This window comes from Eriocheir sinensis, chromosome 13, assembly GCF_024679095.1.
Source record: "Eriocheir sinensis breed Jianghai 21 chromosome 13, ASM2467909v1, whole genome shotgun sequence".
NCBI lineage: Eukaryota > Metazoa > Arthropoda > Malacostraca > Decapoda > Varunidae > Eriocheir > Eriocheir sinensis.
The window spans coordinates 13,108,570-13,234,262 of NC_066521.1; the positions used below are offsets into that span (position 1 = coordinate 13,108,570).

General features: G+C 41.5%; 5 protein-coding genes across 8 annotated transcripts; 3 read left to right on the forward strand and 2 right to left on the reverse strand.

The window, feature by feature from the left end:
• Window positions 1-19,151: 19,151 nt before the first annotated feature.
• LOC126998015 (uncharacterized) lies at window positions 19,152-31,591 on the reverse strand. The gene is made up of 3 exons (XM_050859296.1): window positions 31,120-31,591; window positions 28,551-28,687; window positions 19,152-27,125 (listed from the first exon to the last, which is right to left on the reverse strand). The coding sequence occupies exons 1-3, from the start codon at window positions 31,466-31,468 to the stop codon at window positions 26,991-26,993; spliced, it is 621 nt and encodes a 206-aa protein (XP_050715253.1). The 5' UTR covers window positions 31,469-31,591; the 3' UTR covers window positions 19,152-26,990.
• Window positions 31,592-57,645: 26,054 nt separating this feature from the next.
• LOC126998273 (3-oxo-5-alpha-steroid 4-dehydrogenase 2-like) lies at window positions 57,646-61,807 on the forward strand. Its single transcript, XM_050859743.1, has 5 exons — window positions 57,646-58,538; window positions 59,210-59,379; window positions 59,672-59,758; window positions 60,220-60,370; window positions 61,502-61,807. Exons 1-5 carry the CDS (start codon window positions 58,219-58,221, stop codon window positions 61,566-61,568), a joined length of 795 nt encoding a protein of 264 aa, XP_050715700.1. The 5' UTR covers window positions 57,646-58,218; the 3' UTR covers window positions 61,569-61,807.
• Window positions 61,808-63,183: 1,376 nt separating this feature from the next.
• LOC126998016 (tetratricopeptide repeat protein 33-like) lies at window positions 63,184-71,793 on the forward strand. 4 transcript variants are annotated; one of them, XM_050859298.1, is made up of 5 exons: window positions 63,184-63,302; window positions 64,007-64,144; window positions 67,631-67,801; window positions 68,158-68,349; window positions 68,991-71,793. In XM_050859298.1, exons 2-5 carry the CDS (start codon window positions 64,007-64,009, stop codon window positions 69,243-69,245), a joined length of 756 nt encoding a protein of 251 aa, XP_050715255.1. In that variant the 5' UTR covers window positions 63,184-63,302; the 3' UTR covers window positions 69,246-71,793. The 4 variants fall into 4 exon arrangements, with proteins under 4 accessions (XP_050715255.1, XP_050715254.1, XP_050715256.1 ...); XM_050859297.1 differs by having other exon boundaries at window positions 63,211-63,524; XM_050859299.1 differs by lacking the exon at window positions 63,184-63,302 and adding an exon at window positions 63,549-63,726.
• A 763-nt stretch (window positions 71,794-72,556) lies between these two features.
• Window positions 72,557-91,365, forward strand: LOC126998018 (acid sphingomyelinase-like phosphodiesterase 3b). The gene is made up of 7 exons (XM_050859302.1): window positions 72,557-72,896; window positions 74,470-74,680; window positions 77,462-77,609; window positions 77,729-77,869; window positions 80,155-80,280; window positions 80,750-80,930; window positions 81,042-91,365. The coding sequence occupies exons 1-7, from the start codon at window positions 72,776-72,778 to the stop codon at window positions 81,767-81,769; spliced, it is 1,656 nt and encodes a 551-aa protein (XP_050715259.1). The 5' UTR covers window positions 72,557-72,775; the 3' UTR covers window positions 81,770-91,365.
• On the reverse strand, window positions 87,391-106,212 carry LOC126998017 (folylpolyglutamate synthase, mitochondrial-like). The gene is made up of 11 exons (XM_050859301.1): window positions 105,843-106,212; window positions 102,494-102,665; window positions 102,027-102,220; window positions 100,715-100,851; window positions 97,345-97,528; window positions 96,893-97,037; window positions 96,498-96,631; window positions 96,098-96,210; window positions 95,587-95,729; window positions 94,561-94,910; window positions 87,391-94,299 (listed from the first exon to the last, which is right to left on the reverse strand). Exons 1-11 carry the CDS (start codon window positions 105,972-105,974, stop codon window positions 94,135-94,137), a joined length of 1,869 nt encoding a protein of 622 aa, XP_050715258.1. The 5' UTR covers window positions 105,975-106,212; the 3' UTR covers window positions 87,391-94,134.
• Window positions 106,213-125,693: the final 19,481 nt, after the last annotated feature.

Consider the following 125,693-nt stretch of genomic DNA (forward strand, 5'->3'; position numbering starts at 1 on the left):
CTCCTTAATTCCTTCTGGCTTTGAGTAGGAATAAGACAAAATGAAGAGAGGAAGTAAAGAAAAAGATGGAGATGAGGATTTGTCTTTCTTTCTCCCTCTCTATCCCTCTCTCTCTCTTTCTTGTTTTGAGTGGGAATGAATCAAAAGGAGAAAAGGAATTAGGAAAAAGATTGGGAGGAGGATTGGATTTACCTTTCTCTCCCTCTTTCACTCATTCTCTTTCTGGATTTGGGAAGGAATAAAACAAAGCAAAGGGAAGAAATAAAGACAACGAGGCAAAACAAAATCAAATTCACATTCATTCAAGGTTACAAATCGCATGAAAAAAAATACACCTAAAAAACATCGTACAAAAAACGTGAAAAAAAACAAAGAAAAACCTGAATCATATCAACACGAAAGCCTTAATAAAACATCCCAGTAAAGACTCCCCATCCTTCCCCTCTCCATCCTACCCCCATTCTCCCATCCTTTCCTCCCCGTGTGTGTTGCAGGGGCGCTAATCCCCACGCTGAAGACCTGCTGGGGAGGCGCTCTGAGGCAGGCGTCCCCGGCGGCGCCCCCCGGAGAGGAGCCGCAACAAGGCCGCCCCGTCACGCCGCCTGGCCGGGGGGGAAGTGGAGACGCAGATTGCAGATGTCAGACAGTAATTGTGGAGGGTAATTTACGTATCAGTGTAGTGTACCGGCCATTGTTGGGGGAGGGGGGGAGGAGGGGATGGGTAAGGGGAGGAGGAGGAGGAGGAGGAAAAGGAGGAGGTGGTAGGGGATGGGTTGAGTTAGAGGGATGGGAGTGGTAAAGAGAAGGGGAAGGAGGAGTGAGTCAGGACTGGGGAAGGAGGGAGGGATCAGGGTGGAGGGATGAATATAGGGGAAGGAGGAGGAGGAGGAAACATGGAAATACAAACGCCCAGGCAGCAGAAAACCTGTTGGCTCATTGCGAGGCTGCCTGCTTTTAGTGATTTAGTCAATTTGTCAGCCACTAGAGTGACCTGAGGAAATGATTAATGCGGATTTGAAACAAGTCTTTTAATACCTGAACAAGTTAAGGAAGGGAAGAGTGCATGAAGGTGGAGGCAAGGCGGGAGAGGAGGAGGAAGAAGAGGAGGTGGATCTGGGTTGAAGGAAAAAGCGGAGGGGGTAGGGAGAAGAGAAGGATCTGAAATGACATAGGGAAGAGAGGAAGGATGGGAAGGGGGAGAAGAGAGGGATCTGAATTGACGAAGGGAAGAGAGGAATGATGGGAATGGGGAGAAGAGAGGGATCTGAATTGACGAAGGGAAGAGAGGAATGATGGGAAGGGAGAGCAGGGGGGATGGTTGGGGGGACTCGAACCTTTGTACATAAACGACAACAACGCCAACACGACACAGGCGGCTGCTCGTTGAGGCCGCTAGATCGAGTCCGTTGTTGTGTCGCCGCCGGATGTATGTGTGTGTGTGTGTGTGTGTGTGTGTTGCGTCACCTTTGTATTGCGTCACTAGTGTTGCGTGAGCCCCGTCGTCGTCTCGAGCTGCTTCACATTGGGCTTCGAAGCGTGTCTCGGATTCATCTTGTGTCCGCTCGGTTTAGAAAATTTGTGTATTGGCCGTTTCTCTCCACGCACGCAACTCCTAATGGCCTCCCCCCCTCCCCCCTCCCCTCCTCTATCCCTCTCCTATCCGTCTCTCCCCTTCCCCCTTCCTCATTACCCCTTCGTCTCCTCCTCCCCCTACTTCTCTCGCCCCTTCTTTTCTTTCCCTTCCCCCCTCGTCTACCCCTCTCCTCTACCTTCCCCTCCCCCCTCTCCTTCCCTCTGCCCCCTCCTCCTGCTGGCATTACCTGGAACACCTGGTCATTTGCCTGATGTTTACTCCTTTTCTCTCCAGGTGAATTCTCTCCGGCAGGTGATTCATGGCGTGGGGGTTAATCTCTCTTCTCGTTTTGTCCGGGCCGTCTTCGTCTTGTTCTTCAGTTAGAAAAGAAGAAGAAAAAAAGATACTACGTTATTCTGTTTGGTCTTGAATTCGAGTGTAATTTTGGGGAAGGTGAATATTAGTGGCGGGTTTGTTTATTTTTCTTTGCTTTTTGGGGTTAATCTGTCTCCTCGTTTTGTCCGGGCCGTCTTCGTCTTGTTCTTCAGTTAAAAAAGAAGGGAAAAAAAAGATACTACGTTATTCTGTTTGATCTTGAATTCGAGTGTAATTTTGGGGAAGGTGAATGTTAGTGGCGGGTTTGTTTATTTTTCTTTGCTTTTTTTCTTATTCTTCAGTTTAAATAAAAAAGGGGAAAAATAAAGGATATTGCATTTGTTTGTCCTCCAGTTCGTGTTCAGTGTTGAGAAAGTTAATTGTTGGCAACTTTGTTTTTTTTTCCATCCTAAAAAATAAATAATTATATCTACTGAGCACACAGAAAAGTAAATATGCATGATTTTTTGTTTCCTTTTTATATTTGCTTCTGATACTTTATTTCTCCTCCAATTAGACCAAGGCCAGTATTTTTTTTACTATTTTTCTATTACTACATAATGTTCTTTTGGGCTATGTCTGTTCGTTCCCTCCTCCCGTTCAGTTCCAGAGGCCGTTCTGCTTTCCATTCATCGTAACCTAAAAGAGAGACGAAATATATGGTTGACTCTTTATCCCGTCCAGTGGCGAAGACCATTTAGTCCCATCATTTGTAAACTAATAGAAGGAAGTTATGGCTCATTATATTATAGAAGGAAGTTATGGTTGATTATATTATAGAAGGAAGTTATGGTTGATTATATTATAGAAGGAAGTTATGGTTGATTATATTATAGAAGGAAGTTATGGTTGATTATATTATAGAAGGAAGTTATGGCTGATATTATTATAGAAGGAAGTTATGGCTGATATTATTATAGAAGGAAGTTATGGCTGATATTATTATAGAAGGAAGTTATGGCTGATTATATTATAGAAGGAACTTAAGGCTGATATTATTATAGAAGGAAGTTATGGCTGATATTATTATAGAAGGAAGTTATGGCTGATATTATTATAGAAGGAAGTTATGGCTGATATTATTATAGAAGGAAGTTATGGCTGATATTATTATAGAAGGAAGTTATGGCTGATATTATTATAGCTGATCGTAATTTCATAGTGACAAAAAATTATAAAGTTCTATTCCTTGAAAGCTCAGACAAACGAGAAAATGATAGAACTGATCCTTTATTCCACTTTCTTCCTGTCTTTGTTTAATATGAAAAGGAGAGAAAATATAAATTGATCCATTCTTACTTTTTTACATTTCGGGCTTTTTTTCATTATTGTGTTCTTTTCTTTTTGCCCTTGAGCTGCTTCCTTTACTGTAGAAAAAAAATCAGTTTCCTTGTATACAAATAGAAAAAGAATGAGAAAATATATAGTCTATTCTCCATTCGATTTAGGTATGTACGTACATAGACCATTCCCTTCTTTATAGCCTCGTCAGTCAAGGTTTCTCTTCACAGAACTCGCCCCAAAAAGAAAGAGCAATGGAGGAAAAGCGTGGCTGAGTAATACAGTTCGTCTACTTTCGGAAACCATGCCGGCCCGTTCCTTGTACTGTCCGGCCTGTCTAATGTATGGTTGCTGCTCTCATTGACTGGACAAGGGAAGGTTCGTGTGGTAATCAGTACACACACACACACACACACACACACACACACACACTCTCTCTCTCTCTCTCTCTCTCTCTCTCTCTCTCTCTCTCTCTCTCTCTCTCTCTCTCTCTCTCTCTCTCATCCCTGGGTTCGTTGCATTCGATACACTTCGGAAATTCAGTTCTTCCTCCGATCTCAAATTCCCTCCCTCCTCCTAGTGTTCTTGTCATTTTTCTTCCTCGCCTGATTTTATTCGTTCAATGTGACACGCTTTGGGGAGTCTGTCTGTCTGTTGCCTGTCTGCCTGTGTCTCGCTTCGTCGCACCTCGTCCTCGGCCCCGCTTGGTTTAGGTTCAGTTCTGGCTACATTGTGGAATTAATAAACCTGTGCGGAGTCTTTTTTATATATATACTTATTCATATTATTTGAAGTCTATGTTATCTTTTTTTATATATATACTTATTCATATTATTTGAAGTCTGTTATCTTTTTTTTTTTATATATACTTATTCATATTGTTCGAAGTCGGTTTTTCTGTCTGATCGTTTTCAAACATTGATATTATTAATTTTGAAGTCGGTTTCTCTGTCGTCTTTTCTTTATGCTTCTTCATATTGTTTGGTTATTTTTTATGTTTTGACTGTTTTTACTCGTATTATCTGAAGTATTTTTTTTTTAAATACTCTGAAGCGGTTTTATCTTTTACATTTTTTTTTTTTTACACATTCAAGTATTTTCTCTTTCTTTCACCTGCCGAGATTATTTATACTTATAATATCTTCTTGACATTTTAAATCTCACTGATATATAAATAGGATCAAGTTTATATATATTTTGTTCAACCTGTAACGACTGGAAAGCTCTTTTTCTTTACTTTTTCTTTAGCTAGTCAGTTCAGTTTGAGCTTCTCTTACTTGAAGTTTTGTACCTGAAATGTTTTTTTTCTGCTAACATTTTGGATTCGTTTCATGTCCTGCCTTTAATAATTGTGACTGTTCGTCTGTAGCTACATTTTTAGTTATTATTATTTAGGATCGTTTAATTAACTTTACTTGACTTAATATACCTGTACGTGTCCAGTTCTGGCTTCAATGCATCCACTTTTTTTTTTTTTTTTTTTTTTTTTTTTTTTTTTTTCATTACGATAACGCTTATTCATATGATTTGTAAGTCAAGGATTTCTTTCACGTGCCGTTTTGTGTCCTGTTTGCGCGGCATCAGACACCTTAATCTCCGAAGTGATATTCATGCGACTTGCTCTCCTTTCATTACCAATTTGGAGCATGACATTCAGGCCGTGGTTAAGTTTTTGCTACGGCCAGTACATAACAAACTTTATATTCACTTCATTCAGATTCATTTTAATTACCAAATTCTCTTCCAGTCATCCTTGAAAACTCGTTGGCTAATTGTTACCTGCATACAATATACCTGGAGCTTTATGTTCATTTCAACCATTTCCCATTTCCTCCTGCCTACGACTTGCATTCTTTCAAGAGGGGAGTATCCAGACACCTCTCCATCCGAAACTGACCTCTCCTTTGGCCACTTTTTTTTCTATAGGAGCAGTGCTTAGCGGGCTCTCTTGTTCAGTTTGTTTTTGCCCTTTAGCTGTTTCGTTTGCTGTAAAAAAAAAAAGGCTTCAGGACAATTCACTCGCTATTTTTGAGTTTATATATATTTTTTTACAGCAAAGGAGACAGCTCAAGGGCAACAAAAAGTGCAAAGAAAAAAAAAGCCCGCTACTCGCCGCTCCCATAATAGAGAAAAGTAAAGAATGGCCAAAAGAGAGGTGGAGAGGTGTCTTGATACACTCACACTTGATACACTTGATACACTTTAGAGTTCACTTTTGAGAAACGACTCTCTATGCTCGCTTTAAAAATGGGTAGAACAGGTGATGGTGGTGGTGGTGGTGATGATGGTGGTACAAACTTGATTGGATTATGTAGTACAGATGTTAGTTAGATAATGATACTCTGATCAAATAAGATTATCAAATAAGCTCCACACACATCATGCATCCCAGCGCCCACTAATAAAAATTCGTTCCCTGCATCCACCAATTACATGCGGTCTAATTTGGAGAGGGGCGTAACCTGCTCTTGAACGTGCCAATGATATACCTTTAATAGAAAAAAAGGGGGAGGGGCCTATTTGCCAAGTTGATTTGAATAATATAATGATGGAATTGATTTTTTTGTATGCCCATAATGCACAAATGTGTAATACAAGATAATAAACCAAGTAGTTATGCCAGGTAAGGGTCATCCACACCAGGTATAAGTCACCCACACCAGGTATAAGTCATCCACATCAAGTATAAGTAATTCACACCTGGTATAAGTAGTTCACACCTATTATAAGTCATCCACGCTAGGTATAAGTCATCCACGCCAGGTATAAGTCACCCACACCAGGTATTAGTCATCCACACCAAGTATAAGTATAAGTCATCCACACCTGGTATAAGCAATCCACACCTAGTATAAGTCATCCATGTTAGGTATAAGTCACCCACGCCAGGTATTAGTCATCCACACCAGGTATTAGTCATCCACACCAGGTATTAGTCATCTACACCAGGTATAAGTCACCCACACCAGGTATGTCATCCACGTCAGGTATAAGTCATCCACGCCAGGTATAAGTCATCCACGCCAGGTATAAGTCACCCACACCAGGTATAAATCATCCACGCTAGGTATTAGTTGTCCACGCCAGGTATAAGTCGCCCACGCCAGGTATAAGTCACCCACACCTGGTATAAGTCACCCACGCTAGGTATTAGTCATCCACACCAGGTATAAGTCATCCACGCCAGGTATAAGTCATCCACGCCAGGTATGTCATCCACGCCAGGTATAAGTCACCCACACCAGGTATTAGTCATCCACACCAGGTATTCACCCACACCAGGTATTAGTCACCCACACCAGGTATTAGTCATCCACACCTGGTATAGATCATCCACACCAGGTATTAGTCACCCACACCAGGTATTAGTCATCCACACCAGGTATTGATCATCCACACCAGGTATTGATCATCCACACCAGGTATAAGTCATCCACACCTGGTATAAGTCATCCACACCTAGTATAGATCATCCACACCAGGTATTAGTCATCCACACCTGGTATAGATCATCCACACCAGGAATTAGTCACCCACACCAGGTATTAGTCACCCACACCAGGTATAAGTCATCCACACCAGGTATTAGTCATCCACACTAGGTATAAGTCATCCACACCTGGTATAAGTCACTCACACCTAGTATAAGTCATCCACACCAGGTATAAGTCACTCACACCTTGTATAAGTCATCCACACCAGGAATTAATCATCCACACCTGGTATAGATCATCCACACCAGGTATTAGTCACCCACACCAGGTAATAGTCATCCACACCAGGTATTGGTCATCCACACCAGGTATTAGTCATCCACACCAGGTATAAGTCATCCACACCTGGTATAAGTCATCCACACCTGGTATAGATCATCCACACCAGGTATTAGTCATCCACACCTGGTATAGATCATCCACACCAGGAATTAGTCACCCACACCAGGTATTAGTCACCCACATCAGGTATAAGTCATCCACACCAGGTATTAGTCATCCACACCAGGTATAAGTCATCCACACCTGGTATAAGTCACTCACACCTAGTATAAGTCATCCACACCAGGTATAAGTCACTCACACCTAGTATAAGTCATCCACACCAGGTATAAGTCACTCACACCTAGTATAAGTCATCCACACCAGGTATAAGTCACTCACACCTAGTATAAGTCATCCACACCGGGTATAAGTCACTCACACCTAGTATAAGTCACCCACACCTGGTATAGGTCATCCACACCAGGTATAAGTCACTCGCCCTGTATAAGTCATCCACACTTGGTATAAATCACCCACACCTGGTATTAGTCTTCCATATTAGGTAGTCATCCACGTTCTCATGTTCACAAGCCACGTATCCGCTTCTTCCGTCTCTATTGTGTCCGACTTAACAGTTCCCATGTACCCTCCTCCTCCTCCTCCTCCTCCTCCTCTTCTTCTTCTTCTTCTTCTTCTTCTTCTTCTTCTTCTCCTCGCGACACAGCCCATACCGAGGTGTAATGAGATGGTTAAGGAAGGTTTGGGTCACTCTTGCAGGGGTTTGGATGTCGTAAAGAGGAGGAGGAGGAGGAGGAGAAATTGCTGTTGTCGTTAAGGATCCTGTTATGTAGTACCGAAAAGGAAGAAAAGAAACAGGAAGAGGAAGAAGAGAAGAAAGAAGAAAAGAAAGACGATTAATGAAAGTAGGTAATGAATCAAAAAGAGAAAAGGAAGGAGGGAGAAAAGAGGAAGCAACAAAGAAAGGCGGATAACTAAGAAAAAAAAATAAAGAAGAGATAGAGGAGGAAAGGAGGAGACAAAAAGAGGGAGATAAGAGGAAGTAACAAAAGAAGACGAATAACGAAGAACAGAAAAGTAAAAACAGTGAAAGAGAAAACAAGAGGAGGAGGAGACAAAAAAGGGAGAAAAGAGGAAATATAAAAAAGAAAAATAACTAAGAACAGAATTAAAGAAGAGAAAGCGAAGACAGGAGGAGAAGGAAGAAGGGAAAAAAAGGAGGAAGAAAAGAGGAAGTAGCAAAGAAAGACGAATAAATGAAAAGATCAGTAGTAAAGAGGAGAAAGAGGAGGAGGAGGAAGAGGAGAAGGAAGAAAGGGAAAAAAGGAGGAAAAAAAAGAGGAAGTAACAACGGAAGAGGAATAAACAAAAAAAGATCAGTAGTAAAGAAGATAAAGAGGAGGAGGAGGAGGAGGAGGAGGAGGAGGAGACAAGAGGAAGGAGTTACACAAGGCCATTATTCGCTGGTTCGAAGCGGGGTTTGAGACTCGAGTGAACCGTGAAATCATTGTCATCATCATGCGTCTGTTTCCGCTGAGGGGAGGCGACGGATTGATCCCATATCCTGCCCATCACTTCCCATCACCCCTTCACCCATCACTCCGCATCACCCCTCTCACCCATCACTCCCCATCACCCCTTCACCCATCACTCTCCATCACCTCTCCACTTATACCTATTACGCTTCCCCATTACTCCTCCCATCACCCCTTCACCCATTACTCTCCCCATCACCCCTTTACCTATATCTATTACGCTTCCCCATTACTATTCCCATCACCCCTTCACCCATCACTCTCCCCATCACCCCTTTATCTATACCTATTACTTCTCCCCATCACCCCTTCACCCACCACTCCTCCCCACCACCCCTTTACTTATATCTCCTCCCCATCTCCCTTTACTCCCATTATTCTTCCCATCTCACCTTTACCAATCACTCTTCCTCCTCCTCCTCCTTCTCCTCCTCCTCCTCCCCGCCTTACCCATGACGCTCCCTTACTTCTCTTAACAATGGGGAAATCTCTATATTGTCCCTATTTGTGTTGCTTCATTCCTTGTGTTTCTTGTTTTGACTCGTATAAAAAAACTCTTTGGTATCTGTCTGTATCGCTTCATACCATATTTCTCTTGTTTGGTCTTTCTTGTATAAAAAAAAATAAGAATCAGATCAACTTAGGGATAAGAGAAGAAACATTGCCTCATCTCTCCTTCATGTTTATATAATCTTGCATTTTTTTTTTTTTTTTACATTTGTTCAGTAATGTAATAGTATTTTTTAAGGAGTGGTGCAAGTATGTCAGAAGAGTGGAGTTCATTCATCCTGCGCATTCCTACACGATAATGAACATTGCTCCCACGTCATCCTACACGACCGGTAACATTGCTCCTTCCTGGTCACGGAATCTCCTGTTGAGTAAAGTGATTCACGTCCAAGAGAAGAACATGGCCTCCTGGTGACGTGGTGATGGTCTAGGGATCGTAGCTTGGCGATTTCTTATGATAGTATTTGTTGTTGTGTTATTTGCTTTTATGTGATTGTAGAACACGCCGGGAAGGTTTCTCTTACTCATGCTCTCCACTTATTTTCAACTATTTTTTGTAACTTCTTTATTTTTTTTTTACCTCAAAGGATGCGGCTCAAGGGCAACAAAAACAGTACCAAAAAAAAAGCCCGCTACTCGCCGCTCCCACTACCTCCATGTTTTGGTATTGGGTTATTGCTATGTAGGTAGGTATTCGTTGTCTTAAATAGGAGTATATATAGATAGAAAAAAAAAATAAGGTAGTCATGTTTACAAATCACTTTGAGATTGGTATTGAAACCTGTTTGTCCATAAAGTAACACAGTAGTCTCTAAGGAAAATCAGAACATAGTAAAAAACTTACTTCTGCATAAAAAAAAAATATAAAACAAGCAAAAAGAGACTCAGAAAATGTAATGTGCATGAACCAGATTGCCTGAAGTCGGAAAAACTACTCCACGCCGATCAGTCAGGCGCCGTCTGCACCGATGATAAGAAAAAATAAATCAGGAAAACCGGAAGAAGTCGAGCGAGCGAATTGAAAATTAAGGAAATAAGGAAATACGAAAACACTTACGCCAGATTTCGTTCCGCCATCACCGTATAGTGGTAGTTTAGGGGGAGGAGGAGGAGGAGGAGGAGAAGGAGAAGGAAACGCAGCTCGAGGTAGGGAGAGGAAGGGATGGAGAGAGAGAGGAGGAGGAGGAGGAGGAGGGGAGAGTGGAGTCTTGGGTAGGAAAGGAGTGAGGGAGGGGCGAAGAGCCGAACTGACTAACGTTTTCGGCGAAGCATCTCTGGGCCGATTCCGCGCGTCGCCGAAGTCTCCCGAGTCCGGATATGTGATTACACCGAGGAGTGCTCAGGAGGCGGCCGGATGCGGATAGGGCGGCGCCATTACCGAATTGCCGGAGGTTTATGTCGCGGCCGGCATGCAAATTTACGGCTGCCAGCGCCTATAAAATCCTAAGATCCTGTGAGGCGCCCGAGGGAGTCCTGCGAAGGGGAAGAAGTGGACCTGAGGGGACGGGAGGGGAGGGGAGGGGAGGGGGGAGAGGGGGAATAAGAAGAAGGGGTGATGTAAGGAAGAGGATGGGAGGAGAAGGGAGAGGACGCGGAAGGGGAAGAAGGAGAGATATGAGGAAGAAGGGAAGGGGAGAGAGGGGAAGCAGGAATGAGGGAATGGGAAGGAGGGGTGATGGGGGGCACTCTTCCTATTCCCTTTTACTTCCTTTACTTCTCTTTCTCTTCTCATATCTCCCGTTTTTCCTGTTATTCATCTCTCTTTTCCTTCATTATCTTCTTTTTCTACTTTATCGTCTCCTCCAGATTTCTTACTTCTCTCATATGTCCCGTTATTTAACTTTTTTTCTTCCTTCAATTCCTTACCCTCCCTATCTCTTTCTCTTCCACCTTTGTTTTCTTTTAGTGTATTTCTATTTATTTATCTCTGTTTTTGTATTATTTTCTCTCGATTTTTCAGATTTCTACTTTCTTTGGTGAATTAATTGTTTGTTTGTTTGTTTTTTACTTTCCTCTTACTGTTGTCTACTCTGTGTTACCCATTACCAGCATCTTCTTTTTCTCTTATCTAGCTTGTTCACTGTCCATTTGTTCATTCCTGCGCCAGTCCCGTCACCATCATCAGCATCATTATAATCATCATCACAACCATCCTCTTCTCTTCCTTTCATCTTTAGTATTCCTTTCCTTCTTTCTCTCTCTTTCACACTCATGGAAATACTAATAAATAATCGCTACGTTCTGTCTAGTTCATATATTTGCTTGACTTTAATTTTACGTCATTTTTCTGTTGCTATCGGCCGAGGAAGGTGATGATGATTTCGCTTTTGTCCTTGTGTTTGTCTGTTTGTCTGTCTGTGCGTTACCTTCCCCATAAAATAAAATAAAACCGGCATTGAGCGGAGGCGGCCATTTTCACCATAAAATTCTGGCCAATATGGTGGACGATTCATATTCCTTAAAATTCGCTTTTCAACATATTTTTCTAAGACAATTATTTTGTATTTGTGTTAACTCATTCACTTAAATTTCAATCTTTCGTTTGTGTGTGTGTGTGTGTGTGTGTGTGTGTGTGTGAGAGAGAGAGAGAGAGAGAGAGAGAGAGAGAGAGAGAGAGAGAGAGAGAGAGAGAGAGAGAGAGAGAGAGAGAGAGAGAGAAACAATAAAAAAAAAGTAAGAGACTAGGGGAGGAGAGGAAAAAATAGACGCACGTGGGATGAAAGAAGGAGGGAAAGGTTCAGAGGAGGAAAGAAAAGAGAGAGAAGAAAGTATAATAAGAGAGGAGGGAAAATATTCACCTTTGCAAGACTTTGGGAACAGACCGAGATTAAAAGACGTGCGGGGAACAAGCAACAGACAGACACGAGGGTGGTAAAGATTGAACACACACACACACACACACACACACACACACACACACACACACACACACACACACACACACACACACACACACACACACACACACACACACACACACACACACACACACACACACACACACACACACACACACACACACACACACACACACACACACACACACACATACACACAGTAATATTTGTTGTTATAATTGTTTTTTTTATCATGTTATGCGGTGTTTAATGTTAATAGATACTATTCCTCCTCCTCTTCCTCTTCCTCCTCCTCTCCTCCTCCTCCCCTCTCCTCCTCCTCCTCCTTCTCCTACTACTACTACTACTACTACTACTACTACTACTACTACTGCTGCTACTCTCTATCTATCTATCCATCTATCTATTTTTCTCTCACTCTCTCCCTTTCTCCTCCCCTTCTCACCCTCATGATAACTTTTCCGGGAGTTCTCGTGTAATTTCAAGGTGAATCAGTGCATCGGTTGGCTAATCACACACACACACACACACACACACACACACACACACACACACACACACACCTGGTCTTAATTACATCCATCTCAGGTGTTTGGAATCGCCTTTTCTACCTCTCCCTCTCTTTCTCTTCCTCCCCTCATTCCCTCTTCCTTCCCTCCTCCCCCCTCCCCCTCCCCCTTCTCCCCTCCCCCCCCCCCTCTCTCAATCTCCCCAATCTCCGGGTGACTTTTGGCAACCCGTATCTAATTATCCTAAACCTTTGAGGGGATTGAAAACCAGCGGTGAGGAGTTGTTTTGTTGTGCGCCATTGTTGAAGCCCTTCCTCCTCCCCCTCCTCCTCCTCCTCCTTCCGTCCATCCTTCCTTCCTCTCTGTTTCTCTCTGTCTGTCTGTCTGTCTCTCTCTCGTCCTCTCTCTATATATTTATCTCTTATCTTTATTTCTATCTACCTATCTATCTATATCCGTCTACCTATCTATCAGTTACAATTATATGTAAGAAAAAGTAACCACAAAAACTCATAGAACTGACAGACAGACAGGCAGATGGACCAACACAGAACAGGAACAAAAGTACTTATGATTCAGAGTACATACAAGATTTATAATTATTAAAAAAGGCTCTAGAAACACCTGGATTCACTTTCACTCACACCGTAATTAATGGACAAAGGTAAACTAAAAGAGAAAAAAACATGGTATAAAGTAACTCATTAAACTCATACACACAAACACATTAACAAACAGTATACACATCAAACTAATTTTCATTCAAGTTAAAATCAAAACCCGTGTACACCGAATTAAATCTCATGTACGCATTCATGTAGGATTATGTGCACGCGGAACTTTCTCTCGTGTGCGTAAAATCCCTCGTGTACGTCAAATCAGTGATCTTGTACACACAGCCAAAATAATGAATAAGTTACTCGCACGAACACGCGTCTTATTTTTTCATTGATATTCGTCATTATTGATAAGACGTCGGAATATATGTAAGATAATGCTGGTGAAAGTATAATGAGAGAGAGAGAGAGAGAGAGAGAGAGAGAGAGAGAGAGAGAGAGAGAGAGAGAGAGAGAGAGAGCACAGGTATTTAGGGTTTAAGGCAAGAGTTAAAGATAAAGGTATTAGTCAGGTGTGATAATTAGACAAACAAACAGCTTTACACACACACACACACACACACACACACACACACACACACACACACACACACACACACACACACACACTCACAGATATAGAGGCAGTGAGTGAGTGTGTGAGAGAAAGTAAAAAGTAAAACAGATGGTAAGAGAAAATAGAAAAAAGTGGAACGTCAACTAAAGAAAACAAGGAAATAAACCACACCAGACGAGAGAGAGAGAGAGAGAGAGAGAGAGAGAGAGAGAGAGAGAGAGAGAGAGAGAGAGAGACTAGACTATCACCATCTTAACTCCCTCTCTCTCTCTCCCTCTCTCCTCCTCCTTCCAGCCCAGAGAGCAAAAAGACCGCTAATACCCAAAGAGGATTAAATGGAGATGTTTGCAAACCGAGTCAGCCGAGTGATGATAATGGAGTCTGTTGCCTGTTACCTTTACCTGAGGGAGGGAGGGAGGGGGAGAGAGAGAGAAAATCCTCCATCTCGTAGGAACATAAAAGGGATAAATACATTAAACCTCCCGACATCTTAGAAACTCCTCCTCCTTCTCCTCCTCCTCCTCCTCCTCCTCCTCCTTCTCCTCCTTCTCTTCTTCTTCCTCCTCCTCCTCCTGAGATAAGATTTAAGCTCATTCTTAGTCGTAAATAGTCTATTGTGCTTCTTTTTTTGTTTGTTTTATTTAATGTTATAGAGTGCGACTTATTTGGTGTGTGTGTGTGTGTGTGTGTGTGTGTGTGTGTGTGTGTGTGTGTGAGAGAGAGAGAGAGAGAGAGAGAGAGAGAGAGAGAGAGAGAGAGAGATCACTTAACCCTCCACTCACACGCCCGAATAGGATCAGAACCTGTTGTTTACCTTTCCACAATACCTTAAGACCCGATCCCTTGGTGCCACGTCTCCTGTAAACACTCTTAACCATCGAGATAAAGAGGGAATTGGCAACGCTGTCACCTCGACCTCCTTATCGTCTTATTAAGTTTTCTTCTCTTCCTTTTACTTCTCTTTTTAATCCTCTTATTTCTCTATTTCTTCCTTATTTCTCCTCATTACACTTCTTTTTTGATAATTCTCCTTTTCGTATTTTTCCTTTCTCATGATTTCGCTTTCTCCTCCTCTCTATATTATTTTGTAGTCCTTTATTTTTTTCCTCCTTTTACCTTCTCTTTCTAATACTCTTCCTCCTCTATTCTCTTGTTTTCCTTGTTCTTCTTCTTTTCCCATTTGCCCTCTTTCTCATCTTTCACTTTCTCATTTTCTTCCTCCTCTTTCTCTTTCCATCCCCCACTTTTTATCTCCTCTCTCCTCTTCCTCTTTTTCTCCTCCCTAATTATCTTCCTTTCTCTTTTTCTCTCCGTCTTTTTTCCTCGTTCTTCTTCTTTTCCGAATTGTCCTCTTTCTCATTCTTCACTTCCTCTTTTTCTGCCTCCTCCTCTTTCTCTTTCTCTCCCTCTCTTTTTATCTCCTCTCTCCTTTTCCTCTTTTTTTCTCCTCTCTCTTTCCCTAATTTTCCTCCTTTCTCTTTCTCTCTCCGTCTTATTTATCTTCTTTATTCTAATTTTCACATTATTTTCCTCTTTACTGTATTTTTTTCTGCCACCTCCTATTTCTCTTTCCATCCCCCTCTTTTTATCTCCTCTCTCATTTTCCTCTTTTTTTTTCTCCTCTCTCTTTCCCTAATTTTCCGCCATTCTCTTTCTCTCTTCGTCTTATTTAGCTTCTTTATTCTAATTTTCACATTCTTTATATCTTTACTTTATTTTTTCTGCCTCCTCCTCTTTCTCTTTCCATCCTCCTCTTTTTTATCTCCTCTCTCCTTTTCTTTTTTTTCTCCTTTCTCTTTCCCTAATTTTCCTCCTTTCTCTCTTCGTCTTATTTATCTTCTTTATTCTAATTTTCACATTCTTTTCCTCTTTAATGTATTTTTTTTGCCTCCTCCTCCTCCTCCTCCTCCTCCTCTTTCACTTTATAGTCCTCCTTTTCGTGCCCTTGGAGTCTCTTGCTTGAAGGAGGGTTGGATCCTGCACTAACTGGCGGTGATCCCAAGCGAGGAAGACACACCCAGGCCACGAGAAGGGGATGTAATAGGTTCCAACACCCTCTTAAGTCCCACTAAGAGGATTGTCTGTATCTTGACCCTCCTCCTCCTCCTCCTCCTTTCTCTTCTCTAAATGTGGAAAAAAAATACGAGGCTTTTGATTCCATGCTTTTATCTTATCTTTTTTTCGTGTTTACTTACTGTGAGTTTAAAGGAATTGTTTGTTTTACTTTCTCGTCTCAGTTTATTTCGTTCGTGTGGTTTTGGGGTTTTCATTAAGGTAAGCCTGGAGGAGTATTTTGGCTTTTTTTTTCGTTAATTATTTTGGTGTTTTGATTTCACTGTTTAGTTTATGTTTAGTGATCTTAATGAAGGTGCTTTGGTGATGTAATTGTTTGTGTATCAGTTCGTCTGTTTGTTTTGTGTGTGTATGCATGTGTTAGTGTAAGGGAAAAAAAGGACAAAAAGAAGGAAAAATAGAGATTAAATATGAATACAAATAATTGTGAACCTTAAAATTAATTATCTATATACAAACAAGAGGAATGGAGATGGATAAAGACAGGAGGAAGTTAAATCTACCAAAGAAAAGGAGGAGGAGGAGGAGAAAGAGGAGGAGGAGGAGGAGGAGGACGAGGAGGAGGAGGAGTCACAAATCGGGGCAGCATATCAGTCGCAGGTCACTCACAAGGAAAACAAAGGCAATGGGTCAGCCGAGAGAAGGGAACGTGGGTAAGAACTAGGAGGTCAGTCACAAGGGAGGAGGGGGAGGCGTCTTAAGGACCGTCCCGCTGATGGGCCCCGATAGCCAGGCGGAGAGAACCGTCCCGCGTGAGAGACTGGCAGATGGGGGGCGCGATAGGGCGGCTGAGTGTCCCTTGTGTTTGTACTGAAGGCGCTGAGAGGATTATGTCGTCACTAGGAGGAGGAGGAAGACGAGGAGGTGGTGAAGGAGGAGGAGGAGGAGGAAGAGGAGATATGGAAGATCAGGCAGCAGGAGGTTTGTTGCTTTAATGATTTGATTATTTCGTCATGTTCTTCAGTCCCATGCGATATATACTAAAGCACTTGCTGGACGTTCGTGCGAGACTGTTGAGTTCAGTCCTAACACAACAAAGTAACGCTCAATTTAATGTTTAATTTAAGGTGTTGTTAGTTTTCGCATCAACTACTGAAAGACGATTGTTCCACCCGCCGATCTCAGCACAGCACTATTATTTCTAGTTGAAGGAGAGTAAAAATGACCCCTTTGATGGAGATTCCGGCTTTGTGTTATGAAGATGAAATGTGATAAAATCATGGCTTCGATAATGAGAAAACAGTGCTCAAGCCAGGGCTGAGTGAGTAAAAAACATTCCAAAGAAACCCAAACCAATGGATATGAACAACTAATTGAAAAACCTATCGAATAGCAACTTATTGAAAAACAAAGTGGTGGACACGAAGACGAAAACTGCCTAAGGAGGGAAGAAGCAAGTCTTGGGTAAGCGTCCCTGAGGCTGTGGCACCTGGCTGGCCTTGACGCGGCGCCCTGAGCAGTGACTTACCTGGCCGTGCCCTAAGCTGACCCTGCAGACCACACGGCACGCGGCCCACTCGCCTGGCTTCCTGTCCTTCCTGCGGGGCTGCTCGATAACAGGACATTACCGGATGGGGTGGGAGGCTTTGGCGTATCCTGTAGGACACCCTCGACCTTGTGTCCGGAGGCGAGGGATCCTTACCCATCCCAGGCTTAGGGGTCAGGGAGATGGAGGCTGATGCCGCGGAGAGCCTGAAGAAGAGTGTGTTTTCCTATAGTGACCCTTGTAACCATCTTCGCTGCTGTTGGACCATTTTCTTTGCTCTACATGGTAGCCTACGTCAATTCGAAGGTATTGTGTTGCCTTTCATTTGTTGCATGATAGGAGTGGATACAGGTGTCCATCAGGAGAGTTATGGGGGAGCAAAGAAAGCTGTAAAAATGACATATATATTTTTCAAAGGTTAAAAATCTGATCGAGTAACAACGGTGAGCAAAGGTAAGCAGTCAGCGGATATCTAGGGAGCATGTAAGGTCCCCGTAACATCTATTGTATATAATATTATGACCAATTCAGGATCATTTTGAGGACATAATTTTGTCTATATTCTTATTTTAACACTTCATCTCATGCATGATTGTGGAGGAGGAAGTTCTAGGGAGGGCCCGATAATAAGCTACGAGGCCCTGGGGTGCGTGCGTGTTGTAACTGTGTGCCGAATATGGATGTGGTGAGGGCCTGACCTACAGAAAGCATGGCACCACTGAGGAGGCGCTGTTAAGAAAGATGGGAGACATGGCCTTCTGGTGCTCTGATTCACATGTGTGATAATAGTATATCCTGACTATACTGGCGCTACCAAGATTATCTGGTCTTCCCGCGCCATCACGAAAATAAAATATATTCTTCCCATTTCCCGTCTCTTCTATCCACATTAGCGTTCACTTTTCATTTACTTAAGGGGCTATTACACTGGGCAAATTTTCCGTGGATCTTCAGTCAAACCACGATTTCCGCTGGCGTGGTTCTCATATTTGCGTGGTTTTCTGACGTGTCCACGACCTTCCAAAGCTACGGTAGATTTCACTGAAGGACGACGGTATTACTCATCATCTTCATCAGCAGCAATAACAACAAACAACTGAGAACCACGCCAACGGAAATCGTGGTCTGACTGAAGATCCACGGAAAATACGCCCAGTGTAATATCCCCTTTACTCACCATCAATATTACTTTCTACTAACAAACAAACCTACATTTATCACTTTCATCACTCTCCGAATAGAATCGCCTACGTATTCTCCCACGTTTTTACTTCAACGTTTTCTTCTACAGGACGACCTTCACGCTCCTGCGGCTTGGTGTCCTCAGCACTTCGTCACACACCTCCTCTGTGCTGTGCCTTCTTCTCAGGACGTCTTTGAAGGTCAGTAAAGGCGTAAGATAAATTGTCATTCTTCTTATGCTACTGCTTCAAATTCTTGTTCTCATTCTTATTCATATCCTTACTCTTCTTATTCTGATTCATATTCTTATTCTTTTTATTCTTATTCAGTGGAGAGGAAAACAAACCAGCGACCAAAAATACGTTGTCATCAAAGAAATTGACTCACTCTTAGCATTCTCTCAAAAAGTCCTATGGAGAGTTGGAAAAGTGAAAAGCGAGATTGAAATAACTTGCGTAGTGCTGGCGTGGGGAGGTCGTTGTGGGGGAGTCGTCGGTAAGGTGAAGCGTGTGGTCAGATTCTTACAACAATGATTTTGATCTTTTCTATTTACTTACATTACTTATTCATTCATCATTTTTTACCCATAGCATTTCCTTGTATCTCTTATTCCTTGTACCGTTAACCCGAGATTATTTTGGAGAGATAGATAGATAGACAGAGAGAGAGAGAGAGAGAGAGAGAGAGAGAGAGAGAGAGAGAGAGAGAGAGAGAGAGAGAGAGAGAGAGAGAGAGAGAGAGAGAGAGAGAGAGAGAGAGAGAGAGAGAGAGAGAGAGAGAGGATACCGTCGCTTGTCATGGTGAAACAAACACATAATCGTTTCTCTTTATGTCTTTATTTAACCAATATTAAAATATCATTGCGTGTGTGTATGTGTGTGTGTGTGTGTGTGTGTGTGTGTGTGTGTGTGTATGTGTGTGTGTGTGTGTATATGTTGGTCAGCGTGGGGGAGGGCCGCGGGTCCCTCACTATCAGTACTATTTGATTGGTATTTGATTCTCACTGTAGGGAAAATGCATCACTATATGTACACACGCACGCACACACTACCCTCGCGTGCGTCGCCTCGGCACAGGTCAGCCTAGAGCAAGAGAGTTCAGCTGTACACACTTCGAATCCGTTTTCCCTTAACTGAAGTCCTACGAAGCGGAAGTGTCGTAGCGGGAGGTAGAGCGTGTGAGTGGCGGGCGAACACAACGACTCGCCGACACTCGATAAAACGTAAACCCCCGCTACTAACTCGCCTAGCCCCGACACCACTAGCTACAAGATATAATAATTGATATTCTCAACAACAAAATGTTTTATTATACGAAGCAAGTGTATTAAGGAAGCCTAAAGCTAAATTATTATATTTACTGGACGAATTGTTTCTCTCAGAGTCAAGCAGTCCGTGTCGCATAGCCCTCAGGTAACGCGCTCACCTTGCCCACCTGAAGGAGATGCTGCGTCTACGTGCCTCTCTAACACCCGCTGCGAAATATTTCTCTCTCTCCATCACAAAAAATCCTCAGTATCTCACGTCTGCTAAATAGTAAATATGTTCCCTCTTTCTACACTACAAAAAAATAACTCCTTATTTTCTTAGTCTGCCAAAAAAGCCCGCACTGCACAATTGGTTCTCTTCATCACACCATTCAGAACACATCCAAAATATGTTCTCTCTCTCCACCACAAAAAATAGCTCCTCACTGCCTGGCGTCCGCTAAAAAGTAAATATGTTTCCTCTTTTTATCCCAAATCTTCTCATTGCCTCACGTCCGCTAAAACATTCAAAGCGGACTTCACAATTGGTTCTCTTCACTGCAGCAAAGAGAACACTTGCAAAAATGAGACAATGAATTAGAAGAAATATCAGTCTCCTTGACCACAAAAAGATTCTCACTGTTTCGTGCCCGCTAAAAATACCAATGCGGACTGTACAATTGGTTCTCTTCATCACACCATCGAGAACACTTGCACAAAGTCAAAAGAAATCTCTGTCTCTATTTGACCCCAACAAATTTATCACTGCCTCGTGCCCGCGAATATAAACACCAATTCAGACTTTACAATCGGTTCTCTTCAACACACCGTCGAGAACACTTGCAAAATTTTAAATACAACTCAAAAGAAATCTGTCTCTATTTGACCCCAACAAATTGCTCACTGCCTCGTGCCCGCGAATATAAACACCAATTCAGACTTTACAATCGGTTCTCTTCAACACACCGTCGAGAACACTTGCAAAATTCTGAATACAAATCAAAAGAACTCTCTGTCTCCTTGACCACAACAAAGTCCTCACTCCCTTATCTCCACTAACAAAAACACATCAATCCAAACTGTACAATTGCTTCTCTTCAACACACCACTGAGAACACTTTCAAGATTGTCAGTACAAACCAAAGGAAATTTCAGTCTTCACCTCTACACCAAAATCGTTACAATACAACAGCGTCCCAAACATCGACTTGCTAGACCGTTCAATTTTCCGTGTAGCAGCGTCAATAAGTGCTGCTGAGTGCTGTGCTGTGTGTCCTGCCGTGACTCTGAGCTTCAGCGTGAGCCTCAGGGTGTCCTAAACGTGACTGATGTGTCTTTAGCGTGTGTATATGTCTTTGCATGCATGTGTGTATTCGTGTCTGTGTATGCGTGTATGGATAGACTTTGTGTGCCTTGTGTGTAATCTCTTGTGTTGTTATATCCTTAACTTGTGCATGCGTCCTGTCTTCATGCTTGTGTGGGTATGTGTCTGAGTTGGTGTATATGCGTCTATGTATGTCCTTGTGTACCTTATGTATGCGTGTCTATGTTGTGCTAGCCTTGACTGATGTGTGTTTATGGCTATCTATGTATGTTTTTATGCGTGTATGTCTATGTAAGCCCTCAGTGTGGCAAGCAAAAAGTGTGTAGCAGCAAAGTCTGGCTAGCAGGGAAGCATAGAGTTATGACATACTTGATAACTTTAAGCATTGATTCATTACCAGCCTCTGTTTGTGAGCTGCGAATGACAATTTAAGATACAAATGACTGTTGTCCCAAAAACATAAAAGAAACAATTATGCGTCACTGTCCAGAGCGACGCGTGACGAAAACTCTCTAATTACGACAACACAAACAATGAATTTCCTACCCAGAGGAAACGACGAAGAGACCTTAATTAACATACGTTATAAAACAACAAATAAGTCTTAATTAATATATCTTACCAATGTGTGTGTGTGTGTGTGTGTGTGTGTGTGTGTGTGTGTGTGTGTGTTCACTCAGGTAGACGCGATCAACGCGTCTCCACTAATTAACGCGACTAGACAGGTGACCGCGAAACATGACACCTGGCAATGTTTTCACTACCTACTCACACCTGACTGCTTTACGTGCATACCTGGCACATAATAATAATCGTCTTCTAACATTTTAATTTCTACGTTTGTTTGATTTTTTTCAGTGTCTTTTAGCAACGTTTGTCTTAAAAGGCTGCCGACGCCTTTTTTTTATAAATATCTGATCACGTTTCCTTTATATGCTCCTTCAAGTATATTTTCTCTTGATCTATATAGCAACGTATTTCAGTGAGGTAAGATGCAACATAACGTTTCCTGTTACTGACACCTGCCAATATTTTCTTCAAGTGATGTGACAACTCTCTTTCCTGCAAGGCCTCGGAGGCGACAAGCATGCACAGATTTTACAAAATTCAATGTTTACATATTTAGAGGGTTTTCAGGCTATGATTATAAGGCAAAACATGGAAAAACGTTCGAGTTGTTTCTTTCTTAATCTTACGTATCCGCATCACACATATGTATCTTTTGTGGGTGAAGGGCTGTGTTGGGTTGATTCTAAAACACATGTGTGTAAGCAAATGTATCAAAACGCCTGTGTAAAACTCGCCTCTGGAATTAGTTGATAAATTAGCTAGTCGCGTTTAAGACTTGACTTGGCATTCGGCTCATCAAATGACCTCATCGTTACCAAATTCCAAAACTGATTAAGTATGTACAATTCAGTCATACTCAAAAATGTTACAAATGCCAAAAAAGTCACTCGTTCAGGAAATATTTTAGTTCATATCAGTCAATCAATCAAACCAGAATTGCGACTCACGTATCCAATAAATGTCATGGAAGAGAAGGAGGATCGAACACCTTTCTCGTCTCCTTCGTGTGTTTCGCGCCCTCAGCGGGAGACAAAGTGGCGTCGTGGGGCATCGAGGCGTCTGGGTGGCGATTGGCACTTGTTTTCGGCGGTGTGTGTGTGTCGCCAGAGTTAGAGACCGACCACAAGGCAGCCAATCATGACTCTTCGTGGGTTACCGATGACCTGAACTGCTTAAGGGGGCTATTACAGGGGGCAAATTTTCCGTGGATCTTCAGTCGAACCACGATTTCCGCTAGTGTAATTCTCATTTTGTTTCTTGTTATTGCTGCTGATGATGATGGTGAGTAATACCGTCGTTCTTCGGGGAAATCTACCGTAGATTTGGAAGATCGTGGACACGTCAGAAAACCACGGAAATATGAAAACCACGCCAGCGGAAATGGTTGTTTGAAGATCCACGGAAAATTTGCCCAGTGTAATAGCCCCTTAAGGCTTACAGAATGACCTTACGAAAACTTGTTCAATATGTTCTTCCTATTTCCCGCGAAGAACGAAGTTTTGTTTATTTCTGAGGATGTGGCCACGTGACCCATTTCATCCTCCTCCAGAAGCACACAGATGTACAGAACCTTGATCCGTGACGTCGTGTTTTTATTTTCTATTGCCCAAGTAGAATGTATCGAATATTTGCTTCCTGTTACTCGAAAAGAACGAAGTCTTTATCTATTTTTTTTAGGATGTGGCAACGTGGTCCATTCAGCGTTGCCAAATTATCGTACTCATCGCATTACATTTTCATAGTTTCTGACCAATAACTGTAGCAAAAACAAACAAACAAACATCAATAAATAGGAGCTTTAACGCTAACTTCAATTTTCTATCGTTATTTGTGTAGGTACGAGAGTTTGAGGATTAAAAGTGATAAATACGATGTGGTGAATACGATAATCTGGCAACGCTGGGTCCATTTCATCCTCAGCCAAAAACACGAACAGAGCCGCAGAACCTTCATCCATGGCCTCGTGTTTTTACTTCATGTTTCCCAAGCAACACGGATTCTTGTTTGCTCTTGAGACGAGCGGCGTTGTGCATCTCATCCTTTAGCGAAATGCAAAGACGAATCAAAGTCAGAATCAAGAATTTATCCTGATGAATATCGGTGGTACGCTGTTTAGCTGCAAGAAAATCATGAACGAGATATACTTTACATCCCAAACTGTCCTTCCAAAACCTAGTCGTCATTTTTTTTCAGTAATACTCTACAGTCAAAACGTCAACGTAGAAGAATACTTAGGGTGCAGAGGAAGCATAATCTACACTAAAGGTCTGTCGGAAATTATTAACGAGGAATGAGTACACGACGAGTCAAAACAACTCACATCCTGAACACTCGACGCGCGGCAGTTCACCGGTTCGAGGTTCACTCTTTGGAGGCTGATTTGCTCGCCTCCACCTCGCGAGTCGCCTCGGAACTATGACGTCATCAGATCTGCGTTCCTCGCCTTCGGCGCAGAGGCTGGAACGCAGAACTCTAGTGAAAAATAGACCACAGCACATATTTGATCGTGTTCGAGAAAATTTCCTTTTTAAATAATTCTCATATGAAATATACGAAAGTGAGTTTGTTGATTATTGTTTTTCCATCTCATGACGGACAAACTGAGAATGTGATATTGACTTCTCGCCCACTCTGTTTTCTTTTTTTTTATACAGCAAAACTTCATTTTTTTTCGCATAAACTTTGTCATTACTTATAAAACGAGAAACTTTCCTTGTGATTTTTTTTACTTATTCAAGTGAACTATTTTTTCGTCTTAATATTCCGCACCAAAAGCTTCATGTGACGTACAATACAATGAATGAACCTTACTAGAGACTGATCTACCTACTAATACAAGTGAGCTTCAGCGTTACTTCCCTAAAAATGTTCAGTTATCCAAGCTTTCCCTAACATTGTGTGCGGGGTTGATGCCTGACTTCCCGTTTTCTGCTACAAGCTTGCGGCGTGGTGGTGAGATGGCGTGGAAAAGGTGTGAGGAATACATCAAGCTTTCATTATAAGCCGTCTTGTACTGGTCTGTTCAAATAATAATAATAATAATAATAATAGTAGTAATTCTAATGATAATAGCAATGATAATAATAATTTAAATGGCAATGATAATAATAATAATGAACAATAACAAAAACATCATGCAAATGTTGAATCGAAGGCTAAATTTGTCATTACTGATGTAGTTAATGTGAAAAATAATTGGCTAACAGTGAAAAGAATGAAAAGTCGCTTAAACTGATTAGAAAAAAACGTATACAAATATATGAAAGAAATAACTCATTGATATTAGAATGCAATTAACACATACTTTACTTATTCACTTAATTAGCGTTCCTCAGCACCGTCCACGAGGTCAACAGGTAACCAGACACACCTGTGCATATCATAGTATTAATTAATGTCGCCTCTAGAGAAAGATATTAATGGAAAAAATTAAGTGTCTTTATGCGTGTGAGTTATATACAGCTATTATTATTATTATTACTGTTGGTATTATTATTATTATTATTATTATTATTATTATTATTATTATTATTATTATTATTATTATTATTATTATTATTATTATTATTATTATTATCATTATTATCATTATCATTAGTATTATGCATCATGATTCGTGTTAGGTAAGGCAGACTATTCTCTCGTAACTACTAACCTATATGTATGTGTGTGTGTACGGGTATGAGGGAGCGCCACCTACCTACCTAAATACAAACTAAACCTCCCTATGTACACGTCCTTATCGCGACACATCAAGAAACAACTAAAACAAGACGTACCTAAGTGTAAAAAAAATGCATCCTTATCACTATCATCATATATGTTTTGGTATGTTATGTGTGTATGTATATATGCACTTGATTGCAGTGATGTTTGCCCTAAAAATATATATAAATATGTATGATTGCTCTCTAGGAATACTAAGGAGGAGCAGGAACGCGGAGGAAGCATGCTAGAGGGACATTATGCTGAGTGAGTGAGTGGCTGGTCCCAGGCGGCCAGCGAGGGGGGAAGGTGGGAAAGGAAGGAGAAGGAAAAAAGTAAAAGAAAGTAAGATAAGAAGGGAGGCGAAGGAAGACGGAGGAAAGAAACGGGAAAGGAGAGGATGAAAGGAGAGACTAAGGAGAGGAAGGAGAAGGAAGAGAGTAAAAGAAAGCAAGATAAGAAGGGAGGCGAAGGATGACGGAGGAAAGGAAGGGGAAGGAGGGGATGAAAGGAGAAACTAAGGAGAGGAAGGAGAAGGGAGAAAGTAAAAGAGAATAATATGAGAGTGAAGGAGAAGGAAGAAAGTAAGGAGAAAACGAAAGGGTGAAAGGAGAACGATGTGAAAAGAGACTGAGTAAATAGGAATGAGGAGGAAGAGAATAGGAGAGAGTAAGACAGGTAGGAAGATTACGGAAAACAAAATAGAGGAAGGAGAAAGACAGAGTGAAAGGAGAGACTAAGTAAGAAGGAAAAAAATGAGAGAGGCGAAGAGAATAACGATATATGATGGAAAATTAAGGAAGAGAATAAAAGATAAAGGAAGAGAGAAATAGGGAAAGGGAGATATTTAAAGAAGACAGAACAAGAGAGGTGGATAGAAAAAAAGAAAGGCGAGTATTATTTTTTTATGGAAGCAATAAGGAGGCGAAGAGGAGTTACTATTACCGTATTGAAAACTCTTTAAAATGGAATGGGAAGGGAGACGAGGCAAAATTAAATCACTGTGTTAAAAAAAGACAAATAATACTGATAAAGCGTAAAATATTCATAAGTACGACGAGTTCGAGTGTGGAAAAAAAAATACTCGAGGCACGAAAAATAAACTACAGAAAAGGAAAAATAAAATGCTTGTCGATGTAGGAAGGAATATGATCAAAAGGAAAGTGACGTACATAAAAGGAAAATAAATAATGCGATAGACGTAATAGATACAAACAAAGGGATGACTTATAAATACGACCTGAAGGAACACGAAAGGAGTAAACAAATAAGGTGATGACCCAGACAAGTACAAACAAGGGGGTGACTTATAGATACAGAACCCAACTCAAGCGCGCCAGGTCGGATACAAAGGTTCGAAAGTACAATCCAAAACTTTCTCGTCTCGTCTCGTCTAAAAAATTGCACCAAAAAATCCCTCGGCGGTGAGTGACGAGACTCGCCCCGCACGCCACCAGACAGACAGACACAGACGGCGGTGCTCGGCGCGGCGTGGCGGTGTTCAGACAGAGCGACAAACACGACAAAACCAACCAACGTGGACCTTAAGAGTAAACAGGTAGTCTGATTCTCCTCGTTCGAAAAGCGCTGCAAAAAAAGTCTTGTGTTGCTGGCGGGCCGACAGGTGTGTGGGTGTGGCTCCGTGCAGGTGTGAACAGGTGTGCCACTAGGCGGGTATGGCCCTAGTGCACCCTTGATCCTGGGGGGCGCGTGAGCCTGCCCGCCGCGGCCCCTGAGGCACGCCCTGGGTGGAGGCTAGGGGAGGATCATCTGGGTGAAAGGTGGGGACGAGGGGGCGGGGGGTTGGGGTGGCCTCAGGCGGCGGGCATGAGGAGGGGGTCGCCCTGGCCGTGTCTGGGCCGCTGTGGGTGCCGCTCCTGCCGGTGCTGGAGCGAGGCGGCACTGTGGTGGCGCTGCTGCGACGACGAGGACGAGGACGAGGAGTCGGGCTGTGGGAGGGAAGGGCTGTTAGCATCGTCAGGGGGAGGAGGATAACCAGCCTAAGCAGTACAAAATCTTAGGTAAACAACACCCTGCGTCTAAATAACTCTGTTGCTAATGTGATTTATAGCTGTTGGCATTGCTCTCAGAACTTATTAACTTCTCAGTCACCCTAGACAGCAGAAAGTCTCATGTATAAAAAGCTTTAAGCGTATTTAGAATTTTTTTTCGTTAAAGTGAAAAAATGGTGTCAGTGCTCTCAGAATGGATTAGCTTTTCAACCACCGTAGACAACACGTCGCTCATGTTGGTAGCATGTTCTGGATGTTTTATGAATTGAAAAACATATATTAATGAATCTTTACGTGGTGCTGAATAAATAAAAACTTAAAGATATTATATTTTTACTTCTTGTTTATATGTATAAGTTAATCAAAATCTCTGGAACAGTAATGTAATTATTTTTACAAAACACCGACGGGAAACCTTAAAATACGTGCAATGGAAAATGGAAAGTAGTTGTGCCATGAAATTATAACCACTGTGAAAGTCATAATGCACAATATCGTTAAATTATCTCGGCATGTTTGAAAATGAGAACAGTGCTTAGTCTTTTTTTCCTTGTGAACTCAAACTTGCACAATTTTTCCTTTAATGGTCGACTGCACCTTGCTTTTCCTTTAATATTATCTCCAAGGCACGAGGCAGAAGCTTGTATACGCCGTGCCGTGGCTGTCTCGATGAAAGTTAATATATTATGCATGCACGCAACAATGAACCTTGGGGAGAAAATTGTAAATGGTGGTGAGGCTGCTGGTGAAAGGTGAAGGCTGTGTAAGCGATGGCGGTGAAGGAGCTGGGGATGAGAGAGGACCCCCTTACTGGCCCTAGTGGTGTTGATTCGCGTGATGATGAGTGACCGAAGATGATGGTGATGATGGATGTGGTGATAATCGTGATGCTGGCGTGAAGATGGTGATGGTAATGAAGATGATGGTGGTGAAAGCCTTGGTGATGGTGATGCTATACTATAACGGCTGGAAATGGTGGTGATGACGTGGTGGCTAAAGAGAGTGGTGATGGATGGTGGTGATGGCCGTGGAGGAGGAGGAGGAGGAGGAGGGTGGTTAAGGAAGCAGTGAAGGATTGATGCGTCGAGGAAGGAGAGGTGGAGAGAGGTGGAGGAAAGTTAAAGATGTGGTGGTGGAGGAAGTGGAGAGAGAGAGAGAGAGAGAGAGAGAGAGAGAGAGAGAGAGAGAGAGAGAGAGAGAGAGAGAGAGAGAGAGAGAGAGAGAGAGAGAGAGAGAGAGAGAGAGAGAGAGAGAGAGAGAGTGGATGGCGGCTTAGCGAAAGTTAAAAATACAAAATTCAAGACGTCAAAACCTAAAAAAATCACACAGGTAACCACTAACGAGGAAACCTGAAGCCATTACCTGTAGGAGCGGGGGGTTATAGAGGGCGGGGGAGGGCGGCGTGTGGGTGGGGGCGGCGGGTGGGTCCTCCCCCGCCACGGGCAGCACCTTGGGCGTCGGGTCCCCCTCCAGCATGCCCAGGACCCGGTCGGCGGAGTCTGCGGGGATAGGAAGAGTTAGAAGGGAAAGGAGATCAAGGTGGTGGTGGTGGTGGTAGTGGTAGTAGTAGTAGTAGTAGTAGTAGTAGTTAGTATTTTCTGTCTCATAGGTCTTATATTTCTAAGTTATCTTTACATATTTGCATTTCGAAATCATTACATCATCGTTTTAAATGGTGTGTGTGTGTGTGTGTGTGTGTGTGTGCGTGTGCGTGTGCGTGTGCGTCTGCCTAGCCAAGTGACTCACACACACACACACACACACACACACACACACACACACAAGCAGGATGTAAGTGTTTCAGGCCACCTCTCATCACCATCGTTGGAGCCACCTGGTCTAAACTAACGGGGCCGCAGGTGAGTTGAACAGGTAAGGGAAGCCCCACAGCCACATAGTAACGAGGGAAGCGAGGCGAAGGGAGGGAGGGAGGGTATGTAGGCCACGGTAGGAAGGAAGGAAGGAAGGATTATAGGATTGGGTGAATTTGTAGTGTTTCTGAAGCGAGCAATGTTGAGATTGTTGTTTGTGTTAATTCCTTTCTCTTTCTCTTCATTTGCTTCTCTTGTTTAGTTTTCCCTTTGTTTTTGTTTTGTTTTGTTTTGTTTGAGGGGAGGAGTGTTTGCCTGTTGGTGTTCGTGTTTGTTTTTTTTTTTTTTTATTTTCTCTCTCTCTCTCTCTCTCTCTCTCTCTCTCTCTCTCTCTCTCTCTCTCTCTCTCTCTCTCTCTCTCTCTCATTCACTCACCCATACCTCCGAAAAAGTTACTTTAAAACCACAAGACCTTTACGATTTCCGGCACAAAAAGAAAAAAAGAGAAAAGGGATTGAGGCCAGTGATCTGATTTGCCTGAACCACACACCTTTAACCTCTCACCCCTCTTCCCTTACCCTCTCCCCGCACACCCTCGCTTCATCCCTATATTCTCCCCTCAGCCTCTTACCTCTCCCCTCTCTCCTTCCTCCTCTCCCTCACACTCCTCTATTCAAACCCATACTCTCCCCTTAGTCTCTTACCTCTCCCCTCTCTCCTTCCTCCTCTCCCTCACACTCCTCTATCCAAACCCATACTCTCCCCTTAGTCTCTTACCTCTCCCTTCTCCCCTCCCTTATACCCCTTACATCAACCCTATACACTATTTCCTTGGCCTCCTACACCTCCCCTCACCTTCCACCCCTCTCCCCTCTCTCTTCACACCCATCACTTCATCCTCATACCCTCCCCTCACCTTTCTCCCCTTCTCTCCCCTCACCCCCAAAGGAAGCCACATTCACCCCACCTGGTTTCTTGAAGGGCTTCTCCACCTGCGTCACCTGCCTGCCTTGCCTCTCACCTGGCCGACCACTAATTACTCCTGAGCTCACCTGAGAACAGCGGGATTAAGGTGTTGCTGGCATACTTTTATCTGCTACTTTTTTTTTCTTTTTTTTTTCGTTTTTTGTAGTGTAATTTTTTTTTCTTTTTATTTGAAACGAGATGATTGTGATTGATGGTAGAAGCAGTAGTAGTAGTAGTAGTAGGAGTAGTAGTAGTAGTAGTAGTCGTAGTAGCAGTAGTAGTAGTAGTAGTAGTAGTAGTGGTAGAAATATTGCGTAGGATAAAATGATGTACATGAAAATATGACGTTCCAGCGAATCCGTTTTCTATATAAAAACTTTAACAGAAAATGTACTGTATAGTGTGTGGTGTTCGGAGGGAAATATCCAAGTGGGGGATGGGAGAGAGAGAGAGAGAGAGAGAGAGAGAGAGAGAGAGAGAGAGAGAGAGAGAGAGAGAGAGAGAGAGAGAGAGAGAGAGAGAGAGAGAGAGAGAGAGAATATCAATCGAAAAAAAAAACATCAACTGGTAGATAATATTTCTCCCTCAAAAAATATAACAGCCGAGTGAGGGAGTGAAAAGGACGAGCAAGTTAAGTGAGTGAGTGACGGCGCGGTAAATGGCTCACCTGCTCTCCCCCACCTCCGCCCACACCCTTGGCGGTACTTGGCTCACACACACGCACCTCCCGTATAGTTCACGTAAGGAAGAACGAGAACAAAAACAAAATAAGAACAAGAACAAAAAGTAGATAAAAAGAACAAAAAAGAAAAACAATGAAGAAAACAACAGCAATACAAAATCAAAGTAAACGATGAAGATAAATAAGCAAAAAAAAAAAGAAAAAAAAGAACACGAACAAAAACACAAACAAGAGCAAGACTGTAAGAAGAAAGGAGAGAAGAAAAAGAAAAAAGGAAAAGAGAGCAGGGACCACTTAGATTACAATAGATAAGAAGAAAAAGCGTAAGAATCATCACTAATACTATACACACAACTACCTACTGATTGAAAGGGCGAGAGGAAATATGAGAGTCGTTTCATGAGTGACTCGACGCGGTAAACGGCGCATCCACCCACCCGTCACGGCGGTACTCGGCCCACGGCTCACCCACCTTCCGTGTAGTTCTTCAAATAGGCGTCCATGAACTCTTTGGACATCTTATGCGGGTAGGCGATGGGCTGGCGGCCGCTGAACGCCTCTGGAAGGGGGGTGGGGGCGACGCGTGCCGAAGTCTGGGGTAGGCCGATCGGCTCCCCTGACTTGAGGTACCCCGGAGGCCGCACCCCAGTGATTCGCGGGTCCCAGAAGATTATGTAGTAGAGGGAGAGCAGCACCCCAGCCCCCGATACCCCAGACATGTACGCGGCCACCGTCAGGAGTTTGATGACCTTTTTGGCGAAGGGTGAGGCCGACTTTTCCTTGACCTCCTTCTTTTCGCCCTCAGTTGCTTCGTCCGTCATCTTGACTCGGCTTGGTGGCTTTGGTTAGTGCCTTGTGTTCTTCAGCGCCTCCGCCTCCCTCGATGTGCGGTGTCTGCCCCCCACCAGCTATTGTGACACACTGACCTGGCTTGGCTTTCTCATCCGTCTTATATATGTCATCTTACCCCCACCTCAAGCGTCACCACCAGTCCCCCCCTCCACCGTCACCCCTGCTCCTCCTCCTCTTCCTCCCCCTTCTCCTCCTGTTATGGCTTCTGTTAACGGAGATGGAATGTAGTAGGGAATTGCAAGACTTAATGGAAAGGTTAATAGGAATTGATGAGCCACCCAGGTTAGAAGGGACTTTGATGAGGTGATGAGTAATGGAGGTGATGGGAATAACAGGTGAAGAGCGATGGGGTGATGGAGGAAAGGGGGGGTTGTTGTGGGGGTGAAGGGGTGGCACAGTGACCTAATAGTATATACTGCAAGGGCTTCACACACACACACACACACACACACACACACACACACACACACACACACACACACACACACACACACACTGTTCCCTTATTTAGACCGTGTTATCCCCTTTACTTCCGGATGCAGCTCTCCACTATTGCGTACTGGAATTTAACTCTTCTCTTTGATCCGTTACCTGTTTCATTATGTTAGTAAATAAAGGGATAGAGCAGCGGTTCTCAAACTTTTTACTTCCACGCACGCCCCTTCTAGAAATGGGTCTTTCCCTTCACGCCTCCTTTGCATATTAGGCCACGCTCTAAAGATAAAAATATTCCAACAGATATTCCAATTTTTCACCCAAGTCTTGCGTCCCCCATGGAATTATTAACGCCCCCAGTTTAATAACCACCGGGACAGAAGAATAGTAAAGACAGGTGGACAGACAGACAAATATACGCGGGAAATAAAGAATGAAAAACAGATCCACTTGTCAGGTTATGTAACTCATTCGAGAGGGGTTTATATATTTGTTTATTGGTCTCTTGTTGGAGTAATATGATTCGGGGAAGAGAGATGGGGAGTAGAAAGATATGGGGGGGGGAGGGGTAGGAACACACACACACACACACACACACACACACACACACACACACACACACACACACACACACACACACACACACACACACACACACACACACACACACACACACACACACACACACACACACACACACACACACACAACCTGACTGACCCAAATCCTACCAGTCTCAGTACTTCGAGTCACATTATTTGTAAAGTAGTAGAAGTAGTAGTGGTAGTAGTAGTAGTAGTAGTAGTAGTAGTAGTAGTAGTAGTAGTAGTAGTAGTAGTAGTAGTAGTAGTAGTAGTAGTAGTAGTAGTAGTAGTAGTAGTAGTAGTAGTAGTAGTAGTAGTAGTAGTAGTAGTAGTAGTGGTAGCAGTTGTTGTTGTTGTTGTTGTTCAGTATTGCGTTACAAATATTTTTAAAGTTAATGTGGATTTTTTTTTTTTTGGGGGGGTGGGGTGGGGGGGATGTACGGTTATAAGACAAAAAAAAATTGAGATTTGAGATGAATTCCGATGATGATGATATGAAGGAAGGAAGGCAGGCGACGAATGGATGTATGAAGCACCCATCTTTTCTCCTTACCATTACTGCATTTCCTTCCACTGTGCCGACGAGGTTTATCAGTAAGGCCACTGTATAAACTCGTACGTTCTGACCTGACGTCCCCTTGCGTTTAAGTCATTTCCTAAACAAAGATACGGATTTGGAGACCGAGACAGTGTGCATAATATTTCGCTCAGTATTCTCAGGCATTTCCACCTCTCACGTACACTATTACCAAATGCCGAAAGAGGAAATTAGTTGGGTTCTCATAAGTGCTTTCCTTCTTCACATTCATGATACAAAAGCATACATATTCGATAAGGCTTTCATAGGAGTTGTGGGGAAATCAAACGTCAGACTTCCACCAGGTAGCGGGCTTTTTTCTATTATTGTTTCCTTTTTTTGTGCCCTTGAGCTGTCTCCTTTGTTGTAAAAAAAAAAATAGTGTCATAAAACTACTCATGGAAATGCCCACAACTCCTATGAAGGCCTTGTCTAGTGTTTGGTTGGACGCAGCAGTATTTGAGAATGTCCCTAAATGTCCTGGATTTTGTTATCGTATTACCTCGTCACAATGCATCAAACCTGACCTCTCCACGTCTTCCTTCCTCGCCTTTGTTAACCGTTCAGTGATACATCTTGGGTGACTTTGTTTTCATCAGGTTTCTTTGTTTGTTTATACATTTCGCATAAAAGATTTACAGTTGCTCCCTCAATTTTTTTTCCACCCTTAAATTCCTCCGTCAGTGTTAGTATTCACCCTTCGTATCTCCCTCAGTGTTAGTATTCACCCTTAATACTCCCTCAGTGTTAGTATTCACCCTTAAATTGCTCCGTCAGTGTTAGTATTCACCCTTCGTATCTCCGTCAGTTTTAGTATTCACCCTTCGTATCTCCCTCAGTGTTAGTAGTCACCCTTAAATTGCTCCGTCAGTGTTAGTATTCACCCTTAAGCTACTCCGTCAGTGTTAGTATTCACCCTTCGTATCTCCCTCAGTCATAGTATTCGCCCTTTGTCAAATTGCTCCCTCAGTCATAGTAGTCACCCTTAGTCAAGTTGCTCTCTCAGTAAATAATATTCACCCTTAGTCTTGCTCCCTCAGTATTCACCCTTAGTCAAGTTCCTCCATCAGTATTCACCCTTACTCTTGCTCCCTCAGTATTCACCCTTAGGCAAGTTCCGCCATCAGCATTCACCCAGGAGTTTGAACGCGTGAGCATCAGGGCAACCGTAGGAAGGCGTTTGTGACCCACTGAACCCATTCCGAACCCACCAAACTCAACCTGACCCATTAAAGCCGCGACTCCATTCCTTGTCCGTGTACTGTAAACTGACCCCTTCAAAACGTCCTCAAACTGAACCCAACATAAACATAAAAAGACGTAATGCAAACCAATAATCTTTTCAGACTCTGTTTCACTGCTTTAAAAATCTATTGCCAACCTTTTCAAACTTATTCTAACTTTTCAGACCATACTTTAAGCCTTTCACATTCTAAACTTTTTTTTTATTTTCAAATTTATTATAATCTCCAAGTCTCTAAATTCTTTTCTTGCCCTTTTCAGACGCTATTTTAATCAATTTTGTACCTTTTACTAAACCCTTTCAAATTTTATTCCAACCTTAATTAAACTTTTCTAATCCCCTTAACCTTTTCAAACCCTATTCCAACCTTTTTAAATCTTATTTAATCCCCTTAACCCTTTCGAACCATATTCCAACCTTTTTAAAACTTATTTAATCCCCTTAACCTTTTCAAACCCTATTCCAACCTTTTTTAAATCTTATCTAATCCCCTTAACCTTTTCAAACCCTATTCCAACCTTTTTAAAGCTTATCTAATCCCCTTAACCTTTTAAAACCCTATTCCAACCTTTTTAAAACTTATCTAATCCCCTTAACCTTTTCGAGCCCTATTCCAACCTTTTTAAAACTTATCTAATCCCCTTAACCTTTTCAAACCCTATTCCAACCTTTTTTAAATCTTATCTAATCCCCTTAACCTTTTAAAACCCTATTCCAACCTTTTTAAAACTTATCTAATCCCCTTAACCTTTTCGAACCCTATTCCAACCTTTTTAAATCTTATCTAATACCCTTAATCATTTCAAACCCTATTCCAACCTTTTTAAAACTTATCTAATCCCCTTAACTTTTTTAAATATTATTTCAACCTTCTTAAAACTTATCTAATCCCCTTAACCTTTTCAAACCTTATTCCAACCTCGTTTAAGCATCACCCAGCTCCCTTAACCTTTTCAAACTTAATCCTACCCTTTTTCAAACCTTATCCAAATAGTTTCCAGAGATCATCCTAACCCTTTTCAAACGCCATCCTATCCGTGCTAAAAGTAGTCTCCGGACCTCCTCTGAACCCCCACCTTGGCCCGTTTTAAAACTCCCAACGCGTGGACCTTAACTTGAGCCGGCCCTGAACCTCCTTAAGAGCGCACCCCCCCCACCCCCTTCCCGAATGTTTCCCTGCCAGGTGTTGCGTTCCCAGCCCCGCCGCTCCTCTTGAAACACACCTGCAACACACACCTGCAACACACACCTGCAACACACACCTGCAACACACACCTGCAACACACACCTGCAAGTCGCATTGGTGTGCCGGGAAGGTTTGCTCTGCGTGTTATCGGCGGGAGGTGGTGCAGCAATGTTAGTTTTTTGTTTGTTTGTTTGTTTGCTTGCTTTTTACGGGTTTGTTTTCGTAATACTTTTTTTACGTGCTCGATTCGTCTGTTTCGTCGTTTTCTCAATATTCTCTCTTTCTTCTTGTCCTCTTTTTCTTCCTCCTCTTTATATCTTTAAAATAAGGCATAACCCACATTTTACCTTAACGGAAACACTTTTATTTCCTCCATCAATCTGTTTCTTCACTTTCACTTCATCATTCATCAGCAATTATTCTCACCTCAAGAGTACATCCATCACCCATCACTCATGCAAAACCAATCCCGTCACCCGTCACTCTCACCCATAAAGTACACCGATCACCCATCACTCATGCTAAACCAACCCCATCACCCATCACTCTCACCCCTAAAGTACACCCATCACCCATCACTCACCCAAAGCCAACCCCATCACCCATCACTCTCATCCATAAAGTACACCCATCACCTATCACTCTCACCCCTAAAGTACACCCATCACCCATCACTGCCCATACCAACCATCACCCATCACTCATGCTAAACCAACCCCATCACCCATCACTCTCACCCATAAAGTACACCCATCACCCATCACTCATGCAAAGCCAACCCCATCACCCATCACTCTCACCCATAAAGTACACCCATCACCCATCACTCATGCAAAACCAACCCCATCACCCATCACTCTCACCCTTAAAGTACACCCATCACCCATCACTCATGCAAAACCAACCCCGTCATCCATCACTCTCACCCTTAAAATACAGCCATCACCCATCACTCATGCTAAACCAACCCCATCACCCATCACTCTCTCCCTTAAAGTACACCCATCACCCATCACTCATGCAAAACCAACCCCGTCATCCATCACTCTCACCCTTAAAATACAGCCATTCCCTTCACTCATTCAAAACCAACCCCATCACCCATCACTCTCTCCCTTAAAGTACACCCATCACCCATCACTCATGCTAAACCAACCCCATCACCCATCACTCTCACCCTTAAAGTACACCCATCACCCATCACTCATGCTAAACCAACCCCATCACCCATCACTCTCACCCTTAAAGTACACCCATCACCCATCACTCATGCAAAAACAACCCCGTCACCCATCACTCTCACCCTTAAAGTACACCCATCACCCATCACTCATGCTAAACCAACCTCATCACCCATCACTCTCACCCATAAAGTACACCCATCACCCATCACTCATGCAAAACCAACCCCGTCATCCATCACTCTCACCCTTAAAATACAGCCATCACCCATCACTCATGCAAAAACAACCCCGTCACCCATCACTCACCCCTTAAGTACACCCATCACCCATCACTCATGCAAAACCAACCCCATCACCCATCACTCTCTCCCTTAAAGTACACCCATCACCCATCACTCATGCAAAACCAACCCCGTCATCCATCACTCTCACCCATAAAATACTGCCATTCCCATCACTCATGCTAAACCAACCCCATCACCCGTCACTCTCACCTTTACAGGACAACCATTCCCTTCACTCATGCAAAACCAACCCCGTCACCCATCACTCTCACCCTTAAAGTACACCCATCACCCATCACTCATGCAAAAACAACCCCGTCACCCATCACTCTCACCCCTTAAGTACACCCATCCCCATCACTTTCTCACCCAAAAGCACTCCCATCACCCATCACTGTCCCACTAAAAGCCCATAAAGTTACGACTAAAATGTGGGAACAGCGTATTTTTGCGGGCTTTTATAATATACGTGTTTTTATCCCTTGAACGATTTCCTTTCCCGTTTTAATCAAGGGCTAGCTAGAAGAAGGGCTTTAATGACGAAGGTACAGAAAGGGGAACAAGAAAGGCAATATTAGTGACCTACGAACACACCCACATGTATTTGTTATAATGTATGTGCATGTTACCCTTGAACCATCTCCTCTCCCGTTTTCAGTCAAGGGTATAGCTAAAAGATAGGTATAAACTGAGAGGGTACAGAAGGAGGAAGAGGAAAGACAGCAGGAATGAGTTACGAAGAATACACTCATCAAACTTGCCAGAAGGGAAGGATTAATGAAGAAAGTACAGCAGGGGGAAGAGGAAAGACAGCAGGAATGAGTTACGAAGAATACACTCATCAAACTAGCCAGAAGGGAAGAAAGTACAGCAGGGGGAAGAGGAAAGTCAGAAGGAGTGTGTCACGTTAAAAGAAAATAGCGCTCAGCAGACACATTGCCACACACACAAGAGAGTCGAGGTTTGGTGCGTCCCGTCAGCCAGGCACCACAATAGTCTCCCCTGCCAGCCGAGGGACACATTTTCTTTTACAATAGTGTCGTTTTTCACGGGACTGACGCAGCTCACCACCAGCACGCCACCACAACCACGCCACACCACACGCCACCACAGCACCACACAACACCACCACCACCACAACACAACACAACGCCACCATCATCACCAACACTCCACCACAACCACGCCACACCACACGCCACCACAGCACCACACAACACCACCACCACCACAACACAACACAACGCCACCATCACCACCAACACTCCACCACAACCACGCCACAACCACGCCACACCACAGCACCACAAAACACCACCACCACACAATAAAACACCACGCCACCATCAGCACCACCACAACACCATCACCACATCATCATCACCACCACACCACCACCACACAATACAACACCACGCCACCATCACCACCACCGCAACACCACCACGACACACCGCACACCACTAAGAGAGCCACGAAGAAATAATGATTACAGTGAAAAGGGAAGGAGAAGAAAAAAAACATGATACTAATGACTGGATTTGGAAAGACGAAAGAAAAAAAGAAAAAAAAAGGGAACAATACAACAAAATAGATGAAAGCAAAGAGAGCGAGAAGAAAATTAGGAAAAGGAAAAATAGATAATAATAAGATAAAGAAGAATAGAAAAAAAGAGAATAGCTAATTAAAGAAAAGTATAAAATATGAAAGACTGTTTGACGTTAGAAAAAATTAAGGAGCAAGGGAGAACGAATGCCAGAATAAGTCAAGAAGGACGGAAGTGAAGATGATGATAACAACAACAACAACAACAACAACAACAACAACAACAACAACAACAACAACAAGTGTAACAATGAACCACTTAGGGTAAGATAGAAAAGCATAAAAGGTAAAAGGAGACAATGCAGCGAAAAAAAGGAAGTAAAGAGAGAAGAGGAATAACAAAAAATAGAGAAGGAAAAAAAACTGCGAGGATACGTTGAAGAAAAATAGAATGTGGAAGACAATTACCACGAGAAGAAGAACGTAGGAGCAAAAACAAGAATAAAAAGCAGAATAAGCGGATAGATATATAAATAGGTAGATATGAGTATAGAGAAGATAAAAGTACTTAACATAATTTAGTGCAATATTGCGTAATTGTACAGGAACAGGCTACTCTTTACTTTTATCTTTTATGGGAGCGGCGAGTAGTGGGCTTTTTTTTTGTACCCTTTTTGTTGCCCTTGAGCCGTGTCCTCTGATGTAAAAAAAAAAAAAGGACGTAGAAGGAAAACAAAAATAATAATGGAGGGGAGAACTAAAACTGCACACAAAAAATGGGACAAGGAGTTGGCTGAAAAAAATGTCACAGTGAAGAAAGACGAAAGGAAGAGCAGGAAAATAAGGATCAAAAGAGGAAAATAATAAATAAAGAACAGTATGATGACCAATGGCAATACCGTAGAGATGAAAAAAAAGAACAGAAAACAAGAATAATTGAAGTCAAGAAAAAAGAAGCGATAGTGAAATGAATAAAAAGGAGGAAATGACTGAAAAGAAAACGGAAAGGAAATAAATGATAGCAAACAGTTTCAATGCAGAGCTGAAAAGTGACGTTGGAGAAAAGAAAAATAAATACGATATAAAAAGAGAAATCGGAGTTGGAATAAAAACGAGCGTGATACAAGAGTCGATATTCTGAAGACGAAACAAAGACGGCTGACACCACTAATACAACGCCTCCGAAAAGAACTGAAAAAAACGAGGATGAGAAGAATATGAATAAAAATAAGAGTAATAAGGAACCAAAGAAAGAAATAGAGGAAAGAAGAAGGCAAGGAAAAAAGTATTAAAAGAAAATAATAAGAATAAGAATAAGAATAATTTACATAGATTTACATAGATTTACATAGAAAATCAGACCACACAGACCCCATGGTCCAGACTTGGTGGTCTGTCCTTAAACCTAAGTGATTTTACATTAATCAGAAGACTCCAAACGTTGCATTTCTACTCTAGTTGATATTAAGTTGAAGGAAGTGACGGTCGAGCTTATTTTTGAAGGAGTCAATCGTGTTACACTGGACCACTGACGGTGGAAGCTTATTCCATTCTCGCACTACAACGTTGGTGAAGAAAAATTTGGTGCAGTCTGAATTTCCTTGTCTACATCTGAGTTTTACGCCATTGTTCCTCGTGCGCAAAGTGTCATCGATCATAAACAATGTTGATCTGTCTACATTCTTGAAACCATTAAGTATTTTAAAACATTCGATTAGTTTTCCTCGGAGGCGACGTTTCTCAAGAGAGAACATGTTAAGGGTAGAAAGCCTTTCTTCGTAGGATTTGTTGCGCAAGGAAGGGATCATCCCGACGCTGAACACCTTCTAATTTAGCAATATCCTTTGCATGGTGGGGAGACCAAAACTGTACCGCATATTCCAAGTGGGGTCTGACTAAACTGTTGTAGAGCGGGAGTATTACATCTTTATTCTTGAATACAAAGTTTCTTTTAATGAAGCCCAACATTCTGTTCGCTTTATTTGCTGCATCGATGCATTGCTGTGAGAATTTGAGGTTTGACGCGATTTTGACCCCCAAGTCTTTGACGCATTGAACGCTTTTGAGTTTAACGCCGCGCATTTCGTATTCGAACTTCTTATTCCTCGTTCCAACTTGAAGGACCTGGCACTTGTCTACGTTAAAGGGCATCTCCATCTATCCGACCAAGTTGAAATTTTGTGCAAATCCTCTTGGGCTTTGCCTGTCTTCGTCAGTGAGAACCGAGTTGCCAATCTTTGTGTCGTCTGCAAATTTACTAATGCGGTTATTGAGTCCAACATCCACGTCGTTGATGTAAATAATGAAGAGCACTGGGCCAAGGACCGAGCCCTGAGGGACGCCACTAGTGACAGGCGCCCACTCTGAGTTAAATCCGTCGATCACTACTCTTTGTTGTCTGTTGCTCAACCAATTCGCGATCCATTGGTTTACTTGACCGTCAATACCTATTTGCTTTAATTTGTAAAGTAATTTATGATGCGGGACTTTATCAAACGCTTTCTGGAAATCAAGATAGACAACGTCCAGTGATTTGGTTACGTCATAAACAGTGAAGAGGTCGTTATAAAAGGTTAATAGGTTTGATAGGCAGGATCTTTTGTTTCGGAAGCCATGTTGTGAGTCCCCAATCAATGAGTGGCTTTCAAGGTAATTCACAATTTTGTCTCTAATTATGCCCTCAAGTAGCTTACCTACAACCGAAGTTAGACTAATGGGCCTGTAATTACCTGGTACTTTTTTGTCTCCTTTCTTGAAAATCGGTGTCACGTTAGCCTTTTTCCAATCTGAAGGGACGATGCCTTGTCGCAAGGACATATTGAATAATGAGGAACAAAAAGAAGAATAGGAGAAAGAAGACAACGAGGAAGAAAATATTGAAAGAGAACAAATATGAAAATGAAAGTTATAATATTTAACGAAGAAATGATGGATAGAATATGAATAAAGATATGAATAATGAGGAACAAAAAGAAGAATAGGAGAAAGAAGACAACGAGGAAGAAAATATTGAAAGAGAACAAATATGAAAATGAAAGTTATAATATTTAACGAAGAAATGATGGATAGAATATGAATAAAGATATGAATAATGAGGAACAAAAAGAAGAATCGGAGAAAATAAAAGACGAGGAAGAAAATATTGAAAGAGAACAAATATGAAAATGCAAGTTACAATATTTAACGAAAGAAGGATGGATAGAATATGAATAAAGAAAAGAATAAATGGAACAAAACGAAAGCAATAGGAGGAAGAAGACGAGGAAGAAAGTACTGAAAGAGAATATATATGACTCTCAAACTCATTGCATTTAAATAGAAACAGAATGAAATTAAAGAGAGAATAAGAGAAACTTGATAATGTAAAGAGGAAAGAGGAGATAAAACAAGAATAAAGAAGAAACAGTGAATAAAAACAAGACTGGAGACGCAAAATAGAGAGACAAAGGAGATAAATAAGGTGGACAAGACGACGCAATGAAGATGAAAATAAGAGAAAGGGCAAAATAGGATGCTGAAAACAGTGACAATGAGAATGGCGATTTGAAAGAGAAACAAAAGAAAGACAAGGAACAGAAGAGACAGAACGAGGCAAGAAATGTGGGAAGGAACACTATTGCGACACAGAGAGAGAGAGAGAGAGAGAGAGAGAGAGAGAGAGAGAGAGAGAGAGAGAGAGAGAGAGAGAGCAATAATACTGACAATAAAAAGAACCCTCAAGCGCAAAAAAGACGATGTAGACAATAACAACAACAACAACAACAACAACAACAACAGCAACAAAAACAACAACAACAACTACAACAACAATTATCAACTACCATAACTTTAGCCATTATAACTACCACCACCACCACCACCACCACTTTCATCATCACCACCACCACCACAACCATCACCGCATCCTTCCACCATCCTGCAGGAGTGACCTAGTTGGCCTCACGCCGAGTCTTTGTAGGACACGCGGGGACACGGCCAGGAGGAGGAGGAGGAGGAGGAGGAGGAGGAGGAGGAGGAGGAGGAGGAGGAGGAGGAGGAGAACAAAAGAGTAAGCAGAAGAGAAAGATGGGTCAGAGCAGGATCGGCATAAGGAGCAGAAGGAGGAGGAGGAGGAGGAGGAAGAAAAGAACAAAAGTAGGAAATGAGAACAAGGAGGAAGCGGAGGAGGAGGAGGAGGAAGTGACAAATGAACGACTAGGGGAGGAATAACGAAGATGAAGAAGGGAAAGGTTGATAAAGAGGGTGCGGAAGATAGAATGTTATGAAAGCGATGATAGATAACGCAGGAGAGGATGAAAGGGAAGAGGAGAAGGTGGAGATAGAGGAAGAAGAGAAGGAGGAGGAGGGGGAGAAAAGAAGGAAGGTTGGAAATCAAGAGAAAGGGAAGGAAAAGGAGATGGAGCAGGGAGTTAAAAAGAAAGAAAGGAAAGAAAGTGAAAGAAAAAGAATAGAATGAAAATGAAAAAAAAAGAAAGAAAGAAGAAAAGGCGAGAAGGAAGGAAGGAATGAAAGAAGTAAAAAAAGAAAGAATGAGAAGGAAAAGAAGGAAAATAGAATGTGATGAAGAGAGGAGAAGAGGTGTTGGAAGAAAGGAGTGAAGGAATGAAGGAAGGAAGGAGTGAAGGAATGAAGGAAGGAAGGAATCGGAGGAGGAAGAGAATGAATCTGGTTAGCAAATTATACGGAATTAAAAGATCACTGAGAGAGAGAGAGAGAGAGAGAGAGAGAGAGAGAGAGAGAGAGAGTCCTATATTCCTCCAGGTAAGACGGTCGTTCCATCGTTATCGACCGACTAACCTCCACCAGCGTCGATAAATAAATGTCTCCTCTCACGCCTCTCTCTCTCTCTCTCTCTCTCTCTCTCTCTCTCTCTCTCTCTCTCTCTCTCTCTCTCTCTCTCTCTCTCTCTCTCTCTCTCTCTCTCTCTCTCTCTCTCTCCGCTTCTTTTCTCTTCTTTCCTATCTCAGTTCTTCAGTTTCTTTGTCTCCCCTGTCTTTCATTTCCTTTCTCTACCTTCCCTTTCCTTCCTTCCCTTTCCTTCCTTTTTCTTTCTTTCCCTCCATTCCCTCCTTTCTCCTTTCCGTCCCTTCACTTATTTTTTTCCCTCCCTTAATTTCCCTTCATTTCTCTGCCCTTCCCTTTCCTTTCCTTTCTTTCTCGTTCCTTCCCTCTTCTCTCCCCTCTTTTCCCTCCTTCCTCCTTCCCATCCCTTCACTCTCATTTTTCCTCCCTCCTCCGCTTCACTTTCTCTGCCTTTCTCTTCCCTCCCCTTCTCTTCCCTTCTTTATTCTTTCCCTCCATTCCCTCTTTCATTATTTCCATCCTTCCCCTTCCCTTCTCTCTCTCCCCCCCCCTTTCCCTTCCCTCCTCACCCCTCACCCCTTTCCCTTCCCTCTTCTCCTCTCCCCCCTTTCCCTTCCCTCCTCTCCTCTCCCCCCTTTCCCTTCCCTCCTCTCCTCTCCCCCTCCTCCTCCCCCTTCCCCCCTAAGCCCCCTGGACGTAGGTGGGCGTGGCTTACTTCCCTCCTTCATCAGATCACGTGTAAGAGGATTGGATTCGTCTTCTGTTTGAACGCTTGTGATCTGATTCACCTCCCACTGCACGTTCCTCAATCACTGTATCTATAACGAAACAACTTTACTAAATAACTATGAATAAATCAAGTAACAGATATTAACGAAATGACCAACATACTAACTGACTAACTCATTCACTCACTCCTTCATTCATTGACTCACTCACTCACTCACTCACTCACTCATTCTTATCACTCACTCACTCACTCACTCACTCACTCACTCCACCACCACTTATCACTCACCACTCATTCCACCACTCACCACTCACTCACTCACTCCTCATTCTTATCACCACCACCACCACTCATTCTCACACCACCACTCACTCCTCACCACCACTCATTCTTATCACTCACCACCACCTCCTCACTCATTCTTATCACTCCTCACTCACCACCACCATTCTTATCACTCACCACTCACCACTCACTCACCACTCACTCACCACCACCACCCACCACCATTCCATCACCACCCACCACTCACTCACTCATTCTTATCACTCACTCACTCACTCCTCCACCACCTCATCCACCACCACTCACTCACTCACTCACTCATTCTTATCACCACCTCACTCACCACTCACTCACCACCACCACTCATTCTTATCACTCACCTCCCACCACTCATTCTTACCACCACTCACTCCACTCACCACCTCACTCACTCCATTCCCATCACTCACCACCTCACTCACCACCACCCACCACTCATTCTCACTCACTCACTCACTCACCACCTCACTCCACCACCACCTCATTCTTATCACCACCACCACTCCTCACTCCACTCACTCACTCATTCTTATCACTCACTCACTCACTCACTCATTCTTATCACTCACTCACTCACTCACTCACTCATTCTTATCACTCACTCACTCACTCACTCACTCACTCACTCACTCACTCACTCATTCTTATCACTCACTCACTCACTCATTCTTCCACCTCACTCACCACTCATTCACTTACTCACCACCACTCACTCATTCCATCACTCACTCACCACTCACTCACTCATTCTCACTCACCACTCACCACCACCTCACCACTCACCACTCATTCTTATCACTCACCTCACCACCACCACCTCACTCACTCACTCACTCATTCTTATCACTCACTCACTCACTCACTCACTCACTCATTCTTATCACTCACTCACTCACTCATTCTTATCACTCACTCACTCACTCACTCACTCATTCTTATCACTCACTCACTCACTCACTCACTCACCCTCCACTCACCTCACTCACCTCCATCACCACCCACCAATCACTCATTCTTATCACTCCACCACTCACTCACTCACTCATTCATATCACTCACTCACTCACTCACTCACTCACTCACTCATTCTTATCACTCACTCACTCACTCACTCACTCACTCACTCACTCATTCTTATCACTCACTCACTCACTCACTCACTCACTCATTCTTATCACTCACTCACTCACTCACTCACTCACACATGCACTCACTCACTCATGCACTCACTCACTCACTCACTCACTCACTCACCCACACTTATCAATCACTCACTCACTCACCCACACTTATCAATCACTCACTTACTCACTCACTCAATCAATCAATCAATCAATCAATCAATCACTCTTATCACTCACTCACTCACTCACTCATGCACTCATTCACTCACTCACTCACTAACTAACTAACTAACTGTCTAACTACCTACCATCCTATCTAATTAACTAACTACCTAACTAGATATATAAATAAATTTGTAAAGTAATATTGCGATGTATGGATTATGTAAGGCTCAGAATGTATGTCAAAAAAGATATTCAGAGTTCAAAAGTTTATAGTCATCCAGATGTTTTATTTTGCTGTATTTTCAGGGCGTGTAATATTATTCCTCAAACAATAAAGTAAAGTGGTAAAGAAGCATTTCCTTTCGTGTGTGTTTTGTGTGGAGGGAAAAAAAAGTCAGAGGTGGTAAAGTATTGAGTTTTGATCACTGGTTTTTTTATGTATGTGTAAATGAAATAGGAGTGGAGATATTATGTTTTTTTTTATGTATGTGTAAATGAAATAGGAATGAAGATATTATGTTTTTTTTTATGTATGTGTAAATGAAATAGGAGTATGGATAGTATGTTTTTTTTATGTATGTGTTAATTAAATAGGAATGGGGATAGTAAGTTTTTTTTATGTATGTGTTAATTAAATAGGAATGGGGATAGTATGGTTTTTTTAATGTATGTGTTAATTAAATAGGAATGGGGATAGTATGCTTTTTTATGTATGTGTTAATTAAATAGGAATGGGGATAGTATGCTTTTTTATGTATGTGTTAATTAAATAGGAGTGGGGATAGTATGCTTTTTTATGTATGTGTTAATTAAATAGGAGTGGAGATAGTATGTTTTTTTATGTATGTGTTAATTAAATAGGAGTGGGGATAGTATGTTTTTTTTATGTATGTGTTAATTAAATAGGAGTGGGGATAGTATGCTTTTTTATGTATGTGTTAATTAAATAGGAATGGGGATAGTATGTTTTTTTCATGTATGTGTTAATTAAATAGGAGTGGGGATAGTATGCTTTTTTATGTATGTGTAAATGAAATAGGAGTGGAGATAGTATGTTTTTTTCATGTATGTGTTAATTAAATAGGAGTGGGGATAGAATGGTTTTTTTTTATGTAGATGTAATACAATAAGAGTTGGTGAAAGCATGGTATAAATTGTATTGGTAAAAAATAATAGGAGCTAGAAAAGAATGAACAGGAACCATGATTGAGAGAAAGATAGATGGATGGATAGATAAATAGATGGATAGATAGAGAGATAGAGATAGATAGATAGATAGATAGATAGATAGATAGATAGATAGATAGATAGATAGATAGATAAAGAAAGAGATAAGAGGGGTTGCATTCTTCCTCGCCTCAAGAGAGAGAGAGAGAGAGAGAGAGAGAGAGAGAGAGAGAGAGAGAGAGAGAGAGAGAGAGAGAGAGAGAGAGAGAGAGAGAGAGAGAAGTGGGGTCCATTCTCTCTCCCATGAAGAAAGGGGTGTTGTATATTTTCCCTCCCAGCAAGATAGAGGATCAGAAATCAAACAAGAGGCTCACACACACCTCCGCCCACACCTGTCATTCTTAGCCACACCTGTTCCCTAGCCACACCTTCTGGACTACCCACGTGTGTTTCAGCCCACGCGGCTTTTATTCTCGTCCGTATCCTTTTAAATTCAACCTCTTTTCCTATTTTCACTTGCATCTTCTTTTCTACTCTTTTTTGCTCTATATTCTTTTATCTTCCATTCGTTTCATTATCTTTAACATCGTTTTAAATTCAACCTCTTATCCTATTTTCACTTGCATCTTTTTTTTCTGCTCTCATTGCTCTCTTTTTTTTTATCTTCCATTCGTTTCATTATCTTTAACATCCTTTTATTTTCATCTATTCTGTCTATCTTATTTCTACCCTCTGTTTTTTTTCCGGGTGGGGGGAGGTTATTCCCATTCATTTCAATCATCACTCGACTTCTTTTGGTCATACTAATTTTCTTCTCATCTTCATTCTTTTTGATTCCCATCCTAAGTTTTCATCTTTCTTCATTTTTTTCTTATCCATGTCTTTCATTCTCATCTTCATATCTTGTTCTCCTCCACGGTTGTTGTTTTTTTTCATTTTTTCATCCATATCAGTTGTTTCTTACACACATTTTATCTCGTTCTTGTGTTTCTTTTCCAAAACTTTCATTCGCATCCTCAGGCCTTTTTTTTATTTTATCCCTATCATTTATTTCCACAGACTCATATTTATCATCCAATCCTGTTTTCAATTATTATCTTTCTCTTATTCATATATTTTATTCTCATCATTTACTCATCCACTCATCCTCCTTTTCTTCTTTCATCTTCACACTTTCACCTCCTCCTCCCTTTCCTTCACTCTCCCTCTTATTAGCACACTTTCACCTCCTTCTCCTCCATTTCCTTCACTCTCCCTCTTATTAGTACACTTTCACCTCCTTCTCCTCCATTTCCTTCACTCTCCCTCTTATTAGTACACTTTCACCTCCTTCTCCTCCATTTCCTTCACTCTCCCTCTTATTAGCACACTTTCAGCTCCTTCTCCTCCATTTCCTTCACTCTCCCTCTTATTAGCACACTTTCACCTCCTTCTCCTCCATTTCCTTCACTCTCCCTCTTATTAGCACACTTTCACCTCCTTCTCCTCCAGTTCCTTCACTCTCCCTCTTATTAGTACACTTTCACCTCCTTCTAATCCACTTCCTTCACTCTCCCTCTTATTAGTACACTTTCACCTCCTTCTCCTCCATTTCCTTCACTCTCCCTCTTATTAGTACACTTTCACCTCCTTCTAATCCACTTCCTTCACTCTCCCTCTTATTAGTACACTTTCACCTCCTTCTAATCCATTTCCTTCACTCTCCCTCTTATTAGTACACTTTCTACTCCTTCTCCTCCATTTCCTTCACTTTCCCTCTTATTAGCACACTTTCACCTCCCTCTCCTCCACTTCCTCCCTCTCCCTCTTATTAGTTCCGTCACCTCCACCTGTTTACTTTACCTGCCCACCCCTGCCTTCTTCACGCCTGGCCCCTTGCTCCCGTCACCCACACCTTGCATCACCCACACCTTACATCACTCTCACACACCTGCCTGTTTACATCACTCGCACCTCACCTGCTTACCCCATTCATACCTTGGGCGATCTTAACCTTTTTATTATATACGTGAAGGGGAAGGAAGGAAAGGAGGGCGAGGGGAATGTGCATAAAAAAAATAAGTAAAAAAATGTGTATGTAGTGTTTGTAAATTAAAAAAATCGTTCATTTCTCTGATAGTCTAAGTTTTTTTATGTACATATTTATGTAAAGAAAAGTAAAAATAGGAGGGGGTAGAGGGAGAACTATATTAATGAAAAGTTAAGTACAGTCAGTTGTTTTTTATAAATTGCAAGAAACAGACCATAACGTTTTTCATCAATTAGGTAAAAGGAAGAAAAGCAGGGCGGAGGCACAAAGAGAGATGGCAAACGAAAGAACGTAAGTAAATTCCGGGCAGTTAGTGTTTATAGATGGAAAAAATCATTCATACATTTGATACTCAACTCTGTATTTACTTAAAGGGAAGGGAAGGAGGGAGAGCCAGCGGGAGGACGGTAAGTGAAAGAGGGGGCATAAAGTCCGTAGAGTTGTTGTTGCATAAATGTTGGGGATTCGTTATATTCTTTGACATTTTCAATTTTTCTCTTCGATATTTGCTATTCGGGAAGGAAGGAGGACTGTAACTGAAATATGGAATCCAAAGTCCGCAGAGTTTGTACCGTTTAAAATAAATCATTAATGCTTTTTCAGTAGCCATAACCATTTTTATTATTTTGAATTATATGTTATTTGCATAAAAGGAAGAAAATGAGGAAGGAGAATGTGGGATGTAAATGAACTAAGGAATCAAGCGTCCGTAGAGTGTTAATGTGAAGCAGTGTTAGTTTTCAGTTGTTGTTGTTGTTTTTTTAAGTTGTGTTCGTAATCTTGGCCTCTTTTGGTGTAAAAAATATATAAAGAATATTGAGTAAAGGACAAAACACTTATAAATAGGGTTATTCCAGTCAATCTAAACTTTAAATAATTAATTAACAAGATTCTGTAGGAAGGTGGACTGGATACCCTCAAGTCGTGGCAGGAAAGAAGCACAAAGAAGGGAAGAATTTTCAGTGTTTGCGGTGTGAGAGATAGAGGGAAGAGGGTACTTGTTTGTTTGTACCTGACACAGCTGAACAGGGCACGCGTGATACATGTTAGCAAAGTGCAGGGGAAATGAAGGGTGGAGAGGAGGAAGCATGCACTAATTGAAGTGTTGCGAAAACTGAGACAGGAAATAGCGATGGATGCAAAAGTGGCGAGGAGAGGACCGTAGTAGAAGGTCACTCAAAGAAGAATTGTATTTATAAAGATATTTGCTTATATTTTACTCTCGCATTCGAAATTGTTGTGTGGTTTTGATTTTCACATAAAGTATATTTAATTATTTCACTATATACTGTATCGTACTTTGCATTGTGTATCAACTGTGCAAGTGAGACACATATTCAATTTTTACGTACCATATTCAGCATTACCCTCACAACATAAGCCCTACGTGTTAGAGATATCATTTATTTTGCACCACGGTATATACACTATTCTGTCCCACCGTCCATTGACTATACAAGTGAGAACCATCCAATTACTCACTCTCGCTCTGTTTCTCCATATACTCGTGTCCTATGCAAATCCTTAATCTTACCCACCATACACGTGAGCCCCACACCCATACACACTACATGCATAATCCCTGAGTAAGCAGGAGCAGTAGGGGAGGAAAGCAGGAGGGGAAGTAGAAAGGAAAGCAGGAGGGAGGAGTGGAATGACAAAATTATGGTAGGAAGGAAGAAAAAAGGGAAAGAAGTAAAGCAGGAGGGAAGAATGGAATGACAAAAATATGGAATGAAGAAAGAAAAAAAGGGAAAGAATGAAGGAAGGAAATAACAAAAATGAGAGAGAGAAAGAGAAAAATAATAGAAAACAGAGAAAGAAAGAGGAAACAGGAAAGAGAAAGTGGTAGAACACGAGGCGAAGGAGAAGGAGGAGGAGAAGGGAGTGAAAGAAAGAGAGCAAAAAAATATACAGGGTGGTGCAAGATTATTTTCCCGTGAGCTTATCGTATCCATGTTTTCTTCCTGCGCGCCGGGAAAAAATATTAAACTTCCCACCCCTTCCCGGCCTCCCCTTTGTTTACCTCCCCGCGCCCTCCCCTCCCCTCCCAGGCCACCTCCCGGGCAGAGGAATTTCCCTTAGCAGGTGGGGAGCGGAATAACAAATGGTAGACCAACCCTTCATCCCTCTCGTCCCCTTCCTCCTCCTCTAATCCTCCCATCTTCATCGTTTCCTCGTTATCCCCTCACCTTCCTCCCCTGTCTTCTTCTTCTTCTTCTTCTTCCTCCTCCTACTTCTACTCCTCCTCTTCCTCCTCCTCCTCCTCCTCCTCCTCCTTCTCTACCTAATGCTCTTCCGCTTCCTCTCTTTTCTTTTCCCCTTCTTTCCTCTACTTTCTTCTTTTCTCTTCTTCTCTCTTATCTTATTTTTGTTCTTTCCTTCCTTTCTTGTTTAATTCCTTTCTTCCTACCCTCCCTCCTTCATTCCTTCTTTGCTTTCCTCCTTCCTTCCTTCCTTTCTTCTTTTCTTGGTTCATTTTTTCTTTCCTATATTTCTTTATTTTTTTTATTTCTGTATTTTTTTCTTTCCTATTTTTACCATTTCATCCTTCCTTTCATTCGTTCTTCTATCCATTCTTCTTCCCCTCTCCTTACCTTCCTTGATTGATTGATTTCTTCTTCCCTACTTTTCTTCTTTCTTTCCTTCCTTCCCTCTTCGTATCTTCCCTGCAAAGCATCATAATTTGTCTGAAAGATATTTTTACCTGAAAAAAACGAAGAGGAAAGGTGAAGAAGCACATTATAAGCAGAGTCACCTGTTTCCTATTCTCTTTCTCTCTCTCCTTCCTTCCCTTTACTCTCGACTTGCTCTTCTCTTTTCTTTCTCTTTTTTTCTCTCCCCTCTTTCATTCTTCTTTTCCCTTCCCCTTCTTCTCTTCCCATTCTTCCCTCTCGCGTATATGATCTTTTCTTTCAATCCCTCCCTTTCCTTTCTCCTCCATTTTTCCCTCACTTTTCTTTCTTGTCCCATCGTAAGTAGTCTTTATTTACTCCTTTTATTTCTCGCCCTTCATTCTCCTCATAATATAAGTCTTTCACTCTTTCTTTCATTTCCGTTTTCCTCCTTCATTCTCACTCACTTTTCCTTATTCTCCTCCCATCGTAAATACTCTTCCTTTCTTTCACTTATTTTCTTTCTCTTCCTTCATTCTTGCCCCCCTTTTCCGTCTTCTCTTCCCATCATAAATTCTTTCTCTCATTTCCGTTTTTCTCCTTCATTCTTCCTTCACTTTTCCTTGTTCTCTTCCCATCGTAAATACTCTTCCTTTCTTTCACTCATTTTCTTTCTCTTCCTTCATTCTTGCCTCCCTTTTCAGTCTTCTCTTCCCATCGTAAATTGTTTCTTTCTTTCCCTCCTCTCCCTTTTCCTCCTACATTCTTCTTATTGTAAGCAGTCTATCTTTCTTCCCCCTACACATTTTTTCCACTCCTCCATTCTGCCCAGTCATTTCCTTCTCCTCCCGTTGTAAATACCCTTCCTTTCGTTCCCTACTTTTCTTTCTCCTCATTTATCCTTTTCATCATAAACAATCATTCATTTTTTCCCTCATTTCCTTTTTTCCCCCATTCTTCCCTCCCTTTTCTTTCTTTTCCCTTTGCAGATAGTTCTTTATTTTCCTTCTTTTGTTTCTCCTCCTCTCTTCCCTCTCATTTCCTTCTTATCCTCTTTACACATTCCCACATTCTTTCCTTTTTTCCCCCATTCTTCCCTCCCTTTTCTTTCTTTTCCCTTTGCAGATAGTTCTTTATTTCCCTTCTTTTGTTTCTCCTCCTCTCTTCCCTCTCATTTCCTTCTTATCCTCTTTACACATTCCCACTTAAAGTCCTTCCTTTCTTTCCCTTCATTTCTTTTCACCTTCTCCATTCTTCTCTCTCTCTCTCTCTCTCTCTCTCTCTCTCTCTCTCTCTCTCTCTCTCTCTCTCTCTCTCTCTCTCTCTCTCTCTCTCTCTCTCTCTCTCTCTCTCTCTCTCTCTCTCTCTCTCTCTCTCTCTCTCTCTCTCTCTCTCTCTCTCAATGTATTTCCGCTGTAGACATTTTTTGGAGGTTGTTGTAAAGGGAAGAAAGGAAGGAAGGAAGGAAGAAAGAAAGAAAGAAAGAAAGAAAAAAAAGGTAGAAGGAAGAAATGAGATGAATGGAATGATGAAAATATGGAAAGAAGTAATGACAATGAAGGAAGGAAAAAAGAAACAAAAGAAGAAAGGAAGGAAAGAAAGAATGATAGAAGGAAGAATGAACAGAAGAATGGAATGATGAAAATATTAAATTCTGTAATGACAAGGAAGGTAGAAAGCAAGAAAGGAAAGAAGGAAAGAAAAATAGAAGGAAGAAAGGAGGGAAGAATGGAATGTAGAAAATATGGAAATTAGTAATGACAAGAAAGGAAGGAAAGGAAGGAAGGAAAGGAGGAAGGAAGAATTGCCATTTTTGGTGAGTATCTATAACGAAACAACTTTACTAAATAACAATAAATAAATCAAGTAACAGAAAGTAACGAACTAACCAACACACTAACTGACTAACTCATTCACTCACTCTTTTATTCATTGACTCCCCCCCCCCTTCCCCCCGGTACAGCACACACCTCTGAGTTACCTGGCGGAGAAGTCATTGTAGCTACACTTTTTTCCCCTTTTTTTATGTACTCTCCATAGCGCCGGTAGGGTCGTTTGAGGGGCCTCTTGAACGACCCCATCCCTTAACTGGCGCGGTCGAATTTTATTTATAGTGGCGCTGAAGAGCTTAAATTGCAATAAAGCTCCACAAACCACACACTCGACCCACGACAGTCAGTAAATATATATAAGATAAGGAAGAAAAAGACTGTAATCCCCTCTTCTTCAATCTCCTCTCCTAATGATGAAAAGGTTGATGGATTGTTCCTTGGGCCAATTAGTCCTCGAGGCGTCTTTAGTCTTAATGAAGTTGTTACCGACTTTTGTTTTATGGGGAGGATTCTGTTGTGACCTTGAGACATGTTCGTACGTGTTTACAATTCAGGGCTGGTTGGGAAGTGTGGCTCTTGTTTACGACAGAGGGATTTTTTTTTCTTTTCATTTTTCATTTTTTTTTTTAGTTTTCTCTCTTTGCAGTTAAGGCGAGGCTGAAAATGGTGGAAGTATAGAAGAAAGGAAAGAAACATTGAAAAGCCAGAAGGAAGTTGGAAGAAAGAAAGACGGAAAGAGTGAAAGTAAGAAGCAAATAGACATAGAAAAGGCACAGAATGGGAGACGTAAGGAACAAAGGAAGAAATAGAAAATAAGGAAGGAAGATAGAAAGAATGCATAAATGAGCAGATAAAGAAAAACATAGAGAGAAAGAAGTAAGGAAAAAGGAAATAAAACATGACAAAGAATAAATAAGAGAAAACAGAAATTAAACGAAGAATAAAAAAAGAAGAAAAGAAAGCAAGAATAAAGTGGATGAATGCTTAAAAAAAAAGAAACAAAGAGAGCAAAAACAACAAAAACAATTTAAAAAAAAGAATAAACACTGATAAGATAACACGAAAGCGCAAATTAATGGTACAAGATAACCTCAAGGCCATTCATTAGTTCCAGTCTTGAGTCCGTCAGTCTGGTGTTTACAGGAGCTGAGAGGCGGGAAGACATAATGCATCCTCAGGCCAAGCAAACACTTCCGATCTCCAGCTGCCGTCTCACACCAGCGATAACTATTTCATTTTACCATAACCAAATCATCCTCAGGGAACGTATTTTTATTTATTTATTTATTTATTCATTTATTTAAGGAAACCGGGAACGTCCTCTACCCATCAAAAATGACAACCCTTCCTCCCACCCTCCCTTCCTTTCTTTCTTTCTTTCTTTCTTTCTTTCTTTCTTTTTTCATTCCTCCATTATCATTACTTCTTTCCATATTTTCATCATTCTATTCTTCTCTTCTTTCTGCCTTCTATTCTTTCCTTTCTTTCTTCCCTCCTTCCTATTTTCCTTCCTTCCTTCCTTTCTTCTATGGCATTACTTCTTTCCCTATCCTCCCTATTTTCACCGTTCCATTCTTCTCTCCTTTCTTCCTTCTATCATTATTTCCTTCCTCCCTTCCTTCCTTCTTCCCTCCTTAATTTATACTACACGCATAAAATATATCAGTAATTCAGCCTTTACCAATACGTTCAACTCCATACAATTATTTTCGTGGGTGCAAGATATTTTTTTAGTCCGAAACTGGTAAATACTTCCGTGGCGAGTACAAGAATCTGGTGACCTTGATCTTGAGTCACTGTGATTGATGTATACTGCTTCCCTTAGGTGTTAAAAGGTAGACTGATTACCTGAAGACTAATTAACCCAGACCAGGTGAGAGTAACGGGGTAGAAGGAAAGGTGTACAGGTGTTTTGAGTTTAATGATGCAACACCTGATTGCTTTCTATTTTCCTGGGTATTATATTTTTTTTGTTCTTATTGTTGTTTGTTTGTTGATTTGGAATGACAGTGAAGAGAGTTTTATGCTTGTTTTGGTTTGTTTCTTGTTTATTTACTTCTCTGTGTTAGGTGTTTGTCTCTGTTTATATATTTTCGTGTGTGTGTGTGTGTGTGTGTGTGTGTGTGTGTGTGTGTGTGTGTGTGTGTGTCTCGTGTAGGGCACCTTGCCAGCCAATGTTTACCTGACTAGGGGGCCTCCTGTATGAGTGCCTGTCGACGTACACACACACACACACACACACACACACACACACACACACACACACGTCTTCCCCCCCCTCCCCCTCACACACACACACACTCTAACTCCTTATCCACATACACACACACGCTCCCGGCACCAAACACATAACCTGAAACACAAACACACAAACACACACACACACACACAAGCAAACAAACACACACCAGTCACGTACCTTCAGACGCATACGAGGAGAGGGACGTGGCCGCTGCTCCCTCGTCAAAGGTGTTCGTGTTTTTGCTGTGTGCCCCGTGCTTCGCTTTGGGCTGGTACTTCATCTGCGGGTCCCACAGGAAGACGTAATACAGGGACAATATTATGGCGGCCATGGACACGGATATAACATACGCTATCACTGTCAGCAGCCGTATGATCTTTTTGTTCTGTTTGGGTTCGAATCGACTTTCCTTGTGGTTGTCGTCTGGTGTTCTGACCGGGGACGGCGCCTTCGTGTCATTGCCCAGGTTCACACTCATTATTTTGTAAAGTATGATGGCGGTGGAAGGCGGCGGAGGCGGCGGAGAGGCGGCGGCGGTGGCGGCAGGAGAGGCTGAGGGGGATTGAAGGGCCTGAAGGGAACAGTCGGGGCGGTTCACGGGTAAACAAAATCTGCTATGGCCGCGCGGTCTCGCCACCCCCCGTCCACTCTCCCTCACTCACTCTCTCTTACTCTCTCACTTGCTCTCTCTCGCGCGCCCCCACGGATCCTCTCCCGGGCAAGACATGCGCTGTCATCTCTCGTCTCGGTGCTCTGAATTTAAACCCAATTGCGTGAAAAGGATGATTTATTGAAGGGGGAATGTGCAGCGTTATGTCATCTGCCTCCTGCGTGATTATGGAAGAAGAAAATGAAGAGGAATCGATTTAACTTGGGGATCCAGGTTATCGGACATGCGCCCTTCCTCTCCCTTCCCTCCTCTCCCTCCCTCCCTTCCTCGCCCTCCCCGGACCCCGCAGCAGACGATGTTATCCTGATTTCTGCTTCCCGCCCAATATTTCCAGCGGTCAAGCGAGTGTTCATCCTGTTACTCCTTTTGCCGCATCTCCTTCTACGGTTAAATTTCTACCCCTCGCAGGCAATATCTTAAAGGGGATCTGTTTTGGGTTTAATGTTTTGATACGTGTCTAGTTATTTGTTGGGGCTTTGTTCATTTTATTTCTCTCTGTCCTCCTTTTCCTTCACGGTCAGGGTCAGCAATTGTTTGAGCTAGCTGTGAATTCCCCGAACTTGAAATTCCTTAGTTTGTTTTTCTTTTTCCCACTCCACTTTTAGACATTGAAGAAGAAGAAGAAAGGGGGAGAAGAGAAGGAGGAGGCAAGCAAGGTTTAGGTCTAGCTACTGTCTGTGTGTGTGTGTGTGTGTGTGTGTGTGAGGCGAGCGAAACAATGACCCAAGATAGAGCAGTAATGCGCCCTCGGTATCGATCAAGGAAGGAAAACTCTACCTACAACGAATACGGAGCCGCGAGAGTCCCCCACGCTGCGTTATCTGACAACCCCGCGCCAGCCGGACCACGAACCGCCTTACGTAATGTGTTTATATGTTTAAAGGGTACTGCGTGTTCCGACATTCGCGGCAGTTCCTCTACAGACACACACACACACACAGACACACACACACACACACACACACACACACACACACACACACACACACACACACACACACACACACACACACACACACACACACACACACACAGACACACACACACACACACACACACACACACACACACACACACACACACACACACACACACACTCTCTCTCTCTCTCTCTCTCTCTCTCTCTCATGCTTAATCTCCCTTTTTGTTCATTGATCATGCTTTGGAATGTTCATACTTGCATACCTTCCTGTTTAAGTCATATGTTAAGAAATTGATTTGGTGTAAAGCAGTATACGAGCGCTATTCCAGTCACTAAAATAAAAGGTCAGGATAATACTTAGACGGAAAAGGTACGTTAGATAAGGTGCAAAATATATCCTCCTTTGTATGTGTGCCTGGTGGGGTTGTTGTTGTTGTTGTTGTTGTTGTTGTTGTTGTTGTTGTTGTTCCTGATCAAGTAACTCTTTAAGGTCAGGACATTTAATTTAGAAGAGGAAGGTCAAATAAGGTCCAAAATATAACCTTTTTTGTCTATGCTTTTTTTTTATTGTTGTTATTCCTGAGATCCTAGTCTTTTTACTTTCAATGCAAAATCAAACTTAAATAGGAGTGATATATTTCCCCCGGATGACCGCTGGGGAATAGATCCATTTGAATTCTGATCGTAGAATATTAACGTTCTTCAGAATAGTTCAACAAAGGGAGGTGGTCGAGGCTGTCCGTCGGAGCGAGACAATTCCTCAAACTCCGATTCAGCAAAAAACACGCAACCTCTTTTTTATTATGCAACTCAGAGAAAACGATAAAGCGAAGCAGCCACAGAAAATGTATATCGAACTGGTGACTATTCTTGCAATAACCTTTACTCGGCGCAGGGAGGCGGTGGCACTTGGCTCACAACAGTAACTCGGTCGCCATAGCAACACGTGTATATTGCAGAGAGAGAGAGAGAGAGAGAGAGAGAGAGAGAGAGAGAGAGAGGGGACACAAATACAAGTTCTCCGTCCAGTCAATAGTCCGTAGTCCACGTAAGCCATCATGAAGTTCTCTCCGGAGGTGCTGAACAGAGCTTACATTTACCCGCTTTTCATGGCGAAGAATGAAAGCGAACTGATAACCGCCATGTGCTGGGGCTTCCCTGTCCTCGTCCTCGCCTCGCTCCTCCTCAAAGACTCGGAAAACAGGTCATCCTCCATCTCCTCCCGCCTCCGCCTGCCCGGGACGCTCGCCAGTTTCCTGCAGGAGGTCCCGGCGTTCCTCCTGCCGGTGCTGCTGGTGGCGTACGGGCGGCAGAGGAGCTACAAGGGCGTGGTGAACCAGCTGTGCCTCGGGATGTTCGTTATGCACTTTTTCCAGAGGTGAGGAGATGCGTTGGAGTGTAGAGAGTAATGCTATGTAACACTTCTTCTACTTCTTGTTATTCTTATTCTTGTCCTTGTTCTACTTATTCTTATTCTTCTCCTTCATCTTCTTATTCTTCTTTTTTTTCTTCTTCTTCTTCTCCTTCTTCTTCTTCTTTTTATTTTTATTTTTATTTTTATTCTTCTTCTTCTTCTTCGTCTTCGTCTTCGTCTTTGTCTTCTTCTTCTTCTTCTTCTTCTTCTTCTCTTAACGCCCTTATTTTCCCTTGAGGGGTTGGAATTATACACCACTCTGTTCACGTTAGTTTGGATGATAAGCCACGCCCACAACACACCAGCCACCATGGCCCACCAATGAGAGTTCAGTTTTCCCTGCATCTACCAATATTATGCTGCCTGAGTTGAAGAGGGAGAGGGGTTGCTTCTGGGTTGGTCAATGAGAGGGAGAGCAATGGGAGGGAGAGGTATACTTTTGAAGCTGATGTGAATAGAGTATAATTATAAGATCTTTTTGTCTAGTGGTATAAACTCGGTGTGGGGTTTAGTCTCCCCGTAATCCCAGACAGGAATGATTCTTTCCCCATTTGCTTCCTTTTGCTTGGTTGCTTCAGTGTGTCCTGCTTCTGATGCTGCTTCTCTTGCTGGTGCTTTTGTCTTGCCTGGTGCAGGTGCTTCATCTCGCCGTTCCTGATGACGAAGCACAGGCCCGTCCCCCTCCTGCCCTTCCTGCTTGCCTTTTTGACCCACGCTTACATTGGGCTCCTCCACGGCCTCTACTTCGTAAATCACTACCATTACAAGGATGAGGTGTGGCTTTTCAAACCCAATTTCTGTATAGGTAAGGATTTTATTGTCAGTGTTGCCGTTTTACTAAGGAAAGCATGTTTAGTGTAGTTCCCTGTAAACCTAATACTTCAGAAGGGAGATCTAACTTATAAGACACTGAACGCCATGTCAAAAGTGCACGAGAATAACAAGTTAACTATTAGGTGCTTTCGAAGTTCACAGTTACCTGGCCCGACTGGATGAATGAGATGAATTCTTTGTCGTTTTGTAATTTAAAGTTGAGAAGCAGATTTCGTGTCGACACTATAAGACGCGTCTCCAATGACTTGTCTCCTCCTCGCCAGGGTTCCTCATCTTTCTGTACGGCATGAAGACCAACATCGGCGCCGACTCAGCCCTCAGGAAGGTACAGAGGGGCAGGGTGCCGACAGGTGAGTGAAGCTGAAGAGGAAATGTTACCGTGCGCCTGAACAGAACCAGTGAAGGAACAGAAAAATGTGTGGCTCATCTTCGGCAAACGATGATTTACTGTTTGTATTTAGATAGAAAGTTACTGTAATGACAACATATGCGGCATCTAATTAACAATAATATTTGACTGGTATATAACTGGTGTTAAGGTATGGGCCGATGGAACATGAATGGGGCACTAAGGACAGTGAGGCTTTCTTCACGGTGGGATCTTTATATATATGAGCGTAATTTTGTTTTGTTTTGGGAGGTCCCATTATCAGTTTGCATATTCAGGAACGTGTTTCTAATAATAGTGATGTTAATGGTGAGGAGGAGGAGGAGAATTAATGATGATATACAAACGTTATTTCCTTATATGACCAAAACCGAGATGAAAACACATTCCCAGCATTAAAATCCGTCCATCTTACCCACTCAGGAGGCTGGTTTGAGAAGATATCCTGTCCGCACTACTTCGGGGAGATCCTGGAGATGTGGGGCTACGCGCTGGCCAGCCTGGCACCCCCGGCCCTGCTGCTGGCCCTCGGCACCACGCTTCTGCTGGGCCTCCGCGCGCTGCACCTCCACCAGTGAGTTGCTAGTGAGGTTTAAGGGCACTGGTAGGCATACAGAGGCAGGTAAAGGTAAAGTTGGGGGTAAGGTAGAATTCGCTTCATTGAGGATTCTTTACACTTTCATCAATATACTTTTGTTAGGGTTGCAGGGAAGGATTTGAGGTCACTTGCAGTAATACTCTTAGCTAGGGCCGCATTCTTAAACATTTCTGCGCCCAAGCACACGTATTTGAGTAGCGGGCTTTTTTTCACATTTGTTACCTTTTTTATGCCCTTGAACTGACTCCTCCGCTGTAAAAACAAAAATGACAAAGCTTTCGTATGGATTTGGGGCATTTCCAGAGGTACCTTTATTGCCCTGGTGGTAGTCTGACCCTTCTCCTGCATCATGAATGTGAAGAAAAACACTCATTAGAACCCGATTGATCTCCTTTTCGGCCTTTGGAAATAGTCGATTTGAGAGGCGGGAGCGGCTGAGAACTCTGACCTTTAGTTTTCTGTTTGTTTATTTTTCTTTACACCACTAGCTAGATATTTTTGTTTGAGTCTCAGGGGAGGGTTGAAGGACACTCGGAGGCAGGAGGACAGGTAAGTTGTATCGGCTGTATCCAAGGTAAAGAGAATACGAATATCTTTTTGCCTTGTGTAAGTCACCCCTGAAGTATTAAAAAGGAAGGGGATAAGCACAGAGACGGAATGGTGGATACGATGATGCTGATATTCGTGAAAGTGTTAATGATGATGATGATGATGATGATGATGATATAGACTTGAAGCGTGCCGGAGAATGTCACAGTTTACAGAGATTCCTTATGCTGTGCTATTTGCATGGCTGTTCAGCGTCTCAGTATAAAGGCAGACCCGTGAGTATAGACTTATTATATAGACTCTTATGGCCTCTCTTCCTTTACTTTTTTTTTTGGAGCAGCGCTTGGCGGGGTTTTGTTTTTTTTCTGCTTTTTTTACTCCCTTGAGCTTTTTCCATTAATGTAAGAAAAATATGACTTGGGTAGGTGTGGATTACAAGGCAAATCTTCACAGGGGAAGGTTATTTATCTATTCTATATTTTACATATGAAAGAGTTATAGACCATGTTTCAAAGAATGTTCTCAGTAGAGTTTACTGACGAAGATTCTCATTTCCAGGTGGTACTTGAAGAAATTCGAGGACTATCCAAAAACCCGCAAGGCAGTGATTCCCTTCTTGCTCTAATATACCTGAACACACACCACTTGCGTCCAATCGTCAGAAATATCTGCTGATTACAGATTTCCAGCACAAGGTGTTTTTGTTTTTGTTTTTTTGTTTTTGTTTTTTTACTGGAAATGTTTAAACAATGCATGTGGTGTTAATGCTCTTATGGGTATGCATCTCTCTCCTAGATGTCAACTAATGGTTGAATTTCCCCACAACAAAAGGATGCAAACCTAGTAAATATAATTATGTGTGTGTGTGTGTGTGTGTGTGTGTGTGTGTGTGTGTGTGTGGTGGGGGGGGCAGAGAGAGAGAGAGAGAGAGAGAGAGACGCCAAGTACTATAATATATATAGGCCTAGTGGTATTTTCTGTTCGGCCACCACTCATGAATGCAGTAACTTTGTCTTTGGTTGCTACGTGTGTAGACGGTCGGTGAGTAGTGTGAATGAAATGTGATTATTACCAACAAACGGTTTACGATGATGTACATTTCATATAAATTAAAGTTTGTCACAGACCCGTATTTTTCTTCTTGACTTATATTGACGTAAATGAAAAAGATAGATGAGAGACCATATACTGATATTACCTAACTATATAAAAGACCATCTTCATAAATATTGATGTTTCAATGCTGAAGCTTTTTTTCATTTAGGAATTTATAATTATTTCAACAAGGTATTATTAACAAAATCTTACTGCTCCCCAAGAAGAATGTTTTGAGTGGATTTCCCGAGGCTTGGAGTGTTTCAGGCTGGCGCTCTCCCTTTTAAATATAAGCACGAGACGTTCTTATAAGGGCCATTTAGACACGCGCCCAAGGATACAAGAAGAGGAAGATGAGGTCGCCGGACCGAGCCGAAGCCTCCACCGCATCCGAAAGCTTTAAGTGGAAATATGGGCGGGAGAACTGGGAATGTTTGTGAGAGGTGTTATGAGAAATGGGAGTATCTGGATCTGGACCTGGATCTGGACGAATAATTCGCAGGACACCTGTACAGGTGCATAACATGTATATATGGAGTATGGAGGTGTGCAAAAGATAAATAAATAGGCGTGTGGAAGAGAGAAGAAAGAAAAAATGGAAAAGAGGAATGACAGGAAAGCCAACCCTGGAACGGACAGGAAGAATGACCAGTCAAGGAATGGAAGTATCTAAGATGGTAGCTATGGAGGGGACCTGTGTTGTTCAGAGCCAGGACCAAGTCCCTAGAGGTGAACAGCAGAGTGTACAGATGGAAGAATGGGGGAAGCAAGCTGTGCGTGATGTGTTAGAGAGGAGTGGATGAAACTGGAGAGTGAGAGGGAAGAGCATGCAAGACAGGAGATGAGAAGAGTAGGGGTGGAAGAAATAGGAGTGGAGGAATGGAGTGAGATGAGAGAAAGTAGTATTGGCAGGCAAATGAAGTACCATGCTGGGGTTGAGTTAGTGGAGGATTAACAGTGGTGTGGCTGAGTGTGAAAGAATTCTTAGAGAATGCCTGTAGGATGCGAATGAGAGGCAGAGTCACCCCAGTGTGTGTGTGTGTGTGTGGGGGGGCAGTATGAGTGCGACGTTGAATGAGGTGAGAAAGGGAAGCTACACATAGTCTCCCCCCGATGCAAAGGCTACACCGACAGTGGGCTGCTGGGTGACTCTCGCCCTCAAGTTCAAGTTTGAATTTTTGTTTACCTCCCGCGGCGTGACACGGCGCGGGGGACACAGCGCCGCGTTATATATAGCCCCGCACTCACCCCGCTGGCATCCCAGGTATGACGGATCGCTTTGTGCGCGTAAGGGCCTTTGGTGCGCCACACAGCGTAACGCCTGGTGCTGTGTGCTGCGGGGCGCGGCGTGCTTAGTGTGGTGCTGGGGGGCTGCCTGAAGGGCCGTAACGCACCACACGCACACCCAGGAGGTGATCGTGCCCAAAAAGCACTTGACGACCCTTGCCTCTAGCCGCTGGCGTCGTTGGTTCCCCCACACAGCCTGGTAATTAGCTATGGAGCGTTAGCCAGCCCACACGTCACTGTGGCGAGGGCTGCAGGCCAGTGACAGCAGCACGCCAGTGTGTCAGCAACTGTGGTGCTCATTAGCCTGTCAGGCACATTCTGCATTTCAAGGCTGAGTCACTGCTGAGGGCTGCCCCAGAAGGCCTGTGTTGAGCCAGTGGGCAGAGTACAGTTTTCAGTCAGTAAGGAATCATGAAGCCATATACACAGTTTCATTACTTACTCAAATGCCTCTACATGTCATATTTATTCATCACTTTATGACAGTAATGTACAACCCTTTTATCAGTTTTGACAGCAGTTGCTGTACTTAAGGAATTATGTGTCATCTTCATATAGAATGGAGTCAGAGTTGTACCTCCAAGTTCATTGACTGTCAGTGTTGTAAGCCTCAAAATTAAGAGGAGAAAGGACTTAATTTGCAACTGCTAGTACTTGTAGTTCCAAGTATTCTATTTACAGATGCAGTCCTTTGGGTGGAAGAGGAAGGCAGGTTTATCTCAACCTCGACCTTCTGTTTTTTCTGAAGAAAATGTTGAAGAAAGAGATGGAACTGAAGACCCAGATGTTGATTGGTTGACAGCATCAAAGCGCCCAAAGGTAATGTATCGAGGTGTTCTACTTTTAGTGGTGATCATTTTCGTCTTATTTTTGATTATGTAAAAATATTTATTTTGTTCTCTCTTGGTGGGTTTTCTGTTTATTGTATTTTCACTCTGATTATTGATGTTTCTGGTTAGAATCTCCATGACCTTGGGAAAAACATTTCTTGGACAAAAGTTTAGAATAATAATTCATCGATGATACAATACTTTTTTAAGGAGTGGCAATGCATTTCAGGACCATAAAAATGCTGATTATATAGAATCAGTCATCATTTATTTAAATAAGATTAGTTGACTACTATCATGATAAATTGTAAAAGCTAGCTTTATCTTATGTATAGTAATTTTCCATCTGGATTTACTTGCATTTGTGTAAATAACTCATGACTTTTAATGTTTGAATTATATATATTTATGGTGCATATTTATTATATTTACACCAAACAGTCTTATTTGAAGGCCTTTGAATAACAAATATGACAAAGACTTGCATGTTAATGAGAAAAGATCATGAAAACCTTTATAAATATTTGGCGTCGGCTGAGTGTGACATGATTTTTCATTGGTCAGACGGTCCAACTCCTTCTTGCCTGGGAGGACATAACCCTTGCTAGTAACTGAAATACATGAATATTAACTTATAAAGCTTTATTAAGAGCTATAAATTAATGCATTTTAATTCCTGGTATGATGTACTAAATGAGAAAGGTTAATTAATGTACAAATGACTGAAAGACTCCTATTTTACAGTATTGCAGTTCTAGTGAACTTTTTTGCATGCTAAGTCACTTAACAGACAGTAACTGGAAGCACCATATGTTAGATGAGTAGTCTGTCAAATTGTCCAGGATTATTTTTTCTTGGATCAACTTTAGATATGTGGTAAAAAGTTCAACTTTTGTTAGATATGCAGGAGTATCTGCAACACCTGAGGGAGTGAAGCACATTTAGCAGTATAATGGTGGTTAGAATATATTCTTCCAGGGTAGGTTAAATGAAGGAAGAATGGTATAAGAATATTCATTGAAGAATCTGCTTTAACATGGAAATTTGGCTTGTGTGAATGTGATACCTAGGTATTATATTAAAAATTACCTAACCAATTGTTTTCCTGTCATTGATGGTCTATCAGATACTGTAATAGAGGTCTGGCCTTCAATGATTACTTTGTAAGTACTGCACAAGAGAAAAAAAATATTCCCTTAAAATGGGGACCCCAGCTTGCACTAAAACTCAGGTAAGGTGCATGGCAGTGTGGGTAAACTTTACTGTAGTAGTGCTAAGGCAAGCGGTGCTCATGAATGGAAAACTAATACCAACGTAGCATAAAACACAGCACTTAGAAAAGCAAGCAAAAATTTATGCTGGGGTGTTGTAAAGCTATTAACTTATATAAACCTGCAGTACTACATCAAACACATTGTTAGATGGCAGCAGTGAATAAAGATTCATCCTCAGAAAAAATAATCTCAGAAGGATGATTGGAGTGCTTTGTATACTAATTTGTATATACATATAATTTATTCATGCTTCATTAGCACTAGTTTGTGTACTAATAAAGTCCACGAGTGTCTGCCCAGGGAGAAGGATGGACCAGCTGTGCCTTGATTCCTGTGTGTGGGCCTGCCACACCCTCAGGCCACACTGCCAGGAGGGTGTAGCAGCTGCCACAGCTTGGTTGTTTGTCATTATGTTTCATCACGTTTCATCTTTTTGTTTAGTTGCCCCGATGTGTGTTACTTTGCACTGATTTGTAGGTATGTAATTTTAAATACTGATATGCCCTAGATACTGAAGTTATTTAAAAATTATCTATGTATTATTAACAACCTGCCACCCTTTTTGTCCCAAATTATGGTGAAGATTAAATGACAAGAATATTGATGCATATCATGGGACAAAGTTAATACACACACACACACACACACACACACACACACACACACACACACACACACACGGCCTGGTAGCTCAGTGGATAGAGCGTCTGCCTCACAACCAGAAGGACCGGGGTTCGATTCCCCGGCCGGGTGAAGATAAGTTGGGTTTATCTTCTTTCACGTGTAGCCCCTGTTCACCTAGCAGTGAGTAGGTACGCGACATAAGGCAAGGAGTTGTGACCTCATTATCACAGTGTGTTGTGTGTGAGTGGTCTCAGTCCTACCCAAAGATCGGTACTACGAGCTCTGTGCTCTTCCGTAGGGGAACAGCTGGCTGTCGCGAGAGAGACCCGCAGTAGAACAAGAGGTGAATTACACACACACACACACACATGAAATTATGTTAAAGCAAAGGAAATTCTAAAGGTTTCTCAAGAAAAAAGTTTAAAAAGGAAAAGTTATGTAACAGATGTGATGATTAAAAAAAAATGGGAAACAGAATAAACTAAAAAGAACAAGACAGTCATGGAAAAAAAGCGAAGTATTATATAAAAATATGAAGCAAAGAAAATCATAATAGAAACATTGTAGATAAATACAAAACTGAATAATTGTTGTACAAGTTTGTAGACAGGAAAATTAAGTAAGTGATAAGCTTTGAAAGGTTAATAGTTGATGGAAAAATATAAGGATGCTAAAGATTTAAGTGAAGTCATAAATAAAAGTTTTCATACAGTATTCACAGAGGAGTAAACTTTCAAAGAAATTAAATTTGAAACAAAACAAGTTGATAGAAAGTGTAAATTTAGAAAAACAAATGGTGTGCACATGAATGTCCAAGAGCTGGTTTATGAATATGTTGTTGGATGAATTGAACAAACTGAGCAGATATGTAGTTGATGCAAACATAATTAAAGGTTTTAAATGGAGTTCAAAATGTTTTTATGAATGGGGAGGTAAGATGGTGAATATCCCACTTTCAGGAGGCCATTTCAGCCCATCTGACCTCTTGTAGTTTCCTTATTTCCTCGTATTAATATAAGAAGTTGATGGAAGGAAACCATGAAAACCCACTGCTGGATAGATATTAAAGTAACATCCAGAACAATTTGTTGGTCATGTTTATGACAGTATCAAGAGCTTTCTGAAATGACCGAGATGAAAAAGCCTAGATGTCAAAAATTTCATCTTACCAAAGAGAACAATTGATGAATTGAATGGGCTAACTATTTTTTTTTTTTTTTTACCATGGAGCATTCATGAGTTTGAGGATGAGTTGCTTAAATGGATATGAAGGCAGAACAATGCAAACTCTAGTCAAATCCTTTAACCCAGTAGCAGCGATGGGCCAAATTTCTGGCTTTACCGTGTAGCAGCGACGGGCCAAATTTGTGCCATGATATAAACCCCAAAAAATAGATGATACATAATCTGATCACAAATGCTTTGATAAATATTATGAAATGGTTTGTATGAGGGGTGATTTTTCTCATTTTTCTCGTTTGGAGGGACCATTAAGAAACATGATCCCCGCTGCTACCGGGTTAAACTACATACACATCGACACATGCCTCATAAAGGCAACCCCTTCCCCCCTTCAGGTGCTGCAGCTGGAAGATGCCAAGGCCAAGGCTCGCCGGCTCAGCAATGAGGGCGTGACACTGGCGGAGGCAGAGCGGTGGTGGGCAGCCATTGGGAGGTGGAACGCAGCCCTTGCTCTCACCCCAGAGGACCACACCATCCATGAAATGCTGGCCCAGGCATACATGCAGGTAGGGAGATGCTGTGCTTGTGACACCTATATTGGCATCAACATCATTATCCATGCTTCTTTTAATTTTTTTGGCTCATAAACAGTATTTTATACTTTATAGTAAAGTTTCTTCTATTTGCAATCAACATGAACCATTCTGGTGTCCTCTCTCTGTGTTTGTGGGTACTGTGCTTCATCTGTTATTCCTGTTTATAGTCAGTGTTTCTTTTCCATATTACTCACTATGCTCATCATCCTTCATTCTTTATGGACTTATATACTCTTGTTGGTGGGGAGGAAGTCAAGGACTTCAACCCAGCTAATAAGTCAGATTCAGTCTTGTAATATCCTTGGTGTCTGCCTTGTGTGTCTCAGGTGGGCGAAGTGTTCCCATCACTCAGCGCAGCAGAGGAGGCTGTGAGGTTGTGCCCAAACTGGTGGGTGGGGCTTCAGACCCTTGGACGGGCACAGATGGGGCTGGGTGAGGTGGCCCAGGCTGTAAAAACCTTCTCCAGAGCTGCTCACATTTGCCCTGACCAACAGGAGCTCTGGAGAGAAGACCTTCAGGTACAAGAAAACTATTACTTTAGACCAGTGGTTCTTAACCTTTTTTGAGGCGCAGAACCCTAACGAAAACCTCTACACAGTAGCCAAACCCCTCAAGTAAAGAAGAAAAAAACATACAAGTGGAAGAAAAATTGCTTCAAAATTCAAGAGTATATTAATTTTGGATAATACAAAGAATGGATTCCATTTTAATACATCAAAATATTAAAGAAAATTTGCTTAAAATTTAATTGCAAAATTGCAATGTCTTTCGGGAGGATCTTCGCCGAACTCCAGAGACTGGCTCGCCGAACCCCTAGGATTTGGTCGAACCCAGGTTAAGAACCACTGCTCTAGACCCTTGACAGATCTTGTAGTCAGATTTATTTGTTTATTTTTTCATTTGTCTTTTTTAGATTTTTGATTAAAAGATGGAATAGATTTCAAATAAATGTTATGTTTATCATTTTATGAATTTCATGATCACATACATAAACATATTACTTCTAGAAGCAAAACTATGTTATCAATACTGAGATGATACACTAATAAGCACTTGTATGAGCATTAGCACTGAATCAGAATAGAAATCAGTGAGTGAAAGATAAATGAAGAACAAGAGTGCAGTAGTTCCTTCAAATGTCCTCTGCTTACCTCCTTAGTGGGCTGTTGGTCTGCTAAAGAAGTACCAAGAGGTGGAGGCTGACAGGGAGAAGCAGATTGCTGCTGCCAAGGAGAGTGGGAAGGAGGTGCCAGAGTTCCCAGTGCCATCTGTGGAGGGGTCCATCAGGGAGCGCTCCATCCAGATGTACCAGATCCAGAAGCAGCGAGAGGCAGTGGAGGCCGGCGACCCAACACTGATTGAGAGAGGGAAGACCATTGACCCCTCCAAGATGGTGAGGATGAGGGTCACCTAGGCCTCAGGAGGGGTACGTAGGAGGAGGAATTGAGCTTTAATGTAATTATTATGGGTTGGCAGTTACTTGTGTGTAGAAAAGTGTGTGTGTGTGTGTGTGTGTTTGTGTGTGTGTGTATGCATGTGTGTGTGTGTGTGTTTCTCGGCATCAGTCACCGCACAGGCACTACCACCAGTAACGTCTGTTTGGCTCTTACTTCCTCCACTCGGGCACTCATTGACTGGCAGCTGTGGCCCCGACGCTCCTCCATCCTCACGCTAGCTCACTGATACTGCCACCATGGTGCTTCCAGCCTCCTCGGGGTCAATGCTCCTGAGGACACCCACTGCCATTTCAGAACATGAGTCACTCTCCATGGGCACAGAGGATAACTGGGATGACTCAGATAAACTCCCTTCAGCCCCAGTAGCCTCTGGAGCTGGCAGAGGCAAGCTGGTCTTGGGGGATGCCTGTGCCTTCGCTGCTGCCTGCAGAGTGCCATCACTTGATGCACTGCTGAGGGGATCTACACTGAAACTGGGCACGGCAGACCCCTCAGCGCTTGGTGGTGGTGCTGGTGGCCCCCACGCTGGCTGCTCCAGGCCTGCCAGATTACTGGTGTTGTCTGGTGGTGCTGGCAGAGACTCGGGTGGCTTTGTACTAACAGACATATCTGCTACTCAGGCTGGAGGTGCTCCTGCCCCTGCGACGACAGGCTCTTGTGTGGCAGGAGTGTTCCTGTCTGGCGGGGCTTTGGCTTGAGACACACTCACCGTCTCTAACTTTGATTCATTCTTGACTAAGTTCACCGAGTGCCTTGCTGGATTCACTACCGGCACCCTCACTGTTGTTCTGTTCTGCCATTGGGTCACCTGTGTCCTCAGTTCCCCTCCCAGCTGGTGCCATGTTTGTGAGTGCCAGCCTTGTTTCATCAGAGCCCTGACAGCTCACCTTGTGTCATGGAGGGCTGACTGTTGTTTTAAACCACTAACAGACTCCCCTTGTCCATTCTTTCCTTCCCGGTCTGCACCACACTCCCTGCATCTGTGTGTGTAATTCACCACAGCCTGATCACGATTTGGACTCGCTTTCGCCAGCAGGTACCCTCCCGACGAGAGCAAGTGCTCATTATCATCGATCTCTGGGTACTGCCAGGACCTCACACCACACACCTCATCCCCCTTGCTCAAGGGGGGACAGTAACCACTCCTAGTCAACTGAAAGAATCCGGCCTGAGCGGGGCTCGAACCGCCGCCTGTTTGGCCATTAAGCCTTGCAGCACTATAGTGTGTGTGTGTGTGTGTGTGTGTGTGTGTGTGTGTGTGTGTTGAGAAAATATTTATCATGAGTTTTTATCCAGGTTGTTTTTGAAAGATGTTTGTTTTCTAATGACAAATTCTTTTATAAATTTAGAATGTAAATTTATATTGACATAAGCATTAAATTGTGTCGAGCACTCTATTTTTGTTATGATTAAAACACAAAAGTGTGGTGGCAGAAGTGAAAGCAGTGTGTGGGAGGAGGTCATTGTTGGTTTTGTATGGCTTACACTCTTAACCATTAAGGGTCAATAAAATATTTGGCTTTCATACAAAAATGATACATACTCATTGAAAGCAAATGCCACAGCACTAATGCGTTTGTTATATGTGGATCGCACAGTGAATTCATGATGTATTGTTTGCACTGAGTATTAACACGTGTCTGGGTTATATTATGACAGTTTTACTGAAACACAGTAAGTGATACACTTTTTAAGGGAGCACAGCTTGTCCATGCATAGTCATGTTGCTTCCATAGAGGTAACCTTATCCTGTCATCTAGTAATGCTGCTGCTGCTAAGTGTGGAGAGTATGTACTAAAGGTAGATCAAAGAATCCCGGCCTAAGTCATGGATAATGGAAATGATAATGACTTAATAACAATAATTTATCTTTGATCTCTGTTAATTTGCCATGCAGTTTGGTATTAACAATTTATTACAGTATTTGTCCATTTTATGCATAGGTGGGTGTTAGAACATATCTTTTTTGTCTTATTACTAGTATGTTGACTTTGATATGTTATTGTTTCCACCTCCTTTTATAGTTTTCTCAATAAACAAAGGGCAGTGGTTGTAATTCATGCAGACTGGAATTAGGACACAGGATCAGTTTGGGAGTTGCTTATAGCTATCTCATATACTATATATTTGGAAACACTGGCCTCTACTTATAAAAATTGTAAACCATAGTTGAGGAAAACATCCTTGCTGTTGTATTGAAATCAAAGGTAGAAAATGTGAATTATTATTCAAATGTTACTAACACTAAGAAAACCACAGAGCCACGCTTCAGCACCAGGGGATCTAAACTGTCTTGGAGAGGACCTGAACTTGTTGTAGCAGTGGTTGGGAGAGTGGCAAACATTATTCAGTGTTAGCAAGAGAATTTCCAGATTTACTTTGATGCCCATTCCTTGGATTTTTTTTTTTTTTTTTTTATTTATTTGTTTATTTATCATGAGAGGGTGTGTGGAACCATGGTAGAAGTGTAAATTTACTTCTATTAATACACAATGTCTTTGCATACTACAGTCCTTTCATTCCTTTATCCTTTTTCTCAAGTATTCTACCATCCTCCTCCCATTTAAGGGTTTTCCTCTTGCCCTCACAGCCTCAACCTTATTCATGTATATACTTTTTCGTCATATCAATCTTTTACTTTCTGCAGCAAGGTTAGGGAACACATCCAAGGCCAAGATTATCCTGTATCTAAGCAAACGGTAAGTCAGCGTGGGCTATTGCATAAAGTCACCTCTGAAGTAGAAATTTAACTACATAGCGTACTATCTGTAGCCCTTCCCCATCACACTTCATCAACAATTAAATAAGTGAAATCTAGGCATCACTCCATGGTGTCGAGGGCATGACGCCACACTTTTGACAGGCCAAGTTTAGCCAAAATATGTACAGTAAAAGATTATATTGATGTCAGGCAACTTTTTAGGGCAATTTTCCCCTCTTTTACGATGTTTTTTTCGAGCCCTTTCCTTCAGACTACTTTATTTCATTTAATTGTAAAGCATAAGAAAAGTAAACGTTTTGTGCTGTGGCTGGCGCCGAGGTCGAAGTGGCGCCGAGGGTGTGGCCATTGTCAGCATGATTAGGTATACGATAATTATTATTCTAGTATAATAATTACTGCCGGGTATAAGCGACAACGTCCATACAATGTGCAATGAGTTCTTGACATTATGAAAGATAAAAAAAAGTGTGAAAATAGCTATGAATCAATTATGCGTGGTGTCAGTAAAATAATACAAGCTGAAGGGAGAACGCTTTATCATTCCGTACAACAATTTAGGCCAAAGCCGTACGACATTACGGTCATCAGTGGCAGGGCAGGCATCAGCTGATTCTTGTGTGTGTGCCCAGGAGCAGGAGTGGCTGGCTGAGGGTGACCAGTACTTCCATGACCTGACCAGCCCCTTAAAACACAGGACAAGAAGAAGAAAAGACAGCGTGACCCGAGGCTTCCTGTGGCGTGGTCACGAGCAAGGTCACGAGACTTATGGCTGGCTCCGGGCGTCCAGCGAGCACTTGCGGGTCATGGCTCGTCCTCAGCCTGACCTTCGTGGCTGTGCTGACCTCGCCGCCACGCCCCGCCGCCACGCACGACCAGACTTTCCCGGGTGAGTGGAGACGCCGGGGGGCAGCAGGGAGTTTGGGGGTGTTCGGTGGACTCCCTATGTGGACAGCTGCTTGGGGCTTCTCAGTGTTTTGGGTTGTTGTTTTTTCCTGATAGATCATACAATACTATTCTTGGTAAAGATTCGTTTTAGTACCTTGCCAGACTGCCAGTATTTCATTACCTACCTTATGAAACATCACTAGCTCTTCATATATCTTCTACAAATGTTCAACAATCATCGAAACGCTTTCAAAATCCAATTCAAGGAATATTTGTTATTGAAAATAGGGAAAAATATTCACGAAAGCGTAGCCTCCTCTGGCGGCACCGCCGCCGCCGCAGCCGCAAAATAGCTCACAGAGGGTTTAGGGTGGGGGAGCATATTCAAACTACTCCAACCGAACTTTACGACTTGACAGCTAACAGGGGGGCTTTGCCCCTCTTGACTGCCCCCCCTTCTAACCAGGGAAGACAGTGCAAGGGCGTGAAAAAAAAAAAATGCTACTTACTGCTCCTGAATAGAGTTCAGAGGAGTGGCCAAAAAGAGAGGTCAATTTCAGGAGGAGAGGTGTCCTGTTACCCTCCTCTTGAAAGAGTTCAAGTCTGAAGAACTTCACAACACTGGTCATTTGCCGAGTGGTAGATTTCAGCCTTCTTGTACCTCACACAATTTATGCATTCTTCTCTGCCATGGTGCACTCCTTTGATTTATGATCACCAGCCCAGTACAGCTGGCCTCAAGATGGCGTTATCTCTGACTATGATAACATTATTGCATAGTATCTGTCTCACTGTGTATATGTCCCATTCAAATTTCAGCTTGTCATGATTCTTGTAAATCAGCTCTCTCACAGTTGGGTTGCACCTCAAAATGTAGTGCATCATACTGCCAGCTGCAGGCTTACTAAAAATCATCTCAGTTTTATTCTCAACACCCTGAATTGTGTGTAAGAACTCAATACAGTCTAAGATGGTCTCCTATATTTTTTCCTTGGTCTCTTCTTTATGCACATTGCATATCATGATCATTGGTTTTATCTTTCCAACACTCTTGGTACTGATTTGCTCAACAGATTCCAATTTTTGAGCAGCCTCAGCCCTTGTGTTTTCATTATGATATGACAATATTACCTCCATTTGTGAATCTTGAATCAGTTATTTGAATACCATTCAATACCTGGGAGACTTCATCCTTCATATCTGTTGCCTTTACCTGGGTAGAAGCTTTCACAACTAGGAGATTCTTGTGGGGTATGGTTAGCACATTAGAAACCCATCAAAACTTTAAAATTATGTATTATTATTATTATTATTATTAAATATTATTATTATTATTAGGCCTAGTGATATATATATTAATATATATATATTTATATATATATATATATATATATATATATATATATATATATATATATATATATATATATATATATATATATATATATATATATATATATATATATATATATATATATATATATATATATATATATATATATATATATATATATATATATATATATATATATATATATATATATATATATAAAGGTAATGCTTTTTGCCAACAGGAAAGTTTTGGCAAATCACCGACATTCACTGGGACCAACGTTATAGTGAGGACGGTGACCCTGCCAAGATGTGTCACGAAGCCAATGAACCTGACACACATAACAGCATGTGGGGGAACTACCTCTGTGACTCCCCGTGGCCACTGGTGAAGAGCTCCATCCAGGCCATGGTGGAGCTGGAGCCACACCCTGACTTTGTACTCTGGACAGGGTAGGTGGAGTGTCTTGTGCCAAGTGGGCTGTGTCAATCAACAATGGAATGGAGGAGCAAACATCATCTCAATATACAGAGTGGGGTTGGGTTAGACTCACTAAATTGTAGTCCAGTGCCCCTAATGAGTGTAATATGTAAAATGTGTGAAAGAGAAATATAAGGAAAAGATAGTTTTTGATCATTGAATAACTAGTGCTATCAAGCAGACAAGTTGGATGTAAGAGAAGGATTTCCATGTACATCCAACCTGTTAACCTTTTATACCTAAGGGGTGGACATTAGTTAAAGAGAGAAAGGGTTTGGTAGACTTGGATCCAAAGAAAGCTTTTGATAAGGTGCCATATAAGAGACTAATATTGAGATTTATAATATATGGAGGAATATTTGGGATTGCTAAAATGGATGAAATTTTTTTTGGAGGGGCAGAGAGCACAACAAAGTGTAAGGTATGACATAGAGAAAAGAATATGAATGAAGTTATTGAATTTAAATACTTAGGGACACAGTTCTATGTTAGCATGGAGGGAGAGAGCACTAAAGGAAAGACAAGTAATAGGTGGAGTTATAAAAGGAAGAAGTCTGAGAATAGGGTGAAGAAGGTTATAAAAAACAGCATTATCCCAGATCTGTCACGTGCATCAGACACATGGATGTGGAATATAGCACAGCAGTCACGAATACACACAGTGGAAATTAATTGCATAAGAAGTGCATGTAGTGTGTCTGGATGTGATGGAGAAAGTAATGAAAGTATTTGAGAGATTTGGTATGGTTGTAAAAGTAAAGGGAGTGGATTGTTTAGTCATGAAATGGGTGAAGCACGGTACTCTGAGATAGTATGGATATATTATGATGAGGATGACTTTGTGAAGACAGTATATGAGGGCAGGATTTAGGGAGAGAATGTCAGGGACCAGATTTCCCTGTCCAACACCTCAGCCTCTCATACTATAGTTTACAAGACTACTTGCCCCATAGTCTGGAGACAATTGCACCAGTACATTCCAGCAAGAGGCAGTAGTGACATAAAGGGTGGGAAAGTTTCCAGAAATGTATAAACTTTCTAGGGAAAGTTTCCAGGAATTTTCAAATTTTTCACACATGCATATTTGTATTAATAAACAAAACAATTTTGGGTCAATGATTAATAATTAGAAAAAAAAGCAACAAAAATTGTATTTTCCCTAGGTTAGGTTAAGTTTAAGGAACTTTCAAACACATGATATCCAGACACCTATAGCATAATTTAACAAAGAAAGCCTTCACTGTGTTAAATAGAAAGTCTCATTTATTAAGGAGGTTAAGTTTAAGGAATTTTCAAGCACATGATATCCAGAAACCTATAGCATAAATTAACAAAAAAAGCCTTCACTCTGTTATATAGAAAGTCATTAGTAAGGAAGCATAGATGATTTTTCAGAATCAATACGTATGGTAAATGTTCCGGGTTTTGTTAGGTTAGGTTAGGTTCAGGGATGGAGTGGATACAAGAGTTGTGTATTCGAATACGAGTACTAATACTTAAAATTCCAACAAATGCGAACACAAATTTGAATACACTGAAATGGTTTTAATTTGAATACAAATACTTCTTGAATGTATTTATGTATACATTAATGTATACTTTTCATTGAAAAATACCTTCTTGATGTAGCTGGGTATAGCACTGTTTTAAAGTTATGCAACAGTAAAATGAGCTCATGAACCTGTACTATACATTACACGTCTGCCCAGCAGGATGGGGTTTTGAGGAACAACGGCTTATTTCTGATAATTAATTTTGAAGTATTCGTCAGATTATTCGCAGAATATGAATACTTTTCCCCCGTATTCTAATATGAATGAGAATACTTTGATTTCTATCAATAATTACTTGAATATGAATATGAATACACCCAAATACGATATTCGAATGTATTTGAATAAGAATACTCCATCCCTGATCTTTACAATTACAGTACCTACATTCATGTTATTGTAGGCTTGCTTGGAGTTATGCAATTCTGGGGAGGTTTAACCTACACACTTATTTGCTAGGTAAGCTGTAGTTTTATAATTACTGCATTATGCTTTATACTTACCTATCAGTATCCCCCTTCCCCTCTCTTTCTCTCTCTCTGGGCCGTATTACAAGTCGAATCCAAGAAGTTTCGGGTCCCTACAAAGGTCGATTTAGGGGGCTTATTACAAGTCTAATCCGAGAAGTTTCAGGTCCCTACAGAGTTCAGAATGAATAACTCTGTAGGGGCCTGAAACTTCAAGGATTGGACTTGTGATACGCCCCCTAAACCGACCTTTGTAGGGACCCGAAACTTCTCGGATTGGACTTGTAATACGGCCTCTCTCTCTCTCTCTCTCTCTCTGTGTGTTCAAGCTGTCGTCGAGTGGCCGAATACCCACATGTTGCTATAAATTCTGTCTCTGATAGCGAGTACATCAGTGAGCACCAGAGGGCAACATGAGCCTTAATGGGCATCACTTCAAAAATCCTGCCAGCACCACCAACGGGCTAAGGGACATTCACTAACAGCCCCCTAAAAGTCTAAAGAGGCAACAATAACCTCAGTCTCAAAAAAAAAAAAAAAAAAAAAAAAGTCTAAAGGCACCATAGGCATACGTAAATTTGCTCAATTCTCAAAGTTCCCGAAAACTCCCAAAATTCCCATGGGAAGTTTCCTAGTTCAAAATTCCTGGGAATTTTACAACCCTAGTCACATGGTCAAAAAATGTCTATAAAAACAAGGTCTAACTTTTTCTTTATTACTTTTTCCTTCTCAGAGACAATGCTCCCCACACGGATGACCCTGCGCCAGACTTCCCGGTGATCTTCAACACAGTGAGTAACATCACTAATGAGCTGCGCACAGCCTTTCACGCCTCCATCCCCATCCTGCCTGTGCTGGGTAACCATGATGCATACCCCAAGGTTAGTCTCTCGCCAAAAGAAGCGGTTCAGTCTATGAAATTATTGCTATAAAAGAGGAAAAGTAAACAAATCTTTTTATTAATTCTTTACTCAGACTGAAGCTATGTATTCTGTTGTAGGATGACTATCCTATTGCTGGCAAGGAGTTTTATGGGAAGTATTTGAGCCAGGGAGGCTGGGCAGCACTCCTGCCAGCAGAGGCACAGCAGGAGTTTGAGCAGGGAGGATACTACAGCTACAGACTTCCCTCAGGAGTTACGGTGAGTGTTTCTCCTAACTCCTGAAGCAAATTTATTCTCAAAGTATGACATAGCAGCACATTAACATCTTTAGGTGATCCTGCATTATTTTCAGGCAATGCCTCAAAATACTGATAATTCAAAAAATATATTTACAAAAAAAAATTCACAAGGTCATTGCACCTTTCATTTACCATGTGGTGACATCTTAAGGCAATTTTTTTAAAATAATTAATTATAGCTTTGTCTTAATTCATCGTATCACCACCTTATCTACACTGCATCACAACAGTGCAAACAATATCCATGAACGTACCTTTTTTGTTGCTAAGAATAACATGGGAAGTGTATACATCCATATGGCTTTCACTTGTGTGTAGTCCCAATTTTGAGGAGGAATTCCCCGGTGGCAGGGGATTTCCCCAGGAGTGTAGCGACCCTCGTCAACACTAGGGAACTGATTAATGCAAAGTAGGGCTGCCCCAAAGCGTGCATGAGTACTCATCCCCACAAAGTATTACCGTATCCACTTACCTTGTGCTTACAGATTACCTGGCAACTCTACTGAAGCACTTAACCTGGTAGCAGCGACGGGCCAAATTTGTGGCTTTACTGTGTAGCAGCAATGGGCCAAATTTGTGCCATGATTTAAACCCCCCAAAATAGATGATACATAAACTGATCACAAATGCTTCAATATGTATTATGAAATGGTTTGTGTGGGTGATGATTTTTTCTCATTTTTCTCGCTTAGAGGGACCATTAAGAAACATGATCCCCGCTGCTACCGAGTTAAGAAGTCACTTTAGTCCGACACATCTAAAGTTGCGCCTCTGATGTAGGTAGCTCCCCATACACTGGTGTCATGTCTCCAACTCTGCTCCCGAACCGCGCCCCTCATACCGTTCCCTCTCTCTCTCTCTCTTCGTCTCTCTCGTACTAACAAAAAAAAAGTTTTTATGAATGATTCTCTATTTGTGAGTGAATACAAAAAAATCTGTGCAACGCTTGGCACCATTGCCTCCGCGGCGTTGTCAGCTCAGGTCAGGGTCCCAACCCAACAAACCACAGTTGTGCTGCCTGCCTTAATTATGGCATTTCTGCCATATTTTGGTGTGTGTCTGCCATCTGCCATACTCTGTCTGCCATATGGCATAATTTTGATAAAATATGGGGCTAAAAGCGGCTTAAATCTTTCCCTCGAGTTCAGGAAAGTCTCGTAGGCAGAATACCGACCGACGAAATTCTCTCGCGGCCGCCTTTGGACTTTCGACTGTTGTGTTTCTCAAAACTATTTCACACACACACACACACACACACACACAGAGAGAAAGAGAGAGAGAGAGAAGGGTATGAGTGGCATGGTATGCGAGGTCAGTTGGAGACATGGCAATAGTGTATAGAGGACTGTCTACATCAGAGGCGCCACTTTAGATGTGTCGGACAATAGAACCACTTCCATCATGAAGTAATTTCATGTTTACAAAAAGGGCACAATGTGTAGCAAAAATGAGGGAATGCAAGAGGAAGCAGAGACTCTAAAACAGTGCAGTATGATTCCAGAAGTTTCACAATGTTGAAAACCTGGAAACAATGAGAGGTGGTGCCTACTGATACCTTCACCTCTGAGCAAGGAGTCTGTGGCTGAGTGATCAGCACATGGAGATGGTGATTCTGAGGACTCACGTTTAAGTTCCTCTGCAGGCAACTGACAATTTTTTATTATTGCTGAGTGGCGGAATATTACCCACATGCTGTCCAGATCTTCAGCGGCTTTACTCAAGAGAAACACTGGGGGCAGCATGGGGCAAGGAAGTCATATATCATGGCAGCCACTTAAATTATATAATTTGACCCCACTATTTACAGTCTGGGCCCATTCATCAGTTCCCACAAGAGAGTCTACCAGTGCTCTTGGCAGCATGCAAAAAAATTAAATAATAATACTTTTCAATATGGGGATCAAGTGCCAGATATTTTATAGGCTTTAGAATGTCATGTAAAAGAAAAAAAAAGAAAAAGATAGGTTCAAGGTTCTATCTTAATGGTTCTATTGAGATTGCAAAAAGTACACCTTAGATTTTTTCTTATATATAACTTAACTACTGACTTCTATATTTTCATAAAAACTTGCATGAAAGAAATATGCCTCAAATTTCCTAAGATTTGGCTATAATGATTTCACTCTAGCTCTGCATCACATACTGTAAAAGCATCATAATTTGATAATATATATGACACCAGATGATTGCCTGAAGTTATTATATGCACACGAAAAAGTTGATAGCAATATTTCACTCTTGCAGGTTCTGGTGGTGAACACTAACCTCTATTATGCCTTCAATACACTTGGAAGGAATGTACCAGACCCTTGTGGACAGTTTGCGTGGATGCGATCCAAACTGCAGATAGCACGGGATGAACATTCTAAGGTTTGTAATTAAGTCTAACATTCAGTAAATGGGGTAATGGCAGTTCATATAATTCTCTCATAAAGAGTAGGAATGAAGATTTCAGAACAAATAGAAAATATCACTTGCAGCTTTTATGCACACATCTTTCTGGATCTGGTATCTGGACACCTCTCCTCCCGAAATTGACCTCTCTTTCGGCCACCTCTATGGATTCTTTTTAGGAGCAACGTGTAGCGGGCTTTTTTTTTATTATTGTTTCCTTTTTTTGTGCGCTTGAGCTGTCTCCTTTGTTTAAAAAAAAAAAGATGTCCCATGTGAAGTTGTTTCATCAAATGTTCTTGTATTGTTATATCCTTCCTTTAGCCTTGTATTGTTATATCCTTCCTTTAGCCTTGTATTGTTATATCCTTCCTTTAGCCTCTTGATTATTAAGATGAAGTTAAAATGGAGAGAAGCAAAAAGAGTGACTAATGATGCGTGTCTACAGGTGATCATAGCTGCCCACGCCCCACCTGGCTTCTTTGAGCGGCTGGCTGCCGTGCCATTCTTCAACCACACATACAACAATGCTTACGTTGACTTGCTGAATGACTTTGGAGAGAACATTCTGGTGCAGATTTATGGTCATGAGCACACAGATAGCTTCAAGCTGTTCCTTGGACCACAAGGTATGTCAGCAACAGGAAGATCTAAGCTGCAGCATAATTTGAATTTGAACTTTATTTTGTATGGCAAGTGCTTCAATACATCAGTAATTCTTGCATGGTTTGGTGTTTCAGGTGAAGTTGAGAGTGTGGCCCTTCTGGCCCCCTCAGTCACCCCCTGGCAGGCTTCCCCTGTCTTTGGTGGCACTGCAGTCAATCCATCCCTCCGCCTCTACTACTACACTCCCACAGCCATTGTGGACTACTCCCAGTACCACCTCAATCTTAGTAAGGTAATAACTACCCCAGATGATCCTCTCATCCTCACTGGGGAGAGCACACCTGAGGAAGTCACCCCCAAGTGGGAACTGTTCTATAAAGCTCGGGAAACTTATGGGCTCAGTTCTCTTGATAACCTTAACATAGCCGGCCTCTATGATCGACTGGTGAGAAATGATGCCTTGTTCCAGAGATATTACTTTATTAACTCTGCTGGGTACAATAATGGGTTGTGTGATGACAATTGCAAGAAAAACCATCTTTGTGCCATGGCTTACTTGAAGGCAAAAGCTGTTTTCAATTGCAAGGAATCCAACTTAACAAAGTCTAACATTCTATCACGTGAATATTTCGCAAAATTCGGGATAGATCCAGAAGGGGATTTCCCAAGCTCTAGTGTTTCTGAGCTGATTATTACCCTTGTTGTGGTGAGCATGGCCTTGACAGTGGTGCTAGCAATCATTCTGGCAGTCATGTTGGCCATGATTGTTGTCAAAAGGAGCAGAATGGTGCCTGCTGAAGCCAGCTTCCCAATACTGGACTTGGCAAAGAATAGCAAGCAAAATTACCGCAAGCTCCCGTGAAAATGGGGGCCATTTTGGGGAGGATGGCACAAATCTTGGAAGTTCATACTATTTTCTCACACAATTTTCTCCTGCCAGCCAGATATTTATTACTCATAAGATGATTTCAGTGGAGTCTGATCTCAGTAGCAGTTTACACGCTTGCACTTATGCAAAAAGACATTTGGGACAGCATTAATCCCTAAAATATTTTTATATTAAATTGAGACTTTTATATATGAATTAATAAATGAAATAGTATCTATCTATCTATCTATCTATCTATCTATCTATATATATATATATATATATATGTGTGTGTGTGTGTGTGTGTGTGTGTGTGTACAGGTCTCCCTTGATTTACGTTTGGGTTACACCCCAGAAGACCTAATCATAAATCAAAATACTGTAAATCGGCTTCTTTATATAATAGATTCAATGGAGATGTGTTCTCAGGTCTGCCTAAACTCACAACAACCCAGTGACTTACAATGACTTAAGATAACTGAAAATGACAAAGTGCCGTACAATGAATGACTTTGAATGCTTTGTTTACATATATTGCTTTTTTTTTTTTTTTATTTTTTTTTTTTGAGCTAAGGAGACAGCTCAAGGGCGCAAAGAAAATATATATAAAAAAAGCTCTTCCCAATACTTAGTCTTGTCACCCTTTCTCAAGCACTTTACAGTACCATGAATGAGACGCTGGTGGGAATACCAGTGCCATTAAGCAGGTACTGTTAGCACAAGAACCAGTACTGAAATGTTTGTTGCTGATACCAGTACTGTTGAGCAGGTACCATTAGTAAGGTACTGGTACCAGTACTTACCTGCACCTCACAGACTCGGTTGAAAATGTCAGCAGTGAAGCCAGTTTCTGTCCCACCTTTCCATATGTTGGATACATTCACACTTGTGGGCTGCTTAGAAGCCATCACTGACTGTACACAGTGATTTACATAGATTTACATAGAAAATCAGACCACACAGATCCCATGGTCCAGACTAGGTGGTCTGTCCTTAAACCTAAGTGATTCTACATTAATCAGAAGGCTCCAAAGCGTTGCATTTCAACACGTAATATTTCGATGGTAAAATACACTAAGGGCAGACAGTAGCATTTGCTTGGCATATTGAATGGCGGGCGCAGGAATAAGTGGCCAGTGGTAAGGAGCGTTGTGATTGCTTGGGTGATGGAACAAATGCCTGCAGACATGCAGTGAGCTTAGCTGACTGGCCAGACAATTTTATATGTGAGTCACTGCTATCGTAAATTGAAAAATGGGTAGTGATATAGGTCAATCATATACACAAAATATCGTAAGTTGATACATTGGAAACCAAGGGAGACCTGTGTATATATATATATATATATATATATATATATATATATATATATATATATATATATATATATATATATATATATATATATATATATATATATATATATATATATATATATATATATTATACACACATTTATATAACCCCACCCTCACATTGAACATAATATGGAGCTATCTTCTCATGGCCTTTGAAGTTGCTTTATAGATTTTAGTGTATAGTCAGGAGTGTGTGTGTTTGTGTGTGTGTGTATTTACCTAGTTGTGACATAGGGGAAAAGAGCTACGCTCGCGCTGTCCCGTCTCCATATCCTCTCTTATCCAACTTTTCCTTAAAATCATGAATGTTTCTTGCACAAACCACCTCCTCCTCCAGTCCATTCCATAGCTCAATGCTTCTGTTTGGGAAGCTAAACTTTTTCACATCTCGCCTACACGTGGTCACCCTCAACTTCTTTCCATGTCCTCTCGTTTCTCTCTCGCTCCACACACACAGGTCCTTTCTGTCCAGATTCTCCACCCCGCTCGCCACCCTGTACATCACTATCAGGTCTCCTCTTTCTCTTTTTCTCTCCAGGGTTGTGAGCCCCATGCTATTGAGTCTCCCCTCATAAGTCCGATCCCTAAGTTCCGGTACCATCTTAGTTGCCACTTGCTGTACTCTTTCCAGCTTTCTTATGTTCTTCTTTTCGTGAGGAGACCAGACCACTGCTGCATACTCCAACCTTGGCCTTATCATTGTAACTATTATTTTCTTCATCATCTCTTCATCCAAATACACAAATGCCTTCCTTATGTTCCTCAGCAAATTCATAGTTTGTCCCGTTATCCTGTTGATGTGTTTGTCCGGTGACATGTTCTCTGAGATAGTCACTCCCAAATCTTTTTCTTCCACTCCTCTGCATATTATCTCACTTCCCATCTTATAATCATATTCACATCTTATACCACTCCTACCAAACTATTTTTTTTACATTTCCCAAGGTTGAATTCCATCTGCCATGTACCACTCCACTCCCATATTTTCTCCAGGTCCCTCTGCAATGCCTCACAGTCTTTCACATCATTGACTCGTCTCAATAGCTTTGCATCATCTGCAAACAAACTCACATAGCTGGTCACTCCGTCCACCATATCATTTATATAAACAGCAAACATTATTGGTGCCAGCACTGAACCTTGTGGGACCCCACTCCTCACTGGGCACCAGTTGGAAACCTTGTCCTTGATTATTGTCCTCATTTCCCTGTTAGTTAGGAAGTCCTCCAGCCACTTAATAAGTCCATCACCCACTCCACCCCTATTTTTAATTTTCCAAATTAGTCTTCTGTGCGGTACTTTGTCGATTGCCTTTTTTCAAATCCAGGTACACTCCATCCCCCCAGCCTTCTCTCTCTTGTATTAAATCTGTCACCCTTGAGTAATAACATAATAAGTTGGTGACACAAGATCTCCCTCTCCTGAATCCAAACCGGCAATCTGAGATAATTCTCTCCCTTTCTGAAAAATCCAACCACCTGTTTTTAACTTGCCTCTCACATATCTTCACAACCACACTAGTGAGTGATACCGGTCTGTAATTTAATGGGTCCTCTCTCTTTCCTCCTTTATATATTGGTACTATGTTTGCTCTCTTCCAATCTTGTGGTACCCTTCCTTCACTCAGGGAGGCGCTCATTATGGAGTGCAGTTTCTCTGCAAGTTGCTCACTACATTCTTTCAGGATCCACCCTGATACTCCATCCAGCCCTGTCGCCTTTCTTGCATCCAGCTTGTTCAAGCTTTCCTTGACCTCCTGCACCGTTAACTGTATCTCCTGCATAACCTTTCTTCTTTCCTGGCCTGGTGGTTGTACGAATTTGTCTTCCTTTGTGAAAACTTTTTGAAAGCTGTTGTTCATCACTTCTGCCATCTCTGCTGGGTCTTCATATGTAGTTCCATCCATTTTCAGTTTATCGATTGTTTCTCTATTCTTTAATTTGCCGTTCATATGTCCATAAAATAATTTAGGTTGGTCTTTGCATTTGTCGATTATATCTTTTTCATATTTCCATTTTTCTTCTCTTCTAATCTTTGTATATTCATTCCTTGCTTGTTTGAAATTGTTCCACGCGTTGATTCTTCCTCGTCTCCTCCATCCCTTCCAGGCTTCCTCCTTTCTTTTTCTAGCTGCCTCGCATCTTTTGTTAAACCACTCATTTTTACCAACATCCTTTTTGGTTACCTTTGGGACATATCTTTTCTCGGCTTCTTTGTACAGCTGTAAAAACTCCTCCCACTTGTATTGCGTACTCCTGGCATTGTACAGCCCATTCCAATTTGCATTCTCAAAAAAAGTTCTCATATTAACAAAGTCTGCCTTAGAGTAGTTTCTTCTCCCTATTTTATGTTCCTCTTTTCGGTCAATCCTTCTCTTTTCTTTTACTTCAAATTCCACAATCGCATGGTCACTCTTAGCTATTGGGCAGTCTATTTTAATATTTTCTATTACTTCCGGTTCCTTGCTAAAAACCAGGTCTAATCTTGATGCCTCTCCTTTCCCAAATCTAGTATATTCCTTAATCCATTGCGTCAGCACATGTTCCATTGCCAGTTGCAGGAGTCTTCCTCCCCACGACTCTTCTGTTCCCTGCATTTGCCAATCCTCCCATTCTACCTCTGCAATTAAAATCACCCATCAAAATTATTCTCTCACTCTCTTAACATTCCATCCAAGCAACTCACTGTGTCTTGTATCATTACTTCATATTCTTGGGCCTTCCATGCATTGGTTCTTGGTGGCACATACCCTACTACATACTGCCGCCTCCTTCCTTCAGCACCCACAGTTTCCACTTTCAGTACCTCTGCCAAGCCTTCACCCTCAATCACCTTCTCCACCTTGATGCCTTTCCTTACCATCAACATCACACCTCCTCCCTGTGTTCTCTTTCTGTCTCTCCTCCATATATTGTACTCACCTTCTCCAATCCCCACCACCTCAATTGGGTCACACAACTTGGTTTCCGTCAGCCCCACAATATCAGGTTCTTTGTCTCTCAAATAGTCGTGTGTGTGTGTGTGTGTGAAAAGGTTGCAGGAAGCAGATAAAAGCTGTGAAACACCAATGGCTGTAGGAAAGCATTTAGAAAATTATGTGGTATATAATTGCTGTCTCTTCAAACAGAGCACATTGTGGATAATTTAAGGTCTTACAGTGCACCCACCCCTAAGAGATTAACAATTTTAGGTCAGGAATATAAGATGGGGCTGGATATGCACTATGTTGCCACAAAGAGGCAGAGGAGCAGTCAAAACAATAGCTAGTGAAAAATAAACTTGGTGTCGTAACGCTCCATGATTGTGTCAAAATTGAAATATGAAATGGACCTCTGTGGTTATGGTTCTGTTTGCAATGGTGTAATTGTGTTTGCTAATTGTTCTTTCGGCAAAACTATTTCTTAAGGTGAGAAACATATTCTATGTGCATTGTTGCCAGTAATTGATGTCTTTCCTTTCATTGTGATAATCAGAAGTTAAGAACATTTTAAGTCCATTGTTTGTGGGTAATTGTATTGTAATTTGTAAGCTTGGTAGTCTTAACGTTTTATATATAGGTATAGGTATATATAGGTGATATAGCTGTTCAAATGTGCATAATTATGTGCACTGTTAAAAATACTGTATGTATCCAGCCATATTTTATAGTATTTAATTTCATGACTGTGTATTTGCACGTCATTTTCTGCAGCACCAGTGTTGTACCTAGCACTCTTGCTTCCAAACAGTGTTGGCAGCATATTTGTGATATCTTAAGAGGGTAAGTTCAGTCACTGGTAAAACTGGTTACACAAGTCAATCACTCAGCTGCTGTTCGTAATATATAGCAGGGAAAAGACCCCTTGGCTCCCATGCTAAAGAGTCCCACTAGACTGCACCCACAGGCGATGTCACCTGCCTTGTCTTCACACATGACAGTCAGATCCTAAAGCAGATTGGGCCAGGATCTGCTATGAATCCTCAAATGTGAATCTACATATGTTGGATCAGGTAAAATATTAATTGAATCAAGAGTGATCCTAACCACGTATGTCTAATGGCACAACAATTGTAAAAGTATTACTAGTAGTGCTGTGTTGGCTTTGGGACTAGCCTGCCTTGACCAATCACACCCAGGACAGCAGCCTAAGTGATTGATGAGCAACATCCACCTCATACAATTAACAAAGCTACAGATTCATTTATCAGGGACTTTTCGTAAGCATAAAGTTTACTTTTGTTTGCTGAAGGAATCAATAGGATAATGACTTCACAGTCTCCTTCATATTGAATAGTTTTATTGATCACTAACAATTGTTTTTTGCACTAGCACTGTTTTGATAAAAGTCTCGGTACGATGAAAATGGATTCTGGAGTACAACCCAAGTGTCGCACCACAGCCAGTGTGAATATAATGATTGTTTACAAAATTTGTACTTTAACTGAACAAAGGAGGCTAGAATCTCTACAGATGGAATGTGCTGTGCAAATTCTACTTAGTATAGATCTCAAACACTTAAGTTTTATAAAGTTCAGAATTTACAATTATTTGATTCTGAAAAAAAAAATCAATACAATACTATAGTCTTTTTATTGGGACAAAAATGCACTCACTTAGAGGTGCTCTTTTTCCACAAAGTTTCCTGATATTGTTTGCTTGAATAAGCAATGACAAACTGCTTCTTTTTATTTGAAATAATTACCAGATAATATGAACTAACACTTGTTTACTAACTCAAGTCTCTCCCTTCTCCCTTTGATATATGTTATGGCAATTAAAAATAAAATAATGTGTTGGTAAGTGCTAAGTCGATTTGTTGACTTCAGTCTCCCAAGCTTGTGTTCAGATGCACGCTTCATGTGTATTTTTTTTCACATTTTACCACGGATTTGAGACAAGTTGCTCTAAACAAGAAAAGATATAATCAACTTTAAAAAAAAGTCCAGAATCTACTCAAATGACTTAAGATAAGAGCATGTGTGTTTGTGTTGTAGCAGTAGGCTATTCAGAAATCCTGTTCTGTATATCACAATGCATTCAATAAAACTATATATTAATAATATTTTTCCCCATCTGTAATTATGAACCTAATGAATATAACAATTGAAGTTTGTACTTGTGTTGCTGACTTGGGTGGCTGATGTCAACATAAAAGACTTGGCACTTACCAGCACATTACTTCATCATTTTTATAATCATTATCCAGTTCAATTGCCATACCATGTATCAGAGAGAGAGACTTGAGTTAGTAGGCAAGTGTTGGCTCACATTACCTGGTAATTATTTCAAGTAAAATTAAGTATACAACTTATATATTCAACCAATCAGTTAGCAAGAAACATACTGTGTAAAAAGGGCACCTCTGGAGGCAAGTGCATTTTCACCTTGAATGAGAGCCCTTTTAGCACAAATTGTTTCAGAGCACCATATGCCTCGGTGGCAATCATACAAGTGTGTTTGTGACTATATATTGTGTGACATCTTGAGGAAATAAGGTGACAATGTTCTTAATAGTGAATTGATCCAACCAGTTGACACATTTGTATGATCATAACTCCTTTGTTCCACACTCGTACCTACTGTGCATTGCAGTCTTAAATTGCCGCCTCTAATGGATAGCCAATATAGAATTAAGTAACCATTGGAGTAATTTTGGTGCCCCATGTTAATAAGGCAAGCAACAACAACAAAAAATGTCAGCTGGGTAGCCCGTTATTCCACGGCTCTCTCCGCCTTGAATCAGACCCTGAGCCAAAGTGAGTCAGTGATACCGTTTTTTGGATTTGATTCCTCAACTCACAACCATTCAGTGAAGGGAGACCAAGGCTTGCCCTGCCCTCTACTTGGCCAGGAGAATTGCTTTACCTTGAGCTGTCATGTGCAGGCTTATTTTTTTTCTCCCTCTCTGTTGCCTCACTAATTGCTTGTACCTGTAGAATTTTTTGTCTTCAGACTGGCTCAAAATTGAATGTGTTCTGCTACTTGAATAGTGTTCTCAAATTAACCCACAATGCTTACCTCACTAGTGCATGGGGCATCAGAATTTTTTCCCTATGCCTATCCTCTTTAGGAGTAATGGACATATGAAAAAATATTGTGATAAGTGGCTATATCCACATACGAGTGTCCTTTTCCTGTGCTTTCCATAATATGGTGCAGTGAGTTCACAGTTTATAAAGGTAAGGTGAAATTCAGAGAAAATACCATTGAAAGTAGGGAAAATAACCAACAGGGTCGACATGAGATACGTGACTGTTCATAGTTAACATTATCATGGGCATGATTCAATGCAAATCTTGACCAAATCCAGTCATGTTATGTGGGTGGTGTTAAGCTGGTGTCACACAGGGCAAATTTCGCCAACATGTTGGTCGTTTTTGTTAGCTGTTGGGCAAAACGAACAACAACCAACAAGATCTGGCAGGTTGGGAAGAACGGACAACAGATGTGACGTCAGACTGGTTGGGAGGAAACGGGGTCAAATGACATTCGTGCTATAAGCTGTAAATGTAAATTGAAAATCAATCATCGTACATATTTACTCAAATTGTCAACGGTAAAACTCCAAAAACCCACGTACATGTGCAAGTATGCATTTGTGATTTATTTGTCCACTGTGTAAAGTTATTTATAACACAACTGACTGTACGGTGGGTCACTGCCGCCCGGCCCCGGGGCCATGGAGTTGCCAGATTGGGCGACTTATGAAGGCTGTATGCTACTTAACTTTTTCATCCACTACTTGCTACTTAAATTTTGAGTAATTCTGAAATTTATTGGGCTACTTCATGTTGAAATCCGCTACTTTTTGATGTGTGAGTAGGCTACTTATCGTCAAAAGAATCTGGCCGGCCCGGCCCCCACCCGGGGTGGAGTCTGTACCTGGCGCAAGGTATAAACAAAGTTCAACACTGGCCAACGACGCCCCCAATGCCTCTTCTGGCGTTTCTGCAGTCATAGCACATGCTGGCGTGGTGTTTGTTGTTGTAGCACAGCGTTAACACAACAGTGTTCAGGGTCACAGTGTGATGCACAGCATTGTTGGTTGGCGATTATCACCAACAAAAACGAGCAACATGTTGGCAGAAATTTGCCCTGTGTGATGCCAGCTTTATGTGAATGTTATGGGGTTTATAGGCCCACCAGGGATATCTGACAAACGTGGGGAGGGGGCAGGCAGTAAGGGAGTAGGATGAGGAAAAGGCACCAAACTGACTGTGGACTATCCTTATTGGGAGGTTGAGATGGACCTAAGGAAGTCAAACGACACGTGTCCGACTACGTATACACAAGAGGTACATTTGTTTGATGGTTGTACCTTCATTGCATAACTGCACAAGTGTTGCCTGACTCCAGACCTGCCTACCAATAATGATGTCAATTGAGTATTGTGAGAAGTGTGAACTCACTGTAGAAGAAAAATTAGATCTTAACCTGAGCAAATATCAGATAAATTCTATTTTTAAACAAATGGCAAAAGGATCAGACAAATCCTTGAACTGACTTGGAGCCACTAACCATGGCATACTTTTTTTGCAGTAAAATTCTCACTCTACACAAGAATTGTAATACAGAAGCACTGGTTTTCATGTACTTGTCACAACCACATTCTTACTTTGTCATAACGAAGCATCACATTTAAAAATATCAGACGTTCCTAAAAGCCAAATGGAACACTTATGTTGTAAATTTACAAGGCACACCTATACCTTAAGTGAGGCCAGCAATGGCATAGGAAAATCCAGATAGTTACTCCATATCACAGTTTTTACCTTCTGATTCACCCCTACATGAAGTATTCAGAAACAGCCTCAGTCCATAACATCAGAAAAAAATAGACATGCTGGTCTCACTTCAGGCAAATATTTGGTCACATAGGATGTTCAATTTTTTGTGCAATTAAAACATTAAATTAGCAATATTTTTTTTTAAAGAAAAATCTAATGTAATAAATAATTGCTACTTATAATGTTTATTTTTTTTAAATATTGCATTTAAGTGAATTGCATATTTGTATAAACACTTTAAAGTTTGGTATCACTCAGATGAATTAATTCTCTGTATCTCATAACAACCATGATAAGCCAATGTTCCCTTATCAAAGTGGGCCCAGCTAAGATGTTCTGCAGCAGAGCTTTCTTCACCCAGCACTCTATGGACCAGTTCAGATACTCTTCTCATATACATGTAGGTTTTTGAAGAACATTTACTTTTCAAGACAAATAAAACTGCACATTGCTGAGAGAAACCTTGTCAAGCATATTTTTCCACCCTTCCATTGAGAGAGAGAGAGAAAAACTGCATTTTGTTTAGCAAATGCACTCATCCTGAGTCAGTAGATTACATTAATGATCACAGAATAAATAGAAGAGCAAAAATATTATAGGCACTCGTAGTGCCTAAGTCTGAGGTGTGCATTATTATGCTCTCACACGTGTCTCATTTTGTGGATAATATATGATACCCTACCTACGGAAAATAGTTAGGCGGTGTCAGTGGTAGTGTGCCGGCATCGCGTTTGGGAGATCCAGGAGGGACGTCGGTTCAAATCCTGGCTGGTACACAGCTGGGATTGTTCAGTCACTGCCGAGTGGCCTAAGACTACCCACATGCTGCCCTGAAGACCACCTACCAACCCAGACTCTAGATAACCTCTCCAAGGAGAAGCTCAAAGTTGAGCTCCGGGGGCAGTATGAGCCTATGCAATTGCAATGTAAAATACTCGCCTGCACCACAACGGGCTGGACCGACCATCAGGACCCACCAGTGAGGAAGACTAACGGCGCAATAGGCTGCGATGTAAAAGAAAATAAAAAAATGCAGGTAGCAATGTCAAGTACTGTCAAATACAGTTGATATTGAGTTTCAAATTATCAATAGTGTCAGACAGCCGTTTTATTAATAAGATCACTGATTACAATTATTAAACCTAAACATCCAAGGTTTTGAATATCCACGGGGTAACCCATGGATATTATGAAGTTAAAGATTTGGGTATTCGTGGGCTTTTTGAGCACTTTTGTGACCAGCCAAAGCACTTGTGGCTCACCGCACACCCCGCCACGCACTTTTAGACTTGCAGTAACCAGTACTATCTATCAGCAGATATCCGCGGATCCCTAACATCCGCAAATGGATCTGTTACCTAACTCATGTGGATGCTCAGGTTTGGCTGTACAACAAAACAGCAGTTTTTTATATTAATAATTTGAAACTCAAAATAAGCTTAAGGAGAAAGTCTGCCGTGGATTAAAATTGTATCTATGGTCATGAATAATTTGTATGTTGTATATATTAGTAACTTTGTTATCATATGAAAATTTCAAGCTGATTAGACAAAATGAAAAATAAAATATTTTTCATTGTTTTTAAGAAAATTTTGAATTAATTTTTCTCAGCCATTTTTTTTACGGACTTTCTTGTGACATGCACATCTGATAATTCATTGTTATTCTAACAATTTGTCAAGATGTTTTTTTGAAAACTGTTTTTGTCAATAAGAAATTTTTTGATTTTTTTAATTCTTTTTGGAAAATTTTCCTATACATCGAAACCATGCCGTTTTAAAAAAAACGACAAATTTTACTTCGATATATGATCTTGTATGTCCTAAAGTTTCATGAAAATCATGCAGAAAGTAAAACCAAAAAATAATTGTTAATTTTGTACTAGTTTTGAGAAAAACGTGATTAAAGTTTTGCTTAAGTTCTTCAGCCCAGTGAAGGTACTATACTGACAATGCTACTTTCATATGAATTTTATGGGATCAGAAATCACATATCAGCGAGTACATAAAAGGATTAGGCACCTTGTCCCCCCTTATAAAGGTATTAATCGCTCAAAGGTGAGGGTGTCAGGGCGCGCCATGCCCCTCATTGTTGCAAGGTTCGATCAGTACTCTCCAGGTGCATAGCTATCGGTTGGAATTTCTTTGCCTGTCTTCCTCTTCTTCTTTATTGTCTTTTTCAGTGTAATTTTTCTCTTTTCTCTCATTTCTAATCTTTTTTCTATTCATTTGTTCCAAATTTTTTTGTGAGCAGGTTGCACTTTTCATATCCATATATTTTTTTACATGCCAGCCTATAGCGCCGGTAGGCTTTCTTGAGGGGCCTCGATGGTACTTGGCTCCAGCCCATCATGGCGCAGGCAAGTGTTTTATAGTGGCGCCATCTTTTCTTGGCTCATGCTCCCCGGGAGCTTGTTTTTGATTCACTTGGACACTTTCCTCTAGAGTCCAGGTTGATGGGTGGTCTTCAGGACAGCATGTGGGTAGTTTCAAGCTACTCGGCAGTGACTGAAAAATTCCAGGTGGTAGCAGCGGATTCGAACCCGCGTTGTCCATAACGCGGTGAATGTGGGGCCCGCACACTAACCACTCAACCAACGCCTACCCAAATTGTGTTCCAAAACTATTACATGAGTTACAAACTTCTCCCTGAAGATTGCTGCATGTTTGATTTTTCAACATTTACTCCATAGTTTGGCATGCCAGCTAATGTGCCGCAGTCAGCGTGCCACGCCCACGCAGTAGCCATTTAAATCTCCTTGCTATTGGCATTTAAATTTATGTCCGACTGAAAAAAATCTACCATTCGAAAGCCAAAGGATAGGGTGTTGCCATAGACCATATAACTCAATTCTGCTTTTTTTTTATTTTTATTAGCGTATTATTATTTTCATATTTTCACAGAGGACTCTTCCCTTCAGTTGATGATATTCATCTTTGTTGCCCTGCATTATACTGATACCAACAACTATATCCTATGTGTACATTACCATATATTATCCACAAAACTGGACATGCCATGTGACATACGGATGCAAGAGAACGATGCACACTTAGACTTGGGCACCGCAGCTATAGTGTGTATAACTGAGATTGCTTATGAACACCTACTATTTATTGATAATGACACTGAAAAGAAAAAAATACAGAATTTTGCTGATGGCAGAAGTATAACCACTATTTTTTCATCAACTGATAAAGAAGTTACCTGAGTGCCACGTTGTCATTATTAGGATCAAGGTGTTCCAGGGGAAGAGAACTTATTATAGTTGCTCAGGACCAAGTCGGTGAGTGAGGGCGGCTTGCTGCGGGCACTGCGTACATGGGTGGCACACCGAAGCTCAGGGTCAATCACACCCAACACCCCACCCACCAGGTGCAGGGAGCCAGTCACTAGGACCTGAAAAGAACCATTAATACTGCTTGTTAATATAACATATCTGTGAATGATGAAAATTATATCTTGCATATACATATTCATTTAAAAATGTCCAACATGACAGTTTGTGCAATACATCATGCTCAACATATCAATGAATGGCTGAATTTCATCTCTGTCAAAGAATATATCAGTCTAAAAATTGTCTTATCTGGCAAGCCCAAAAATTTAAATAATACAACATAAATATGAGATTTTAATGTTGAGAGAAATAATACTGACCTGGATGTGTGCGGCTTCCTGGAGCCGCTGAGGGGGAGGAAAGGCTGGTGGGCTGAGCAGCTCCCCCGTGAGGCTGGGATCTCGGCCACAGGACAGCCACAGGAGGGCATCCTGAATGCACGGGAAGATGATGCTTGGCACATCTGAGGCTGGCAGGTTTGGGGTGAGGCTCAGGTTGTTCTCAAACTCCTTGCCCTTCAATGTGTTGGCTGTCTCAGTCTCAGGCTCCTCATGACACTCTCTCTCAGATTCATGCTTTGAGAGATCTCTTATGAGACGAATCCAAGCGTTTCTCTGTCGTTCACACCGCAGATGCATCTGGTCCTGGGAGATGGTGTAGTTGGCCTGATCTGAAAGTTGATTTGTGCAATGATAGTGATATATGTTATGTCGTCTCTATGGTCTTGTGGTTAGTATGTTTAGCTACAAATTTGCTGGCCTGGGTCTGAATCCTGGCCTGGCCAGTCAGCACAATCTACCCTGCTGTTCATCCTCCCTTTTGAGGTGGTTGATAAATGGGAACCTGGGGAAGGTGAACAGTGGTAACCCAAATGTTGCACTTGCTGTGTGTTCCAGGGTAATGGGATCTCACCTACCAAAGGCTCAAGGGCCAATGTGACAGTGATGACCACTGCAGCTACAAGCACCTACAGAATAGGCCCCCAATTTTACCTTTACTCGAGTTTCATTTTTTCCACTTTCAACAGTACAGTGTGGGAGCAATAGGATACAATCAATAACTGTCTTATCTAGCTGGCAAAAGATGAGTAACCAATACTTTACCAGATGTATGATAAAGAAATCAAGCCAAGAAAAGTGACTGGGTGACAAGGACTGAAAAGAATCAATGGGTGTGAGGTAGTCGAGTTATCACAATAGTCTTTGTTGTCCCTCTGGTTTCTTTGAATCACAAGCAGTTACCTATGGACTTCTTAATGATAATTACTAAAACAACAAAAAGTGTGTTGATGCAGACTTGAATCAAGATAAGGAAGGAAAGAGGAGGGACATGCTATTTTAACTCACCCGAAGAAGCACTCATGGAGGTGGTGACCAAGTTGGTGGTGAAGATTGCCAGATCAAAGTTACAGGGAGCTAACAACTGGAGGAGAGTCTCTGGGTCCCGGTCACCAGTGGAGTTGAAGAAGAGCAAGCGAAAGGTGTCCCCACTAAGAGAAGAGGGTTAGTGTTGGCAGTTAAAAGACTAAGTATGATTTTCTATGGTGAAGTATGAGCCAACTCTGAAATGTGTTTTTTACTTATAAACATTTAATTACCCATGGTGTACTTGGTACGTGTTAGCCCAGCCAAGAGACAAAAGAAAATATTTACAAATTATTATAAAAAAAATCATACTGATGCTGCACCTAAATATCCATACAGCTTGCAAAGAAGAGATAAAGAAAAAGGTAGCAATAGAGACATGCATAATAACCCATTCAATCTAAATTAAAAATCTTCCATACAACAACAACAAAAAATGAATAAACATATCAGCACAAGGGAAAACAAATCTTAAAAACGTTGATTGACATACTTCTGTGGGGCATGCATGGGAGCCGTCTTGAGAAACCAGTCGATGCAAGCCTGCATGCTGACCGGCGTGTGGGCCCCATCCAGGAAGAAGGTCAGGGGGCCACTCACCATCACCTTAAGTTATATCATACTGCCAGGGTGCTGCAGTAACTATGGAGGGTGTTGGCTTAACCAATCAAATCACAAGCAAATTCAGCAAAGCATACACTGTCTTCTATTCAGTATTTTTTAAATGTAAATCTTAAATCATAACTTTATTTGATCAAGAGTTTGTTTGGCTGCCTTGTGTGAGGGGGTAAGGTAAAGTTTCTGGTGGGGTAAGGGGGATAGGGTTTCTGGTAGGATGATGGGGTCAGGTTAAGTGGGATAAGGGAGGTTAGGCTAATGTGGAAGTCACTCACCTGGGACCTTCCTGGCCACACAGCAGACTTGAGGCCCAGCACCTCCTCGTCAGACAGGGTGAAGGGAGCAGCTACAGGTAGGTTTGGGTGATCTGAGCTTGGGGATGTTGTGCTCACTATCCTAGAATTCTTCCCTGGTGACAAAAGCATTAGTTTATGACATGCAACTTGAACCCACAGAAACCTTTGCATTATTCCTAAGTCTTACCCTATTTCATGACCATCTACTGATGCACTAAATGCCTGGCAGCTTTATTTCTCTACAAAAAGTCACTGGCTGTGTTGAAGGTCTTGTGTGCCCTATAACGTTGAAAACCATGTGTGTCTTCTGACAATGAACTTGTCCAGTACTTGCTGATATAGAAATATCTTAGAAATCAAGAAATCTAGTGTACCTTCAGTCTGGGAGTTGATCCAGTACTGGGCCAGCTGAAGGGCAAGCGATGCATTACAGTACTGCACATTGCCCGCCAGTCCCAGTTGAAGAGGCTGTGCCCCCCACCCATAGTTTTCCAAGGGTGGCACAAGGTATAGAGGACTCTGAGGATATGACAAGTATGCATTATGAGATGACATCCTGTGCCTCTGTAAATATTGTTGTTATTGAGTCTTCGAGAGCATAGACGAAGTTAAATCTTCAGCATACAATTACTTTATAGCAGGACTCAATATTACACATGTCGTCATCTTAGAGCCATTGTTATAGCTTGTAACTGTTTGCTTTACCTGTACATTTCCTTAGTAGCTGCAGTCAAAATATGCTATGATACTTTAAATGTTGGCTTATACACATGTGGACTGATCAAAAACCACTAGAGTACACAAGAAACATGTAGTTGCCATATACCTCTTTTTCCTTGGCCCTTTCTATCAACACATGTAAAGCTGACTGCTGTGGCTGCTCCACTGTGAAAGTCGGCACTCCGGGCTTCATGATGCCAGCCTTGTGCCAGGCTATGGACTCTATGGTGCTGCCCAAGATGGAGGTGTGGTCAAAGTCAAGGGTGGTCACTCCACACACCGCTGGTCTCCTGAGGGCAACACAGCACAGGTCAAAGTGGTATATATGGTCAAAATATCTAAGCAATTTCATGTGTGGTGTGACATGGAGACTTCTGAGGCTTTCATTACACATTTGGAAATTTTTTAAAAACCTAAATTTATAAACCTTCTCATGCACGATGACGCATTTCACGTCATCAAGGGTAAAAGGTCCTGGCGCACGATGACGCAAAACACATCATAAGTTTTAAAAAATTGGTTAAAAATGAAGTTTTTGGTGAAAGTGCATCAAATTTGGAAGCATCATTTGTTGGGATAAGTTTCTTAATGGTAACATATGGCAACCTTTCTAAGGAGCATAGATGAGAAGCGATGAGTGTAGATGAGGAGCGTCAACTTTAGATTATTTAAAAAAAATACAGTTTTCTTGGCGTAACTCGGGAACTAATAGGCATATGAGGATTTTGAGGATACCATGAGATATGCATGGTGAGTGGAACAGAAACTTATGGGAAACTTACGATGCGCGACAGGGTTAATGACTTACATCATAGCTCTGGCAATTTCAAATTTACTGAAATAACTGATGAATATAATGAAAACATTACTATAAAATAATGGCATATGACTTTTTAAGGTCATGGCAATTGGGTCCTTCATTGAACTCTACCTGTCATCTGGTGGTCCTGGTGAAACTACCAAAATAAATATGCATGCAGCATACGTTCAAATAATTTTTCTTACTAGTTTTTTTTTTATTATTTAGAAATTACATATTTTTCTCATAGCTACGGTATAGAGACACTCGACTTACAACTAGTATTTAAGAAACGGGGAAATGCGAGAAATAGGAAATTTAAATATATTTTTTCCAATATAAACAATCATGACATGCTCTATGTTGTTCCTTTAAAGTTCCAAACAGTGAATGTAATATTATAAGATACTAAAGATGTATGTATTATGATTTAAATTAGAAATATGAAATAAGTTTAATACTTGCTGCCGGCAGCATACGATATGTTTAGCAGCAGTGTAAACAACATTCCACGCTCTGATTGGAAGGACAGAGGAATGCATCGTGTTGAGGCAGCGGCGTGCCAGGTAGAGGAATGTTGAGTGGCAAAATTTTCAACACTACCTTCCATCACTGCTATAAGATTCTGAGAGCATGACACCATGCCGGACTTGTTTGACTTCTCTTTTCTTGCATGACGGAAATATTTACCCAAGAGGCCGCACTGATGCATTCCTATTAACCACGGGATGGAGTGTTGTAGGATACATCGACAAATGGTCTTATTTTGCCAACAGTGTTCATTACAACATGAATAATGTACAGCACTCAGATTTGTTGGTGTTACAACTCTGATGTTTTGGTAGTTTGGTACAGAAAAATGTCAATTAAGGAGACTGACCGAGGTGAAAAATGGGAAAAAATATCGAAAATGAGAAACTTCGTCAGTGATCACCCTAAGGGCATAGAGAAAACATTACAGGGAGGATTTTTACCGACCGAGTTTAAATGGACGTTTAAATCGCCGTTTAAATCACCCCACGCGCTCAGTCAAGGTCATGTGAGGCAGAAGATACCTTTAGAAAAAAATTTGTAAGAAAAACACTGTAGTATTTAAACACGAATAGTTTTCTCTCTGGTGGTGGCTGATACTTTCTCCTGTGCGCGCGGGACAACACTGTCCCGTACCTCTCACCATACTTCATCAGTGCGTGTCCTTGTCACGCAAAGGATTGACGTAGGTGTGTACGCTCTCCCCCCACACTGCCTTTTTTTTTCCTCTTATGACAAAACTGCTGATGATGCTCGCTTCATGCAGTTCAAATGCCAAAAAGAAAGGCTGCCATTGTCAAGAGGATTGTCTGCTTGAAGAAGGCACGCCATGCTCGAGCAGAAAATGAAGAGAGACAGACAGGCGTTCTGCATGGAGCAGCGAGGCCTGACTCGCCACCACCTCTCACTCACTCTCTGCTGCCACGACTGCTGTTCCTGATGCTTCTGCATCAACACCACCATCATTACCACAGCCTTCTACTTCAGTTTCAAGAGAAAAGCATCTCACCATACAACAACAACAACAAAAAATGAAAACGAATACAAGACAAGGAAAGACAGCTTCTGACAGATCATCACAACCAAGAAAGATCAAAACAGAAAAGAAAGGGGGCATTTCCTACCCGCCAGATAGTTTCTAACACCAAGCGATGCAAAAAAAAAGCTGGCAACAATGAGGGAGGGGGTGGCTCCCTGACACCCTCACCTTTGAGTGAGTAATACTTCTACAAGAAGTGGGATCAGGTGCCATGTTCATGACTCAAGAACACCTAAATAGCAAGACAAAAACATTACAATACCTGGTACAAACAATATTCGGCACAGTGTGGCCATTCATGGACGAGGAGCATCATCAATATGTACTAATATTTTTTTAAACCCCAAAACTAAAACTTTTTTTACATTGGTGAATATAACTCCTACATATTATTTTTTTTTAATGAATAAAATAATAAGGAAGAGCATTAAAATGGCTTTTTTTTTTTTTTTCTTTTTTAAAATTTTTTTGATTTTTTTTTTTTTTTTTTTTATAATAAAAAAAAAAAAAAAAAAATTTTTTTTTTTTTTTTTAAAAAAAAAAAAAAAAAAAAAAACATTAAAATTTCTTTCTTTCTTACCTATGATGTAAACTACTGTCAGACAATTTTGCAAGGAACTATAAAGGAATATGTACCTAGTCAGTATTCATCAAAATGTTTTTCTTATATTTTTGCATTTTGATTAAAAAAAATGAAATATCGACCAAAGTTGCTCAAACGTTCACTATAGATTCACTTATGCAAAACAAATCATCAAAAAATCAAATCTGCAATTTGGGTGATTAGGAAAGAAGATAGGATTTTACTCAGTCGGTCTCCTTAAGCCTTGCTGGACCCCAGCACGGCGCAGGTTTGACTCTGGCAAAGGCTCCAGCAGGGCCACCAGATGGCAGGTCCAGCTCAGTGAAGGACCTAATATAAACCTCACCCCAATATCTCAAGAAACCTACCACAGTTTCCTGACAATTTCTGGTGATCATCAAAGGTATGATATTCCTCATTCTAAAAATGAAGGCTATTTATTTAGCGATACTTTTGATAGATAGATTTCTTCAGTACTCAAATACACCACATCCATCATGACCTCTCAGCCTTTTAATTCTTACCTCATCACATTGGTACAGTCGTGCTCACCCCCGATGCCAACCTCCACCACAGCCACATCCACTTCCTCTCGCAGAAATACCTTCAGTGCAAGTACTGTTAAGAACTTGAAGTATGCAGGCATGTCTTCATCATTGCTCTAGGAGAGAAATAAGAAAGCTTTAATGAAAGGCAAAGACAGGAAATTATTATAAATGTCACAATGGCCAGCAGATACTCCTGTTTAATAGTGAAAAGAAAATGAGAAAGTATTGATGTTTTTCTACATCACGGGAAGTAAAGCCTGATAAAGTGACAAAGGATTCATGGCAGAGCCACAAAATATGTTTGCCACATTTCTGATTTGTGGTATAAATACACTCAACCCTCAATTTCCCTGACTAACAGAGGGGAGCACTTGTCCAGAAACTACAAAAGTCTGGGAATCAGAAATTGCTACAGTCTGGGAAAACGACCCATTCACAGACATTTACAATACTTGGTCCGGTAATCACTAATATTCAGTACCTGCCCCCAGACTTTTACCAAAGTTTGTCAAGCACATTTATGCAGCACATCTAAGAGAGTAGCCAAAACAAGTTATTAGAAGACTTGAGGGGCAGGTCCAGTTCAATTTTTAGTCACAACAAAATGGCTCCTGACAACAACAGCTTCAGCTCAATAATTCCTCAGCAGCTCTTACTGGTGACCATTTACCAGAAAAAACAATGATAGTTCAATGAAACATTCCTAAAGGCAGCCGTCATGAAGCATCCGACATTTTGGGGTGCTTAACCCTCGTTCTATATACAAAAAATCAAGTAATAAAAATGTGAAATGAATAATAAAAATTATCATAACCATGAGCAGCTTATAAGCTGATAATTGTAAATAGACAGACAAGAATGCGTATGTTAAAAGAGGCAGCAGGTTATTGAACCCATTGTGGAGGCAACGTAACCATCACTGCTGCCACTACAATAACAACATGCAGTCATCTAGGAAGTAGGGAGTGTTGCAGACATTGACCGGGGAAAGGAATCTGCTGTATGGCCAGACTTTTGTTTCGATGCCTGGACTTGGACTTGGATAGACATATGTCTGGCAACCACCAGACTTAGCCAAACCCCCGATTTTTTACCTGGATTATATTTCAGTTCCCGGATTTGACCAGGCATATGTCCAACAGTTGCAAGACCAGATTTAGTCCTGGAAATTGAGGGTCAGGTGTACTGGGGAGCAGCATTGAGTAGTTTTTTTCTTCTGTATCTTTTTGGGCCAAAGAGCTGCTAAATAGATAAATATATAAACTAAGAGGAAGTGCTTAACACTTACCTTTTTGGCCACCAGCTGGTTGTACACATCCCAGAAGTATCTGGTGAAGTCCTCCTTGGAGATGGGCTGCCCATTGATGCGGATCCTCTCCCGCACCGCCACCAGGTGAGGGGATGAGTAGAAGCCTGTGCGGAAGCCATGTTCCCGCAGAATGCTCTCAATGAAGGAACAGGTTGACCCCTTCCCCTTCGTACCTGGAAAGATGAACACCACCTGACAGATGCATAAAAGATTACAGGAGTAAGAAAATTTAGCTTTACAGAGAAAGCAATAAATCAACGGAATATACTACTGGAACAGGTCTTGTGTACTTAAAACATTGACAATCTTAACTCAATCCTGTAAAAATACATTTAAATAAGAATAGGCAAGTAGTCTCCACTTACTACTCACCCCACAACAAGCTCAGAGTGAGAATAATGTGGGAACACAAAGCACAGGCATCTTCAGGAAGGTTTTTGCCTTACCTGCTATGTGGATGACTGAGAGGGAGTCAAGGTCCTCCAGGGTCACTCCAACCTTGGCAAGGAAGCGTTCGGTGGCTGGTATGTTTTCATTAGCCCGGGAACCTCGCTCCTGACGGATGCGCTGCAGGATGGCTGCATTGGACTGCAGGAAGTTGAGTGTCTGCACAGTTTCCTATTGACAAAAAATGGGATGAAAAAGCAAATACTCCTCTTCCATCAATCACAGCCTCGCTAAGATCCCTACTACTATAAAGAAAAGTAAATATTTCCTTTATTGTGCTTCCTATTTACGGTGTTTTTCTTCCACTGACAGTATTTAGATAATTTTGTAGTGCAGCGACTTTCCTGATGGGCGAGCCTCCCATAACTCATTCTGCGAGTGGGGTACCTCTTTGGCTGACTGATTAACCCTTTCACGCACCAAAAGTTTAACAAGTTTCTCTTTTCACTGTGACATCTGTCTGGGGTTCCCTAGGGGTCTCCCAGAATGGCCTGACCGTGCAGCGAAAATTTAATTGATTTCACCCACGAGTATTCTTTTTCCCTGGTATATATCATTGGTTTTGGAAGAGATTATTCTGCCTTATGAAAGAAAAAAAAATCAAGAAATGCAAATAAATAGCAAAGTTTACCGACTCAAAAAAAAAAAAAAAACAATTTAACGGGACGACAGTTGCACTCACAGGCTGCCTGCTGAGAGGCAACTAAACCACGGGCAATCATCTCTTCAAATCCAACGGCACGAGAGTTGACAATTAGTTTAGTTTATAGGTCTAGCTTGGATCTTTGACGTTATTCTGAAAGATACTTTATTTTTGGCAAATTTTTTTAAAGTTTTTGACGCGATTCGAGTCAAAAGCTTATGCAGACAATTCCGTTTTGCCGCAAATCACGTTGTGGTGCGTGAAAGGGTTAAGGAGTGGCTCTCCCGTCTCGCTGGTCGTGGGTTCGATCCCCGGCGCCGGCAAAACCTTTCCTTGTCTTGATTAATTTCTCATGTGTTTCGTTACACGAAGTGGTCATGTGGGAGCGTAGTAAAGAGGAAAATTCTGGCGTTTCACTAGTGGCAAGGCAGTGGGCACCCTCTCCTGTGATTCTGTTGTGTCAACACGAGTGGGTAACAGGTAGAGTGATGGCCCATGCTCTCCGAGGTTCATAGAAAATGGGAAATCTCAACACACAGAAATTAATCTAAATAGGAATGGGGAGCCGTGTAGTGCAGCGACTTGCCTGATGGGCGAGCCTCCCATAACTCACTCTGCAAGTGGGGTACCTCTTTGGCCGACTGGTTAAGGAGTGGCCCTTCCGTCTCGCTGGTCGCGGGTTCGATCCCCAGCACCGGCAAAACCTTTCCTTGTCTGGATTAACTTACACACTGAGGTCGTGTGTGAGTGTTGTAAAGAGTAAATTCTGGCATTTCAATTTGAATGTTTTCAGTCTTCTTTGTTGTGGATGTGAATAATAACCATAATATTACCAGGACAATTGGGTAAAGCTGGTACCCTATAATTAATGCATGCGCTATCTCTTTTCCTTCATTACTAATTACTCTTCCATTGTCATATATTTTCTATCAACTTTAAAACCTTCCAAAAAACCATAAGAAAGAGTGTTAAGATCAAAACAAGTGTGAAAATAGCCATGATATGTGTGTTAAACTGCACAGCTGTGGGCCACAGAGTTGTTCACAGCATCCCGCGGCAGCCAAAACCTACAGCTCACCATGGCTCACCACAGCCAAAATCCAATTGTGTTCATGACTTCATGCTCTTACCTACAGGGAGGCTTTGCCCCCCTAGACTCCCCTTAGGGTCACTAAAAGATGAATATATAGGTAACCTCCTAATGGGGGGATTTGCCACTTTGACCCCCCTATTCTTCCACATTTCATTGCATTGGGCATATTAGGGTTATTAATCAAATGCAACCTCAAAACACTCACATGAATTAAAAATCTATCAAACATGAAAAAATCACCAAAAAATTGGAAGTGGCAATAAAATAAATAGCTATTTACCTATTTTAGCACCCATTGCACTCTAGAATGACACTTTTCTAGTAGATCTGATCAAAGTGTTTTAATGTTTGTTATTAATTTGTTATTTTTATCTGGGAAATCAGTCTTAGAGGAGGGAGGGGGAGGGAAATTCAAGAAACTACCTAATTATTTTAGCAAGGGATAGTTTCAATAAATCAAATGCACATTAAAATTTACCAGAAATTAAGTTTTGCCAACTGCCATCAGATGGGTGAATTTTCCATTATTTAACTAAGAAAGTGGTATAACTTTCAAGAAATAAGAATGTAACCAAGCTTCTAACTCAAGGCCAGTGGACAGATTCTGTGAGGCAGAGTACACTGTCAACCACAACACAGGGTGTCAAAATGTCAAAACTTCCAAGGTGCAACAGCCAGGAAGTGGCAATCTTGACAGCTGCCACTACTCAACACATTCCTAATAGTAACATGTGTTGGGGCATGTCACGGCAGCAATCATAGCAACAAGTGTTCATGTCAGCAAGGAAGGGATGAGCACCACATACTCTGCCTACTGGTGCAGCAGGACACTGATCAATATGCTGAGCACAGCAGAAAGGATACACATAGCATATTAATCAACACCATATATGCCTTGTACCCCATGCTCGCATAGTCCACACCATTACAAACAAAGCACAGGGATAATGTAAGAGTATTCCACCAAAATCCAGTCATACAAGTGGTGAACAGGTGCTTATATGGTAGCCAAGTGACAAGGGTTACTGCTAAACCAACCTACAGAATCCAAAACAGTTCATGACTTAATGGTACTTATGAAGAAGCGGTTTGCGTCCCCATACAACCACATTTCGCATCGCATTACAGAGCAGTGAAAGGAGACCCGTCCTTGACCCAGAACACCAAGGCGCAGCTATTTACGAGTGACTGAAAAGGCACTTATCATATCGTGTAAGATAGTAACCTACTGCGACTTATCAAGTGAACCTAACACTGTCAGGCAGTTAGCGATTTGAAATGACAATCAGTAGCCAGCAAGGGTGGTTTACCTGTCTAAACGGAGGACGTCACATAAGGTGACTGTTGGAGGCTTAAATACACGTGAATTGGTGATCCCTTTCTGATGGTAAAAATGAAATAACCAAAATAATTATCGCGATATTGGGTAAAGGAAAATGAGTAGGAGATAAATGAGATAAAAGGGAATGGACGGGTGCAGCATGGCAGTTCTCACCCCATAGTGCTAGTAAGAACGAAATAACTAGGGTAAAAATTATGGAGTGGTGTGATGCGGTCTGGAGATAAAGGAGATAAAAAAAAAAAAAAAAAGGTGCAGCACGGCCAGCCTCACCTCGTAGTGCTGGTCTACCTCGGCCTGGCAGTGGGTGCTGAGGGTCCTCGCCTTCATGGCCATGCTGGAAGGTGCTGTCAGCCGCCGCCACCACCGCCACTGGCAATACGTAGTGAGGAAGAGGCGGGCCATGCAGGCGGCGAGGCGGTGTACGATATCCGCGAGGCTGCCTTCTTCTTCCTCCTCCTCCTCTTCTTTTTACCCCTTCTCGTCCTTCTTCTTCTTCTTCTGCTGGCCTGTGATGCTGTCTTGTCTTAAATTGTTGGTGTCTTAATTCGTTCTCTCGTCTGTTTCTTCTGCTACTGTTGTTTCTTCTTCAGTGTTTTTTTGGAGGGTTGGTATTTCTTCTTTTTCCTCTTCCTCATCATCATCATCTCCTTCTTTCTCCTCCTCCAGTCCTCCTTTTTCTTCTTCTGGCCTGTATTGCTGTCCTGTCTTGTCTTCGTCTTCTCTTCTGTTTCTTCTGCTACTCCTGTTCTTCTTCAGTGTTTTTTGGGGGGCTGGTTGGAGATTCTTATTTTTTTTTTCATGATTTATTTCTTCTTTTTCCTCTTCCTCCTCCTCCTCATCTTCTTATTCTTCTTCTTTGACCTGTAGTTTATATTGTATTGGCTTCACAGAGCCTCCTCCTCTTGATCCTCTCTTCTACTTTATCTTAACTTTTCTTCTTCTGGGTCAGGTTATACAAACTTAATTTTTGCTTTTCACGCCTCTTAATTTACTCTTTCTTTTCTTCTTCTCTTGATCCACTCTTTTGCTTATTCACACACTTTGCTCTTCATTAAGTTACAATGTTTAATTATCTCGTCCTCACTATAAATGATGCATTGTACGTATCACACTACTTTATTTCATCATTAATTTCTTTATCTTCACCGCCACCGCCGCCAGCATCACCTGACATCCTCCTCTTATCTCATGTGCCTCATCTTTCCATTATCAGAAATTATTACATGGATAGAGCGTTTCACTTTCAGGCAGGGAATTGAAGTTTGTCATGGCATTATCGCAATTCTTTTCATATATTATCTCTTAACATGTGGCACTATTAATTCATATCAGATGCTTTTGCTGAGACCTTTGTACTGGACTTTCTTTTTTAATGTCTTCGTATTTTAGGATAATGAGTGCGTGCAAGTATTTTTCCGCTGTCTGCATACTTATTAATTGAGTGATACGCCTGGCAGGGGGGAGCACACGTAGTACGTGGTCCTTGGCCTTTTTATTTAAACTTGTTGCTTGTTCTGTCCTTGGATAGTTCACTGACGTTCCATGGGAGTAACTTCTCTAATCTTTCGTAATTATATGAATGGTACTTATTCGCCATTCTTCTCCTGTAATCATTTCAAAACATAGAAGACGTACTATATATGGACTTTATGTTTGAGAATTATATACATATCTATATCCACGTTATCATTGCTCCGATTCTCAAAATTTCTCAGTTTACTTGATTAAATAAGCAAAATTGAATTCCTGCGTCAAGTTCTCAGAGTATAGCTATGTATTGTAAAGGCATAGTACATGAACCAGCATAATCAGGGCATGTGACCTTCTTTTGATCAGCTACATAATATAGCTTCAGCAGCGCGCGCCCGGTATTCACTGCGTAGAAGATTATCCGCTCGCACTAGCTCTGACGACACAGTTGAAAGTAGTTAATCATGGAAGTTATGGCATCCTTATCATATAGTATGGGCAGGGAGTGTTATCCCCTTCAGTACTCAGCCAAATAAGTTAGGGATAAATACGTCAGTGGTCAAACTGGCATTCGGGTGATAGTATGGACGTTATGGCAGCCTTATCAATTTGTATGGGCCAAAAGTGTTATCTCCCTCAGTACTTAACCAGCTGTAAAGGTGGTAGATAGGTTTCTTTGGATTAATAAGGGAGAAATACGCTATTGCTCAACTCGTCTCATTCAAACCCGGCGCCACACAGTGAAGGGTTCAAAAGTCCCCCCAGAGAGGTCGCCGCCTGCCATGGCTCGTGTGTTCAATCCGCCCCGACTCTTCCTCCGTACGGTACTCCAGACGCCCTTCAGGATTTCCTCCCCCAAGCGATTCCGGGCTGACTCTTACATTCCACCTTTGACCAGAGGCATGGCGTACACTTACTGCGAGAAGGGGCAGATCAATACCACCGATTACCGGGTCTACGTCAGTGAGTATGACTTTGTTTTGCTTTTCTGTGGCACCGGTGGCCTGGCTCAACCACTCCCCGGTACTATAAAAGTGTATGTCTGGGGGCTGGCCGGCTACCCTGAGTGTCATTTACTAGCTTTAATGGTTGATTGTAGGATTGTAAGTTGTAGTGTGTAGAAATAGTGATGATTCAGGCCTGTAGACGGAAATTTCCATGCCCGTCAGCAGGCCTCCAACTACATGACAGTTAACTCTTACACTGGTTATTATGTTTTGTCACGTCTTGTAATATATATTCTAAAGCTGCCCCATTAATTTGTATTCCCGCTTTCAATACCATAGCATGAACCATCCTAGCAATGGTACATATGTTAGTGGGGTTGCTTGCTTGTTTAATATGATAGTAGCCATGTAGGTATAGCATGAGAATGTAGTATGAGAAATCTCGGGCACTGATGACCTTCAGTGATAAGGATCGGTGATAAGAGACGCTGATCAACTGTTCTTAATCTGGCCTGACAGGGCGCCCGCGATACCGCCATACAGGCAACAAGTGGCAGCCGATATCATGGGGAACATTATTATTTAAATTTTATATACATGTAACACATTTGTAGATCACAAAATCAAGCAATGTGAATGGTTTTGGTGGTGAATAAATTATATGCGAGTCTGTGCTAAAACTAGGCCAGTGGTTTTCTCTCGCGGGTGGTAACAAGCATAAGGTGTCCGCGCGAAGTACAAAACTGTCCACTTGTCCCTAAGTTGACATTTGTAACACCTGGCGAATAGATACATGTAGATGCACTGATTATATGGCTATTATAAAGATACTCCAAAAGGGGGTAATGGAGAGGCTAATGGCACAGTCGATGCGTGAAAACTTATGTAGTCCCCCTTGAAAAGCTGTCATGTTTGTCAGATGGTGTTTTTTGTTTTTGCCCACGTGTGCTTGGGGAGTCACGAACGTCATAAAAAGAGACCTTTGATGCCATTAAATGAATATATACCTTGCATTGTAAACTTCTGTTGCAGGTTTAAGTTTAGCTTTTGGGAAATATAAAACAAATAAATACTCGAATTTTATTACCTTCCACTAATGCAATCATCCTAGTGACCTTTGGATGTAAAGGGTCGGAGGAGTCTGCGGATCAATATCTTGTTAAGTAGCCAGCGAGTGGGATGAGATGGGGGTATGGATCGTATCTCTGCCTCACGCAACTGCCTGCCACGCGCCGAGGCCGTGCCACCCACCACACTGGGCTGACGGGGAGGTGTGGCCCGATGAAACAGAGGAAGAGGCTCATTAACTTGATATGTCCTTCCTCCAAAACGTTTTGTCTTGTTAGTGGGGCCTGCATGTGCATTCCCCGATGACTGTTTGATTATATCCACTGAGGTGTTTTCAAAGTACAGGGGAGCGATACTCTTATCTAGGTCTAAACTTAATCGATTACTTAAATAACTAAATATTAAAATGCGGGAGACATCTCTCAAGAAGAATAAACAGTAGCAAAAGATTATATAAACCCTCGAGGTAAACAAAAACAACAAATGAACCTGAACATTTACAGCACTTAAACCTCAAGCAGTAAATCATTTTCTGTTATCAGTGAACATGATTTATTTCCTTGCCAGTAATCCCACAACGTTCATCCGCTTCCACTTCCTTCTGTTTCTAGCTCTGTTCGAATTCTACGAGGCTAGCATATAGGTCGTAACTCAAATGGGTCGTAACTCGAAAGGGTAATGTGTAAAATTAATCTAATCTAGGTCGTAACTCGAGAAGGTCATGTGTAAGTTTGTGAGGTCTAATTTTGCATCCTGGCTTGTCCGTATCTTGCCTTTAGTTATATGCACTTTAGGGGGATTTCCTTTGTTTTAGTGTGTTTTATTTTGGGTCCAGGGCACTTTTTGTTATGTGCGAGTCAAAGTATGAGAAGCATATAAAGTTTTAGATGGAGGTTAGATAGATTTATGGATAAGAAGGAAACATGGTGAATAACTTTTTCAGGAGCTGCCACGTGTAGGCTGTTCGGCCTCTTGCAGTCTCCAATTATCCTTATGTATGAAACGAGGTCGTAAATTGCAATGGTGATGAGTAAAATGAAACCGGCCCAAAAAGAAAAACAAACAAACCTCCCGAACACGGTATGACAACGGGAAAATGATATGATTGGCCTGCCCTACATGATTACTTCCTCTAAAACGTTTCGCCCTGTGAGTGGGATCTGCACCTGCATCACATTATGACTGCTGCTTTATTTCCACTTGGAGCATGAGTTCAAAAGAGGTTTGTTATTGGCTTAAATTCTTCCTTCCTGCGAAACGTTTTGCTGTTAGTGGCCACTGACTTGCACGTGCATTCTGCTCGTGACTTCATTTCCACTTTGATTAAGAGAAAAATAATATTAAGAATGGGGAGGTAAAAACAAAAGTATTGATTGGGTGAAATAAGTGTTGTCTAATAAGCTTTGCATTTATCGACCTAGCTCGTTAGTTGATTAAAAAAGTAGGTAGTTAGATAAGTTTGCGGAATTTTAGCAGCTGTTAAAAAATAAACGATGTAATTCTAGCTAAGGGTTGATGGAGTGAGAGGGACAAAAAAATAAAAGAAAGATGAAACTGTGAAAAGGGAGGGTGGATAGATAGACGTCGGGAAAGATAACTAAGATATGAAAGAATGCACAAATCAATAAATCAATAAGTAAACAAAAAAAATATATAAGTAGGCCATTAAACAGTAAGTAAATTCTTAGTGAAGCAGAGAGCTGGATAAATGTAAGAGTGAAACCTTGGGGAATAGCGGGGCGTTATCTAGTTGAATGGGAGAAAGGAGGGAAAAAAAGTAAACCAACGAGCAAACTTTCCATAGAGGAGGAGGAGGAGGAAAGGGAGGAGGAGAGAAGCTATGGATTCAGTTGAGTTCCAGCCTATAGGGCCAGGGGAGGGGATGATTAAAGGGAGAGGTATAATGGTGGTGGAAGTGGAGAAGGGGGGCTGGTCGGTATTGAGTGAAAGGGAGTTTAGGGTCACTCGGAGCACAGGTGTGTCAGATGATACGAGCCAGCGCAGAACCTGCAGACCAAGACCCAACACCTGTATATACTGATCAACACACGTGGCAGTGGGCAATATATCTGACAATCAAGACATATGTAACACCAAAAGAGGGCGAGGGAAGAAAAGTGAGGAGAAAGGAAAGAAGGAATAAGAAGTAATTAGGTTACGATAGACAGTCAATTATATCGTTGAGGTTACTGTAAATAAGCAGGTGAGGTTATGTTAATGCTTACTGTTGATTAATCTCGACGTACTGTATGATTATTAGAAAAGAAAACGGAAGAGAAGAAGGAACAAGAGAGAAATAGAAGGCTACGAATTATATAAACATAGTACATGGTTAGGGTCACTGTGCTAAGGTTTCTGGGTATGTAGGTGAACTTAAGTAGATGTGAGGTTGTGCTTATGTTTCCAGTTGATCTTGACGTACTGTAAGATTATTGGAGATGAAAGGGGAAGAGAAAGAAGGAAGAAGAAAGCTACGCTACATATACATACATAGTTAGGGTCACTGTATATAAGGTTTCTCGGTGTGCAGGTAATCTCAAGTGGATGTGAGTTTGTGTTAATGTCTACAGTTAATTAATCTAGACGTGCTGTGTGGTTATCGGATTAGTGTGGGGGCTTAAGGTATTAAGGTAATTTGTAGGTATCCGAGCCTGTGCGCTGCCACGACCACACCGCGACTTTCATTTGTTTCTCTGGGTTGCTGATGTGGATGCAGGTTTATTTACTTATTTATTTATCACTGAGTTCTTATTGATGTTTATTTTGCAGTAGTAGTAGTAGTAGTAGTAGTAATAGTAGTAGCAACAGTAGTAGTAGTGATAGTGGTAGTAGTAGTGTTGTAATATATGCGGTGTCAGCGAGTTGAGGAATAGCACTTTCGTAACCAAGGCCGAACAAACAACGATCTATTCAGTTGAGTGTGTGTGTGTGTGTGTGTGTGTGTGTGTGTGTCCTGACCCCGCTACAAGGAACTGCAACAACTTGTGTATAAATCATCTTGAGAGAGAGAGAGCGAGCAGAAACTAGACAGTTCTGGTTATATCAAGTTTAAAGTATAAACCGGCGTGGTACATTTGGCATAGTCCTCCCTAACACGTTTTCTATGATACGCATCTAGTGCGCCCCCCTCCCCCACCCCCGAGAAAGGGTAAAGCTTCATTCTAATCCCTTATATGGAAACGCCTCGTAGGCTAAGAGTCGTAACTAAAATGATAACTAGATAGATATTACTTTTACTCACACGAAAAGCCTTAGGACCATTTTATTAAACTTTTGGGGCTTACACACACTTTTAATAAGGCTTTCGTATATGTTGTGGGTATTTTCATGGGTACTTCTATGAGCCTAGCAATAGTTTGATAGTTGGCGTATGCCCCCATTGATTAATTGATTGATAAGTCTGACAAAGCTTTGGTATAGGTTGTTGTGGGTATTTTTATGAGCCTAGTGATAGTTTGACAAGGGCTCTGCACCATGAACGTGAAAAAAAAAAAATGAAAAAAAACATGAGAACCCGGCTAATCTTTGTGGCCTTTGGAAATTGTACGATCCGAAGGCGTCTGATAATACGAGTCTTACTGTACCCATTTTATCAAGGACGTATATGTGTGTAGTCAGGCAAGGCTATAATGGTTTGCTTTGGTGTATTTTGATTCAGTCGGCTTGTATGTACAACATATTCAAGCGTGAGGCAGCAAAGATCAGGGTGAGGGGTGCCAGCATTCTTGATCCATGGGTCTGCAGTGGCGTTAATGATATTATAAATTGGTTATTTGGTGTTTGTCTTGGTGGTTTATGGGATTATAGTGACGTTGATGGTATTAGGAAGTTGGTTCGTGTGTGTTTATATGAAAATGTGATACGGGAATATGAAGGATGATTTGCATTTGGGTTGCGTTTATTTTTCTTTCTTCTCCCTTTCTTTCTTTCTTTAATTTATCCCTCTCTCTTTTTGTCTTTCTTTAGTTCTTTTTCTCTTCCTTTCTTTCTCCTTCACATCAGCTACTACTACTACTACTATTATTACTACTACTGCTACTACTACTACTACTACTTCTACTACTACTACTACTACTACTACTACTACTACTACTACTACTACTACTACTACTACCACACACACACACACACACACACACACACACACACACACACACACACACACACACATTCACACACACATCGATCGTGACACAGGGGAGCGGCAGGTCAGTCGGTGGTTCGTGCAGCAAGTAATCAGTCGCTAATACCTTAAATTGGCTACTTCCAGAGAGAGAGAGAGAGAGAGAGAGAGAATACTCGAGAAGCGGAAGATAATAAGGAAGAGTAGAAGGAAGAGGAAGAGGAAGTGCATTTTTATTAACTGTGTATCTAGATCAACATTATTTTTTGTGTAGATTAAAGTCAGACAAAAAAAAAAGAAAGATAAGAACACTTGACTTTCTGAGCATCACTATTGGTCGAAGGAACTTGTATGATATGAGTATTGTTGAGTATTAAGGTCAATAAGTGCGCGTAATATTGAATAAGAATGTTGACCTGTATTGATAGCGTCAGTGGAAGGTTTTTATAGGGATTTTGTGCTTGGGGAGACGGGAGTTAGTGTTTCCATAGTTATAATAACGAGAATAATAGTGATACTACTGAGAATAATGATGATAATGATGCCAGTAAATTCTTCAATTGTAAAAATGCTAGGAGTAGTTTAGATTTTAAGAGAGAATAAGGTAAAGTAACACACACACACACACACACACACACACACACACACACACACACACACACACACACACACAGGCACGCACACACACGCACACACACGTATACACACAGCCACTCCCCATTCACAAGTTTCTTCCTCACAAATCCATTCGTCTCGGTATGCAAAGTTCATTGACATTGTTTTCGGAAGGGCTGACCTTTCCTTGACACTGTAGAAAGCCAGAAACCTCTACATTCTTTCTTTTTTGTTGTTGTAGAACCTTATTACACACACACACACACACACACACACACACACACACACACACACACACACAGTAAAACAACAGTCACACTTTTACTTCTCACCTGTACAAGATAACCAAAGACAAAACACCTGGCATATGACACCTAATTAGTACAGATCACAGGTAATTTCAGGTGTGACAAGTCATACTAAATAATAATGACACCTTTTTATTATTACGTACCCTCGCCTACCTGCCATTAATTAACAAGAAGCAAGACGTTAATTACTAGGAGTAGAGTCTCAGGTCGAGTCAGGCAAGTCAGTCACCTGTTAATGAAAACTGGGAGGCTTCTCTCGCTCTCTTATCTTCAAGGTGAAGCTTCAAACGCAAAAAAAAAAAAAAAAAAGCACTACACCGGCTTTACTTAGAAACCGGCTCTTCCTCCCCTCCTTCACCCTCACCTCGCCTCATCCTCCTTTCTCCTCCTCAACCTCTTCCCTCTCTCTCCTTTCTCCACCACACCTTCCTTCATCTTCCAGCACCGGTTGCTAAAGGTCAGGGTTCAGGTCAGGGCCTTGTTGGACTGACTGACTGACTGACTGTGAATCGTGTGGACCAGAACGACACCCACGACAATAGCCCAACAACAACAACAACAATACTAACTAAAGCAATTACTAACACTTTTGCTATTACTGTTTTACTACTGCCACAATATTACCACTAACTAATATTCTTTGGGTCTTCTTTCTTTCTTTTTTTCTTCCTTTCTTTATTGGGGTTTCGTTTATACTATTACCTGCAGCAACAATAGCTTATACTTCAAATACTACTACATCAGCTGCTACCACTACCAACACTTTTTTATACTTCTATTTTACTACTCTCTCTCTCTCTCTCTCTCTCTCTCTCTCTCTCTCTCTCTCTCTCTCTCTCTCTCTCTCTCTCTCTCTCTCTCTCTCTCCACGTCATGCGCCATTAATAGAAGTAGCATCAAATACAACTTTCTTCAACACGTTTGTTCTCGACCTGCGCCTTGCTACACCGTCCCTCAAGACTGGACAAGGCAAAGAAGTTCCCACGCGTACTTGTGAAAAAAATATATATTATCGTACATATTTGGTGAAAGTAGTCAGTGGCGATGATTTGTAAACGTAAGCATCAATAACTATCAGTGAAATGTGATGTATAATTATTAGTGTGTGATTAGTTGAACATGCGAGATGGCAACAAGATAAAAATGTATTTGCGGTGATAAATAATGTTATTAATGAGAATTGTGATGATGGCAAAAATTAATATAGTATGGTGGTAGTAGTAGCAGTAGTAGTAGTAGTAGTAGTAGTAGTAGTAGGAGGAGGAGGAGGAAAAACAAGAAAAATAGTAATGATAATGGTAGGGGTGGTAGTAGTAGTAGTAGTAGTAGTAGTAGTAGAAGGAGGAGGAGGAGGAGAAGTGCTAACAACATCACCACCAGTAATAATAATGATGATGATAATGATAAGGCAGTGCTCGTGAGGTGCTGCCATCTGTGGGCGGGGCGGCAGAACACTCACAACCCGCCTCGCCGAGAGTGCATCCAGATCTTGTCCTCGCCTCTCCGTGGGATCGTCTCAGTAGTCAGTACACGAGAGAAAACACGGATCTTAGTTTAGTCCGCCTTAGAAAAAAAACATCGTCTTCTAATCACTGCCTTGGGAGACTTGTAATCTTTGTTTTATCTCTATTTTATTGTTTGTTTATTTTAAATGTTCGTCTTTTCGTGCGTGGACTTTTTCTGTATTAATTAATGATTTTTTGGTTTATTTCTTCAGGTGACATCGGATGCATTCACCTTTCCCGGTTCATTATTTTTCTTGTTTTATTTTTTAAGTACGAAGATATTTTTTACATGCGTGACTTTTTTTTTTTTCAAGCGCTTGATCATTCAATTTTGTGTGACCTCATTTTATTATTATTTTTTTTAAAAAGCATAAACCTGTTGTACTATCCACCACTCTGTCTCCCCCTTCTTCTCCCCTTTCTCCTTCCCCTTCCCTGTTCGTGGCCGGCCGCGTTGGGGGGGGGGGGGGGTTACAAGGGATCGGAGGCGGGGTAGGGGTTGAGGAGTGGGGCAGGTCATCTTGGAAACGTTTTTGGTATACTGTAAGATGTTTGCATTTAATTTCTTATCTTTCTTTTATATTCTCGTCTGTGTGTTAGTGAATGCAAAGAACGCGTCACGGGCCTGTCATTTTGTCAAGCGTCGTGTGGGTGTTGTGTTTCTTTTCTCATTATTATTATTATTATTATTATTATTATTATTATTATTATTATTGTTATTATTTTTAGCTTTTTATAGGTTTTACATGGTTTTGTTTGTGTTGCGGTCTTTCTTTCTTTCCTTCTTTCTTTCTTACTTTGTCTCTTTATTTATTTATTGGGTTTTGTTTATATTATTATACCTGATGTGTCTACGATGTGCATTTACCAGTGTAGGTTTGTTTGTTTGTCAGTGTTATTGTTATTTTTATTACTATCATTATTATTATTATTATTATTATTATTATTATTATTATTATTATTGTTATTATTATTATTATTATTATTATTATTATTATTATTATTATTATTATTATTATTATTAGTAGTAGTAGTAGTAGTAGTTGCAGCAAAAGACGCGCAGTAGTTTCGTCATCGTCGTTGCTCTTGTCGTTTATCTCCTGACATTTTCCCATCATTATGCGTCCGTCTTAAGAAGGAGTGATTGCCCATTTCCTGTTTTGGACATGTATTGTTTGGTATGTGATCAGAGAGAGAGAGAGAGCGTGGGCATACACAAGACAAAAGTATTATGTGTTTAAATTATGGTGCTTTGTGTGTGTGTGTGTGTGTGTGTGTGTGTGTGTCGCAGAGAGAGAGAGAGAGAGAGAGAGAGAGAGAGAGAGAGAGAGAGAGAGAGAGAGAGAGAGAGAGAGAGAGAGAGAGAGTTTATATACAACCACAACCTCATATCACGACGTTCCTGTCACCTGTCCTCTCATTAGCGCACCTCATTCACCTTTACCTGTCCATCTGCCTTACCTTCCCTCCCTCCCTCCCTCCTTTCTTCCTTCCCTCCCAATCATAGGAGACAATAATTCTTCTCTCGCCTTGCTCTCCTTTATACCAGTTTGCCTTGTTACCTCCTCCTCCTCCTCCTCTTCTTCTTCTTCCATTCTTCCTCCCTTTCCTCCCTCCAGCATCTTCCACACCCAGTACTTATGTTTTTTTTCTTTTTTCCCTGATTACCTCCCTCCTCCATTACCTTACCTCCCCTATTACCTTACCTCCATCTTACCTCACTTTCCCATTACCTCCATCTTACCTACCTTCCTCCTCTACCTCATTCTCCTCTTTATCTCCCTTTCCTCTTTTTTTGCCTCCTTGTCCTCTTCTCTGTCTCCTCCATTACCTCCCTTTTCTTTTACCTTTCTTTCCTTTTCCATTTCTCCTTCAAACCTTCTTTCTTCCTTTTTTTTAACTTCCTTTCCTTTTCCTTCTTCCTACTTTACCTCCTTCCCTTCCTTTTACTTCCCTCCTTCATCCCCTCTCTTCTCTTCCTTTTCTCATTCATTTCCTCCACTTCTCATTTCCCTTCTTCCTTTAAACTTTGTTCTTCTCATATTTGTTATTTTCCTATCTACCTTTTCCCTCCAATACCTCTCTAATTTTCTCTACCTTTCTTTCTCTTACCTTTCTTTCTTGTGTATTCCTCCCCTTCATCTCCCTACCATTTTTCTTCCCTCCATCTTCTTTCTATCTCCCTTCTTTATTGTCCTTCCTCCCTCTGTTACCTCCCTTCCATCTCTCCCGTCTCCGTTATCTCCCTTCCCTCTGACACCTTACCTCCCTGTTGTGTATACCTGTCATCTTCATTCCTCCCTTAATCTCCTTATCTCCACTCTTGTTGCTCCTCCACCCTTCTTCTCCCTGTCTGCTCTTCTTCCTCCCTCCCCCCCTCTCTCCCTTTTACCATTCTTCCTCTATCTCCCTATCTTCATACTTGTTGCTTTTCTAGCCTTTTTCTTCTCCCTCTTCTTTCTCCCCATCTTCATCTTCCTTCCTTTCTTCCTTTTTTCCTTCCTTTCTTCCTTCCTTCCTTCCTTCCTTCCTTCCCTCCGTTACTGCTATTCTTACCTTTCTTCCTCTTTACATAACTTCCTTTATTCCTTCTTTATTTCATTCCTTCATTCCTTCGTTCCTTTCTTCCCTCATGCGTTCCCATCCTTCCTTATTCGTTCCTTCCTGAATCGACAGAGTAACACCACCGCGTTCAGGAGGACGCGAGTTCAATCCCCGCCCGGTGCCACCAAGCTGGGATTTTTCAGCCGCCGCCGAGTGGCTTAAAACTACCCACATGGTGTCCAGAAGACCACCTATCAACCCGGACTCTAGATTCTAGGATTAAAGATGAGCTCCGGGAGGGCAGCATGAGCCAATGCAAGATGGCGCCACTATAAACACTCGCCTGCGCCAGAACGGGCTGGGCCGACCATCAGGACCCACCGGGAAGAAGCCTACCGGCGCTATAGGCCGCGACGTAAAAAAAAAAAAAAAAAAAAAAAAAAATCCATTATTTCTTTCTTTCCTTTTTTTTTCTTTCTTTTTATATTTGTCTTTTTCTTTCCTTTTTCCATTACTTCATTCATTAATTCAGGAAGAGATGATAATAGAAAGGAAAAGAAGGGAAAGGGAAGCAGAGGCAACGAGATGAATAGATGGAGAGAAGGGAAGGGGGGCGGGGGGGGGGGGGGTCAAGAGCTTACCCTTTGCCACCCTTCCCTTGCCCTTGAACTGCCCTTCCCCGCCTGCAGGACTGACCCAAGGCTTTCCCCTCCTTCCCCTCTTCCCCTCCCCCACTTCCTCCCTTCCCCCTCCCCCCCCTTCAAGAGCTGTGTCATGGGTAGTCTCTAATGATCCTAGTAATGATTTTGTACACGTAATGGTGGTTTGTGTGTGTGTGTGTGTGTGTGTGTGTGTGTGTGTGTGTGTGTGTGTGTGTGTGTGTGTGTGTGTGTGTGTGTGTGTGTGTGTGGTCCGTCCTTCCTTCTCATTTGGTGGTTCTGTACACACGAAGGGTGGAGGAGGAGGAGGAGGGAGGAAGAGGAGGAAGAGGAAGAGGGGGGGGATGAAAATCAGTTGGAGGAGAAAAGAAAGGTGAAGAAGGATGCTGGAGGATGCAAATAAAAAAAAATAGAAAAGGAGGAGGAGGAGGAGGAGGAGGAGGAGGAGTGATGAAAACAGGGGGAGGAGAAAAGAAATGTAGGTGAAGAAGGAGGATGCAAATAGAAAATGGAAAGAGGAGGAGGAGGAGGAGGAAGAAGAAGAAGAAGAAGAAGAAGAAGAAGAAGAAGAGAGAAGAACTTGTTGAACAGAGAAGAATTAGTCGTAAAGAAAATACAAAGGAGATAGACAAAGATGAAGGGAGAGAGGAGGAGGAGGAGGAGGAGGAGGAGGAGGAGGAGGAGGAGGAGGAAGGCACCTCTAAAATTCTCAAGAAAAATCAAGCATAAACTAAATATCGAAGGAAAAGAAAGCAGGATAGGAAAGAAGAAGAGAGAATAATAGAAGAAAGATTTAAGAAGAAGAAGGTGGGGATAAGAAGAAAGTCGAGGAAATATAAGAAGCTGCAGAAAGATGAAGAGGAGAGAGATAAGAGGAAACAAGAGGAGGTGGAGGAGGAGGAGGACAGATAAGGAAGGACATATGAAAACAGTGGGACGGAGAAAAATAGGTCTTAAAAATATAGAAGAGTGGAAATACGAAAGGAAAAAGAGAAGGAGGAGGAGGAGGAAGAAGAAGAAGAGGAGGAGGAGGAGGAGGAAAACCAGAACCATGCATGCTATAAAGGAGCAGAAGCAGAAGTAGTAGAAGGAGAAGGAGGAGGAAGATGATGAAGTTGCAAGAGGAGGAGGAGGAGGAGGAGGAGGAGGAGGAGGAAGATGATGAAGTTGCAGGAGGAGGAGGAGGAGGAGTGGGGGGCAGATCAACCGAGGTCATCCACCGGCCCCGCCCCCCCTTGCTCCCCCCTTCCCCCGAACAGGTCAACCACCTTTGGGCGGGTAGGCGGGTCACTTCTTCCCCACCACTCCTCCTTCTCCTCCTCCTCCTCCAATGTCTTTCCTTCCCTTCCTTCTCCCTCCCTCTACACAAACATCCATCTATCTGTGCTCGTGTTCCCTCCTCTCTTCCTCCATTTTCTTCTTGTTTTCTTTTAGCGTCTATTGTTTATTTTTATTTCCCTTGCTTTTCTTTCCTTTCATCTCCTTTTCATTTATCCTTCATTATCCTTTTCTTTTATCTCATCTCATTTCTTTCATTTTCTATCTTTTCCTCTGTTTTTTTCCTCTTCTTCCCTTTCTATAATTTCTTTCTTACCTTATTTGTTCATTCATTTCCCTTCTTGTCTCTTTCCTTCCTCATTCATTCATTCATTTCGTCCTTTTCTTAACTGTTAATTATTTCATTCATTCCTAACCTCCTTTCTTCCCTTCTCTTCTGTTCCTTTCTTCGTTCACTCTTCTTTTCTTCGTTTTTCTTTCCTGCCTTCCCTTCCTTCCTTCTTGCCTTCTGTCCCTCCTTTCCTTTGACCTAGCTCTGTCCTTCTAGTCCTGCATTCCTTACTCTCTCTCTCTCTCTCTCTCTCTCTCTCTCTCTCTCTCTCTCTCTCTCTCTCTCTCTCTCTCAATAATAATAATAATAATAATAATAATAATACAAATTTACCTGTCCTCCTTTAAATTAGTGGACAGGTGTAAGATAGTAAATATAAAGATAGATAAACAGGTAGATAGGAACGGGCATTTAAACTGGATAGGGAGGAGGGGAAGGAGGTGAAGGAGGAGGAGCAGAGAAAGAAGAAAAAACAAAAAAAAGGGAAGGAGGAGGAGGAGGAGGAGGAGGTAGCCGGGGAAAGCAGAGGGCGAATAACCGGTGGGGAGGCAACGCTTAGGTCAAACACCTTAGCTGGGCGTGTTCACCTGGTGGCGGCGGCGGTGGTGGTGGTGGTGGTGATGCCGGTGGTGGTGAAGGGTAGCGGCAGTAGTGATGCTGATGGTGGTGGTGGTGGTGGTGGTGAGGGGTAATGGTAGTGGTGGTAAAGGGAAATGATGGTGAATTATGGTGATGATGATGATGATGATGGTGGTGAAGTGTAGTAGTGGCTATTTTTTTTTTTGTCTGATTTTCTTTGTGTTGTGGTGAGACAAGGATGATGAGAATAGGTGATGTTGATTTATTATTATTATTATTACTATTATTATTATTATTATTATTATTATTACTTTATTGATTGTTGTCGTAGAAGTCGTCGCTGTTGACTTAGTCGTTATTTCTCTGGTTACCATTGTTCTCTGTTAACCTTGACACTACAATGAGAGGAATGACAATTATTGATGCTATACTATTGATGCTATTTCTCCTCCTCCTCCTATTCCCTCTCCTCATCCTCCTCCTCCTCCTCCTCCTACGATCTCTACGACTACCATGTTAGATAAAGGTTGAATATATTACCGACCGATTCACATTTTCGAATAATAATATTAATAATAATAATAATAATATAAAAAATCACAAATCCCAATATTAATACATGTAAAGATAGACGATATAGAAAGCCATCTGGTGCAGTTTATTTTATTTTATTTATTTACTCACTTATTTATTTGAGAGAGAGAGAGAGAGAGAGAGAGAGAGAGAGAGAGAATTGAAGTAGTAACTTTACCTGTGTTTATTCGTGGCCACCCCGCCCCAGGTGTTAATGAGTTCAGGTGTGACAGTAGGCAGCACAGGTAAAGGGTGAGGGGGAAAGGTGTGTGGGGGGTGACTTACCTGTTGATTGAGGAAGAGAAGGTAAGGGAAGGTAAAGGATGCAGTCTCTCTCTCTCTCTCTCTCTCTCTCTCTCTTACCTATCAATGAGAGAGAGAGAGAGAGAGAGAGAGAGAGAGAGAGAGAGAGAGAGAGAGAGAGAGAGAGAGAGAGAGAGAGAGAGAGAGAGAGAGAGAGAGAGAGAGAGAGAGAGAGAGAGAGATCCCTTTATGATACGTTACATAGCGGAGGAAAAGAAGAAAGGGAAGGAAAGGTAGATATAGGTAGGAGGGAGGGAGGGAGAGAAGGAGAGAAGAATTGCAGAGTCAACTTGAGTCCCTGTTTGCCCTGCCTCCTTTGATAACTGACTATATGACTAACTGACTGTGTGACTGACTATATTGATGTCAGACTGTTAAAGTGATTGACTGAAGACTGACTGACTACATGACTGACTGACTGTATGACTGACTGACTATATTGGTGTTAGACTGTAAAAGTGATTGACTGAAGACTGACTGACTACATGATGACTGACTGACTGTATGACTGACTGACTATATTGGTGTTAGACTGTAAAAGTGATTGACTGAAGACTGACTGACTACATGATGACTGACTGACTGACTAACTGACTATATTGGTGTTAGACTGTAAAAGTGATTGACTGAAGACTGACTGACTACATGACTCACTGACTATGACTGACTGACTATATTGGTGTTAGACTGTAAAAGTGATTGACTGAAGACTGACTGACTACATGATGACTGACTGACTGACTAACTGACTATATTGGTGTTAGACTGTAAAAGTGATTGACTGAAGACTGACTGACTACATGATGACTGACTGACTGACTGACTTGCTGATATGAATGACTGATTGGTTCATCTTAAAGCAAAAATTATCTTAGTATTCGAGTGGCTGAATATTCAACTTTTAACTGGCTGCTTCACTCACTTGTTGGCTGAATAAGTGAGTGATTGACTGATTAGTTCACTGACCACAAATTCACTGGCCCACGACAAATTTGCTTCAAGAGTGACAGAACGCCTCTTGTCTTTCATTCTTACTTTTTTTTTTTTGTCTCTTCTTCTCTGTTTGCATTTTCGTTTGTATATTTCATTTCATTTCTCATCATAACTTGTTTCAAATTCCTGCCTCGTAAACTGCCAGACTGAAAAACCTCCTCAGTCCTCACGAAAAAAAAAAGAAGAATAAAATATAAGCCTATGTATCTTGCGGAAAAGGTAAAAGGAAAAATCTGCAACACGCGTCACTAATTATTTTGAGTTTTTGACACACTTAAATCTGAAAACTCATTTAAAATAAGCGCAAGAAATACAAGGGTGATGATTCTTAACTCTGAAAATGCGAAGTCTTTTTATTCTTGCATATTTTCTTTTGTACAATTCGTAACTTAATCTTAACTAGCGAGACACGCGATTCCGGTTAACTCTTGTAAAATGTATACCTCTGTTTTGATGAAGTTGTGAGAGATGTTATTAAGATGTCTGGAGATTCTGTAAGGAAAGATGATAATTATTAAGAAAGTACAAGGCAAAAAAAAAAAAAAAAAAAGGCCTAAGACAAATGCACGGTTGTTTTAATGTGTCCTTAAGACGAGATGGATGCTGTTAGGAATTTTGGAGATACTGGAGGGAGAGACGACATTAATTAAGAGGGTACAGAGTTAGGTAGGTAAAGTGGTAAGGTTTAAATGCACGACTGTTCTGATGTGTTCGCCAGACGAGATGGATGCTGTCAAGATATTCGGAGATGCTTGAAGATGAGATGCTATTGAAATTTGGATATACTGGAAGGAGAGAGGGTATTAAGAAAGCACAGAGGAAAGTAAAGTAAAAGATATTAGACTTAAATGCATGACTGTTATGTATGTTTGCAAGGCCAGATGGATGCTGTTAAGATATTCGGAGATGCTTGAAGATAAAACGCTATTAAGAAATTTAGATATGCTGGAAGGAGAGATGATGTTAAGAAAGCACAGAGGAAAGTAAAGTTTAAGATATGAGACTTAAATGCATGACTGTTATGTATGTTCGCCAGACAAGATAGATGCTGTCAAGATATTCGGAGATGCTTGAAGATATGATGCTGTTAATAAATTTAGAAGTGCTGGAAGGAGAGAGGATATGAAGAAAGCACAGAGAAAGTAAAGTTTAAGATATGAGACTTAAATGCACGACTGCTATGTATGTTCGCAAGACAAGATGGATGCTATCAAGAAATTTGGAGATGCTGGAAGACAAGATGCTAGTAAGAAATTTGTAAATCCTGACAGACAAGATACTTTTAAGAAATGCTAGGAGAGATGCTAAAAGATAAGGTATTATTAACAAATTTGGCTGGAGTTTATCCGAAAGAAATACATGAACACCGCAAGGAGAAAACGGAGATGTTATACCGTAAAATACCTGAATGTAACGGAGAGTGAGAGTTGAAAAAATGTTGGCAGGAATGTCGTCTGTGTAAAAAAGATAAAAACGGCGAGATGAAAATAGCACGGGGGACGTTCCTCATAATAGTAGTGAGATGAAAGGAAAATAAAGGAAAAGGGGTGAAGAAGGAGGGAAAGGACGGAGAGGAATAAGAGAAAATATGGAAATGGAAGTGATATAATGAGCTGAACCGAGGCAAGTACGCAGAAAAGACGAGAGCAAGTAGTATAATAAAAAGAAAAAAGAAAACACGAAAAGAAGAAAAATGAAAATGGGTTAAGTTGGACAGAAAAGAAAAAAAGAATCAATACGGGAAAAGAAGAGAGATAGAAAATAAGTAGTTAAAAAGACGAGAGTAATTAGTTCTAAAAAAATATGAAATGAAAAGAAGAAAAAATGAAAATGGAAAAAGTTGGATAGAAAAGAAAAGAAAAGAATCAATACGGGAAAAGAAGATAGAAAACAATTAAAAATAAAACACTGAGGATTAAAGAAACATACTCACAAATTCATGAAAAGATATCGAATACGGGAAATAGGAGAGGGAGAGAAAAGAAGAAAGAAAAAAAAATAGGAAGAAGGATAGACAGCGTAGAAAAAAAAAAAATGTTGAGGGTTATAGAAACATACTCATAAATTCGTGGTAAAAAAAAGAAATGATCGAAAACGTGAAATGAAGGAGAGGGAGAGAAAAGAAGAAAACAACAACAAAAAAAAAAGAAACCAGGAAGAGTTTATATAAAAAAAAAACATTATTGAGGGCTATAAAATACTCATAAATTCATGAAAAAAAAAAATCGAAAACAGAACTAAATGAGACGAATAGAAAAGAAGAAGAGAGAAGTAAAAAGAAATAAGGAAGAAGAGCGATAGAAAAAATGTACTGAGGGTTGAAGAAACATACTCATAAATTCAGACTGTCATACTAGGCTAACCTTAACCTTCCTGAGAGCCGCCCTACCTTCATAAATCTCTCCCCTTAACCCCTTACCTTACCGTCTCTTATCCTCCCTTCCTCTCTTCCTCCCTCCCTTCCCCTCTTCGACTTCCCTATCCTCCCCTCCCTCCCTTCCTCCCTTCCCCACTTCGTCTTTCCTATCCTCCCCTCCTTCCTCTCTATACTTTTCATCTTCTTCCTCCTCCTCCTCCTCCTCCTATATATATAACCTTTACTCTTCCTGTATCTTATCTTCCTTAACCTTCCATCCTCTTCCCTATCCTCCTCCTCCTCCTCCTCCTCCTCCATCTCCTCCTCCTCTTCTTTTATGTCCATTGATTGCTCTTTCTTCCTATGGCTTCTTTGAATTTATGAGAGAGAGAGAGAGAGAGAGAGAGAGAAGTACTTATCTAGGGCAAATCTTCTATAGCTATGCATAAACTCTTCCTCTTCTTCC

Coding starts and splice junctions, on each gene's coding strand:
- LOC126998015 (XM_050859296.1), bottom strand. CDS start 31,468: ATGACGGACGAAGCAACTGAGGGCGAAAAGAAGGAGGTCAAGGAAAAG. Junction 28,688..31,119: donor TTTGAAGAACTACACGGAAG/GTGGGTGAGCCG, acceptor CTATCCCCGCAG/ACTCCGCCGACCGGGTCCTG. Junction 27,126..28,550: donor ATAACCCCCCGCTCCTACAG/GTAATGGCTTCA, acceptor TCCCTCCCACAG/CCCGACTCCTCGTCCTCGTC.
- LOC126998273 (XM_050859743.1), top strand. CDS start 58,219: ATGAAGTTCTCTCCGGAGGTGCTGAACAGAGCTTACATTTACCCGCTT. Junction 59,759..60,219: donor GAGGGGCAGGGTGCCGACAG/GTGAGTGAAGCT, acceptor TTACCCACTCAG/GAGGCTGGTTTGAGAAGATA. Junction 60,371..61,501: donor CGCGCGCTGCACCTCCACCA/GTGAGTTGCTAG, acceptor TCTCATTTCCAG/GTGGTACTTGAAGAAATTCG.
- LOC126998016 (XM_050859298.1), top strand. CDS start 64,007: ATGCAGTCCTTTGGGTGGAAGAGGAAGGCAGGTTTATCTCAACCTCGA. Junction 64,145..67,630: donor CAGCATCAAAGCGCCCAAAG/GTAATGTATCGA, acceptor TCCCCCCTTCAG/GTGCTGCAGCTGGAAGATGC. Junction 68,350..68,990: donor TCTGGAGAGAAGACCTTCAG/GTACAAGAAAAC, acceptor TTACCTCCTTAG/TGGGCTGTTGGTCTGCTAAA.
- LOC126998018 (XM_050859302.1), top strand. CDS start 72,776: ATGGCTGGCTCCGGGCGTCCAGCGAGCACTTGCGGGTCATGGCTCGTC. Junction 77,610..77,728: donor ACCATGATGCATACCCCAAG/GTTAGTCTCTCG, acceptor ATTCTGTTGTAG/GATGACTATCCTATTGCTGG. Junction 80,931..81,041: donor GCTGTTCCTTGGACCACAAG/GTATGTCAGCAA, acceptor TTGGTGTTTCAG/GTGAAGTTGAGAGTGTGGCC.
- LOC126998017 (XM_050859301.1), bottom strand. CDS start 105,974: ATGGCCCGCCTCTTCCTCACTACGTATTGCCAGTGGCGGTGGTGGCGG. Junction 97,529..100,714: donor GACTGTACCAATGTGATGAG/GTAAGAATTAAA, acceptor TGTTGCCCTCAG/GAGACCAGCGGTGTGTGGAG. Junction 96,211..96,497: donor TGTGGCCAGGAAGGTCCCAG/GTGAGTGACTTC, acceptor ATATAACTTAAG/GTGATGGTGAGTGGCCCCCT.